The sequence below is a fragment of the Peromyscus eremicus genome, chromosome 3 (assembly GCF_949786415.1).
Source record: "Peromyscus eremicus chromosome 3, PerEre_H2_v1, whole genome shotgun sequence".
In the NCBI taxonomy this organism is placed as follows: domain Eukaryota; kingdom Metazoa; phylum Chordata; class Mammalia; order Rodentia; family Cricetidae; genus Peromyscus; species Peromyscus eremicus.
The window spans coordinates 124,697,893-124,819,788 of NC_081418.1; the positions used below are offsets into that span (position 1 = coordinate 124,697,893).

Sequence of the window (121,896 nt, forward strand, 5' to 3'; positions counted from 1 at the left end):
TCCAGTGGTGGATACAGCGAGAACTAGTGCTCACTAGTTGAAATCTGAGCATATTTTGGAGATCATCAGTTGACATGATGGATTCCTTATGGGGCACAAGAGAAAAAAAATATAGACATCTGGCAACGTGCAGGTATTTTCTGAGGAAGTAAGACTGCAGAGAGGGTATGGGCAGGGGTGGGGTCAGAACATGTGGTGAGATGGCCTCTGAACACCCAGGAAGCTTCCATCACATCCCAGAGTTCAGGAGAGAGGTAAGACTAGAAGCAGGAATTTGAGAGGCCCTCCAGCTTTTCAAAGTATCATTGAAAGGAGGGGCCGGCAAAGTGTCGGAGTTCGGCCTGCTTGTTGGATCTTACTGTTTCTACTCTTCTCAAGAGTCTCCCTGCCTGTTCTTGGTTCTGTGGTAAAGGGTTAAACCATGGTTCCCACTAGGAAGGAAAGGGTTTGTTTTTCTGTAACTCTGACCATTTCCTCATTTAGGAAGGCGATGATACCAAGGGCACTTCTGGCTTTATAATGGCTCTGGGTTCTTTTTCTTTAAATGGTTTTGTTTTATTCTATTATATATTTTTTTTCATGTTTTAAATAATTTATTTTTATTTTATGTGCACTGGTGTTTTGCCTGCATGTATATCTGTGTGAAGTGTTGGATTTCCTGGAACTGGAGTTGCAGACAGTTGTGAGCCACCATGTGGTTGCTGGGAATTGAACCTGGATCCTCTGGAAAAGAAGCCATTGCTCTTAACCACTGAGCCATCCCTCCAGCCCTATTTTCTTTTTCTTTCTTTTTTTCCAGTTTTGATACAAGATCTCACGATGTAGTCATGGCTGGCCTTGAATTCACAGAGATCTGTCTTCCTCTACCCAGCAGGGCTGGGATTAAAGGTGTGTGCCGCCACACCTGGGTTCTTTTTAAATTGTTATCATCTATTTATTTATTTATTTATTATTTATTTAGTGTGTGTGTGTGTCTGTGAGTGTACATGTGCATAGCTTCAGGAGTCAGTTCTTTCCTTCCACCACTTGGCTCCTAGGGATTAGACTCAGGTCCTCTGTCTTGGTAGCAGTTGATAGCAGGTACCATTACCTCTCGAGCCGTCTTAGCAGCTCCCAATTTCTTCTTTCTTTCCTCCTCCTGTCTTACTAAATTACCCTCTCTAGCATGCCGTGTGTCAGACCCTTTCAATACATGACGTAATACATCATGTTTGTTTATTTTTAATTCCTTTTTTTTGAGAAGGTAGTATAATTAATTTTTATGTTGTGTATTTGTGCGTATACATGGTTGTGTGTGTTCACATGTATATGTGCACAGTATGTTGACTCCAAGTGTTCATTTTATTTATTTTAATTATTTTATTTTACGTATATGAATGTTTTACCTGCGTGTCTGTAGACCACATGCATACAGTGCCTGTGGAAGCCAGAAGGTGTCAGATCTCCTGGAACTGGAGTTACAGGTAGTTGTGAGACACCATGTGGGTGCTGGGAATTGAACCTGGGTCCTTTGGAAGAGCATCCAGTACCCTTAACTGCTGAACTCTCTCCATCATCCCATATTATTATTATTATTATTATTATTAATCATTATTATTTTTCAAGACAGTTTTCTCTCTGTAGCCATGACTGTCCTGGAACTTGATCTATAGACCAGGCTGGTCTCGAACTCAGAGATCCAGAAATCCCTCTGCCTGAGTGCTGGGACTAAAGGCATGCGCCACCATGTCTGGTTGTCCCACATTATTTTTTGAAACAGGTTCTCTCACTGAACCTAGAGCTCACTAACTTGATTATTCTGCTGTATTGAAGACAGGGATCTGCCTGTCTCTGGCCCCTCTCTACCCAGTGCTGAGTCTACAGACACCATGCTACGCTTGGCTTTTACCTGGGTGCTGGGAGTCTAAACTCAGGTTCTCACGCTTGGTGGGAGACACTTTACCAAGTGAGTCATCTTCCCAGGCCCCACGTCATATTTTACATAATAAAAATTCTGTTTTTGTAATATGGGCTCATGTAGACCAGGCAGCCCTCCAGCTTACTGTATAGTTGAGGATGACCTTGAACTCCTGATCTTCCTGCCTCTTCCTCCCAAGTGGTGGGATTACAGGGGTGAGCCACCACACCTGGTTTGCATATTCATTTTTTAAATTGTAAAATACACATAAAAGAACTTACCAGTCTGGGAATGTAGCCAAGCTGTCAGAGTGCTTGTCTCCCATGCACAGTACCCTGGGTTCCTTTCCTAGCACCTCATAGAACCAGGCGTGGTGGTGCATGCCTGTAATTCTAGCGGTGGGGAGATGGAAGCAGAAGGTTAAGTTTGGACCTAGCTACATAGCAAGTTCAGGGCTGGTCTAGGCTACATGGCAAACCAACCAACCAACCAACCAAACAAACAAACAAACAAACAAAAAAACACCAATAGGGACACTTAGTACATTCTCACTGCTAAATAACTACCACTGTCTACTTCCAGAACTTTCCCCCTTTTAATTTTTTTTGTTGTGGCACAGTTCCCCTATATAGTTCAGGCTGGCCTCTAACTCAGTGACTCCTGCCTTAGCCTCCAGAGTGCTGGTGTATGCCACCACTTTTGGCTTTAAAACATATTCGTCACCCAAAAAGAAATCTTGTACCCATTAAGTATCTCTTCCTCATCGCTCCTTCCCACACGCTCCTGGGAGCTGCTAATATGCTCCCATCATGCAGAAGCCCGTGTGGATTTTCTGATTCCTTTGAAGTCTTACATCATGTGGCCTTTGGTGTCAGGCTCCTTCCACTTAGCGCAATGTTTCCGTAGCTTGTCCTTATTGTACGATATGGGCAGCACATTACTTCATTCCTTTTAGGGCTGATCATATCCCATTGAGTGGACACTCTGCATTTTCTTTCATTGGTTGATGGGCAGTTGGGTTGTTGTCTACCTTTTGCCCGCTGTGAACATTGTGGCTGTGAGCATATGTGCACAAGTGTGTGTGCACAAGTGTGTGTGTGAACAGCTGTTCTCCATTCTTCTGGGTGTGTGCCCAGGAGAGGACTGCTGAGTCACGGTGGCTCCACTTAACTGATTGCACCATCTTGCGTCCCCACTTACAGCGCAGAAGGGCTTCTGGTTTCTCTACACCCTTGCCAGTGCTTGGTAGATCGGATATTTGCAGGAGGGGTGGGGGTCTCCCCCTTGTTAGAATTCTAACCCGACCCCTGGAAACCCGCCCCTTGGAGTCCCGCAAAGTCTCCTTTAAAAATACCATAATGTGATTTTAGTCCTGTCTCCCCAGCATGGCTGTCCCAGGTCAGATTCGGGAAGGGGGGACTCGGGATTTACCAGCAGAGGTGTTATTGTTTCTGTTTGACAGACGAAAACAAAAAGGAGTGTGCCCAACATGATGGTGGGATGTAGAGGCAGGAGAGTTCTAGGCCATCCTGGGTGACATAATGACAGCCTGATTAAAGCTGTGGGGGCCAGAGGTGAGAAACGAAAACAAACATCTCACATCTAGCTTCTGACCTGGGTCTGTCTGATTCCCAGAGCCAGTAGCCCTTCTGTTAGTAATGCCCCATGGCCTCTTCCTTGATATTGTCACAGTGTGAGGGAAAGTGGAGGGAGCTGAGGGGCAGGTGGGTGGAGTGGAGTGTGTTCCTAACACCCCGGTCCTGTCTGGTCAGTGAAACCCGCCTGGTGGAGGTCCTGGAGGGCGTGTGCAGCAAGTCAGACTTTGAGTGCCATCGTCTGCTGGAGCTGAGTGAGGAGCTGGTGGAAGCCTGGTGGTTTCACAAGTGAGAGGCCTAGGGGGCTTCCCTGTGGGTGGGTTACAGACAGGCCCTGGTGATACGTTTTTTACTGCCAAGAAATAGTTGCATGCCAGCCTAGTTTGGAGCCTTCCAAACCTAGATCTAAGGACTTGGTGTGGGTACCAGGCCCCCATTCTGGGCCTATTTACCCCTCTGCCAAGTGGGAAAGGGGCCTTGGTCATGTGGTGTCTGGGACACATGCCCACGTTGGGCTGAATTACAGATTCAGTAAAAGGTAGGAGTAGGCGGCCGCTCTGACACTGTCTCAGCTCCCTCTCTCCCCTTCACCTCATCTGCCCCTGCTTTAGGCAGCAAGAAGCTCCAGACCTCTTCCAGTGGCTCTGTTCCGACTCCCTGAAGCTCTGCTGCCCCTCGGGCACCTTTGGGCCCTCCTGCTTGCGTGAGTCTTTCGTGGTCCTCTTTGGGGGTTGGGGGGAGACTGCTGAGGCCAGGGAGCCAGGCCAGGCTGGGTGAGAACAGGGTTACTCAGGTAACATCTCCAGTCCTGTGCTCTGGCCTGTCTCTCAGGCCTGAAATGAACAAATTGGGTCAGGCTGGGAAGTGAAGCACAGGGCTAGCCTGGTGCAATGTGGCTGGTATCAGGCATTAAATAAATGTTACCCCACCCTGCCTCCTTCCTTCTCATGTCTGGTCAGACTGTACCTGGGGAGAGGCAGGCACCTGCCCTGAAGCCCCCATTATTGCTGCCTGTTCCTCTACAGACCCAAGGCAAGAGGTGAACTTAGTATAGTCCTGTCTTATTTATTACTGGTTTTGTTTTTGTTTGAGGTGACAGGGTTTTATCTGCGTGCCCAGGCTTTGAACTTGTAATAATCCTGACTGAACCTTCTAGGTGCTAGAATTGCAGGCACACGCCACCATGCCAGGCTCCTAGCCCTCTTTAGAACTACTTCTCCTGTAAATAGGTAAACCTAGGTGCTGGAATGACCAATTCAGCCATTAGGAAAGATTTATCAGATGTGGTGGTGCATGCCTGGAATGCTGGTATTTAAGAGGATGTTCAAAATCTATTCAAATAAATTATCTGGACTTCCTGAGGAGTCCATCTCCAATACAAACATAAACACTGTGTGTGTGTGTGTGTGTGTGTGTGTGTGTGTGTGTGTGTATGAAGAATATTTGAGTTTGAGGCCACCCTGGTCTACATAGTGAGTTCTAGATCAGCTAGGGCTACAGGTGTGAGAACTTCTCTCAAAAAAAAAAAAAAAAAAAAAAAAAAGAATAGGTAAATAAAAATAAAAGTAAATGAAAAGTTTACCAAGTTGTTTTGCAATAGGCTATTTTATATAGCTTATGACAGAATATGTGAATATTAAAATTAATTTTCCTTTCCAAGGATTTAGGACCATGTAGAAAATTATGTTCTTTTGGATGACAGTGTTGTATCTAAGAGCTCACCCAATTGATGTCTGCCCACAGCATGTCCTGGGGGCACAGAGAGGCCCTGCGGTGGCTACGGGCAGTGTGAAGGGGAAGGGACTCGAGGGGGCAGCGGGCACTGTGACTGCCAAGTCGGCTATGGGGGCGAGGCCTGTGGCCAGTGTGGCCTTGGCTACTTTGAGGCGGAGCGCAACAGCAGCCATCTGGTATGTTCGGGTAGGTAGCCAAAAGGTGTGGTGTGGGGCAGGGATAGCCAGGATACCTGTCTGCCCATCCTCATACTGTCTGCTTTTTACCCAGCGTGTTTTGGTCCCTGTGCCCGCTGCACGGGACCTGAGGAATCCCACTGTCTGCAGTGCAAGAAAGGCTGGGCCCTGCATCATCTCAAGTGTGTAGGTAAGTGGGGAACGCCGGCGGGGCCTGGACTTTACTCCCTGCATCATCTCAAGTGTGTAGGTAAGTGGGGAACGCCGGCGGGGCCTGGACTTTACTCCCTGGCCCACACCGGTACCATCCCGTTCACATGGAACCCTCAGCCTGGCTGGAAGGGTAGCAAGCCAGGGCTTTACAGTACAGAATGACCTGCGTGCCGTGGAAGATGCATGTCCAGACCCAGCTTAGCGCAGGCCAGTGACAGATCAGGAAGGCCTTCTTGGAAGAGGTGCTACTTTGGCCAAGTCTTTTTTTTTTCCCTCCGGTTTCTTGATACAAGGTTTCTATGTGCAGCCTTGGCTGTCCTGGAACTTGCTTTGTAGACCAGGCTGGCCTCAAACTCTGAGAACCACCTGCCTCTGCCTCCTGAGTGCTGGGATTGAAGGCGTGCACCACCCTGCCTAGCTCACCAAATCTTAGAAAAACACACCAATAACAACAACAAAAATCTAGAGTGGGCTCAGCAGTGAGATGACTCAGCAGTTAAAGGTGCTTGTTGCCAAACTGAAGACCAGAGTTCAATCCCTGGAACACACTTGGTGAAAGGAGAAAGCCAACTACAGCAAGATGTCTTCCGACTTCCACATGTGTGCTGTGGCGGGAATGCACCCACACACATACACATACGCGTATATGCAGGAAAATGAGAAATAACTGTTTTTTTCTTAAAGAATGATGAGAATTTAAAGCCAGCTATGGTAATGCATGTCTTGGATTTAGCACTGGTGTGGTAGAGGCAGGAGGATTAGGAGTTAAAAATCATCCTTGGAGGTATAGTAGTTTCAGGCCAGCTTGGGCTACAGGAGACCCTGTCTCATAAATTTAAAGTTTTTTTTTTTTTTTTCCTCGTATAACAGTCCTGACGTGAGTGGTTCAGGTTAGCAGTGAAGCTCTGTCTTGTCCGTCGCTCAGGGGCCCAGGTCCCCTCTATCTGTGGTCATCCCCTTGGATATAAACTGCATGGATGATGCTGAGTCATGGCCTCCTCCTGCTTCCCATCTCAGCACTCAGGAAGTGAGAAGGGGCCAATTGTTTTAAGGCTAAGGTAGAAGGGAGTATGTCACTCCCATCTCCATCCCCATCCGAGGGCAGTGCTTAGCTGCAGGGCAGACAGACTTGAGTCTCTGGCTGGGCGTTGCTCGTCCGGCTGCATGATTACTTCAGAACTGGTTGTCAGCTTGCAGCTGCTACCACGCGCGGGAGCAGAGGCAAGTCCACTCCTGACAGTCCTGACCTAGTTCTCTGCTGGTCCTGCAAAGTGACACTCCCAACCTTTGCCCTGTCCACAGACATCGATGAGTGTGGTACAGAGCAAGCCACCTGTGGAGCCGACCAGTTCTGTGTGAACACCGAAGGCTCCTATGAGTGCCGAGGTCAGTGTCTGCTGCTGAAGGGAGAGGCTGGGATGGAGGAGAGGGACAGGAGATGTCGCTTCCTCCAAACTGCTGCCATCTCTGGCTCCAGAGCCCACAGCTCCCTGAGGTCACCTTTGCCTCCCCTTCCCTCCCCTCCCCCCTTTCCTCTTCAGATTGTGCAAAAGCCTGCCTGGGCTGCATGGGAGCAGGGCCAGGCCGCTGCAAAAAATGCAGCCGTGGCTACCAGCAGGTGGGCTCCAAGTGCCTAGGTGAGTCTCGTGCCAGTGGGGGCTGGAGTGTGGGAGAAGCAAGGGAAGGAGGGGTGCCACATGAGTCCGGGTGGGAGTGAAATGCAATCTGGGGTGCCGAGTGGGGAGTCATGGCAGTCAACACTGACTCCTTCCTCTCTTCTGTCCCCTTCCCCGACGCAGATGTGGATGAGTGTGAGACAGTGGTGTGTCCGGGAGAGAATGAGCAATGTGAGAACACGGAGGGTAGCTACCGCTGTGTCTGTGCTGAGGGCTACAGAAAGGAGGAGGGTGTCTGCATGAAGGAACAGATCCCAGGTAAGCAGGGAGGGTGGGAGGCTGGGCTGGGCTGGTCCGGTCCGTAGGGAGAGCAGACAAGCACCTCCTCCAGGCTCCACTTCACTGCCTCCCAAAGAGACCGCCCAAAGAGGCTTCACTGAGCCCTGGTCCCTGTGTCTGTTCTCAAGGTTGGCTTTTGAGACTGCATTTCCTCAAATCCCAGGTAGAAAGAGAACCAGATTTGTCACCAAACCACTCCGCCTCCCTGAGCATGTTTTCTCCTGTCCAGTGGGACCAGCCCTCTGCAAAGCCTTGGGCAGCCCCTCCACTCCTCAGCTTCCTTCAAGCTTAGGGTGGCGGGGTCTCAGCCTCCCCTGCAGAGGGTTTCTGAGTAGAGAATGATGCTGTGTGCTTGGTGACCGGGGTGGGCTCGGCAGCAGTGATGGGTGTGTGGGGGTTGTGGGCAGCTCCTGGAACTGCCAGGAATAAGGCACTGACATGTCACACCTCCTCTGCAGAGCCAGCAGGCTTCTTCGCGGAGATGACGGAGGATGAGATGGTGGTCCTGCAGCAGATGTTCTTTGGTGTCATCATCTGCGCCCTGGCCACACTGGCTGCTAAGGGGGACTTGGTGTTCACTGCCATCTTCATTGGTGCCGTGGCAGCCATGACCGGGTACTGGTTGTCAGAGCGAAGTGACCGTGTGCTGGAGGGTTTCATCAAGGGTAGATAATCCCTGCCACCACTTGTGGGATTTCCTCCCACCCAGGATGCCCCCAGAGGACACCTGGAGCAGTGGGGTTCCTCTCTGAGAATGGGGTAAACACCCTTTTACCTGCCTTACTGAGCAGCCAAGGACCCCATTAGTCCCGGGGGTTAAAAGGAAGCCCTGAAGCTGATGCCACAAGAACCTTGCCTAGCGGCCCGGCAGGCATTACAGTGCGTGACGTTCAAAAGACAGTTTCTCCATAGGGAGGTTGCGGGGCTTCGGCCCCCACCCAGGACAAGAGGTGTCCCCTCAGGGGTGGGGCCACTGTAGCCTCTGCCAGGTGCATGCTGACAGCTCCTGTGTGTATTCACCTCCCACACCCCAGCCACTGACTTATTTATTCATCTCAGGAAATAAAGGAAGGTCTTGAAAACTGGAAAAGCTTCAGTCCTAACTACTCATCACTACCACCTCAGTGAAGTTTTCCACACCCCTGAGAATTTAAGGGCTGCCATGATAGAGAAGTGGTGGGAAGGGGCTGGAGAGCTGGGTCACTTGTTAAGAGCACATGTTGCCCTTGCGGAGGATCCAGGTTCAATTCCCAGCACCCATATGGTGGCTCACAACCATCCATCCTGCAGTTCCAAGGGATCGGACTCACTCATTCTTCTGACCTCCTTGGGTACCAGGCACACACGTGGTATACATATATATGCAGGCAAAACATTCATACACATAAAATAAATCTACAGACTTTTTTAAAATTAAAAAACAGAAGTAGAGAGAAGAAGAAAATTACAGAGGAACCAGCTTAGGAATTGATCTTTCTGGGTGAATACCAGCTGTCATTACAGGACCCAAATAATGCAGGACACCTCCAAACTTCACTTTCTCATTTCTGAAGTGGGCAGAATGCTTTCCGGTTAGGCCTAATGTGGGCATTACAGGAGGTGGGACTCCACCACAGCAGACAGGTTTTTAGTGAGATAGTGGTGCTGTTCCTACCAAAGCCAGAGGCAGCCTTCCTCAGAAAGGCTCTTGGTTCCTGTGGGGAAGGGCTTCCTGTCTCTCCTGTAAGGGTGTAGGATCCTGGCCTGACCATCGGGAGAGGCATGAGCCTAATCGGAAGGGTTTATTTCTTTGGCACAAAGAGGACAGTCAGTCTGGACAAGTGAGGTGCATCGCTCCATTTTGGGGAATCAGGAGTACCTGGTCCCTACTCCCCATGATCAAACCATGCACGTCCACCCTGTATTCCGTGTAACTCACAGCCTCTGTGCAAAATATCTGCTGAAAAAAGGATAGAAATATTCAAAACAAAACAAAACAAAACAAAAAAAAAAAACGAGTCTGGTGAATTCAAGCCTGTCTGTCCCCGGGAGCTGCAGTCAAGTGCAGGCCCCAGAAGGCCAATTTTTCAAATGCTCAACTGTTTTGGCTCGGCAACTTCATGTGGACATTGAGGGGAGCGTCCAGGTCCTCCCTGGCAGCCGCTCAGAGCTCTATAGTGTCACTGGATGCACTGCGAGATTCGCAGGGCTTGCTGCGCTGCTGGCTCTCGCTCTGAGGCTCCCCGGCCCGGGCAGGCGCAGGGGCTGGAGTAGGCGCTGGCAGCAGCTGCACCGTGCTGGGCAGCTCATCTAGGGGCAGGCTGTCCACGGACGACACCCCATGACGCCATGGGTTCCAGCTGATCTTCAGCGAGCCCTTGGAGAAGCTGTCCAGGGAGCTGCCCGAAGTCCCCGCGGCCGCCGCGCTCACCGGCAGGTCCACCACGTGCTGCGGGAGCGGCGTGCGCAAGCACACCTCACTGAGCGAGCGGCAGCGGCCTCGGAGCAGCGAGGCGCCCGCGCCGTCGAGCTCAGCGTCCGGCTGGCTGCCGCGGCGAGGCCGCAAGGCGCCCCCTGGCGGCGACGAGGCCAGGCCACGGAGGCCACAGCGGTGGAACACACTGTCTCTAACCAGATGCTCCCGGAAGAGGGCGGCGTCGATGCTGCGGCTCAAATTGATGGGCGAGGGTGGCCGCAGATCCAACTCGCTCAGCGACGGCGCAGGCCCCACACTGCAGCGGGACATCCCCGGGCCACCTGGGCGACCGCGACCCAACGATGCAGCCGAACCCCAGGGTCCGGAACCAGGCGTGGCAGGAAGCCCACCTTCCGCAGCGTTGCGAATGAGGCTTTTGCTGATGTCCAGGCCGCCTGTGGCCAGGCCACTGGGCCCCGCATAGCAGTTATTTGGTCTCTCGGGCACCTCGCTTTTGCCGGTGGGCGCGGGACACGCCAGGCGTAGCAGCTTAGCCCAGCAAGCATGCTCTGTGGGCGGCCTGGGACGGGTGGCAGCCAGGGCGGCCAGCGCCAGAGCCAGTGCCCAGGTCAGCTCCAGCAGGCGCAACCAGAAGTGCACACCCCACCAGGCCCAGGAAAAGCGACCCTCCCGGCCGGGTCCTGGGTACAGCCAGAGTGAGGCTGCCAACTGCAGACCACTGGCCAGCAGCCCCAGCGAGCCCGCCACAGCCAGCAGCCGTGGGCCTGGACTGGCATCCCAGCCCCGAGGACCTTCCAGCAGGCGGCGACGGCAGAGGCAGAGTGTGCCCAGAGCCACCGATGCGCCCCAGGCGCAAGACAAGCCTTGTGTCAGGAGGTTGAGCACAGGCCTGGTGGAGAACAGGTCTGTGGCCAGCAAACCCGCGGCATGCACTGGTGCCACAGCACCCAGCAGGAGTGGCTTCTGCAGAGGCTGTGGCAGCCCAGCACCCAGGCCTAGAAGGGTGAGCGCTGCCAGTGCAGTGAGCAGCAAGGGAAAGGGCAGGTTGTATAGCACCAGGCCGGCACGTACTCCCAGCCGTGCCTGAGAGCCATAAGGATCGGTGAGCATGTAGGCAGATCGCAGCCCTGAAGCTACCAACACCAGCACGGCTGCCACTAGCGCCAATCGGGGTCCCGCCAGGGCAGCTGCCAGTGTGACCAGTGCCAATAATGCTGGAAGCAGGAAAAGCACCCCCACCCCATAGACATGAAGCTCCCAGGAAAAACTCAGCACCCGCCGCAGGGGTCCCCAACGCAGGGGAGGTGCGGTGGCATTGGCTGGGGGGCTAGAAGCTGGGTCTGGAGCCATGGAGCTGGCTGAGGGCTCCGGAGCGAGTGGCTGGCCCAGGGCTCTCTGTGTGGTGACTCTAATAAGGCCACGCCGAGACGTCGAGGGGGCCTGGACGGGGGGTGCTGGAGGGTGGCTTTGTGGGCGACCCGGCCATTCCTCGGCTTCATCTGCAATAATAACAATATTAAAAGGGTTCCTTGGGAAGTGCTGTTGAGAGCGGGGTGTGGAGGCAGGGGCGGGAGGATCAAGACTCTAGAGCCATCTTCAGCTACATAGTGAGTTCAAGGACAGTCTAGGCTACTTGAGACCCCCATCTCAAGCAAGCAAGCAAGCAAACAAACAAACAAACAACAACAAAAGGACCCCAAACAGACACAAAGTGCTTTTGATTTTTCCATATTCGAAACTGTAGTTAGTAAATTAATTATCCAAGGACATCTGTCAGATGAAGACAACAGCACCTGCCACAGTCATGACCAGGGCACAACGTCTAGTTTGGTTCCCACCGGCTGGCAAAGACAAGACAGATGTAAACTTCCTTCCTTTTTTTTTTTTCTTTTTTCTAGTGGTGCTGGGAATTGAACCCAAGACCTTCATATGCCAGGCAATAAGTCTACCACTAAGCTGCATCTCCAAGCCCTTTGCATTTTTTGATTTTCAAACAGTCTCACTGAGCCTTGAACTCAATATGTAGTTCAGGCAGGTCTCAAACTTGAGATCCTCTTGTCTCAGCATCCAGAGTGCTGGGGTTCCAGGTGGCCTGGAGAATGGCCGCACACGATACGTCTGTGTTGCACAGAAGAGCATCCTAGCTCAGAAGAGCCAGTGTCTTCTCCTGGAGTCCCCAGTGAGCACTGGTTTATTTTCCTCAGCCACTCAGAGGAGGTCCTAGCTGATTCCTTTAGGCAGGTAAATGCTTTTCTCCACTTAGGCCCTCTGCCCCATCACTAAGCACAGGTTCTAGGTTGCCCTCCCTCACCCCTGGCCATGGCCTCACCTGGCTGCAGGGCCCTCACAGGGCTTTCTGTTCCATTTGCAGCTGGAGCAGAGTTTGGGAGATCAGGGATGAAGGACTTGGGGGTTCCCGGAGCCCCCATTGCTCCTCGCACGCGCTGTGGGGAGATGGGGTCTGCTCCATTCATCGAGGCTATTGCTGAAATGGCAAGAATAGTCACCACCTCTCTGACTCTCCAGTGTTCCCCCAAACCCAGTCCCTCAGGAGGAAGGCACCATCACCCTTATTGGTCAGAAGGAGGGAAACGACACTCAGAGTTATACCTAGCTGCCTTGGACCACTCATCCTCACAACCCCACTCAGCCCCCTCATGGTGGTACCTACCTGGTCTTAGCTGCCCATCAGAAGTGTCTGAGGCTGAAGGTGGTACGGGATGGGGTGCTGGGGAGTCTTGTCCTCCAAGGTCAGTCTGCTCAGGTTGGGGTCCCAAAGAGCTGACTTCCCAGGTATCTCCAGCTCCAGCCTTTTTGGGGGGCTCAGCTGGCAGGCCCTCAGGAAGAGGAAGACTTCTGGCCAATGCCAGGTCTAGCTGGGCTCCAGGCTCCTGAGTGGATGCCACCTCAGCTGGGGATGCTGAGCCAACCTCAGGGGCTCCTGGATCCTGCTGGGTGAGTAGGGGGCCCTGGACAGCCTCCTGGAAGCCCTCTTCCTGCCCACTCTGCTTTCCCAGCACAAGTCTCCCCACAGCACCTGTTTCAGGTACCAGCGTGGGGGGAGAGCCCTGGTAGTCCCAGGGGGAAGCCTGTGTGATGGGAGTCTTGGCTTTGGCCACGAGACCCTCATTCCTAGCTGGCTGTTGTCCTGCTGGGCCTCCAGGCTTCTGTGGGGCAGTGGCAAGTGTGGTTATCTTGAGTTGAGGGCTGGGAGTTGTAGCGATGAAAGTGAGATGGGGTGTCCCCACTGGGTGGGGGGCTGGGGCTTCTGGCTCTGGAAGCTCCTGTGAGTCATGAGGTCCTGTCCAGCCTTGGGAGGTAAGCCCTCGGGCCAGCTGGAGGTCATCAGTTACTAGGAGTCTTTCACCCTGGACCCCGGGCACTGCTTTGGGTCCACGCAGGGCTGGTCCTGGGGGAGAGTCTGCAGGCCTCTTGGGGCCATCAGCAGGGGCCTGGGGGATGCCACTGTGCCAGGAACTCTCATTTCTCAGCTTCTCCCAGAAGAGGTCAAAGGTCTGCGGCTCTGAGGGGATCAAGTGGGGTTCTGAGTCCTCAAGTGGTCTGGGAAGGCCTCTGCCCAAGGCAGGGCCAGCCCCCAGGCAGGGCAACAGCAGAAAGAGAGGGCATACGGAGCCTCGGGAGCTAGGGGCCATGGTTTAATTCGGTGCCTGAGTGTAGAGCCCTTGACGTCTAGACCTCACCGGATAAGCCTACAAAAGGGGAGAGAAAAGATAAATCAAAGAGAGATGGAGTGTGAGGGTTGAGGGGGTCCCTCGAATTAATTCTTCAAGGGGCTGATGGGAAATAAGAGAAGCATTGGCAACAGCGTCACCCCTGCTTTCAAAGTTTTTAAAAACTGGGTCTCTGCTCACATCATTTGTTTTGCTTTCAAAACTTTCTGACTCCCCATTGCTCTTGGAAGGGAAGACAAGTTCTATTCCTGGCCTTCCAAGGCTGTGACCATGTCAAGTGGCTCAGGCACTGTCCAGCACTCAGTGGGCCACCCTGACACTCAGGTCCCTGGTTCTGCTCCCTCAGCATGGAATGCCTTCTCCTTCATGAGATGAAATTGAAGTTTTTCTTTAAGATTTCATTTTTTTAGACAGGGCCTACATAGCCCTGGCTGACCTGGAACTCACTCTGTAGACCAGGCTGGCCTTAAACTCACAGAGCTCTGCTTGCCTCTGCCTTCGGAGTGCTGGGATTAAAGGTGTGCGCCACCAGGCCCAGCCTTCTGAATATTTCTTAAATTATAATTACATATATAACTATAAATAATAATTACATATATAATACTATATATAATATATAATAATTACATATATAATTTGATAGGGATGGTTGAAGATATTAAGTGCAGTGTCTGTGAAAGCCAGAGAAGACTGGCGGATTGCCTGGAGCTGAGTTAGACACATCTGTGAGCACCACCTCAGTGCTGGGTACTCTACAAGACCAGTACTACTTGCTCTGACCGGCTAAGCCATCTCTCCAGTCCCTGAAATCAGGTTTTATTTTTTTCCATTTATGCGTTTAATTAAGGGGGATACCTGCCACAGCCAGTGTGTGGAGAGCAGGACTTGTGGGAGTCAGTTCTCCCCTTCCATATAGGTCCCAGGGATCCAACTCAGGTGGCTTGGCAGCAAGCCTCTTTACCTGCTGAGCCTTCTTGCCTTCCCTGATATTAGATTTGTCACGGCCCACCTCTGATAAAAGAGAAAGAGGAAGCCGGGCGGTGGTGACGCACACCTTTAACCCCAGCATTCGGAAGGCAGAGGCAGGCGGATCTCTGTGAGTTCGAGGCCAGCCTGGGCTGCAGAGCGAGTTCCAGGTCAGCAGCACTATTGTGCAAAGAAACTCATTCTTGGAAAAACCAAAAACCAAAACCAAACCAAAACCAAAAACCAAAAACCAAAAAGAGGAATGTGCCCCTGCCTTTGAGGAGGGACCTGAGTTGGAATCCTAGCATCGTGTCTCCTGGGTGAGTTACTTTGTTTCTCTGGCATTGTGGCTCTCTTCTCTGTAAATGAAGCTAACAAGAGTGTCTGCCTCAATGAATTCATAGGAAGCATAAAAAATGAGACACACGAGGGTCGGACCCACAGTAGGAGCTCCATAGTAGGGCCCTATCTCCTTCACCTTCGTCTAGAAAGCCTCCTCCTCCATACTCCCTTCACTAGTTCACCAAATAAACTGAACAGACCCTGGGGATAAAACAGTGAACAAGACTGAAAAGACGGCCTTCTCCCCAATGTGGAGAGACCATTCTAGATAAGATAACAAGAAATGAGTTTAAAGTTAGGGGCCAGTGAGACGGCTCAATGGATAAGGGTGCTTGCTGCCAAGCCTGATGATCTGAGTTCAATCCTTGATCAGGACCCACATGGCAGAAAGAGAAAAACGATTCCCTTGGGTGGTTTTCTGACCTCCACATATGCACACACACACACACACACACGCACGCACGCACGCACGCACGCACACACGCGTGTGCACACACACAATATACATATATTAAAATGTTAAAGTTCAGCTCTTGAGGCAGAGACAGGAGGATCTCTGTGAGTTCAAAGTCAGCCTGGTCTTCATAGCAAGTTGCAGGCCTGCTACATAGTGAGACTCTAAAATAAATGAAGTTCAGCTTTGAAGAAAATAGTTTGATAAAAATAAGAAGGATGAGAGTCACCACAGCGGGTGCCAGCAGAGCCCCTCTGAAGCAGCAAACTAAACGCCGAATGGTGAGATGATAGAGCCAAGCATCTGAAGATCTGAAGGAAAAGCATTTGGCAGAGGGAACAGCCTATGCAAATGCCGTAGGGCAGGAATGAGCTTCGTGAGCTCAAGACACATTATCCTACTGGGCGGTTGGTGGTCAGCAGGCGGGGGCTGGACTGCCTGGGCCTTTGTAGATCATCACAAGGACTGGGGAGCTTGGAGGTAACGAGGTCTAAGTAGAAGTGTTTTTAAAGAGAAAGAGGTCCGCACTCATGCCCAGGGAAGACAGGAAGCTAGCTTGCATCAGCATAGACACTGCTCACTAGGGAAGCCTTCTGTTCCTGGCTCTCCCTACTCCAAGGGCAACACCCCCTCTATACCAGCTCCTGTTTGCCACCAGCCTGGGGCTCCTGTCTCTTTCACTTCACACCTCCAGCCCCTGTACAGTTCTGGTCCCCGTTCCTGAGTCCATCCTTAAGTAGGCCAGGGAGGTAGGAGGGGCCGGCAGTGGCCAGCCAGCTGAGGGCCAGCTGTGTTAGGACAAGTGTGTGTTCTTTTCCTCCTGGATACAGCCACCTTTGGTGGCTCATACACTTGGAGAAGCCAGTTGGTAACTCCAGATACCCTTCCTACCAACACCCCAGGCTCATCGGAGGTCATGGGCAGTTCCAGGGGATTCAACGGACCTCTTGGGTCCAGCTCCAGCTTTGATTCAGACTGCCTTTAAGCCTTGGTAAGGTCTCTCTCAAACATCGACTAAGCTCAGGTTCTGCTCATGGCCCAGACGAGGGGCTGGGGACTCATAAAGTCCTCACTCAGTTCTGAGGCTGGGACTGAGGTGTGCTAAGGAAGGCCTTGGGGCCCCTGCGGTGGGCGTAGGTGGATAATAATGCTCTGTGTCGAACTGTTTGCTCATTTAGGCTCCTGTTCTAAACCTAAGTACCCATACAATACTTCCCATACAAGGTGCAAGTACCCATTAGACAGGAAAGGAAAGAGGGCAACCAAGAGTCAGAGAGGTTGAGCAACTTGCCCAAGGTTGCACAGCCGGACGAGTACATGTACTAGAGATACTGAAACACAGAGGGCTCATCTTGCACAGGAGCTCTGTAAGCTTTGCAGAGGAGGAGATGGCTGAGCTGCTGGGCCTTCAGTGAATAACATGCCATCTGCCTACCACCCCCGATGCAAGAGATGTGGGCACCTGCAGTCCAGGCAGGAGCTCGCCCAGCGTTAGGGTCCCATGGCTGGACAGGTCTGAAGGGAGGTGAAATCAATCAGCGGCAGAGAGTAGGTGAAAAAGGAGGGGGAGGGGAGGCAGGGTGAGGGCCTCCGCAGGACAGTCTGCAGGAGCTGGTCCATCTCGGGTTACCTCTCTTCCTCCTCCTCCAGCTCCATTCCCCCTGGCTCCACGCCTTCCCGCCGTGTCCGGGGTCGGGGTAGGTACCGTGCAGGCCTGGCCAACCATGCCCGCGAAGGGGGCTGTAGGCCTTGCTCCTTGCCTTCTTGGGTCCCGCCATCGCCCCCTCCCTCGGCCAGCTCCTCACCTGCGCGCTGCACCCGCAGCCCCGCGTTCACCTTGCGCGCGTCCCTGCAGCCTCTCCCGCCGCCGCATCCTCGGAGATGCTCAGGCTCGGCCAGCAGAGCCCAGCGCTGCCGATCTCGTCGCCGAGCCCGCCCACAGGAGCGCGGGATAGTTAACCCTTTCCTTTGGGGATGGACTCTGCCCACTGTTCCTCACCGCCCCTCTCTCACACACTGCGCAGCCCGTGTCAGAACCCCGTGGGAAACCCTGCAGCGTCCCTCCCTGCTAAAGCCGGCTTCATTTGCATAACCTCCTGGACAAGGAACTCATTTCCTCTGGATTCCTACAGGCATAGTTAGATCCTGCCTGCAGCCTGGCGTATCTTCCAGGCCTTTCCCAGGGCATATTAAATAAAAACGAGTCTACACTTTACTAATTGCTCTTATAACTTGCCTTTCCCCCTATAATTTCACAGTATATTCTGGCACATTTTCCAAGTAATTGTCCCTGGATCCAATCCTTCCTTCCTTCCTTCCTTCCTTCCTTCCTTCCTTCCTTCCTTCCTTTAATTTGTGTGTGTGTGTGTGTGTGTGTGTGTGTGTGTGTGTGTGTGTGTGTGTGCAGGGTTCCTGCATACCATATCACATCTGTGGAGTCAGTTTTCTCCTTCAGCCATATGGGTCCTGGGGATGGAACTCAGGTCTTCAGGATTGGGGGCAAGCTTCTATACTTCCTGAGCCAGCTTGCCTGCCCTAGATCTCCTTCATTCTTGTCTTTGCTGTGGTGATGTACAGCATGTAAATTTCTTCTGGCCTTTGTGGTTGGATACTACACTGTCTTCATCACTGTAAAGAGATACCACGACGGGGGCAACTCTTATAAGAGAAAGCACTTCATTGGGTGCTTGCTTACAGTTTCAAAGATTTAGTCTGTTCTTCGTGGCAGGGAGCATGGCAGCGTGCAGGCAGATCCGAAGGCAAAGAGAGAGACTCTAGGCTTGGCATAGGCTTTTGAAACCTCAAAGCGCACCTCCAATGACACACTTCCTCCAACAAGGCCACACTTCCTAACCCTTTCAAAGAGAGTCACACCCTATTCTTTCTTTCTTTTTTTTTTTTTTAAGATTTATTTATTTATTATGTATACAGTGTTCTGTCTGCACGTGTCCCTGTCCAGCAGAAGAGGGCACCAGATCTCATTACAGATGGTTGTGAGCCGCCATGTGGTTGCTGGGAATTGAACTCAGGACCTTTGGAAGAGCAGTCAGTGCTCTTAACCTCTGAGCCATCTCTCCAGCCCTAGGAACCCTTCTTATTCAAACTATCACAGATATCTTGTTTATCTTCAGCCTCTGTCACTAGCAGGAGAAATGGAGAAGACCCAACACTTGCATCCCACATGGAATATATGCGGGAATCTAGCAGAGACACGGTTAGAGCCGGAGTTCTGCACATTTTCAGGTCTCAGAGACACTACCAAGTGCTCCAGGCCCTTCTGTGGGTAATTCCTTAATTACTCATGACTGTTGGCATTCTGGCCCGTCCCTTGGGGACCTGCCCTGCATCCTGAAGTCCCCTTTAAAAAAGATAACTCCCCCTCCCCTTCTCTCTTTCCATTCCCACGAGGTGTGCACCCTCACCCCCTCACTCACTTTCTCTCTCTCTTTCCCCCTTCCCTCTCTCTTCCCCACACCAAATGAAACTATTCACTGAGCACTGCCTGCATGACGCCTCTGCCTCTCACTCTCCGTGGGGCACGTTGGCTCCAACCCCCCCCCCCCGCCCCCCCCGCCCCCCGCCACTCCGCATGCCTATCATTACAATGACTATTTTCTCTTTTTCCTTCGTCAATGTTGGGAATTGAACTCAAGGCCTCATGAATGCTAGTCAAGCACTGTACCGTCGACCTCTATTCCAGCCCTTCAAATGGCCACACTGAATTCACTCAGGGAAAGCCGTACAAAGAATGCCTGTGGTCATCAGAAATGGTGAGGAGACATTTCCTGTGGATTGTTATTCACTAAAATGTTGGCCATGTAAACTGTAAAAACAGTATGGACTGATTGTTTTTTGAGACAGGAGTTTTCTTTGTTGCCCTGGCTGTCCTGGAACTCTGTAGATCAGGCTGTCCTTGAACTCACAGAGATCCATCTGCCTCTGTGTCCCTTATATTACTATTTAAATATTTTATATTGCAAAAGAATTTTTTCCACAAATTAGAACTACTGTTCTAGTTAGGAAAACTTTTCTGAGAATTAAGAGTGCTAGAATTGGGGCTGGAGAGATGGCTCAGAGGTTAAGAGCACCGACTGCTCTCCCAGAGGTCCTGAGTTCAATTCCCAGCACCCACATGGTGGCTCACAACCATCTGTAATGAGATCTGGAACCCTCTTCTGTATACATAATAAAAAAATAAATCTAAAAAAAAAAAGAGTGCTAGAATTAAAGGCATGTGCCCCCACTACCTGGCTGGGCACACTGATATTTATTTAGTCATTCTCCATATTCCTGCTGACTGATAAGTAATCAACCAGGTGGCTTAACAGCCATTTTCCCTTCTGGGCACAGTACTACAATGAACATTCCAATTCATGGAGGCTCTGAGTTGTTGACGATAGATCCTGGATGATCTGATTTGGGTCCACCCATCCATCCATCCATCTATCCATCCATCCATCCATCCATCCATCCACCCTCCTACCCACCCACCCATCCATCCATCCATCATCCACCCATCTACCCACCCATGCACCCATCTACCCACCCATCGACCCATCTATCCATCCATCCATCCACCCTCCCACCCACCCATCCATCCATCCACCCATCCATCCATCCATCCATCATCCACCCATCTACCCACCCATCCACCCATCTACCCACCCTCCCATCCATCCATCCATCCATCCATCCATCCATCCATCCATCCATCCATCACAATAAAGTTCAGCCCTCGCTTGTACCTGACATGTAGCTTTTAAAACATTCAGGTCACCAGGTGGTGGTGGCACAGGTCTTTAATCCCAGCTCTTGGGAGGTAGAGACAGGCAGATCTCCGAGTCTGAGGCCAGCCTGGTCTACAGAGCGAGTTCCAGGACAGCCAGGGCTACACAGAGAAACCCTGTCTTGTAAAACCAAAAATAAGTAGATAAATAATAAAAATGAGTTAGAACTGAAGTGTTCCTAAAGGCCTGTGCTAAAGGCTTGTTCAGCAGCCTGGAGAACTTTGGGGAGACAGTCAAGCCTTTTAGAAGTGGGCCCCAGTGGAAGGCAGGTGAGTCACTGGGTGGTGCCCTTGAAGGGGCTATTAGGGCCCCAGCTGTTGCTTCTCTTTCTCTTTGCTTCCTGGCCACTCTGAGGTGAACAGGCCTCCTCTGCCATGTGCTCCTGCCGTGACAGACTGCACCACCACAGGCCCAAAGCAACAGGCTCGGTGATCAAGTGCTGGTGGAGTGAAACTCTGAGACACAAGCCCAGTGAAAGCCGCCCCCCAGCCCCGACAGTGCGGTTTCAGTCTTAGGGTGCTTGGTTTCCACTAAAAGCTGAGTCACCCCTGGCTTCCAGCTGAAGAGCCTGGCTGCCACATCTTCCTGTCATTCGGTGTGGATCTCCTGGGTTTTCCACAGGGCTGGTGTATGTACACACACACACACACACACACACACACACACACACACACACACCATGTAGCACCCAGCCTGTTTGCTGTCAGATGGAGACAGCTGTTCTAGTCTTGCTGGATGTTATCTAGATCTAGTTATCTGGATCTAGTTATCTAGATATCTGGATCTAGTTATCTAGATCTTGGTTCTCTATATCACAGTTAATTGGCATTTTGGGGGCCATCTAGATCTACTCTCTTTCCTTACCTCCTCCCCCAAGTTTCCTTTGTGGCAATCCTGTGGGCAGTCTATGTGGGTGTTAGGGTAGCTGAGGACTCCTGGTTCTTCCTCCACTGCTCAGTGAATCTCTGCTGGGTAGTGTTGTGTGGATGTGAGTGTTTTTCAAGACAGGGTTCCTCCTTGTAGCTTTGGAGCCTGTCCTGGAACTTGCTGTGTAGACCAGGCTGGCCTCACAGATCTGCCCGCCTCTGCCTCCCAAGAGCTGGGATTAAAGGCATGTGCCACCACTGTCCAACTTGATTTTATTTATTATGAGTGTTTTGCCTGTACAGTATATGCATGCCTAGTGCGCTCTGAGGCCAGAAGAGGGCAGCAGTTACCCTGGATCTGGAATTATAGCTGATTAGGACCTGCCACGTTGGTGCTGGGAATTGAACCCGGGTCCTCTTGCAGGGGCAGCCAATGCTTTAACTGCTGAGCCATCTCTCTAGGCCCAATGCCACCCTTATTTGAGACAGAGTTTCTCAGTGGTCTGAGACCTGCTAATGAAACAAGACTGGGTGAGCAGTGAACCCGGGAGATCCACCTATCTCTGCCTCCCCAGGGTGGGCATTATAAGCAAACTGCTACCATGCCTGCATTTTTACATGGCTTCTACAACTCAGACTCAGATCCGAGTGTTTATGTGGGATGCACTTTACCGACTGAACTATCTCCCCAACGCCGGTGGGCCTTTTGAAATGTTACCACCCCTTGAGTAGACACAGCACTCGGTGCTGGCCTGGCTCCCCTCCTCAGGCTGTGGTTTGCCCTGCCCCCTCTACAGCACTGTCCACTGGCTGCCCTCTTTGGAGTGAGTGGGGAGCTTGATCCCATGAGGTTTCTAAGCTTGAGACTCCAGACAAAGACAGGACGTTCTGATCCCTTTGGCCTGAGGCCAAGATGAAAGCTGACCACTGGAGAGAAAGAGGAGACCTGAGGCCCAGAGGCAGGTGTCAGTGGGGAACACTGGCTGCCAGGTGCACACTGGGATGGTCTCAGTCTAGATACTGTCCTCATCATCCTGGAGATCTTGGGGGTGGGGGACACTGCTGATGCCATGTGACAAATGTGCCACACAACCTAGCTGCACCATTTTTTCAGTCTCACAACAACTCTTTGTATCTCTATGCTCCTCATTTGGAAGCTGGTAAGCAGATGCTCAGAGAGGTAAAGGAACTTGTTAAAGGTCACACAGCAACTACCAAGTCACAAGACTGCCTTCAGAGCCAGGCTCTGATAATATCCTGTCCTCCGGAGGAGAAAGGAACACAGCAGGGCCTTCCATGTGACCCCTGGTCCCTTCAACTGGGGTATCTGTTGAAAAGGCTGCAGACCATCACCTACGGGAGCTTTTGGGGAGCGGTGCTCTGGAAGCTTTCAAAGAGGGCAGGAGAAGGCCGAGGAGGTGTGGCTGGCAGGGATGTGGCACCAGAGTGCACAATGCAGGGAACCATGGGCTGACATCTTCACTCTGGCTGGCTGCTCTGGCAGAGCAGCACAAAGGGCGGAACAGGTGGGAGCTGGGGCAGGCTGGGGAGCCTGTTCGGTGCCCTGCCAGCTGTCCTCAGCTCCGAGGGCATGCTGCTCATCCACTAACCCGGCTGCAGCCTGAGCTCATTCTCAGATTTCAGCTTCCCCTGCAGTACCAACTCAACAACTCTGATCCTTTAACAAAGTCAGTTGTTGTTGAGTCCAGCATTTTAAAAAACCAAAGTTTCAGCTGGGCGGTGGTGGCGCACGCCTTTAATCCCAGCTCTCAGGAGGCAGAGCCAGGCGGATCTCTGTGAGTTCGAGGCCAGCCTGGTCTACACAGCGAGATCCAGGACAGGCACCAAAGCTACACAGAGAAACCCTGTCTCGGGGGAAAAAACAAACAAACAAACAAACAAAAAACAAAAAACAAAGTTTCCCAGCCCCGTCCCTTCTCACCCCCCGATTCCCGTTCCCTAGACCCAACTGTTTTCAGCTGTCTGCTGGTTCTGTCTTTTCCTTCCAGCATCTGTAGCTATTTCATAAGTATTAGACTTTGGCTGCTTGTGGAAGTTGTTTAGTTTTAGATATAGTCTTTTCTTTTTTTTTTTTTTGGTTTTTGGAGACAGGGTTTCTCTGTGTAGCTTTGTGCCTTTTCCTGGAACTCACTTGGTAGCCCAGGCTGGCCTCGAACTCACAGAGATCCGCCTGGCTCTGCCTCCCGAGTGCTGGGATTAAAGGCGTGCGCCACCACCGCCCGGCTTTTTTTTACTTTTATCTGCATTTATTTTATGCTGAATTTATTCCCATGTCATATGTTTTCGTTTCTTCAGTTTCTTCTGGGATATCTTTTTCTTCTGTGCACCCTCCTCTTCCAGCTTTGGAACAATTTATTCCCTTTCAGTGAGGATCATCTCCACGAGGTGGGGGAGCGCATGGATGGGTTAATCGATGCGTCTCAGGTGCTGTGTTCACAGGATGTACTCAATGACTAGAGAAGCTACATCTAACCCTCCAGTTCAGCATCACTCGCTGCCTTTTTAAACAGGTGCAGCAAAAATTCAGCACTATTTTTTGGCTTCCGACCCTGTGTCCAGCCCCACTTTTGGCCTGGATGCACCTACCGACTCCACCATCATACCGCCGGAACGGCACACATTGCTTCTTTAAAGTGACATCTTTCAGATACTTGGTGGCTTTTCAGATTTGCATACTCTTGATGGCCTGGGCAGTTTCAGTGAACCTTAAGACTTGATTTGCATGATTTTTTTTTAGGATTTTCTGGGTCAAGAGAGTAGGGAACCATCTTCACAGGTCACCTCAGGTGAAGAGGCCTAACTTAACATCAGTGCAGCCACGACAGGCTGCAGACTAACAATGCTGGGACTAGGCCTCACCATTACAATAACCAGGAAATGCCATAAACTGTATCTTGCGGGAGACCAATCAGAATGGAGACAAACAGGTACTAGATTCTCCAGAACATTAAGGATAGTTTACATCACTTGTATACAGGTTGCCAATTTCCTTGCAGCAACACCCAGTACCAAGCCCTGTTTGACAAGACTTCTGTTACTTTACTCCTGCCCAATTAGGAGTTCAACCCCCATCTGAATCTGGAATCCCTCTTACCCCCCGCCCCCCATCCTTTACTCCTTAAAAACCCTTCCTGGGGCTGGAGAGATAGCTCAGAGGTTAAGAGCACTGGTTGCTCCTTTAGAGGTTCTGAGTTCAATTCCCAGCAATCACATGGTGGCTCACAATCATCTATAATGAGATCTGGCACCCTCTTCTGGTGTGCAGGCATACATACAGACAAAACACTATATACATAATAAATAAATCTTTTTTTAAAAAGATTTATTTATTTATTATGTATACAGAAGAGGGCACCAGCTCTCATTACAGATGGTTGTGAGCCACCATGTGGTTGCTGGGAATTGAACTCAGGACCTCTGGAAGAGCAGTTGGTACTCTTAACCTCTGAGCCATCTCTCCAGCCCATAAATAAATCTTTTTAAAAATAAAATAAAATAAAATAAAAACCCTGCCTCAACTGAACTTGATGCTCTCTCTGATCAAACCACTATGTCGGAACAAACGGGAAGCCCAAGCTCAAGCTTGCAATAAAGGCTCTTTGCTTTTGCATACAAACTCAGACTCCTCATGGTCTCTGGGGGGCTTATGACACAGGCACAACACAGGCTGCTCACAGGCTGCTCACAGGAAGAGGAAGCACAAGGATTACTGGGCACTATTGCTCACTTTTTTTTTTTTAAAGATTTATTTATTTATTATGTATACAGTGTTCTGCCTGCATATATGCCTGCAGGCCAGAAGAGGGCACCAGATCTCATTACAGATGGTTGTGAGCCACCATGTGGGTGCTGGGAATTGAACTCAGGATCTCTGGAAGAGCAGCCAATGCTCTTAACCACTGAGCCATCTCTCCAGCCCACTATTGCTCACTTTTAAACTTTGATTTATTCTTCTTTTGTTGAGAAAGGGTCTCTTACGTAGCCCAGGCTGGTTTTGACCTTCTCTACCTACCTCTACTTCCCAAGTGCTGTGATTATAGGTATGGCTCACTATGCTTGGCTATTATTCATTCTTTATATATTTATATTATTTTTTGAGGCAGGGTCTCATACAGCATAGGCTGTCCTGAAACTTGCCTTGTAGCAGAGGCTGGCCCTGAGCTCCTCATCCTCCTGCCTCCACCTGAGTGCTCGAATTACAGACATTTGCTAGATATTACCCATGGAGTGTGTTGGAGACCACGTAACATTTAGCTTTTTTCTATTCATGGCCACCTTTTCCTGTCCTGATTTTGTGGTGGTGACAGGTCTCCAAACTGATTCAGAAGTGGCTAGTGAGCTGGACAGTAGTGGCACACGCTTTTAATCCCAGCACTCAGGAGGCAAAGCCAGGTGGATCTCTGTGAGTTTGAGGCCAGCCTGGTCTACAGAGCAAAATCCAGGACAGGCACCAAAGCTACACAGAGAAACCCTGTCTCGAAAAACAAAACAAAAAACAAACAAACAAAAAACCAGAAGTGGCTGGCGATTAGTCTCTCTCCTGGACACTTGGTTTTCCTGGGGAGGCATGACTTGGTGCTGTTCCCTTTCCTTAGTCATCTGTGCATCTCTCATCAATTCATTCCGGTAAAAAGCAGTCTCGAGATTTATTTCCCACTGGGCTCAGTGGCTCACATCTATAACCCCATCACTCAGGAATCTGAGGCAGGATTATTGTGAGGGCCAACCTGGGCTACAGAGCGAGACTTTTATCCCCCCAAAACAAAACACTACCCCAAAATCTAAAAAGAAGAAGAAGAGGTGGGGGAGTAGTTTTGAAAGAGTCACGTTTTACAGAGTACAAATAACATGGTTTATTTACGAAGTGACTGACTTGAAACAACCTTGAGGGTGCAGGGGAGGGGAGTAAGCTGTTATAAAAGGGGATCCAATGCTCTGTTCTGGCCTCTGCAGGCACCAGATACACGTGGGACGCATAGATATGTTCAGGCAAACATACACGTGAAATTAAAAAAAAAATCTTAAAATAAAGATGATGAAGGAGCATCTGAACATATTTATGAATAAGCATGCTGGGCCAGGTGTGGTGACACTCCACTGTAATCCCACTACTTGGAAATAGAGGAAGAAATATCAAAAGTTTCAGGAAAGCCTTGGCTATATAAACCTGACTCGAAAACAAAGACATATTCTTTACCTGTTAGAGATGCTTACAAGAATGTGTGTGAAATGATCTACTCAGGATCTAATTACTGTGGTACTAGAGAGTGAATCTCGAGCCCTGCACATGCTAGGTAAATGCTCCACAGCTAAACTATCATATCTTCAGTAACACCCCTCCCCCCATTTAAAGATAGGGTTTCATGGAGCTTTGGCTGGCTTCAACCTTACGACATGGCAGAGTCTGGCTTTGAACTTCCAGCCCTCCTGCTTCTGCTTCCCAAATATTGGGTTACAAGTGCTGGTCTCTCCCCCCCGCCCCAGCCAGCTGGCCCCGTCCTTTTTGTATCTTTACTTACTTTTGAGACAATGTCTCACTAAATTGCCCCGGCTGGCTTTTGAACTTGCAATCCTACCTTACCTGCCCTTCTGATGGGATTTACTTTTAAAACAATCTAGCCCTGACTCCCTAAAAAAAAAAAAAAAAAAAAAAAAAAAAAAAAAAAAAAAAAGGCTTGAGAGATACACATGAGGTTGGCAAAATATTGATAATTAACAAAACACAATAGATATATGGAAATTCATTAGTCCTTCTGCTCATGTGTGGTTCAGATTACATTAAAGATGAAAAGGATTTAAAAGAAGCAGGAGAAAAAGGGGGGGGGGGCGGGACAGGGTAGGCATGGCTGGTTCAGCCATCATTTGGCTTGAGCAGGTTGAAGACATGAAATGATTGGCTGGGGATGTGGTGGGGGTGACCGAGCATGTGTAGTATGTGTGAGGTCTTAGGTTCAGTTCACAGCATGCATGTGTGTACAAAGGTGGACACACACACGTGCATGGCATGAAACCCTGAAACACTTTATTAAGGATAACTCATAGTTTTTGTCAATTTGACACAAACCTAGACGTAACTGGAAAGAGGACATGTCCGTTGAGAAACTGCCTCCATCATGCTGGCCTGTGGGATTTCCCAATTGATAATTGGTGTGCGAGGGCCCAGCCCACCGTGGGTAGTGCTGTCCCTGGGCGGGTGGGCCTGGGTTGTATAAGAAAGCAAGACACGGGGAGCAAGCTAGTAAGCAGCATTTCTCCACGGTCTCTGCTTCAGTTCCTGCCTTAGCTTTCCCCTATGATGTACCCTGTAAACCCCATAATCCCTTCCTTCTTTGTATTAGCCAGGGCTCTCTTGAGGAACATTCATTTTATGTATAGAATGAACATTTATATAACACATACATAAGTGCTGTGTTATATATGTAAAACATATACATATAACATACATTATGCTATATACAACAGAAAGTCCAAAAGTCCAGTAGTTGTTCAGTCCAGGAGGCTGGATGTTTCAGCTGGTCTTCAGTATATGCCAGAATCCTCATGAAGTGGGCTCTAATGCCAGTGAAGAAAGGGACTTGCCAGCCAGTGTGAGCATGTCTTTATATAGGCTGCCACCAGAAGGTGTGACCCAAGATTAAAGGTGGATCTTCCTTCCTCAAAAGATCTGGATTGAAGGTGTGTCTTCTCACTTCAAAGATCCAGATCCAGATTAGAAGTGGGTCTTCCCAATTGAAATGATTTTTTTTTTTTCTTTTCGAGACAGGATTTCTCTGTGTAACAGAGAAAACTCGCTTATAGACCTGCCTGTCCTTGAATTCACAGAGATCAGCCTGCTGGGATTAAAGGCGTGTGCCACTGTCGCCCAGCCTGAAATTATTTAATGAGGAAAAAAAAAATCTCTTACAGATGTACCCAACTGCTTGGGTTTTTGTTTTTGTTTTTCAAGACAGGGTTTCTCTGTGTAGCTTTGGAGCCTGTCCTGGAACTCGCTCTGTAGACCAGGCTGGCCTTGAACTCACAGTAATCCACCTGCCTCTGCCTCCCAAGTGCTGGGATTAAAGGCGTGCGCCACCACTGCCCGCTGCCTACAGCCTAATCTTATGGAGGCATTTTCTCAATGAGGTTCCCTCCTCTCAGAGGATTATAGCTTGTGTCAAGTTTACATAAAACTAGCCAGCACACCAGGGTTGAGATCTAATCCACACAAATCATCTACTCAATTTACTTAAGACAGTGCCTCATGAAGCCCAGGCTGGCTTTGAACACAGTATGTAGCTAAGGATGGCCTTGAACTTCTGATCATCCTTCCTCCTTGAATGCTAAGATTACAGGGGTGCACCATCATGCCTGATTTAGGTGGTCCTAGGATTGAACCCAGGGCCCTCCTGTATTAGACAAGCACTTTACAAACCAAGCTACATCTGTAGCCCTAAATTACCCAAGTGTGTCATTGTCAACCCCATGTGCTGTAACCTGTTTTCGGGACTGTCCCTGCTGCACAGAGCCATTGTTCTTCTTGAATGGGATAAAGCCACATGCATTCTAGATAAGTCCTCAGGGTGTACCTGTAGCTCCTGTCACATCCAGCTTTAGAATACTTAATCACTCTGTAGTTTGGATTTGGAGTTTTTCCAAAGGTCCATGGTTGGTCCCCAGTTTGTGCCACTACTGTGAGGTGATGTAACTTTTAAGATGAAGGACTTCATGGGAGAAAGCTAGGTTAGCGGGGCATGCCCTTCAAAACGTCAAGACCCCCACCCTGCACTCTGTGCTTCCTGGCAGCTGTTCTGAGCAGCTCTTCCTCATCCCTTCCTCCCTCCCCACGGGTCCAGAAGCCAGAGACAACCAACCAGAGTGAAACCTCTGAAAAATAAACCTTTTCTCGTTTAAGTTGATTTCCTGAGGCATTTTATCATCTAACACATTACACTGTGTTATTTCCCATCCTCCTTTCCCCATCCCTGACAACCAGCACCCCACCTTTATCTATATGGGCTGGCTAATTCTGGAGGTTGCACTAAAATATGGGAAGGGCTGGGAGTTGAGTGTGGTGGCACACATCTTTAATCTTAGCACTCAGGAGGCAGAGGCAGGTGGATCTCTGAATTCAAGGCCAGGTATATTACACAGTGAATCCCAAGCCCACCAAGGCTACACAATAAGGCCCCCAAACAAGACAAACAAAAAACCAAGACCAAAACCAAAAAAAGAAAAAAAAATTGGCAGGGCCAGGCACACAGCTCAGTGGTGGAGCACTTGATTAGTGTACATGTGGTCCTGGGTTCTATCCTCAGCACACACAAAAAGGGAGAGGGCATTGACTGAGACCAGATTCTCTATGTTTCAGAGATCAGCTGTGCTGGAGTGACAGTATTTTGTTCCTTTTATTGCTTAGTATTCTATGAAGAGACCATACTTTATTCAGTTGATAGACAGCTGTGTGAAGTATTCTATTCTATGAACAGCCATACTTTATTCAGTTGACAGACAGCTGTGTGACCGCCCACATTGTGACTAACTGCTGCTGCTGTAACCATGTATAAGTCTGCAGACACGTCATTTGCCTTTCCTAACTCTCTACGGACATGCAGTCACCTGTCTGCCTTTCTGCAAAAGCGTTTAGCCGTTAGAGGACTGCAGACTTTCTGCATGGCTGCACTAGCTCATCCTCTTTGGCTAAAGGAGACAGAAGCCCAGGAAGAGGAAGTGTCTTCTGCAGAGGCAGGCACGAGGGTACAGGAACCGACTATGAACATCAACTCCACGCTACTCTTTCCACACTCACCCAGCATTCACCACAGCAGTTTCTCACCTCACTCCCGCCCCAGCAGCAGCTCCTGTCTGTCAATCCCTTGCCACCACCGTCAGGATCAAGTTTGCTTCTGAGATGGCTCACAAAAACCCCCTTTTGTCCCTCAGATTCACAGAGGTTCTATGACCTCAGAATCTTTCTTGGGGCTGCAAGATGGCTCAGTGGTTAAGGTCACTGGCTGTTCTTGTGGAGGACCTGGGTTTGATCCCCAACACCCACATGGGGGCTCACAACTGGATACAACTCCAGTTCCAGGGGATCTATCTCCCTCTTCTGGCTTCCGCAGGCACTGCACACATGTGGTACTGCACACATGTGGTACACACATCTAGATACAGGCCAAACACTCATAGAGATAAAAGAAAATAAGCAGGTTTCTTTCACATGAGGTCTTTGTGTGTGTGTGTGTGTGTGTGTTGGGGATAATGTACACTAAGTGACATACTACCACTGAACTACAACTGTAGACCTTCTTTCTGAGTTCTTTGAGGGCAAAGCTCACATCTCTTTCACCTTGAGCCCTCCAGCCCTGTTCTAAGACAGGCACTTCCGCTGGCAGGAAGCTCCTAGGACCCACAGAGCAACACTTCCACAGGCAAAGAGAAAACAGGGCTGTTTAATTCGTCAAGAGTCACTTGTTCTTGGCTACAGTGCTTAACATGCAATCACATCCACCTCTTGGTACAGAAACGGCACCCTGTCACTTCTCTGGACAGAGGACTCCTGGGCACCTTCATCTACCTATCCACCAGAAGCTGCCCTCTTGCCCTGACAGTGGTAAGTTCTCTCCTGCCCAGAGGAACTGGGAAATGAGGTCACTCGTTCAACTGAGTAACCACTTACAGTGCAGCACCATTGACCGGCCAATGGAGTTGGTATTGTCTCAAGTTCCACTCAAGAACTTGCATTATGTAACCCGTCTCTGATGAGCCCAAAGGCACTTGAGAGTCTGGCTGTGCCTCAGGGTCACCTGTTTTCACTGGACTAAAGATGGAGAGACATGGAGAGGTTGCTGAGTCGGCCCCGCGAACCCCCTCTGGAAAGAGTTTATTTCAGTAAGGTTGGGACACCCAGCTCTCTGCGTCATTCTGTAGGCTCACGGGAACAGTGCAGGGAGCTCTATGCCGCTCAGCCATAGCCTCTAAGTTTTGGTAGAGAAAAAATGTAAATTACTTGTGTAAAGAAAGTTAAAAAATACGAACAAGAAATTAAAGGTAAAATGCAGGGTGTTTGGATCCTAAGAAAACAGGAGTTTACTGTGGCTGAAGTCAGGCTGACTGAACATAGTTACTGGCTATTATAACTGACAATTCTCCTTACAAACATGGAGTTTTTACTAAGTTTTGAGATATTCTCAGTAGTTTGAGATATTCCCCTTTCTCTGACATCCTTACTAGAGTCACCTGAAGAACGCTTACAAACTTTGAAGACAGCAGTCATCCGGAACTCCTATTCCTCTAGTTTCCAACATAAAGGGGAACCCAGCTCAGACAAGAACGAGCCTCGCTATGCACCCGCCAGCCCCTGCACCCTCCTTTTTATTCTCAGAGGCTCCAGCTCCACAGAAGTTACAAGGTTAAGCGCTACTGCAGGTCCTTGACACAGCGGCCCCTGCTCGTGGTTAGAAGATGGACGTCTGCAGTTCCTTCTTGAACATGCCTTCAAAGTGGAGGTCTCTGGCCATGAGTTCTTCTTCCACGTCCTCGAGTGCCCACTGGTGATCTGTCAGTTCCAAAGCTTCCCACTCTGTCTGCACAGGAAGAGAAGACAGGGCTGGGAGGGGAGCTTGCCACTGAGCTGACAGCTGGGGACAACACCGCTCTTACCACAGCTGCGCAAGGCCAGCTCTGTGCATAAGCTCACTGGATCCTGTGAGGCAGGAACCCAGGTGCCTCCCAGCTGCATGAACTTCCATGAAGCAATTTTTTTCTTTTTAGACAGGGTTTCTCTGTGTAGTCCTGGCTGTCCTGGAACTCACTCTGTAGACCAGGCTGGCCTCACACTCACAGATCCTCCTGCCTCTGCCTCCTGAGTGCCAGGATTAAATACGTGTGTCATCACTGCCTTGATTCATAAAGCAATCTTTAAAAGCTCGATGAGGCCACGCTTGGTGGAACATGCCTGCAATCCTAACACTTGGGAAGCAGAGGCAGGAGACTGTCTCAAAAAGCCAAAAACCATGGGGAGAAGACTCATCAGTTAAGACATACATAAAGACATACACGAAATACCCATATACATAAAATTAAAAAAAATCCAAACTAAAACAAGACACTGCCTGATCCAAGGTTACAAAGATATATGCCCTATGTTTTAATTTTTTTTTACATCCATGTCTTATGTTTAGGATCTTGTTTTGTTCTGTTCTTTGAGGTAAGGTCTCATGTAGTACAGGCTGGCTTTAAACTCAGTTCTCAAGCCTCAGCCTCTTAAGGGCATGCACCACCACACTTGGCCCATCCATTTTCATTTCAAATATTTATTTCTTTGAAACAGGGTCTCACTATGTAGCTCTGGCTGGTCTGGAACCTGTTTGTACACCAGGCTGGTCTTAAGTGACAGAGATCTGCATGCTTCTGCCTCCTGCCCAAGTGCTGGGACTGAAGGTGTGGGCTGCCAGGCCTGGCCGAGTTCTAAGAGTTCTTTCTATACCCTTTGAACTAGAATGAAGAAGCCCCCCTTATTTTACTTTGTAGCCCTGGCTGTCCTGGAACTCACTCTGTAGACCAGGCTGGTCTCGAACTCAGAGATCGGCTTGCCTCTGTTGAGATTAAAGGTGTATGCCACCACACCAGGCTTATTTTTACTTTTTGTCAAGAAAAAAAAAATCAAGTAGGATTTTGCTGTATAAAAATCATACAGAGGGGCAGGAGGAACAGCTCTGTGGTTAAGAGCACTGACTGCTCTTGCAGAGGACCCGGGTTCAGTTCCCTGAACCCACATGGCGGCTCACAACTGCCTATAATGCAAGTATGTGCTAGGGTATGCAATGCTTCTTTTGACCTCTATAGGCTCCTGCATGCATGTGGTGCACAGACATACACCAATTCAGGCACACAAACATGCACATAAAATAAAATTTCAAAACTAGAACAAGAGTATACAGTAATAAAAATAATGTGAAGATGGTTTCTCTTCTTCTCAACTGTCACGAGGTGGATAACATATACGGTGTGGATACACTGGACAAAGTGATTTACGTCCTGCATAGGATGGGGCAGGACAACACATTTCATCACACTGCTCATTTTGGACTGCACTTGAATGTGGGCAACAAACCAGAGAATGTGCAACTGTGGCTAAGGGCAGATTGGTGATATCCCTGCAGTTCTGAAGTGAGTGGCGCATACCTTGAAAGCTTTGTTGGTATCTGCAGGCATGGCCATGGCTGCTCCTGTCATCTGCTCCTGCATCATTCGTGACTGGTCAGCAGCTGCAGCACAGACAAGCCCAGTGAGTCCCAAGGCTCCCCACCACCCAGCACCCTTGAGTAAGAATGAGTATGCCAAAGCTCGTAGCTGCTTGGTGGTGGGTTTGAAAACCGGACAGCTGACTGCCCGTCACACCTGGTATGGGACTCTGGGAAAGTCCAGGAAAATGGAGGTGGTTGTAGCTAGAACTGAGACAAACTAAAAGGTGCTCTAAACTTTATTTTAAATGTCAACATGACAACAGACACCAATTACTGAGCAATGCTATATGTCCAGGTACTTCACTGCTTTATCCTTTGTCTGCTCTTAACCCCACAGGGCAACTATTAAGACTATACTTTATAGAAAAGCAGACACCGGTTAGAATATCTGAGTCCTCACCACTGACCAAGAGCCACATTTAGCACTGGAGAGGAATCTGCTCAATAAGTGAACTGATCCAGCCAGGCCTTTCCTTAGACTTCAGGTTCACAGGCTTAACGGAGCGCTGGGTCCCTACACACAAGGTGTCAGACTCTGAGCAACCAAGTACTGCTTGGTAATTGCTGGGAGAAATGCCCACGTTCATGAGCTTTGGAACTAGTAAGACTGCTCAGAAACTCACGGAAGGAAGCACTGTGTGGGGCAATGCTAACCAAGAAGAGCGAGAACCATGTGACCGCTGCGCCGTGACAGGAAGCAGCTGCTCACTAACCCACTCTGCCTCTTACCATTATCCTGGCCCAGGATTAGAGAGTAAATGCTCCGGAGCCCAAACACGTTGAGGAAGTACCAGGATGCAGAACTCACCCTAGCAAAGCAAGGAGGAGAGTGGGACAGTTACTAGGGAGATGAACAGAGCTCATACCTGCAGCACCCATAGCTGCTCATCCTAAAGAAACGACACAGTAACAGGTAAGGCTGTCTTCTGGCACAGCACAGCAGGTGACACTGAGGCCACCCACCTGAACCACATCCTCTAAGGAAGGCAAACAATGATGTGTTTGTGTGTTCCCCATTTAGCAGAGAGGACCAGGGGTGACTTTGGGAAAGCATTTGCAATGCTGAGGGTGTTGGCTACTGGGGAATCAGTCCAAGTCTGGAACTTAATCATTTAGCTCTTATCTCAGGTTTCTCACCCAACCTGGGACCCATAAATATGCTTGCATATAACAGAAACCAAAGGGTGAATACAAAATGCTATCCACACGGGGAGACGGACACGTCATTAAATATGTTCTGGCTACTGCAGTAGACCGTAGGTAAGTACACGATCTGCCCCGCAATGCAGATAATCTGTCAGCTCCACTGTACATGTTGCCTCGCTCCCTTCTGTTCATCCAAGTATGTGGAATGCATGCCTGTCCCAACACTGAGAAAAGATAGCTAAGCTTTTCTCCATCCATGACATTTCTGCTTAGCCTAATGAGCCTGGCAGGGAAAAGTTTAATGGAGTCACACAGCTCAAGTGCGGATTTCTTCTCCCACAAAGCAGGGCAAGGCCAAGGCTCCTCCATCTGCTCAAACCAGAGAAGTCAAAATTGCTAGCAGACCCTCCACCTTTTCTTGACTGTGTTTGTTTCAGGCCAGTCCTTGAGAAGTCACAGACAGAACAGTCTGGAAGGACCACACGAGTCTGTATTACTGTACTGCAAGTACTAGACCCGTGTTCCCAAAAGGGTTTAGATTCTGGCTACTAGTTCTGCTATAAATCTATGGAGTGGACACAGGTGCTGAGTACTGGTTATGGAGAGGGTGTGTGTGGTCCTACAGTCATTTTTCACAGACCTCACAGGGTTGCTGTGAGGATAATGTAACATATGGAAAACACCTAGCATGGTGACTGGAACTAAGGAAAATGATACACAAACATTTCTATAATTTGGATCTGGAATGTTCTTTTAAAAAGCCCATGTGTTAGCTGGATATGGTGGTACATGCCTTTAATCCCAGCACTAGGAAGTCATAGCAGAGGCAGTCGGCTTGCTGAGTTTGAGTAGCCTGGTCCACATAGTGAGTTCCAAGACAGCCAGGACTATGTAGAGAGACCCTGTCTCACAAAGCAAAACAAGCACACACATAAACAAGCTCGTGGATTAAAGGTTTGGGCTCCAGTCTGTGGTACTAATGGAAGGAGGAGAGCCTTTAGGAGATGGAGACCTAGTAGGCAATTTTAGGTCACTGGGGGCTTGTTCTTGGGAGGAGACTGCGGGGTCTGGACTCATCTCCTCTTCTGTGTTCTCGTCACGAAGTGAGCGCTTAAGCTTCACTACATGCCACAGCCATCTCTAGCCTACCACTGATCCAAAGTAATGAGGCTAGAGGGGCATGAACAAGCCTCCAAAACAGTGAGCCAAAACACGCCTCTCCTCTGCACAAGCTGGACCTCTCAGTATTTGTTACGGTAACAGAAAGGAATATAAACCTCAGGGCACTGCTAAAAAGCTTTGCTTGGCCGGACTACCTTTCCATTTTTTTTGGGGGGGGGAGGGAGTCAATACCTTCACTCCTGGGTTCCTAAGATCTAAGAAGAAAGGCTGACAAACAGTCTCTTTTGGCAAGATGCCTGCAAAACTGTTTTAGTCCTGCATTGGCATTTTTGTTATTTTGTCTTTTTTTTCCCCCTGAGCTGAGGACTGAACGCAGGGCCTTGCACTTACTAGGCAAGCACTCAACCACTGATCTAAATCCCCAACCCCATGCATTGGCATTTTTAAATAGAGCTTTCATTAAAAAAAAATAATAATAACAATAATAAAAAATAGAAAGAGAAAGCAAAACCTCTCACACTGAAGCAACCTCATTTTAGTGAAAGGACAACTGGGACTCTGTGGGGTCTTGGCTGTGGTCTACTACCAGCAGGCTTACCAGGATGCATCCAGGGTGAGCAGCTCTATTCCTTGCTGGAGCATAGGCTTGAAGCGAAGAGTCAATGGAAACGGGACCTTAGCTGCAGGCAAAAAGAAAAATACCACATTTTTGCTTCAAGAAAGTTCCTAGGCACCCAAGCCAGCCAAAGTGTGAACACACACATTCTTTCCCTGAGGAGGTGGGAACTCTGTGCCATTCAGCTTCTGGAAGAAGGAAACAGGTGGCAGCCTCTGAGGCAGAACAGCCAAAATGTCACTCTGCTCTCATTCTCCTGAGGGATTCCAGTTTCTAGACTGTGTGGGAAGCAGGTGCTCAGGATGAACCATGACCCAACATTTGGGACAAGTGTGCACTGAAGCCCGGGTGAAAAACATACACAACTAAAGCCAGTCTCTTTTAGTTACACAGTATCCACACTGGGAACTTTGGATTAGCTTGGACTAAAGATTTTGTTCAAAGAATGTTGTTTTCACAAGAAAACGCACTGCTCATGCTGTGACATTAGGTTCTCAGTGGCGCTGGGGAAGGGACACATATGGAGGAAGCAGGAGGTCTCCTAGACCTGAAACTTACTTGTGACAAAGCCTGAAAACGTCATGTTGATCCATCCGCCGATAAGAATCATGGGGAGGACGTTTGTCACATTCCCTTTCATCATGTCCGTGAGCATGGTGGGGTCTGAGACAGAGGCACAAGAGAACACCAGATCCTTTTGCTGGTAGAGACTTCCCAAATTTAAGCCAGACAGGTTTGTGGTTGTTGTTGTTTTAAATAGGGTCTCATTACATAGACCAGCCCGGCCTTGAACTCTCAGAGGTCTGACTATCTCTGCTTTCTGAGTGCTGGGATGAAAGGCACGTGCCGCCATACTGCGACAGCCACCAGGTTTACTGTAGGAGTTCAAATGATCTAAGAACATAGATGTAGACAGCTGTTCTCCACCCACTCTCTCTAGATCCTTAGAGCTTTCTGCTGCATACTCTGCTACCTTTCAGTCTGCCTTCCAAAATTTAATACTTTTATGAAGAAAGGCCAAAGATGTGGCTCAGGGGCAGAGCACTGTCCACCATGCTGGAGGATGTGGAGCAGTCTTCAACATAAAAAAACTTTTTCTTTTGATGAAATTTCTACATTGTCACGGTACCAGCATCTCAATATGTATGAATGTGTGGGTGCTTTTCCTGCATAAATATCTGTGCATCCATGGCCCCTCAAAGAGGCCAGAAGAAGGCATCAGATTCCTTGGAACTGGAGCTCCAGACAGGTGTGAGCTGCCATGTGGGAGCTGGGAACTGAACCTGGGTCCTCTGCAAGAGCAGTCAGTGCTCTTAAGTGCTGAGTCATCTCTCCAGCCCCATCTCTCCAATATCAACCTTTTCTGTCAGGAAATGCTGCTGCTACCTTATAATAGGTAATAGACCAATCTGCTTATTTATGTGTTTCTGAGTAGTAGTAATTCTTGGGTAAAATGGTTTATACATTTCAAATTGAGGTATTAGGGCTGGGGTGTAGTTTAGTGCTGGGATGGTAGTGTAGCATGCCCAAGGCCCTGGGCTCCATATCCAGAGATGGGGCAGACTGCGGATGGTGGTGGTGGGGAGAAAGGGGTGTGTGAGACTGTCCATCAACAAGACCCCATCATTGGGTATTCTTATCAATGGAACAGGACCTAGCTTGTTATGACATTGACAATCATGGCTTTGGACACTCTTATTTTTGTCAGTTTAACAAACTAAAAAGATATCTTGCTAGGTTATTATCTTTTCATATGTATGCTGGCCATCTAATGCTCTTAAGTGTTAACACTACTATCTTCTGTATGGGTCAAAAGAACTGGTTATCTCACCTAGAATGAGACTAAAAAGAGGGGAATGTCAACACGGAACAGCAAACTGCTTTGGTTCACTTTACATGTTGTAGTTATCACAAAATAGGGATGGTAGGAGTCAGAAGTCAGGTCAGGAACTGTAAGTTGGTATGGGCGATCAAAACAACTGCCCTTGGGAAGGAAGGAGTTCATCATTCAGGCAGAAGATGTAGGGTACCATCTGTCAGCAACAGATCTAGATGCTGGTAGGAACTGGTCCCGAGGAAGCACCTAACAGAGACCAGAAACAACGGCCCTGACCTCTCCCAACATCGGCTGAGACCTTTCTAAAATCTACCTCCATACTAGGATTCATGGATATATTGGGAAAAAGAGGGCTCCACTTTCAAAGACCCATATATTAGGGGCTGGGGATGCAGCTCAGTGGGAGAGTACTCACCTAGCATGTAAGAAGCCTTGGCTTCCATCCTAGACACTGCGAGAACCTCAAAAGAGCAACACTCTCCCATACCCCATGGATAACTAGATGGTTCTGAAGTCCTTTCCATCAGTATCCCCTGTGACTTAATGTTTAAATAAAACCACCTAAAACATACCTGTCATAGGAGAAGGTGGCACAACCTTTCTTTTAGTTTTTTTGAAAAATCCATCCTCTGGGTTGTTGAAGTAATATTTTCGTGTCAGGAAAGACTAGTAGAAAAAAGAAAATCTTTTTAAACGAGAATCGTGACACAGTTAATTGTCAACTTGTCCCCGAGGGGACTGACTGAAGACCCTTGGAATACACTGACTGCTACACTCTGAGCTGGCAGCCTCCTTGGCAGCCAATCTGATAGTTTGGCTGCGTCACATTTAAAAACAATTTCCTAAGAAGGGTGAGGGCACAGTGACAGACAGCAAACACCACCAGGCTGCAGCTTAATAATTGGGTCGTCACCTCCAGTTTTCTCCAGAGTCTTCTTGGGAAACATTTAGGTTTCTACTGCCCTCAGAGGTGAATGGTGGAGCTTTTTAATAAAAGATAAGCAAGTACCTGCTTGGGAATGTATTTTCCATTTTCCCTGAGGACTCTGCTTCGAATTAGGACTTGGCTGAAAAACACAAGACAAAGGGATGTTAAAATGTGAAACGCTAGAAGAGAATGAGAGAGTAAAGTAGAAGACCCACTGAAACATAAGAGAGGACCTGTTTGGCAAGAGCTGGGTGTGGAAACTTTCCAAAACTCCTAAAAATCAATGTAACATATTCAACTTGCCACTCAGCTTTTCACAAAGGGAGTCTTCCAGAGTGACTGTGCTCTGAACAAATGAAGGTTTCTGAGGAAGGCAATCTGGGGCGTTGCACTTGGCCTTTCTGGATTCAACAAGAGCCACAAAGGAACTTTCCTTGCAAGAAAAGAATAGATGGATTTGGAGGCAGGAGGTGGGAGAAAGGTGAGGGCAAAGGAACTTTATTCACCCGGAGAAATGAGGACAGGCCTTGGCTCAAGAAGGCTGTTACCTGAAATTCCACCGAGGACTCAGAACAACTTCCTTCAAACTCTTCAACAGTTACTGAATACATTATTGGTGATTTTTAGAGCAAATAATATTCGACAGAAGTAAAAATACCACCTTTTCCCCTAAATTTTCAAAAGTTGGTTGGGGCAGGGGGCTTAAGTCAATGGAAATTCTTGAAAATTGAGAAAACTAAAAGTGTAGGCAGAAATGCATACAAGAAAACCACGCTCAGCTTTCTGGTTCCTGCTCAGCACAAGCCACATGCTTCAAGCAGTCAGAGCCAGCAGGGTCGGCTTGCCACCTTCCACATGCCCAGCTGCTCCGTGTGCTGGGAATGCTCTGCTGCCAGCTTCATCTGCCAGTTCTGCTGTATCATGCCTCAGCTCCTTCCTTGAGCTCATCTTCCACAAAACCCTTCCCAAAGTGGCACCTGGTAGAACTCCACCTGCCTTCCCTCCTCTTGACCTTATGATAGATAGTCCACACTTGTCTGTCTTACACTCAGGCCTACAGAAGACATGTGTGAACTGTTCTGTCCTCTTGGAGCTGGCTACAGATGCTCCAAGTATCGACTATGTGCTAATGCTATTCTGTGCAAAGCTAAGTTCAGTCAGAGAGTAAGAATTGAGACTTGGGGCTGGTTAAGAACTCTGGCTGGTCTTCTGGAGGGCCTGAGCTGAAGTCCTCAAACTGACAGGGCAGCTCACAACTATCTCTAACTACAGTTCCACAGAATCCAATGCTCTTTTATGGACTCCTTGGACAGTGCATGCACAGGGTACACAGACGCACATGTAGGCAAAACATCTATACACATAAACTAATCATAAAAATGTAAAAAAAAAAAAAAAGAATTTGGAGACTTTTATAATCTCTTGTCCTAATTCAGACCCTGACTCTTTTTTTTCTTTTTTTCCTGAGACAGGGTTTCTCTGTGTAGTTTTGGAGCCTGTCCTGGATCTCACTCTGTAGACCAGGCTGGCCTTGAACTCACAGAGATTCACCTGGCTCTGCCTCCTGAATGCTGGGATTAAAGGTGTGCGCCACCACCACCACCACCACCACCGGCCCTGACTCTAATTTTTATACAGTCTTAATAGTAAGACTTAAAAGTAAGTGCGCCACCTGGCCGGCCTCAAACTCACAGAGATTTGCCTGCTCTGCCTCCCAAATACTGGGAGTAAAGGTGTGCGCCACCACTCCTGGCCTTCTGTGACTTATAAACTGTGATCTTGGGCAAGTCATGTCAATTTTTTAAACTGCCACTTACATTTTATACAAGCACAGATTTAGACTTTTACTGCACACACATTTCTTAAACTTGTAAGTGCCAGATACCATGTTAGTGCCATAAACAATGATGAAAATGTAAACTTCCCTTGATGTTTAAAGTCTACTGGGGAAGCAAGAAATTCAACAAATAAACACAGTGTGAAGGAAAACACTAAGTACAGGAGCAAATGTGAAACTGAACTGTCTGTCACATCCTAAGGAGATTGGTGGCATCATGGGAGTGTATGACAGAGAGAGCAGTGCAAGAGGAAACTCCGCTGAGGATGTAGGACTAGGGAGGAATCTTTTACTGTTTTATTTTATGCATATGCCTGTTTTGTCTAAATGTATATCTGTATACCACCTGTGTGCCTGGTGCCCTTATAGGCCAGAAGAGGGTGCTGGATCCCTCAACTCTATGTATATACGGTTGTGGGACATGTTGTGCCAACATGTGGGTGGTGGGCATTGATCCCAGGTCCTCTACAAGAATAACAAATGCTCTTAACCACTGAGCCATCTTTCCAGTCCCATAGGTAGTAATCTTAAGGATGAATGGGAATTACCTAGCCAAAGCACTGAGGAATGTCATAGTTATGAGCCCTGTAACAAAATCAATACTCTGAGTGGGCGTTGGTGGTGCATGCCTTTAATCCCAGCACTTGGGAGGCAGAGGCAGGTGGATCTCTGTGAGTTCAAGACCAGCCGGGTCTACAGAGTGAGTTCCAGGATAGCCAGGGCTGTTTCACAGAGAAACCCTGTTGTCTCGAAAACAAACAAACCCCCCCAAACAAGTCAATACTCTGACTCTGAGGACAGGCCATACACAAGAAGAAATGAGCAAGAAGAGGGGGGCTAGAGAGATGGCTCACAGTGCCTCAGAGCACTGTAGCAGTAACACTTTTTTTTAGTTTTTTGAGACAGAGTTGCTCTGTGTAGTTTTGGTGCCTGTCCTGGATCTCACTCTGTAGACCAGGCTGGCTTCGAACTCACAGAGATCTGCCTGGCTCTGCCTCCTGAGTGCTGGGATTAAAGGCGTGCACCACCACTGCCTGGCCCCCTTTGTCTATTTTAACACTTGGACTGAAACTCTATGAGAGCAGGGTTGACACTGTCTCATTGTTTATTTCCACAGGGACTGGGGTACAGCCCTGTCCACCTGTAACAGCTTCTTCACTGTATGGTAAGTCAGAGTTTTCCCAGACACTCTGATGGCAGAACCCCAGCTAAGCTCTTGTACTGAAACTACTGAGGGACTCTGCAGAGTTGAGGCTGAGGATGGTGATCAAGGCAAGGGTGACTGAGCCTGGATATTCTCAATGCTCAAGTTCTAAAGCTGAGATCCATTGTTATATTCCCCATAGTGTAAAAATTCTTCAAAACACTAGTTTTACATTTCATTTCCATAAATATCTAAAAATAGATTCTTGTACTGGGTAGCATTGGTAATTTGAAATTAAAAGACATTTTCTTAGAATATACACACATACACACACCAACCACTGTGTAGTACTGGCCTTTTTTTTTTTTTTTTTTTTGGATAGTGTTTCATATAGCCTAGGCTGGCCTTAAAGTTTCAATTATCTTGCCTCATCCTCTCAAGGGCTGGAATGATAGGTGTATACCACTATACCTGGCTATTTTGAGGGAAAGGGTTGATCTGAGACAATGTCTTACTCTATAGCCCAGGCTAGCCCCAAACACATGGTGATTCTCCTACCTCAGCTTTCCCCCTCTAAGATTCTAGGTGTGAAACTCCCTGTCTGGCATATGTAGACCTTTTTTGATTGTCACAATAATAGTGTGGAGGAGAAATGGCACATAACTGTCATTTCTCATTGACTCAGAGATGTTATGATATCATCAATGCTGGGGACAGTTATGTAACAGAGAACTGTCCTATGTCCTACACTACTTCTGGATTCCTCATCAAACTGCTGTTCTAGTTTATCTAAGGCACAAACCCAATTCCAGTGTGGAAGAAACTCAGGCTTTTTATTTACTAAGTTTATAGACAGGCAATCACCCAGTAAACAGGGAAAAATAAAACTTGGTTCTGTGTAGACTTCTATGCTAAGTAGCATACCATTCACAGACAATCCTGCCTCTGTGACATACATCTGCTTTAGCCTACAACTGACCTGCCCCAGTTGTGATTTTACAGTTAGATAAGCATGTGCATATGACATCTGGTAGGACAGTTGTGCACAAATAAGCACTTATGAAATGCAAATCATCTTACTATTCTTTCCTTTATTTCAACTGATTATTAGGAGAGCATTATGTTGCTTTAAAAAAGTTCTTGATTAATCCCAGCACTTGGGAGGCAGAGGCAGGCGGATTTCTGTGAGTTCAAGGCCAGCCTGGTCTATAGAGTAAGTTCCAGGACAGCCAGGGCTACACAGAGAAACCCTATCTCAAAGAAAAAACAACAACAAAGTTCTCATATATACATTGCACCAAGTGTGAATTTTATCTGGAAAACAGAAAAAGAGCTGTGGGTCTGATGTCATTCAGAACCATTGCTGTAAAATCGTAAGGTGAAGCAGGGTAGAAAACTGCAGCATAAAATTATGATCAATCTGGATTAGTGTACATATACAATACTCTAACCCTAATAAATGCTGTGAAATTTCTCTGGTTTTCCTTTTCTTTAATTATAAAAGGAGGTTTAGGATAACATGTTGTATTATGAGGATAAAACGAGAATTAATTTATAGGCATTAGAAAATGCTGAATGAAGGTGGAGAGATGGCTCAGTGGTTAATGCATTTGCTATTCTTTTTTTTAATTAATTAATTTTTAAATTTTACGTGCATTGGTGTTTGGCCTGCATGTGTGTCTGTCTGAGGGTGTCAGATCCCCTGGAACTGGAGTTATAGACAGTTGTGAGCTGCCATGTGGGTGCTGGGAATTGAACCCAGGTCCTCTGGAACAGCAGTCAGTGCTCTTAATCCCTGCACATCTCTCCAGTCCTCACTTCGTGTTTTTTTTTTTTTTTTCTTGAGACAGGATTTCTCTGTGCAGTTTTGGTGCCTGTCCTGGATCTTGCTCTGTAGACCAGACTGGCCTTGAACTCACAGAGATCCACCTGGCTCTGCTTCCTGAATACTGGGATTAAAGGTGTGCGCCGCCCCGGCTCACTTCCTGTTCTTGCAGAGGTTTCTGGTTCAGTTCCTAGCTCCCACATGGGAGCTCACAACTATGTGTAACTTCAGTTCCATTGGATCCATCACCCTCTTCTGGCCTCCCACAGGCACAACACACATATACATACATGTAAGCAAACAGTAACAGAACAAAACAAAAATAGTTTTTTTTTCCTTTTTCTGTTTTTTTGAGAAAGAATCTCTCTATTATGTAGCTCCGGTTGCCTGGAACTCAATATGTAGATCAGGCTGTCCTGTAACTCCCAAAGATCTACCTGCCTCTGCCTCCTGAACGCTGGGATTAAAGGCATGTGCCACCATGCCTGGCAAAAAGTACATATTTTAAAACAATAAATAAAATTTAAATGGCTGAGCTCTCTCCATTTCCCATCTTTTATAGTTTTCATGTTGGTACTAGGCTAACTTCCTAAGATTAGCTTCAGAGGGCTGTCTCTAGTTAGCTCTGAAACTAATGCCACACAAAAATAATCACTGTTGGGGAATGGAAAGAGCCTAGGCTTGGGAACCACGATATTTGTCTTAAAGTCCTGAATGTCATCATATAGCTCTATTATAGAACTTCTTTAAAGTTTCAATGTTCTCATGTAGTCCAGGCTGACCATCTAACCACAGGTAGCCTGAGCTTCTGCTCTTCCTGCTCCAGCTTTGAGTCCTGGAGTTACAGGCTCACACTACCACAACTGTTTAGGACTCACTTTTTTTTTTTTTTTTTTTTTTTTTTTTTTTTTTTTTTTTTTTTTTTGGTTTTTCGAGACAGGGTTTCTCTGTGTAGCTTTGCGCCTTTCCTGGAACTCACTTGGTAGCCCAGGCTGGCCTCGAACTCACAGAGATCCGCCTGCCTCTGCCTCCCGAGTGCTGGGATTAAAGGCGTGCGCCACCACCGCCCGGCTGCTTAAGTGTTTTTTAATTTAAGGTAAATCAGCTAGCCTCGAACTCACAGAGATCTGCCTGCCTCTGCCTCCTGAGTGCTGGGATTAAAGGCGTGCGCCACCACCGCACTGCTGAAAGTAACCTTTAAGTACAATAAAATATATTTTTTTTCACTGTTCTCTGCAGAAATGCCTGAACCTGACACTCTTTGTTACAGTAAATGATTCCTAAGTGATCTGGACATGTTAAGGAAATAAGCAACGCTTTCTTCAGATAGTCTCTGAAAAAAAGTGACTGAAAACTGTTATTTATTTTAATGTAGAGTGGCATGTATCTGTACTGCTTGAAGTTATGTGTCAAAGTTCTGTCTCCATAGAAAAACACTGTAAGAAAGCATGTGAGGAAAGAGGCCGCCTCCACTTTAGGAGGTGAAACGATCATTACAACTCCTTATATCTCTCTGTGGCAGTCTTACAGCTTTCAAGGCACTTTATTTCTTAGCATCTAAGCAGACCATTACAGTTGTATGGTAGAATGTAGATTAGGAAATCCACTTGACTTGATGTTAGCAGGAGTAAAGGTAATAATGCGTCTGGTTTTCGGTAGGCACTCTTAACAACGTTTACTTGAACACTTAGTACGTTCCAGGCCCTGTGCTAAAGGCTTTTCAGATATCATCTAATTTAATCCACATGCCTGTACTACCTGTTACATAGGTACTGCTATTAGTTAGCCCATTTTTACAGACAAGCGAAACACAGATAACCGCCAAGGTCAGCCTACCAGTAAGGGGCGCGAGGTAAACTCCAGTAAAGTGATAAAATCCCTGTATTTTCTTGACCAAGGTCACCTGGGAGTGAGGTCGCCAGGATATGGGGAGGGTACTGACCTGTCAGACACTTGTTCTTGGGTGAGCTTCTTGTCGCTCTGCAGCAGGATTGATACGTAGTGGCGGATCATGCCCACGAAGAAAGTGATGATAACGATGGGCAGGACCACCCAGAGGCGGATGTTGGAGTCGAGCAGAAGCTCGGGCCCCGCCATCTTCGCTGAAGAGTTGGCTGGAGTTGGGCTCCTCTCGGATTTCGGCTCGGGGCCTTCACCCGCCCCTCAGACTGTCTGGTACGGTATCTGGGACAAGCTCGCTTTCTCGACGGACTGTTCCCAGCTGCGCCGCTGGGCCGCCAACTTCCGGCGCGGAAGAGTGACGTCAGGCGACGGCGCGGCTTCGATGGCGTCGGGACGGCGTTCCGTCAAGCGGGAAAGTCGAAAGCTAAGGGAGGCTACTGGCGGGAGGTGAGTGGCGTCGCGCCCCTGCGGGCTACTGTGCAAGTCCAGGCCTTGCGCTGCCTGACCCTTGGGCCCCGCGGCTCAGCCTCGGCCTCTTCATCCGCTCGGATGCAGGATAGCCCCTCAGGTACCTTGCGTGGGTACCGTGACCAAGTGAGCAAGGCTTTTACCCCAAATTCTTTGCAAGGCTTGGTGTTTGCGGGAGCAGCTTCAAGACCTTTTAGGCTTTCCTGGAAGCTGGTCGGTGCCTTTTCGAAGTCAGACGGCCCTGACGCGCTAGTGTTTCCACCTGAATAATGGCTGTCAGGGGTTACATGTAGTTGGTAATACAAAATAAGAAATTTTAACTTCTTTTAGGTGTTAACATTTTTTAGTAAGATTTATTTAATGTGTATGTATGTTTTGTCCTCGTGTATTTATGTGCACCACATGCATACAGGAACCCGAGGGGGCGCAGGATCTCCTGGAAATGGAGTTAGAGGCAGTTATGAGCAACTTATATGGGTGGGCACTGAACCTGGGTTCTCTGAAAGAGCAGCAAGCTCTCTTAATCCCTGTGCTGTCTCTCCAGCCCTGGGATGTTAACTCTTAATAGAAATCATAATTAAATCATAATATCGTCATAATTAAGAATTAAGGTCTGATGGTAGAAGCACAATGCTAATTGGGCGTGGTGGCCCATGCCTATAATCACAGCTTTCCGGAGCTGGAGGCAGGAGGACCAGTTGGTAATTGCCATTGGCTATATATGAGTTCCAGACCATACAGGGCTACACAAGACCCTAACAATTGAAAATGATTAAAACAAAGAGCACAGATTCTGGGTTACACGAGGCTCTGTCTAAGAATTGAAAATAAATTAATGAATAAAACAAGGAGTGCAGATTCTGGAGCCAGACTACCAGAATTAGAATCCCAGCCCTACCCCTGATTAGGAGAGTAATAATGGTACCTGTCTGAAGTCAGCATGTGAGGAATAATTGGATTATAATTAAAGCACTTAAGACAGGGTTTTTGTTTTGTTTTTGAGACAGGGTCTCACTGTATCTCTGTAGCTGGCCTGGAATGTAACTGGTCACTATGAAGACCAGCCAGTCCAACTTACTTGGTAAGACCTTGTCTTGAAAATACCGCCGGGCGTGGTGGCACACGCCTTTAATCCCAGCACTAGGGAGGCAGAGGCAGGCGGATCTCTGTGAGTTCGAGGCCAGCCTGGTCTTTAAAGAGAGTTCCGGCAAAGCCAGGGCTGTTACACAGAGAAACCCTGTCTCAAAACACCTAAAAACAGACAAACAAACAAACAAATAGGTGCTGGGGAAATAGCTCAGTGATTAAGAGCACTTCTTGCTCTGCAGAGAACGTGGGTTTGTTTCCTAGCACCCACAGAGTGGCTCACAACTATCTGTAATGTCATTTCCAGGGGATCTATTGCCCTTTTTCTGGCCTGTGTGGGCATCATGTATGCACATGGTCCACATACACAGTCAGATATTCATACACATAAAAGTTAAATATTTTGAAAGTAAAAAAAAAAGAAAATTACTGTCTCTGGCAGGAGAACTCTTGCCTAGCATTCACAAGGCTATGACATTGAAATGAAAAAAACGTGTTCAGGGAAATCATCCCTGCTTTTCTTCATCAGTCCAGCTATTGCTTGACTAACTGGCCTCCTAAGCCCTCATAGTATCCTCATTTGCAGGGATACTGTTGGTGTAACATTGCAAATGTAGTTAAATACATTAAGACCTTGTTATGCTGTAAACTTGCCAAGAGCAGGGATGAAGTCTGTCTTGTTTGCAAGCACTGCCATGCTTAGTCCCACCCCTGACACAGTACTGAGGTAACCAGTTAGAGAGCAAGTGGATGAGGCTGTGTCATGGTCTTGAGTCTCAGCTGAAGAGCTATAGCTTTTCTCCTTGAGGCGCCGAGAAGCAACCTGGTGAAAGAAGCAGCCACGCCAATTGTGACGAGTCTTTCTCATTCTGCCACATGTCTTTGGGTTGTTACCTCTCCTCCTGCACATCCTGCTTGTTCTGAGTCTCCTGGCATCTCTGCCTTTCTTCTTCCCAGAGTTCCCTCTAGCCCCAGAAGTACCACCTATACCTCCTGTCTACTTATTGACCATTCAGCTCTTTATTACACCAATCACATCAATACATCTTCACATAGCGTACAAATATCCCACAACAGTCAATATGTCCTGAAGAGATGTTAGCCAGCTGTAGAGTTGAAATGTGCTCAGCATTTAGATTTAGACAGCATTAATGTGAAAACTTAAACCCTCTGGCTATGGATAGAACAGATTTAGAATGACTTCTAGACTCTGGTTATTAGTTCCTTTGGTGTTTGGGGTAAGCTGTGTACCACTGAGCTAAATGTCCAACCCCTGGATTTTTTTTTTTTCCTTAAGGAAGTAATATAAGTATAGAGGACGTTGGTCAATATGGTTTCCAAAAGAAGACGGTTAGACTCTGAGGATCAAGAAACCGTGGCAGAAGATGACCCCAGTAAGTATCTAATCTTTCAGTGTTACATGTGTATCACAGATGTGTGAGACAGGAAAAGATGCAGAATTCTTACTTTTCAGAGTGCTGTTGTCTGTCAAGGATTAGTGGAGAGAACACAGAGATTCTAGGAGATTAAGGATTGAGTTTCTACCTCAACTGCCACTTAAGTTTTGGATAACTGAGCCTCACTCTCTACCTTCATAAAAAGAATTATATATAAGCTGGGTAGGTGACTCAGTGGTTAAGAGCACGTGCTGCTCTTGCAGGGGACCCAGGTTTGATTCCCAGCACCCACATGGCACCCCACAACCATTCAGTGGCCTCTTCTGGCCTCAGAGGACACCATACATTCATGTGGTACATTTAGGTTCAGGCAGACATACAGTCATACACATAAAGTAAAAATAAATCTTTATAAGAATTGTTACAGAAACATTATCTAGATCCTAGTACACAAAGATAAGAAATCTTCACCCTTTAGAAAAGCAGCTGGTCCGGGCATGGTGAGACATGCCTTTAATCCCAGCACTTGGGAGGCAGAAGCAGGAGGATTGCTGTGAGACTGAAGCCAGCCTGGTCTATATCTTGAGCTCCAAAACTTGTCTCTTTTTACCCCTAAAAATGTCGTGCTTATTGGTGATAAATAAAGAAAAGTCATAGCCAAGCAGTGGATCTCTGTGAAGTTTGAGGCCAGCCTGGTCTACAGAGTGAGTTCCAGGACAGCCAGAACTGTTACACAGAGAAATCCTGTCTCAAAAAACTAAAAAAAGAAAAGTCATATCAAAGCAAAGCAAGCCACCAGCCAAGAAACAGTGCATGATTTGACCAAGTGACAGTTGAGTTGACAAAGATCCTAAGAGTTCTGAAAGGGAGGCTGCGGGATGGTTCGGTTAGTGAAGAGCTTGGCAAGCCCGAGGACTTGGGTGTGATCCCCAGAATCCCTGTAAAAATGCTGGGTGTGATGGTTGTATGTGTAATCCTAGTGCTGAGGTGGTGGAGTCAGGAGGCTTCCTATGGTTTCCTGGCCGGACAGCTTCATGTACTCAGCTAGCCCCAGTGAAAGACCATTCAGAAATCCAGTTCATGTACTCAGCTAGCCCCAGTGAAAGACCATTCAGAAATCCAGGTGAGGTAAAGGCACTTGTTGTGCAGGCCTGGCAACCTGAGTTCAGGCAGGAAAGAACTTACTCCAAAGTTGTCCTCTGAGCTCACTCTCATGCCATAGCAAGTGTCTGCACATGTTTTAGAAAAATATATCTAAATGAATACGAATTTTTAGAAGTCAAATTGGAGGGCTGGAGAGATGGCTCAGAGGTTAAGAGCACTGACTGCTCTTCCAGAGGTCCTGAGTTCAATTCCCAGCACCCACTTGGTGGCTAACAACCACCTATAATGAGATCTGTTGCCATCTTCTGGCCTGCATGGACACATGCAAGCAGGATACTGTATGCATAATAAATAAATAAATCTTAAAAAAAAAAGTCAAATTGGATACCTCCTGAGGAACACTTGATGTTGACCTCTGGTCTAGACACACACACACACACACACACACACACACACACACACACACACGCACACACACAATGTACATGCAATAGTTCTAACTTGCATTTGTTTGGAGGCCTTCTAGGTTGGTTTTGTTTTTCAGATAGGGTCTCCTACAGCCCATGCTGGCCTTCAACTCACTTCCTGAGTGCTGGGATTACAGGCATGCACCACTACACTTGACCACACCTGACCTATACTGTCCTGTCTGCTAGCTTCCCACTCAATATTCTATGAAGCAACATTCAGAATTATTCAAACTCAAGGTCGAAACCCCTTTTTCTTCTTCAGCACTAGGGATTGAACCTAGGACCTCAAACATGCTAGGTAAGTGCTTTACCACTGAGCTACTATCCTAGGCTTCTTTTCGCTTTGTATTTTTGCCAGTAAGTTTCTTACTCTGACCTTGAACTCAATTTTGTAGCCCAAACATACCTTGAACTTTCTATCCTTTTGTCTTGGCCTCCTGAGTAGCTAGGATTACAGACCTACACCAGAGACCAAGTAGGAAAAGCTTGATTTAGAAAAAGAAATTCTAAGTTTCTAGAAATCTCTTAGTAAAGGGATTGAAGAATATGAAAAATTGGTAGAAAATTTGAGACTGAAAAAGAAAAAAGTAATTTAGAAAATGGGTAAACAAGCCAGGCATGGTGGCATGTGCTTTTAATCCCAGCACACAGGAAGCAGAGGCAGGCCTATCTCTGTGAGTTCCAGGCCAGTTTGGTCTGTGTAGTGAGTTTCAGGTTAGCCAGGGCTGCATAGTGAAACCTTGTCTCAAAACAAAAGCAGAAGCCCCAGAAAATGGGTGACTATATAGAAATACCGGTTTCCAAAGAGAAACCGCTTCTGATGTATGATGAGGGGCTGGAGATTGGGCTCAGTTGGCAGAGTGCTTGCCTGGCATATCTGGTTCAGTCCATGGTACTAGGAAAAGGAGAGACAAGTTGATGAAGAGGACCTTGGGTTTTGTGCTCTCAGTTAGTAATGATCAAACTGAGTTTCTCCTTCTGGTTTTCACTACGTAGAAAGAGTCAGAATCACATCATAGGGGACATAAGTAGATTTATTTTTTGGATTCAAGTCCCTGTCTTATTGTTTATTATGTATTGAAAGCTTTGAGATGAAACGAACCTGAGCTGTGTACTGCAAGATGTGGTTCAGAGGAGCCTGTCCTAGTCTGTCTGCTTTTGTGGACAGATCATCAGTGCTCAAATTTGGCACGAATAAAGACTGTTAGCAGAAGAGTTTGTCAAAGTGTCAGACTCCAGGGGCCATTCTCAGAATTGTGGCTGTAGCTCTGGAGTGCAGTCCTACATTATAGGATTGTGCATTAGAATAAAGCTATTCAGTGACTGCAGTGGACACCTGAGAGGCAATCACTACTTTAGATTTTAGGTGCAAAATGTTTCCATGGTTATTTTTGTTACAAGTGGCACATCTTGTTTTCTTTATTGACAACTCATTTGATGAATGTCATTTTATTTGGTGGTGGCTTTGTTTGTGGGGAAGCCACTGTTGCTGCCCACCATCGGAGATGGTTTATGTTCCTGTAGAATCAGTGTGCTTCTTCAGGAACATAACAGAATTTCCTCTCAGAACGTTTAGTCCTCGGTTTGTGTTTTAATCGTTGCATTCTTCTTATTCTTGTGGTCGTATTTTTGAAGGTTTTATGTTTGTTTTCCCAGAAATCATGAAACAACCCTTTTCCAAACTGACAAAGAAATCTCATGATCCTCGTGAAGCTGAAGAAAATGGCAGTGTCTTTGTAAGGCTTCTTAAAACATCAGGACTCACTCTTAAAACTGGAGAGAATCAAAATCAACTAGGTAATATTCAAAATAGACTTTTGAATTCAGTGCAAGTACTCAGGACTAGATCATGGATTTCCAGAATAGAGAGGCTGATGGAGGATGGGAAAGTCTTCTCTCTTGAGAGAAGAAGGAGATGATTGCTTTTAGAGAATGTATGTATGATCTTTTTGTTTGTTTGTTTTTGTTTTTTTGGGGGGATTTTTTTGGTGTGGGTTTTTTTTTTTTTTTTGAGACAAGGTTTCCTCTGTGTAGCCCTGATCATCCTGGGACCCAGGCTCAAACTCAGAGATTTACCTGCCTCTGTCTCCCAAATGCTGGGATTAAAGGTAGGTGCCACCATCATTTAGCTATGTTTAGTCTTTTTTTTTTCTGTGCTTATGATCTTAATCTTCATGTTTTAAGGCCTGATAAATAACTGTTAGATAATTGATCCTCTTTTTTTTTTTTTTTTTAGAAAAATCATTTGTATGTTACTAGTAGTCGTTTGTGCTACACACACATTTGTGTGTGTGTGTGTGTGTGTGTACACACCCAGGAAGCAAGTAGATTTGTGTCAGAAGAAAATATGTTGAGCCACATAAGGCTGGAAACATGTTTCTAGGGCACAGATATGCTGTCCTACTAAGTGTATGACAGGTTATTTGTAGAACACTTGCTGTCTAACACCTACCAGGTTAAGTCTGTTACTCTAGATTTACAAGTTTGGCCGAAAGTATTCTTTGTAGAACTGGAGAGATAGCTAAGTCGTTCAGAGTATACACTGTTCTTCCAGAGGACCAGAGTGAGATTCCCAGCAACCACATCAGGTATCTGGAACTCTAGCTCAAGGCCATAGCCTCTGAGTATTTCACATAAAAATAGTTTAAAAGAGTAAAAAAAGAAAGCGTTCTTGGTGCATCCTCAGCTGTGAAGCTGTCCTTAAGGAAGGAGGCTGTGGTAGACGGTACACGTCATGTTGAACACTTGTCCTTCCCTCCTCCCAGGTGTGGATCAGATAATCTTCCAGAGGAAGCTCTTTCGGGCCTTGAGGAAACATCCTTCTTACCCCAAAGTATGTATCCTCTCTGTGGTACTTTGCGTTTGCCGGAAGTATTGTGGAGTTAGGCTGTAAAGACTTGCCTGGCACACAGTGGTGTGACTGACAACAGTCAACCGCAGAGCTCACCTTCTCTCGTCTTAGTTGTCCCATCTCGTTTAGGTACTGGAAGAATTTGTTCACGGCCTGGAGTCCTACACTGAGGACTGTGACAGTCTCAGGAACTGCCTGTTGTCTTGTGAGCGTCTGCAGGATGAGGAAGCAAGGTGTGGAGAAGAGGCTGTCTTCCAGAAGTTCAGTCTGGCAGTAACTGGACTGGGCATGGGAAATGCAATTTTCTTTGTGTTATAATTTTATTTTTGGTTTGTAACTCTTTTTTACTCAGAGTTCAAATGTAACCTTAAGATTATTTAATTTGAGGCTAGAGGGCAAAGAACTAGAATGCTTTATTTTGAAGCAGGGTCTCACTGTGCAGCCCTGTCTGTACTAGAACTCCCTATGCAGACCAGGCTAGCTCACAGAGGCTAACTTACAGAGGGATGCCTCCTCTGAATGCAGGGCCTAAGGCCACTGCTTTCAATTCAAGCCTGACTTTGAGCCTGATCTTGACGGGCTGTGTATTTAACCAGTTTTATAGAAAAGGTGGTAAAACGTTAAAACAAAGTAAACAAAATAGGAGCCAAATACCTCTCTATTTTACAGCACAGGCGCATTTTACTCCAAGAGTCTCATCAAACTGCTTCTGGGGATTGACATTTTACAGGTGAGACTGCACCACCTTTCCTGAGAAGGGGATGGATGTGATTGGGGTAACTAGTAGAGTAGGGTTAGTGGTGTTTGCAGCAGCTGGTCTGTCTGTAAGTCATGTCTGTGTCATGGATTGTTACTTGGCTGGCTGATCTGGCAGCCATATTCATTTCCTCGGCATATGATTCCTGTTTATTTAAATAATATTTTAAATGATGTGTGTGAGTGTGCCAGTGCCAGCACACACTCCTAACAGCTGAGCCACCTTGCCAGCCCTGGTTCCCTTTTCTTAGAGCTGTGTGCTCTGAGAATTGTGTGATTATTGCTGTATTTTCTCATCTGCACCATCACTTATATAACTCGACTTTGCCCTTTATTTACTCTTTTTCATTTCACATTTTAAAAAACTGGTGTATGTCTGGCAGGGGTGAGTAGGGGTATGTGCTTGTGAGTGCAGGTGGTGAAGGTGTCTGTAGAGACCAGAGGTGTTGGAGCCCCTGGAACCGAAGTTACAGGCAGTTGTGAACTGCAGGACATGGGTTCTGGGAATCAAACTTGGGTCCTCTGGAAGAGCAGTAAGCACTCTTTTTTATTTTATTTTATGTGCATTGGAGTTTTGACTGCATGTATGTCTGTGTAAGGGTATTGGATCCTCTGGAACTGGAGTTACAGACAGTTGTGAGCTGCCATGTGGGTGCTGGGAACTGAACCTGGGTCCTCTGGGTTAGGAGCAGTCAGTGCTCTTAACCACTGAGCCATCTTTCCAGCCCCCTCCTCTTTTTAATTTATTGAGTAGCCATTACCTTGACATGTTTTAATGTTTCAATTGAACAAAGCTGTATAATGAAACATATCTTTTCCCACCTGTCCTCCCTTTTCCCCTTCCTTAGTTTCTTCTTAATATACTTTTTAATCTCTTATTTTTCCTTGGAAATTTTGAGTATAATTTAGTTAGCTCATATCAAAGAGCTCCATTTTTATTTGAAGAGAAGACCTCCTTTGAAAACATCTTTTCAAGTCTGCATTTCATGGACTAACAGTTAGTATATTTAATAATGTCTGATTATTTTAATTTTCCTTAACAATCATTCTTTAATATTTTAGAATGCAAATTATTGATGGCTTTGTTTGTATTCCAGCATTTTATATTAAAAATACAGGCAGTATCTGTGTGAACATTCTTAGAAGAGGGTACCAGTCATGTCATGATGGTTCCTCAAGAGTGCTGGTGGCAGAGACTTCTGACTTACTATATATCTCCCTCAATTGATTATTATTATAGATAATAAAGTAAGCCATCTACTGATGAAATAATTCTTGGGTTTAACTAGTTCCATAAAAATGCGTTGAGAACAGGTATGTCCACAGATCTCAACTACATGATTACCTCTTTGCTCACTTTGCTCTTTTTCTCAGAGGATTCAAGGTAGAATTTGTCCTTTGTGTTTTGTCCAGTCCTCTCAGGCAAAATCTGATGCTTCGTGGTTAGGGGTAGTGCTGTCTTAATTAGAAGTAGCTGTTGTTAGGAACCTCTCAAGAAGCCTTCTCTGGCTTCCTTTACATTGCCTCTGTATGATATCTTCTCCGTTAAACCCAGCTTACTGAATTCGTCAGCTTGTAGTAGCATTTTAGAGTCATCCAGCCACTGGCCTGAAGCTGCACCGGCAGGCCTGCTTGCCATTTTGACCTAATAACTAATGTAGCTCTGTTGTATATTTTGAGACCATCTCCTGACTATGCGTGTCCTCTCTTTTAGCCTGCCATTATCAAAATGTTATTTGAAAAAGTGCCACAGTTTCTTTTTGAAAAGTAAGTGGAATTATTCTGAAACATTAAGTGCACACTGATGTTTTTAGGAATCTCTGGAAAGTTTCATCTGAAATGTCCTATGGTCATGTTTAACATGCCATGTTCCTGAGTGAGTGCTAATATTTCATCTACTCATAAATGCTAAGTTTATTGTTAAAATAAATATCACACGTGCTGGTATGTATGATTTTTCTTCCTAGAAGGGTACATAATAATCTGGTAGTAGTGGCCATTTCCTCGGAGGGAGCCAGTTGACAGAGTTTTTGCCATTTATTTATTTATTTATTTATTTAGGATTTCTTTTATTTATTATGTGCACAGGCCAGTTGACAGAGTTTTTGCCATTTAGTTATTTAGGATTTATTTTATTTATTATGTACACAGCCCAGAAGAGGGTGCCAGATCTCATTACAGATGGTTGTGAGCCACCATGTGGTTGCTGGGAATTGAACTCAGGACATCTGGAAGAACAGCCAGTACTCTTAACTGCTGAGCCATCTCTCCAGCCCTTTGCCTTTTATTTTTAAAATGTATGTACTGTTTATATTTTAAAATTACTGTAGTGGGGCTGGAGAGATGGCTTAGTGGTTAAGAGCACTGGCTGCTCTTGTAGAATACTGGAGTTGGATTTCCAGCACATATAGGGCAGCTCACCATTTCTGACTCCTGCTCTAGGGGATCTGCTGCCCTCTTCTGGCCTCTGAGGGCACTGTATACACATGGTGCTCAGACACCCATGCAGGTAAAATACCCATATATACAAAATAATGAGTAAATATTTTTTTTTTAAAAAGTGTCAGGAGGGAAAATGACCAGCTTAATTAAAAAGGACATAAACATAAAATCTCAAGTATAGGAACATCAAAGATGTAAATGTTCAATTTCATTAGCAAAGTCAAAAATTTAAAATAAAAAATGAGGCTGGGTGTGGTTGCACCACCTTTAATCCCAGCACTAGGGAAGCAGAGGCAGGTGGATCTGTGATTTCAAGACCACAATGGTCTACAGAACAAGTTCCAGAATAGTCAAGGCTACACAGAGAAACCCTGTCTTGAAAAAACAAATAAATAAATTTAATTCAATTTAAAAAAGAATGCCATGCAAACTGGGTGTGTAGTTCAGTTGGTAGAATCCTTGCCTAGCCTGAAGACCTGAGTTTGATTCCCATGACCACAGGAATCTCAGCACTCCTTAAATGAAGGCAGGAGGATCAGAAACTCAAAGCCATCCTGTTACATAGTAAGTTTGAGTCCAGCCCAAGACACATAAGACCCTGTCTCCAAAAAGAAGGAAAGATAAAAGGATAAAATATCAAGTGCATTTCCCCTACACCCAAAGAGTCTTTGTTAAGTATAATGAACAGTTACTGGCATATGTTGTAAATGAGCATAAATCAATCATTGTGAAAAGCAAGTAAGTTGTATGTCTCAAAACCTTAGATTTATGTCTGGTGGCTAGACATGGTGGCCAGTGCTTAAAATCCCAGTACTTAGGAAGAGGAGGCAGGAAGATGAAGGATTCAAGGTCATCCTTAGATACATAGTTCCAGGCTAGTCTGGCCTATGCATTGAGATATCTCGAACAGATAGCAGGTTGTAGGCCAGTGTGGACTACATAACAGCTGTCTCAAACAAACAAAAAAGTAACTAGGTGTGTAGTTCAGTTGGTAGAATCCTTGCCTAGCCTGAAGACCTGAGTTTGATTCCCATGACCATAGGAATCTCAGCACTCCTTAAATGAAGGCAGGAGGATCAGAAACTCAAAGTCATCCTGTTACATAGTAAGTTTGAGACACCCTGTCTCACAGTAACAAAAAACAATCAATCTTTAACTCCAGCACTTAGGAGGCAGAGGCAGGTGGATCTCTGAGTGCTCAAAGCTGGCCAAATCTACAAAATGAATCCATGTCTCAAAAACAACAAAAGAACTGCTCTTTTCTTTTCTTTTCTTTTCTTTTCTCATCTTTTCTCTTCTCTTCTTTTCCTCTCTCTCTCTCTCTCTCTCTCTCTCTCTCTCTCTCTCTCTCTCTCTCTCTCTTTCTCTCTCTCTCTCTCTCTCTCTCTTTCCAAGACAGGGTTTCTCTATATAGTTTTGGTGCCTGTCCTGGATCTTGCTCTGTAGACCAGGCTGGCCTTGAACTCACAGAGATCTGCCTCGCTCTGCCTCCCAGTGCTGGGATTAAAAGCATGTGCCCCCACTGCCCGGCTGCTCTTTTCTTATTAAAAGTTTACAAACTCAATTTATTTTGCTTTTTTGTTTGTTTGAGACAGCTGTTATGTAGTCCACACTGGCCTACAACCTGCTGTCTGTTCGAGATTGACCTTGTACTCAGGATCCTGCTTCTGTCTCCCCAGTATTGAGACGGCAGGGGTTGCCATTTTGTCTGAGAAATTTGTTAACTTTTTTTTCCTCAAAAAGGGTTTCTCTGTGTAGCTCTGACTGTCCTGGAACTCATTCTGTAGACCAGGCTGGCCTCGAACTCAGAGATCTGTCTGCCTCTGCCTCCCGAGTGCTGGATTAAAGGGCATGCGCCACCACTGCCTGGTAATTTATTATCTTTTTAAAAAGTCACTTTTATTTGGCATGATGACATATGGCTGTAATTCCAGTGCTCAGGAGGGAGAGAGGGACAGATCTCTTGAGTTCAAGGCCAGCCTGGTCTACAGCAAGTTCTAGGTTAGCCAGGGCTCTATAATGACACCCTAATCTCAAACAAACAGAAGTCACTAGTGTAGCTGGGTAAGTAACCTTGCTGTGTAAACCTGAGGACCTGAATTTGACCCCTAAAATGCATGTTAAGAAACTGGACATGACAGTGTGATCCTCTAATCCCAACACTGGCAAGGCAGAGTAGTCTAGCTGAATTGGTGAGCTCCAGGTTCCCAGAAAGACTCTTGCTCAAAAATATGACGGAGTGATGTAAGAAGACACCTGGTGTTGACCTCCGGCCTCCATGTGTACGTGTGTTCACGCATTTGTGTTTACATGTGTACACACACACACACACACACACACACACACTAAAAGTCACATTATTTTTAAGAGATAAATATTATCCCTTCTCACTAGCTTTAGCCACTATTTTAATCACTTTTTTACAAAGCTCTATGACCAAGGCAACTTAGAGAAGAGTTTATTTGTGGCTTACAGTTTCATGAGTTCATAACCATCATGGTGGGGAGCATGGCAGCTGGTAGGCAGGCCAGGCGTTGGAGCGGTAGCAGAGAGCTTACATCCTTATCTGAAGGTTGGAGACGGAGGAGAGCTAACTGGGAATGGCATGGGCTTTTGAAACCTCAGAGCCCACTCTCAATGACAGCTACTCCAACAAGGACAAACCTGATCCTTCCCAGGCTGTCCCACCAACTGGGGACCAAGCATTCAAGTGTGTGAGCCCGTTGGGGCCTTTGTCATTCAGACCACCACAGCCACCGTTACCAGTGTCGTCTTCTAGTCATTTGTCCATCAAACAGAAGAAGCATGTCTGGGTTATTTATTCACTCATTTTATGTGTTTGGTTATTTTGCCCACATGTATGTCTGTGCACCACAGCATGCCTGGCGCCTGTGGAGGCCAGAAGAGGGTGCCACATTCCCTGGGACTGGAGTTACAGATGGTTGTGAGCCACCATGTGGATTGCTGGGAATTGAACCTGGGTGATTTGGAAGAGCAGCCAGTGCTCTTAACTGCCAAGCTGTCTTTCTAGCCCCTCTTTTGTTTTGAATAATCACAATTGTGTCTAGCACTGTGCCCCTTAACTAGTAACTGTGTGGTGGTGTTCAGTGACTGGCTGGCGTATTTTGTACAGTAAGACAGTGTTCTGTTGCATCATCAGGAGTTGTACTCTCAGTAGGAGAGTACCTGGTCAGCATTTGTGAGGCCCTAGAACCAAACAAAGGAGAAAAATGGGCACGGGGAGAGGGACAGAGGGAGGGGAGAAACAAACAACTAAATCCCTTTTCCTTCTGACATTTCAGCGAGAGCAGTGATGGGATCAACATGTGCCGACTCATTATCAATCAGCTAAAATGGCTGGATAGAATTGTGGATAGCAAGGTAGGTTTGGGGCTCTATCGATTTTTGAAAGACTTTTACAGTTGGGCACAGTAGCGCATGCCTATAATCCCAGTACTCAGGAGGCAGAGGCAGGCTGATATCTGTGAGTTCTAGACCACCCTGGTCTATACAGTGAGTGCCGGGACAGCCTGAACTACATATTGAGACCCTGTCTCGACAACAAGCAAAAATTTTAGTCAGGGATGGTGGTACATGCCAGTAATCTGAGCATTTAGAGAACAGAGCTAGGAAGATGGAAGTGAACTTGAGCCAGCCTGGGCTATATAGTGATACCCAAAGAGTAAAACAAGTTTTTGTATGATTGACCAAATGTTTTTGATTTTTAGGATTTTTGTCCTTTGTAAAAATTTCATTTTCTTATCAATACATTATCTTTATTCAGCTCTCCTAATTTGAGAATCTTGAGTATTTGACTCTTTAAAGAATTTATTTCAGGGCTGGAGAGATGGCTCAAAGGTTAAGAGCACCGACTGCTCTTCCAGAGGTCCTGAGTTCAATTCTCAGTACCCACATGGTGGCTGACAATCATCTGTAATGAGATCTGGCGCCCTCTTCTGTATACGTAATAAATAAATAAATCTAAAAAAAAAAAAAAAGAATTTATTTCAAAAGCAGCTTAGGCTACATGAAGTGGTGTGGGCCTGTAATCCCAGCACTTGGGGATGAGGCAGGAAGACAGAAAATCTGAAGACAGGAGAGGGGCCATATAGGGAGGCCCTCTTCTGATTTAGAAAGGGACTGTGAGAATCAGTGGGTAGAGTGCTTGATCTGTGAGCCTGAAGACTGATTTGATCCCTGGAACCCACTTAAAAGTCTAAGCAAAGAACTGGCTCCACAAAGCTTTCCTCTGCAGGGACATGCCCCATATGCCCAGCGTACACGCATTAATAAATAATTTTTAAAAGACAGACTTCCTCTGTTATAAAGATAAGTATAGTTTATTATATGTTAAATACTTGGTAAGGGGCTAGAACAGTGGTTTTCAACCTGTGGGTCATGACCCCTTTGGGAGTCGAACAACCTTTTAACAGGGTTGCCTAAGACCATCAGAAATATCAGATATATACATTATGATTCATAAGAGTAGCAAGATTACCGTTATGAAGTAGAAATGAAAATAATTTTATGATTGGGGGGTCACCACAACATGAGGAATTGGGGCACAGCATTAAAAGGTTGAGAACCACTGGGCTGGGAGCTGAAGAGATGGCTCAGTGGTTAAGAGCACTGGCTGCTATTCCAGAAGACCCGGGTTCAATTCCCAGCACCCACATGGCAGCTCACAACTGTCTGTAATTCCTGTTCCAGGGAACCTGACACAGACATACATGCAGGCAAAACACCACTGTACATAAAATACAGATAAATAAATTATTATAAAAAAAAAAAAAGAACCACTAACTAGAGAGATGACTCAGGTTAAGAGTACTTGTTGCTTTTGCAGAAGACCCAGGTTCAATTTCCAGCACCTGTATGGTGGTTCATAGCTGTCTGTAACTCCAGTTGTAGGAGATCCAGCAAGCACACACATGATACATATATATGTACATGCAGGTAAAACGTTTGTACCCCACAAAGTGTAAAATATTTTTTTGAACATTGGGAAGAGAACTGGCCATGGTCATGCACACTTTTCATCCCAGCACTTGGGAGGCAGAGTCAGGCCGATCTCTGTGTTCTGTAGATGAGGTCACCCTCGTCTACAGAATGATTTCTAGGACAACCTGGGGTACACAGAGAAACCTTGGCTCAAAAAAACAAAATAAAAATGGGAGGATGGAAGGGGGTATTTATTTGTGTTTCAAAAATCTCAAGATTTCTTTCTTTCTTTTCTTTTATTTTTTGGAGACAAGGTTTCTCTGTATAGCCTGACTGTACTGGAACCTACTTTATAGACCAGGCTGGTCTTGAACTCAGAGATCCACCTGCCTCTGCCTCCTGAGTGTTGAGATTAAAGGTGTGTGCCACCACTGCCTGGCTCAAAGATTACTTTTTATTTCTGAAAAGTGATGAGATCCCAAGCCATCTTATTTCACTACAAATGCTTTAATTTGATTACATATCGAAGAAAACTTTAGGTAGTTTTTGCAAATATGTGATTTACATAAGTGCCTTAGTAAAGTTGGTCTTACTTCTTTCCAGATGCCTTGTATGTTTGGGAAATTTGGGGTTTTTGTTGTTGATAGTTTTTACAGGATCTCACTAACTGGCTGGCCTGGAATTAGCCATGTAGACCAGGCTAGCCTGGAATTTTGATTCTCCTGCCTCTGCCTCTCAAGTCCTCCGATTGTCAATGTGCACTACCATGCCTATCATCTTTTCAACAGTTCTTAAAATTATTCTTCTAGTTTTTGACAGACACTCCAAACTAAATCTTTATTTAGAAAAACAGGGATTTTAGAGTCTCATATGGGCTGAATTTGGGGTCTGTACTCAACTTGAATGTGTTCATTGGATATGTGATCATGGACAGGGACATGTGTGTGTTTGTGAGTGTTGTGAGTGTGTGTTTGTTTGTGTGAGTGTCTGGAGGTTATTCCTCAGGCAACAGCTACTTTTTTTTGGAAACAGTCCTTCAGTAGCCTGAGACTTGCCAAGTAGCCTAATATAGGCTGGCTGGCCAATGCACCCCAGGAGTCTGCCTGCCTGGGATTATAAATACATGTACTGTGCCTGGCTTCTTTTACATGGATTCTGGGTATTGAACTTAGGTCCTCATTCTTGTTTTTTTTTTTTTTTTTTTTTTTTTTTTAAATGGCAGCGCATGCCTTTAATCCCAGCACTCCGGAGGCAGATATCTGTGAATTCAAGGCCAGCCTGGTCTACAGAGTGAGATCCAGGACAGGCATCAAAACTACACAGACAGACCCTTTCTCGAAAAACAAAAACAAACAAACAAAAAAAAAAGGCCTTTATTATTGAGTATATTCTCTCCCCAGCTCCCATTTGCCTCTTAATTTAAATTTTGAGCTTGAGTCTATCATGGCCATGTTGTATACATGATGATTTCAGGTCTGTATTTCATGAATAAGTAGTGCTTATTTTGAGTAATATGCTGCAATGTAATCATTTCTCCCTGTAGGACCTCACAACCCAGATGATGCAATTGATCAGTGTTGCTCCAGTGAACTTACAGCATGACTTCATCACTAGCCTTCCTGAGATCCTAGGGGATTCCCAGCATGCTAATGTGGGGAAAGAACTTAGGTGGGTAAGCACTATGGTACTGTCTCATGGAGTCTCCACCAGGGTAACTTGTTAATTGCAGTATGAAAAGAGCTAAGTTTAAGGCTAGTGAGGTAACTCGGTGGCTAAGGGTCCTTGCCTGTCATCTTTGATGACATAAGTTTGATCCTGGAACCCACATAGTAGAAGAGAACGGACTCATACAAGCTTTTCTCTGACTTCTATATATGCACCGTGGCACACATTGGGGTGTGTGTGCGTGCACACACATACACATGCTTTTGGGACATAAAGGCTGGAACACAGGTGTTTAAGTTCATCCTCAGTGTGTAACAAGTTCAAAGCCAGTCTGGGATACTTGAGACTTAAAACCACACACAGAAAGTGGTTGGGTATATAACTCACTTGATAGAGTGCTTGTCTGACATGTACAAAATGTGTTAATTTCCTAGCACTACACAAACTAGATGTGGTGGCAGAAGGCAGAGGCAGGAGGATCAGATTCAAGGTCATCATTGGCTACATTTGCGAGTTTGAGGCCAGCCTAGGATACACAAAATCCTGCCTCAAGATGTAAAAATGACAAAGTATGGTACATGTAACTTACATGAGTAGGGAGGGTATGGGGTTTGACTTGGTTTTCTAGTTGGTGCATATATTTGTGTGGTCCCATTTACTTTCCTCTCCCCTCACCCCCTTTTTAAGATGGGGTCTCATATAGTCCAAACTGGTCTCAAGTTCCCTCTGTAGCTAAGTATGACCTTGAACTTCTCATCCTCAAGTCTTGATCTGGGATTACAAGTATGTCCCATTACGTTCGCCTTCCACATATTTTATTTCTTTTTTGTTTATTTTGCTACGTGACTAGGGATAGTGCACACATGCACCTCTGTGTGTGGAGGTCAGAGGACAACTTTCTGGAGTTGATTCTTTCCTTCCATATTTTACATTCCCAGAATCAAGCTCAGATCTTCAGGCTTGGCAGCCAATGCCCTCATCTGCTGAGCCACCTCACTGGCCCCCGTCTATGTTCATTCACATGATGAACCTGCTAGGAAAATAACTGGTTTAGGATTAGGCTTTATTTGAATACAGTCTCTTGGTTGCATTTCCTCTAAGGGTTTCTCAAGCTTGACTGCACATCAAAATCATTTTTGGAGCTCTTAAATATCTACATGTTTGGGTGCCGAGATGACCCATTACTGTGCATATCCATGCACAGGACCTACTGCTGAGATCCATAGCTGCCACTCATGTAAAAATAGTTCTGTAATTAGAGGGTAGTAATTAACAAGAGGGGAACCATATCCCTAGGATACAGTTTCTGTCCTTGTTTTCCTCAGGGCTGGGAAGTGAAGTCACAGCCTCATGTATCCTAAGCAAGTGCACACTAGTTTTATGGGCTCTATATTTTCTTTTTTATTTTTGGTTTTTTGAGACCGGGTTTCTCTGTGTAGTTTGGTGCTTGTCCTGGATCTCGCCCTGTAGACCAGGCTGGCTTCGAACTCACAGAGGTCCACCTGCCTCTGCCTCCCAAGTACTGGGATTAAAGGCGTGCGCCACCACCACCCGGCTAAGTTAATTCTTCTAAATCTACAGCTTCTTTTAGACATTTCTCTGCTGTTCTCTCTATGTTCTACTTCAAGTCTCTGAAGTTTTCGGTTTTCAGACACATACAATCAGCAATTCTCTGGCCAAAGCCAGGTCATAAGGCTTGAATTCTTTCAGGGTCATAAAAGCGGATGAGAGTTTACACCAGGCAGTGACTGTTGGGCTTTCTCTATGACTCAAGGAGGGGGTGACTTGTAGAAGCCTCAGTGAGCTCTTAAAGGGAACAGGTCAAATGAGAGGGAGAGAGACCTTAAATCGATTAGGGAAAGCTAAGAAGGGAAAAAGGGGGAATCTGTGTGTAACACTGCATTCCTAAGTGTGGTTAGAGAATAAGCTAATTAACAAAACAAGGTTGGCAGGAAAAGGAGTTAAGAATTTGTTAGTGCAAGGTTAGCTTGGGGCAGCATTTTCCTATCTGCAGGCGGGGTGAGCCCAGGGCACACTTGTTCCCTGTCTATCTAAAGGCTGTGAATCAACAAATTCAGACATGTTGTAATTCTGTGTCCTTGGATGTCCGAGAATGTCTCAAATGAGATACTTTTTCCTGGACATTTATCATTGACCAAATGCCTGCCAGTGAAGATAATTACAGGAAGGCAGGCCTCTAAGATTACATTGGAGAAAGGAACAAAGACCTGGTTGTGGAAACAGGTTTTGACTGTGGGACTGTTTTCACATATAGCTGGGGGATGTTATCCAAATACCCGAAATGTGTAGGGGAAGTTGTGCCCAATAAGTGATCAGTCATACTGTTAGAAGATCTGGGGAAAAGAATCAAATGGGAAAGCTACAATAGCACACAGGAAAGTCACTGCAGGAAACAGCTAATACATTCAAAAGCCAGTACCACCAAGACTCCTTGAGTTTTGGCTTCGACCTCATCAGAGCCCCTGGCTCTAATGGGTCAGCCTTGTCAGTGCCAGCCGAGTTCCTACTACATAGGAGCTTCTGCCTCTGCCTCCTGAGGGTTGGCCTTAAAGGTGTGCACCAGAATGCAGTCATTTATTCAGAACTAATACAGTTGGTTTTCTTTTTTTGTTTTGTTTGTTTGTTTTTTTGAAACAGGGTCCCTCTGTGTAGCCCTGGCTGTCTTGGAATTCACTTTGTAAAGGAGACTAGTCTTGAACTCACAGAGATCCACCTGCCTCTGCCTCCCAAGTGCTGGGATTAAAGGCAAGCATCACCACCGACTGGCTACAGCTGGTTTTCCTATTAGTAGGTTCCATTCTCAAGTTCAAGCAACTACAGATTAAAAATCTTCCAAAAAAGAAAAATTACACATGCACTGACATGCTGATATAATTTATAATATATTACAGTATAGCATGACAACTATTTGCATAACTTTTACATTGCATCAGGTATTGTAAGTATCCTAGAAGTAATTGACAGTATGTAGGAAGATGGACAGGTTATGGTCTAATAACCACACCATTTTATAGAAGGAACTTGAGCATCCTAAGATTTTGTTGCCATGGGTAACCTAGGAACCAATCCACTGCAGGTACCAAGAGATAACTGGATATCCTGTCTTTCCCCACTCTAGTGAGTGGCTTTCTCAGGTTGTTTCTGCCCAGTTCCATTCAGACTATTACCCAGCTTTTCCTTCTTTGCTATTAACAGAGAGCTACTGATGAAGAATACTTCATTGACTGTTCCAATTCTGGATGTCTTTTCCAGTCTCCGACTTGATCCAAACTTCCTGTCTGAGGTAGGGAAGATCCTGCTTTCCAAAAATAGGGAGAAATCATGTGCAATAAAAGAAAATAGCGCTTTGAAACTATGCTTACAAACAAGTATTATGTAGTGCACACACACACACACACACACACACACACACACACACACACACCTGTAATGGGGATCATCACACATCACAGGTATCAAAACCAGGGTCTGCTATAACACTAAGCCAGAAAACAGCACTTTTACTTTTTTTTAAAATTTAATTCAGATGGTCTGACCAGGTAGCCCAGAATGGCCTCATACTCAAAATCTTTCTGCCTTAGCCTCCCCAGTGTTGGGATAATACATATGTGCCCCAGTCCTGGCTTAAGCAATGCAATTGAGTTGGGTTTTGTTTTGTTTTGTTACTGTGCTATTAATCAAACCCAGTGTCCCACATATGCTAGGCAAACATTTCACCGGTGAATCACACTCTCATCTCTTAAGTTATAAGCTTGTGTGTGTTTGTGTGTTGCATGCATGTGGATGTGCATACATGTGGATGTGCATGCATGTGGAAGCCAGAGGATAGTCCCAGGTGTTCTTTAGTCTATCCACTTAAAAATTTTTTGAGACAGTGTCTCTCACTGCATGGAGCTTACTAGCAAGCTTCTGAGATCTGCTTGTCTCCAAAGCACCAATGCTGGGATTGCAAGCACTTACAGCCATGCCTGGCTGTTTTTATGTGAGTTTTGAGGGTCAAACTAGGGTGTCATGTGATGGCTGGGAATACAGCTTAGTTGTAAAGTGCTTGCCTAGGATGTACAAAGCTTTGATCCCCTGCACCACATACACCTGATATTGTGGCATACACATAAATAAGAAGTAGAGACTGGAGGAAGAGAAGTTCAAGACCATCAGAAGCTACATAGTGAGCTCAAGGCCAGCCTGGGATGCTAAAACCCTCAAGGAAAATAGCAGCAACAGGTTTTTACTTCTTTTGTAACTTTTAAAATACAAGCATTCCTGAATTTACCTGGTTTTTATTTGGTAGTTATTTCTCTGGGCCTCAGTTCCCTTCTAAATAACATAGTCTTATTCTGGAAGAGAGGTAGCTTTTCATCGTTCTGTGTGAATAACAACCAAAGACAAACCCTCTGGGAACAGGTCCATAAACCCAGTGGTCATTCACGGTCCAAAGTAAGTTCACCGCGGTCAGTGGTGAGGGCGGCAGGGGAGAGGGACACTTAATTTTCCTCTTCTGTTGTCAGTTGTGACCGCAGGCTCTAAAATGTGAGACTAATGATGTTTGACTTTTATCACTTGTCTGGCTAGAAAAATCTTTGACATTTATAATTTTGAGTTTGCAATTTGGGGGCAAATAATGTTTTTCTTCCTAAATTACAAGTAGGAAAATCAAATGAGAAAAGAATTTTGTAATTTTATCTAATAAGTATTTATTGGGTTAGAGTGATGAAGGGCTTTGTGCTTTTTTTATTTAGATCCGCCAGTTGGTGATGGGCAGGCTGTCATCTGTCCGGCTGGAGGATTTACCTGTGATCGTAAAGTTCCTTCTTCATTCTGTAACAGATTCTACTTCACTTGAGGTACGCTACTATTTCCTATCAAGCCTACATTAAGATACCTGGGTCAACTATTTAAATAAGTAGTTCAAGTTGGTATTTTCTGGTCCTAGACTAATTGATACTGATTGCTCCGGATAGCTATTGGAAGAGAACACAGCCCAGTCTGGTTGATTACTCAGCATAAGCTGCTGCAGAATGACATTTGATATCTCTGTGAAGAAGCACGTCAAGTGAATGAAGGGTTTAGGGTGTAGCATTCTATATGTGCTTGAACTGTTCTCATCCAGTCTGCTGACATGCCTTTTGTTACAGGTCAAGTGTTTGCCTCAGTATTTGGGGATGTTAAGGTTCCATTGAGAGAATGAACTGTGCCTGTCCACTAAGGGTGAGCAGATACATGGCTAAACACTGACTTTCCACAGGTGATTTCTGAGCTTCGGGAGAAGTTAAATGTGCAGCATTTTATTTTGCCGTCACGGGTTCAGGCTTCCCAAAGCAAGTTGAAAAGTAAAGGACTAGCAAGGTACGGAGTCATTTGCAATTACCATTCTTTTTCTTGCATAATCATAGGTTTCTCACTTTTATCTTGAAGGTAGATAGTGATTAGATCTTAATAAATACTGGCATTAAGATTACATTCACGCCGGGCGGTGGTGGTGCACGCCTTTAATCCCAGCACTCGGGAGGCAGAGGCAGGCGGATCTCTGTGAGTTCGAGGCCAGCCTGGGCTACCAAGTGAGTCCCAGGAAAGGCGCAAAGCTACACAGAGAAACCCTGTCTCGAAAAACCAAAAAAAAAAAAAAAAGATTACATTCACATCATAGGATGACAGCAGTTTTCAAATTGTTTGTGTGTGTGATTTCCTAGCCATTCAGATCAATTCCACATAGTCTACAGTACAAGTTTTTCAGTATTCTATAGATGAGGTTGAGGCTTCCTCCAGAACCTATGCTTAATAATCAGAAACTCAGATTTATAAGATCTTCTCTGGGAGCTGGAGAGATAGCTGCTTGAGAGCACTGGCTGCTCTTCCAGAGGACCCAGGTTCAGTTCCCAGCACTTACATGCCAGCTCACACCTGTCTATAACTCTAGTTCCAGGGCTTCTGACACCTTCACACAGGCATACAGACAGGAAAAACATTAATGAACACAAAATAAAAATAAATTATGTATAAAATTTTTTTTTCAAAGATCTTTGCTGATAAGTAGAAAAAATAATGTTTCTTGCTTTGCTGTTTGTAGCTCTTCAGGAAATCAAGAAAACAGTGATAAAGACTGTGTTATTCTCGTCTTTGATGTAATAAAGTCAGCCATTAGATATGAAAAAACCATTTCAGAAGCCTGGATTAAGGTGAGTAAGATCCTTGCAACTTTGAGGGTCAAGGTGGTCCATGAGTATCAGTGATAGATGTGTGACCTGAGATGAAATGAAAGTCTTAAATTTGTCAATTAAGTATAAATGGTAATGATGAGCAGATGAACAGGATGTGTGGAATGAAGCATAAATAACATGCTCCACTGATATGTTTTAATATCGTGGTCCTTATTTTTCTAGGCAATTGAACGCATTGAGTCAGCGGCTGAACATAAGGTAATAAATAGGCCTGCACTTTGAACCTAAAGTAGTTTGCATTGGCCATCGTGCTGTCCTGCTTTCTTTCTATCTGTCCTGCAGTTATCCTGTAGCTGCTCTGATAATGGTTGTGTGGAGAAGACACCTGAGAGGGATGACTTGCTAGTCTGCTCTTACCTACTGATTCTGGAAATGAATTTAGCCTGCAGTATTCAACAGGGAATAGGAGGTTGTTCCACCCACATGAAGTTACAGTCAAAGAAGCAGTACTACACCTGGGTCATGAGTCAGGTCCCCGGGCCTATGGCTGGCTTTCCTCCCACCAGGCCATATTGTCAAGATAAGGGCATTCTCTGTTTGATTTTACTTTGTCCATGTAGTCCTGACCTGAATAGTTAGTCTTTCCACTGTAAGGCTGGCAGTGGTCCTGTATCTATCACCCCCACCTCCACCCCTGACTCTCTGTCTCTGTCTCTCTGTATTTGTCTCTGCGTCTGTGTGTGTCTCTGTGTCTGGGTCACACTCTGCAGTTCATGATGGCCTAGAACTCACTGTGTTAAACTCAGGATGGTTCTCCTGCCTCAGCTTCCATGTACTGGGAACACAAACATAAGCCACCACGCCCAACTTATCTTTTAGTCCTGGAGATCTGGATGTGAAGAAGCTGGATGTCTCTGCTTCTGTGTACTGGTTGTTCCTTCTGAAGGTTTTGCTTGGGTTGGAATCTTTTGTCTTGAGGGAGTTTTGTTAGTTGGGTGTCCAGTTAATAGATAACAGTCTTAAAAGTTTCTATGATACAGAATAAATGATGAAAATAATCAAGTTTTTTGAGACAAGGTCTCATCTAGGTGTTTTCACACTCAATGAAGTTGACCTTGAACTCCTACCTCTGCTCCCAAGTACTTGGATGACAGCATTTGCTACCATGATTAGCTTGAAAATAATTGTGGGGGGTTGGATAATAATCACATTTTAACCCAATTGTTTCACTTTCTTGTTTTGTTTTGTTGTTTTTTCGAAACAGGGTTTATCTGTGTAGCCCTGGCTGTCAGGAACTCACTCTGTAGACCAGGCTGGCCTGAACTCAGAGATCTGCCTGCCTCAGCCTCCTGAGTGCTGGGACTAAAGGTGTGCACCATCATGCCTGCCCATTTCTTTTGATAGTCTTCTGTGGGTTGGCTATAGCTTTGCATTCTGATTTGATTCTCTATACATTTCCCCCTGTTGTCATAAACATTTTGCATACTTTGTTTATTTACTTATAGATAATACATGCTAGTAAGTTGGAAAACATATAGAAATTACATATGTGGCTGGGTGGTTGTGCAGGCCTTTAATCTCAGCACTCGGGAGGTAGAGGCAGGTGGATCTCTGTGAGTTCGAGACCAGCCTGGTCTACAAAGAGAAACCCTGTCTTGAGAAAACAAAACAAAACAAATAAAATTGCATATGTGAAAAAAAAACATTCCTTACAGATATTTTTTATTTTTAAAAAATGTTTTTTAAATTTTATTTGTGTGTGCTTACGCACGTGTGTCCAGGTGTCTGGAAGCAAGAAGAGTGCATTGGGTCTCTGGAGATGGAGTTACAGGTGGCTCTGAGCCACCACATGGGGGTTGTGAACTGAGCCCTGTTCCCTAGAGCAGCAGAGATGCTTTTAACCACCGAGCTGGCTCTCTGTCCCCTTTGTAAATGTTTTATCTTTTTGTATAAGCTATATGTGTATACAAGCACAGGCATGCTCCTGTACTAACAGATATGTGTGCATGCATGTGTATATAGTTTTTATATGCTGTCTTTATGACATTGGATCCTACTGTGGTTAGTGTTTTGCAGGTTGCTTGTTTTTCACTTCACCATGTGTCACCATGTATCAGAAATGACTTCCTCTGTCAAAAAAATGGGTTAGCTGAGCCGGTTGGTGGTGGCACAAGCCTTTAATCCCAGCACTCTAGAGACAGAGGCAAGTGTGTCTCTTAAGTTTGAGGACAGCCTGTTCTACAAAGTGAGTTCCAGGACAGCCAGGGGGACACAAAGAAACTCAGTTTTGAAAAACAAACAAAAAATGGGTTATCCTATATAGGTTTTTGTGGCTCTGTTACACTTTAAAAACAATTATCATAATTTATTTAATCTTCTTATATTGATAAACATGGTCTTTGTAACTTTTCATAAAGCAATTTTCCTAATTATGAAACTTTATAATTTAGTTGGCAAGTGATTTCATCTATTTTTTTTAACAAATGTAAAGATGTTCAAAGTTCTATTTTAATATCACCTCTCTTAATGTTCTGATATTTTCTTGTGACATACTAAAGGCTAATAGTTGTGGCACTTTATTTCTCTGAAAAGGATTTTTGGGTTTTGTCACAATGTGTGAGCTCCGTGGGTGGTGAATGAGGAAGCCAGAGCCACCACTGTGTTTTGGTAGAAGCCAGTTGGCTGCATCTCTTCCTGTTGCTGCTCCCTGACAGGCTTTGGATGTGGCGATGCTGCTCATCATCTACAGCACCAGCACCCAGACAAAGAAGGGCATTGAAAAGGTGTTGAGAAACAAGATCCAGTCGGGCTGCATTCAAGAACAGCTGCTCGACAGTACGTTCTCTACACATCACTTGGTAAGTGTGAGATGAACAGGTAGAAGGTGCAGGTGGAGAGATGCTGAGAGGAGATGTTTTTGTCATTTTCTGCCCTGTGTAGAAATCCTGTAACACCTTGATCTCTGATAGGGAGCTCAGCATATGCAGAGCAGTGAAGTAATTGCTTTGTTGGATTGAGATGATGATATTAATAAGCCAACCTAACATTGATTTTCACCCTTTCAAGAAGTTAACAAAGCTGGTTTTTCTTGAGCTTCTCTGACTCAAACTCCCTATTCTTTTGGGTTTTTAAAAAACGATTTATTTTAATTTTTGTCTGTGTTTGTGTCCCTGTGTGTATATGCCATGTGCGTGCAGGTGCTCTTGGAGGCCAGAAGAGGGCATTAGATCCTCTGGAACTAGAATTACAGGTGACTGTGAAATGGGTACTGGAAACCAAACTTGTTGGAAGAATAGCAAGTACTCTTAACTGCTGAGCTACCTGTCTAGCCTCAATATAATTTTTAAAGTGTTTTGATTTTTTGTTTTTTTGAGAGTGTCTCACTATGTAGTCTTGGCTGGCCTGAAACTTGATGTGTAGATGAGGCTGGCCCTGTACTCATAGAGAACCACCTGCTTCTGCCTCCATGGTACACTTCTGCACCTGTGTGTTTTGTTTGTTACTTTTTTTTTTTTTTTTTTTTTTAAATCGCAGTATCAGTAAAGAAGATGGAAATACTAACATTATTTACTTTTGGTCCCTTCAGATCTGTCTCTATTGCATTATTGGTAGGACCTGGTCTTTTTTCTTCCTATAACAGTTCTTCTTATTCAAAGAACTTAGTTTGGGAGCTTGGGAGGTAACTGAATTGGCAGTGTTTGCCACAGAATCATAAAGACCTGAATTCTATCCCCAGCACCTACAAAAAGAAAAAAAAAGCTGAGCGTGGCCACCCACATTTGTAATCACAGTACTGGGGAGGTGGAAATAGGCAGGTCCCTGGGATTCACTGGTCAGCCAATATTGTATTTGTTGAGCCCCAGATCCAAGAGAGGGGCCCTGTCTCAAAAAAAACAAAAACCAAGATTGATGGCTCCTGGAATCAACTCCTGAGGCTGCCCTCTGTCCTCCACACGCACTGGTATGAATGGTTACCTACACACATTTGGACCTGCACTTACATGAGCATGCACACACACATCTACAGAACTCAATTTGGGTAGCATTGAATGTTACAGACTGAGCTTAAACCATAGAATACAGCAGGTAACAGGAGGCATATAAGTGAGTGAAGACACTGGAATCTCTTCAGTCTGGTCTGTAGTTCTAAATTGAACAAATAGAACTGGATAGTAAGCTTATCATTTAATTTTTTTGAATTTTAAGATCAGTTGTTACCCATTTATGGAATCTGATCGTGAGAGAAAAATCAGAATGATGAAGGATTATTTGGGGTATAATTAAGATTAAGTTTCCTTAAAGTTGCTGTATGTGGGCACTCAGACTAGCGTTTAGAATGTGGAAAGCAGAAAGGTCAGAATCCAAGTCCATCTTGTAACTACAGCATTGAGGCCATCTGCAGTACCCACCAAAGGGAAGTTTTGTTGTTATTTAAGCTAAAGTAAGAGTTGGGGTTGGAGATGGAATGCAGTGGTAGAGTGTTGCCCAGCATGTTCCAGGCACTGGGATTGATCAGTGCTTAGCCTAAAGACAGAAGGCAGAGGATGAGAACAGGAGTGCTGTGTGTCAGGAGATGACCTGAGGGCCCAAACAAGGTCTTCGGTGACAGTAGTGGATGTTAGCACATTTGGTTCTGTGACACCGTTAACCTAGGCTTTTTTCTCTCTTCCTCTTCCAGGTTCTTAAGGATATTTGCCCATCCATTCTTTTACTGGCTCAGACTTTGTTTCACTCTCAGGACCAGAGGATAATTTTGTTTGGCAGTCTCCTATACAAATATGCTTTTAAGTTTTTCGATACTTACTGCCAGCAGGTTTGTTGAAACATTTATTTGGGTAAGGAAGAAGCAAGAATATGGAAAGGTATAATTTCAAATACATTGGATGTGGTTTGAGGTATATTGTGAGTAATTAGATGACATTGAGGGGGAAGTAACTTTGACCAGCAGCTTAAAAAACTCAGTTCTAAGCCAGCCACAGTGATGCACACCTGTAATCAGTTCTCAGGAAACAGGAAGGAGGATAAGCAAAAGTTTGAGGCTACAGACCAGGCTATAGAGCAGAACCTTGTTTCATAAGCAAAGAAAATATGCAGTTCTAGTCTCTGTCCTGAATGATAAGATTGGCTTGGAGGATCTAAGTGTGAGAGATGAAATTTGGTGTAAAATCATTAAGGTCCCACTCATATGTAGTACCTCAAACAACTTGACTTAGATTTTATTTTGTTTTATTTTTTTTTATTATATGCATGTGTGTGGGTTTTTGCACCCAAGGAGGCCGTATTTTCCTGAAATTATGCCAGCCTGACCTGTACTCTAGTCATAAAATTTATAAGAAATTTCAGCTCCTTAAGTACAGTCTTTTCAAGAAATTTCAGAACATACTTAGTCCAGTTTAACTCATAGATAAAAATTCATGCAGCTACACCAAGGAGCAAAATCAGGGTATTATGTTACCCACTGATATGTTACCAAAAGTAGGTCAAGACTGGTTGTTCCTCCTGTGATCTAGTACTTGAGAGACAGGAGATTTACAAGTTGGAGGCTAGCATGGAATAGGGAGTAAGGTCCAGGGAGCCAGGATGGTAGTGTAGTTGTGCTGGTGTGATTATAGGTCTCCTGAAGCCAATGCTCATGGCAGTTAGATAAAAAATAGTAAGGTAGACATCAGAAAGGCCTCAGGTGGGGGCTAGAGAGATGGCTCAGTGGGTAAGAATATCAGCTGCTCTTCCAGAGGACCTGGGTTCAATCCCCAGCACCCACATTGCAGCTCACAACTGTCTGTAGCTCCAGTTCTAGGGGATCTGACACCCTTATACAGATATACATGCAGGTAAAACAACAATATACATGAAATAAAAATAAATAGTGCATGAACTGACTTTTTGGAGCCCATTGCCTATGGTGGGACACCTTGCACAGCCTTGATGCAGCGTTAGGGGCTTGGACCTTCCTCAGCTAAATGTGCAGGACTTGGCTGACTCCCCATGGGAGGCCTTACCTTTTCGGAGGGAGGGAAGAGGGGGTGGGCTGTGGGGGAAGGCTGTAGGGGAGCAAGAGGAGGCATGAGGAAGAGATCTGTGGTTGGTATGTGGAATGAATAAAAAATTTCTTAATAAAAATAAATTAAATAGTTAAAAAAAATTTTAAAGAAAGGCCTCAGGCATGAACCTTTTAGAATGGCCATGACATATTTTATTTCACACTGTCCTGTTGATCTCCTGTATAGGAAGTGGTTGGTGCCCTAGTAACCCACATCTGCAGTGGGAATGAGGCTGAAGTTGATACTGCATTGGATGTCCTCCTTGAGCTGATTGTACTAAACCCCTCTGCTATGAGGCTGAATGCTGTTTTTATTAAGGTATTGTCTGTACTGCCAAATACTGAATCATTTTTCTGTTTCACGTATCTCAGAGTTACTGCTCCCTGTTAGTTATCGAAAACTTGTTTCGTATGCTTTAGATACTGAGCACTGTAAATGTGGGAGGGATGTATAGAAAGGTGGATAACAGGTAAGTTATAAATGTATGCATATAGATGTAAAGATGCATCATGTTTGTGTACTAATTTATTCAGAAACACTTCTCTATACTTATGTGCTAAACCGTGTTTAAGTGCTGTGGTAGGAAGGTTGGTCTTTGCCTTTGATGCTAAGAGTGTAAGAAGTACAAGCAAATCATCTGTACACACATGGTCACCACTGAGAGAAACTTGCAATATTTGTCTGATACCAACTTAATCCATTTAATATAATGATCACTTCCATGTGTATCCATTTTCCTGCAAACAACAGAACTTCGTTCTTCCTTATGGCTGAAAAAAATCCATTATGTGTGCACCACATTTCTCACTGTTGATAAACACCTAGGTTGTTTCTAAAACTTAGCTATCGTGTATGTGATGCAGTAAACATGTGTGTATGATGTATAGCTATGTGTATGTGATGTGCAGATATCTTGGTCATGTGTTGACTTGGAATCCTGGAAAAATACCAGGAGTGGAGTAGCTGGGTAATTGTTCTGGTTAAAGTGGGGGTGGGAGGAGTGGGGCTGGAGAGATGGCTCAGCAGTTAAAAGCAGAGGCTCTGGGTTGGATTCCCAGCACCTACATATTGGGTCACAACGATCCATAACTAGTTCCAGGGAATCCGATGCCCTTCTCTAACGTCCTTGGACACCAACAATGCATATAGTGCATTACATACATACAGGCAAAACACACTTTTAAAAAGTTTAGAAAAAGGAGAGAGAATATTAGCTGATGAACTCATTTTGGGCATTTTTCCCCCTCCTAGGGAATTTTAGATTATTTGGAGAATATGTCCCCTCAGCAAATACGAAAAATCTTCTGTATTCTCAGCACACTAGCATTTAGCCAACAGCCTGGAACCAGCAACCATATCCAGGTAAGAGGCCATGTTTTGAGAAAGAATGTTTTAAACCTTTTTATTTGGAATTTGCCATACTAAGTTACTCCAGCCTGTGGAGTTGTAGAAACAGCACCTGCTCTACATATCGAGTTCTAGGACAGCCTCAGTACAAAATAGACCCTGTCTCAAAATTAAAAAATAGAAATAAAAGTATTATTAATGCCAAGCCAGCCTTGGCTACTTAGCTAGTTCCAGGTCAGTTCCTAAAGAGACCCTGCCTAATAAAAAACAAAACAAAACAAAAACAACAGCCAGGCATGGTGGTTCATGTCTTTAATCCCAGTACTTGGGCCGACAGAAGCAGGAGGATTTCCACGAGTTTGAGTCAGCCTAGTCTGTAAAAAATAAAAGCAGTGAAGAAATCTTAGTCTGTTGGAATAGAGCTGGGTCTGAGCCTGTAATCAGCCGTTGTGAGATGTCTTTCGGGTTCTGTTTGGAGCACTGTGGAGTCACGGTGTCTAGGCTAAGCTTTACCTAGGCCTGCCTTCATTGTGGTCACTGATTACTGAAGAGAGCTAACCAAGGGAGTGAAGTAGGAACGAAACTCACCGGGTGGGATCATAACTCACACCTCTTGTAGCTGTAGTGCTACCTTGTGTCACTAATTCATCCTGGGTTGTGGCCTTGGACAACCTGCACCTTGTTTTAGTTTAAAACTTGTTTGGCTAGGTGATAACACACATGTACAGAATCCATAGTGTGAGAGAGGTGTGCAGTGAACAATAACTCCTGGCTGCTCTAGGCATCTGGCCTGCCTCCTGAGGCCACCAGAGTCAGTAGTTAGGAGCTGTCAGTAGAGTTCTCCATTCTGCTTTCCTTTCTGATGTTGTGCCCTGTTTCATATCAGTAACACAAAGTCATTTCATTGTTCTGTTTTTGAACTGTGGTAAAATATATACAAAATTTCACATTTCCATTTTTCTTTTCTTTTCTCTTTTTTTTTGTGGTTTTTTGAGACAGGGTTTCTCTGGATAGCCCTGGATGGCTGTCCCGGAACTCACTCTGTAGACCAGGCTGGCCACGAACTCCAGAGACCCACCTGCCTTTGCCTCCTGAGTGCTGGGATTAAAGGTGTACCCTACTACTGCCTGGCCATTTTCATTATTTTTAAATATATCAGTGGCATTGGGAATATTCACATTGTGCAAATATAACCACTGTCCATTTTCAGAATTGCTTCATTATTCTGAGCAGAAAGGTACTCAATGTGGCAATAATCCCTTGCTTCTCCACTCTCCTGGGCTGGTAATCTCCAGTCTCTTTTCCTTTTCTAGGTACTGACATATGTAGAATCATCTAGTATGTGTCTGTCTGTTTTCACTCAGTGTTACAGGATGTGTAGACCTTCATTCTTATTAAACCTGAACAGTCCATTTTCTGTATATCTCACTTTTGTTCTTTTATTTATCCAAGGATGAACACAAGTTGTTTTTACCTTCAGCTGTTTGAACAATGCTGTGATGAGCATTTGTGTGCTGGTCCTTGTTTGAGCCTCAGTTTCAGCTATAGAGTGTGTACTTAGAGATAGCATTGCTGAGTTATTTGGTGATTCTATTTAACAATTTGAGGAGCCACCAAAAATTTTTAGAGCAGCTACACCATTTTACATTCTTACTTTGAAAGTCTGACATTTCCTATTCCTGAAAAAAAAAAGTTGCTACAATTTTGATAGGGATTGCATTAAATCCCTGAACAACATTGTCATCTATAGTCGAACTTTCTTTAGACTGCCAGCTCCCAAATAATGACACAGAGATTTCTTATTAATTATGAAAGCTTGGCCTTAGCTTAGGCTTGTTCCCAACCAGCTCTTATAACGTAAATTGACCCGTTTATATTAATTTATGTTCTGCCACATTGCTTGTTACCTCTCCTCCATACTGTATGTCTGACTTCCTCCATGTCTTGCTAGTGAAATCCCGCCTCTCTTCTTACCAGAGTTCCTGTCTCTGCCTAGAAGTCCCGCCTATCCTCTCCTGCCTAGCTATTGGATGTTTAGCTCTTTATTAAACCAATCAGAGGGTGCCTTGACAGAGACAATTTTTCATGGTGTATATCAAATTCTCTAATCCAGAACATGGGACATCTTTTCATTATTTAGTCCATTCATTTCTTTCAGCAATATTTTTCTGTATGTAACCAAGGCTGGCTTCAAACTCAAGTTCTGTTTATAGAATTATGCCCCATGCCCAGCAGTGTCTTATAGATCTTAACATGTAAATATTTTGCTTCCCTGATTAAATTTATTTCTAAATGGTTTATTGTGGTCCACCAAGATTGCTTTGTGGGTAATGTAACTTGCTGCTGAGTGTGACAACCTAAGTTTGATCATATACCCACTCCTAAAAATTGTCCTCTGACTTCCATACCCCTACCCTGCACACGAGGTGCACCCCCACACACACACAAAATCAACATATTTAAAAATAGGTTATTGTATCTCATTGCTGTAGCTGTGCAGCCACACCACAGTGATTCTCATGTCCTAGAACAGCTGCCATGGCAGGACTAACAGCTGTTGCTGGATGTGTGTGCCTTGTTCTGGGAGCTTTGTATAATTGGTCTCTGAACTTTAAAACCATTTCCCATCTTCTACCTGAGACTTAGAGAATGGAATGTAGCTCCAGTAGTGGTATGTCCTGCTGTCACTCCAGCCTCTTCTTTCTCTGTCCTGAACACATTGCAGGATGAAATGCACCTGGTGATACGAAAGCAGCTCTCTAGCACTGTGTTCAAGTACAAGCTCATCGGGATCATTGGTGCAGTCACCATGGCCGGCATCATGGCGGAAGACAGGTACTCAGAGTCTGCTTTCTCTGCCTCAGCATCAGTTAGCCATGGTGGTGCCCACAAGCACGTTTTAGTATGCAGCCGTTATCTTTTTTTTTTTTTTCTTTTATGCTGAATGCTGTTTATTGAAGGAGGGAGGAGGTCTTAAATACAGGCTTACAGCACAATGGGAGAACCCCGGAGGGCAGAAGTTCGATACAGATGTTTTACAATCTTGCATCTAAGCAGCCGTTATCTTAATCGAGACATTCTCTGTGTGAGAAGAAGAAACATGTCTTGCTTCTTTTCCATGTTCTCTTCTAATCTTTTTTAGGATTTATTTTTGTTATTTTTAATTATGTTCTTGTAGACTGGTATATGCACATGAGTGCAGGTACCTATGGAGACTAAAGTTGTCAGATCCTCCTGGAGCTGGAGTTACAGGCAGATGGTAGCTGACTGATGGGGGTGCTGGGGATTGAACTCAGGTCCTCTGCAAGAGCAACCCACACATTCTTAACTGCTGGCCCATTTCTGCAACCCATTCTCTTCCCCCTTTTTGTGTGGTTTTTGTTTTTTGTTTTTTGTTTTTTTTTCCGAGACAGGGTTTCTCTGTGTAGCTTTGCGCCTTTCCTGGGACTCACTTGGTAGCCCAGGCTGGTCTCGAACTCACAGAGATCCGTCTGGCTCTGCCTCCCGAGTGCTGGGATTAAAGGCATGCGCCACCACCGCCCGGCTTTTTTTTTGGTTTTTTTGAGACAAGGTTTCTCTGTGTAGCTTTGCGCCTTTCCTGGGACTCACTTGGTAGTCCAGGCTGGCCTCGAACTCACAGAGATCTGCCTACCTCTGCCTCCCAAGTGCTGGGATTAAAGGCGTGTGCCACCACTGCCCGTCTTGTTTTGTTTTTTGAGACAGGGTTTCTCTGTGTAACAGCTCTGGCTATCCTGGAACTCGCTTTGTAGGCCAGGCTGGCCTTGAACTCAGAGATCCATCTGCCTCGGCCTCCCGAGTACTAGGGTTAAAGGTATGGGCCACCACTGCCCAGCCCATTCTCTTCTAATCTTGACTGTATATATCATGTACAGTTTTTATAGAGTTATATCATAGTTATTAATTGTCGTGTTGCCTAGAGGTGTGGTGCTGGAAATCTTTCCACAGAGGCTAAACTTGGTCCTGAAATTCATTATTTAGAATCTGCTTCTGACCTAGGCTCTCTATTGCTGTATTAATCCTGTCTGGAGCTTCATGTTTGGTACAAATACAATTACTTTGTGGATTCTCTCCTTACATGCTCTTATGTGCTTCAGTTATAGCATCTAAAAAGTACCAGCTGGGGCTTCATGGTATGTCATTTTAAACTGACAGTACAGTTCAGTTCATGCTTCTTTGGAAATGATTTGTCAGGAATTCCTAAGAGCTCAGGAAATGTCCTTAGAATCAGCCTAATAGCTAGAAAAAGGGAAGAAGAGCAGTCTGAAGAGGCTGCTGTGGGCTGGTTAACAGTATTCACTGATCCATACTGCTTGTCTGGCTCCAGTCCTGGCTCCATTATTAGCTAAATGACCTTGGGCAACTTATTCTGCTTCTGCCTGTGTAGTTTGATGACTGTGAAATGCTAATTGTATTTACTTTGTAGAGTTATCAAGAGTATTCAGTGGTTTGGACAATGCCCAGAGCATTCTACATACTGAAGAAATGTTTTATTTAGCTGGGCACATGGAACGAGGCTCACTTGATGCCAGGAGTTCAAAGCTGGCTTGGGCAACATGGTCAGGTTACCATCTCAAAAAAAAAAAAAATTCTCTTATTACTAATTTAGTGTGCCCTTAAAAATACATAGAAGTTGGTCTTACTTGTTTACAAAATCCTCAGAATTCCAGGTGCTGGGGCAGAGTGGTCACTTGCATACAGGAGTTTGACATAAGCCTGGCCGCCTAGTGTGACCCTGTCTCAAAAAAGGGGGGTGATCATATTTCACTGTAACCTACATTTTATATGAAGAAAATAAATAGTTCTTCATGCCTTCATGAAATTTTGTGTCTATTCTTGTCTGAAAGAACACAGGACTCTTAAACTTACTGCCAATTATTATAAAATATTACAAAAATGAAGTTAAAATTATTTGTTTCTAGAAGTGTGCCATCTAATTCAACCCAGAGGAGAGCTGACCTGAGCAGTGAAGAGTGTACACAGGTAAGTTTCTATAACATAGTCAGATTTTTTTTTTTTTGCCAGTTTTTTTGTTTGCCAGTTCTCAGAGCTTGCTGTTTGTCACTGCGGTTTTACCAGAAGTAGTGTGGGTTTTGTTTTTTTGTTTTTTTCTTACAATGCTGGATGGATTACAGGGCCCTGTGTATACTAGGCAAACACTACCACTGAGCTACGTCTGTGGCTGGAGTATTTTGTATATTTCCTTTCAAAAATGTCTTCAAGTAACTATTTTTAAAGATAAGGTCTTGTTATGTAGCTCTAGGGCTGGAATTACAGTGTAGACTAGGCTGGTCTTGAACTTGCTGGGTTCCCCCTGTCTCTGCCTCCTAACTGCCAGCACTATAGGCATGGGATACCATGCCCTCCTTCTCATTCTAGGACACATCCAGTGTTCTTCGTCTTACTTGTCTCTCTCCTTCCATACTTACTGTCCATACCTGAGTCTGCCACTCCAGCCTCGTTTTGGCTTTGGATATGAAGTATGCTTGGAAAGAGGCAGACTGCACAAGAGGCTCAGGAGTGCCTCGCTGAGTTTTGGCCGTGAGATTGGAGAGAACTTACTGTGGAGTGCAGAGACAAATTTAGGAAGGGTCGGCAGCCCAAGAGTCACAGCTCTTCTCTCCGCCGACTGCAGGTGACTTCATTGCTACAACTGGTTCATTCTTGCACTGAGCATTCTCCTTGGGCCTCTTCTCTTTATTATGATGAATTTGCCAACCTGATCCAAGAAAGAAAGTTGGCTCCAAAAACCTTGGTAAGAACAGTGTCTTGCTTTGGGGGTGACAAGTGGGAGCTAGTTCTTGAGACAAGGTTTCACTGTATAGCCCTGGTTAACTAGAACTTTTATAAAGACCAGGCTGCCCTTGAACTAGCTGTAGTCCTACGTCTTCATCCCCAGTTTTGGAATGACTGGTGTGAGCATCCAAGTGTCTTTTCTTTTTTATTTTATATGCATTAGTGTTTTTCCATGGATTTCAGGTCCCCTGGAACTGGAGTTACAGACAGTTGTGAACTGCCATGTGGGTCCTGGGAATTGAACCCAAGTCCTTGGAAGAGCAGTCAGTGCTCCTAACCGCTCAGCCCCCAAGTGTCTTTTCTTAAAGCAACAAAGCATCAGAGCTTCTTTGTGATACATTAAGTCTCTCTCTCTGTTGCAGTGTGAGCTCTTGCATTCTAGCTGGGAGGCTGTTCTCCACCCACCTCAGGGCTCTCCTGAGTCTCCTCCACATGATGATGTAACTGTAAAATGACAAGAAGGTTGTTGGTGATTGGCACCATTTGTGTGCCAGGCACTGGGGGAAGCACTTTTTGTACGTTATCTCCTTTACAGTATTGGAGGTCTGTTACAATTTCCTTTTTAGAAACGAGGAGCCTGAGGTGTAGAAAGGTTAGTGGCAGTTTATCTAGGGTTATAGTAGCAAATGTGCCCCTCACTGCACCATTCTTGTTTGCACCCGGAAGGAATGGGTTGGGCAGACCATCTTTAATGATTTCCAAGATGCCTTTGTGGTGGACTTCTGTGCTGTTCCAGAAGGGTAAGTGCTGTTTACCTCCTGGGTTGGCTCTACTGGTGAGGAAATTGTATCGGTTCAGTGGCTAATACAAACTCCACACTACTTTTGCCCTCGAGTCAAGTCTGCCCCTATAGCTTACCCGCCCCAGCCCTAACACCCTGTACCCAGCTGTAGAACTGCTGAGAAGGTCCCCACTTGTTCTCTGTTTATGGCTTCTTCCCATACTTGTCTTTGCTTGAAGTTGGTTTGTTCCAGCTATTTCCCCTATAGCCTTGTTCTCCTCCCAGTTGGGACATCAGATTTTGGGTTCTCTTCACAGTGACTTTCCATTTCCTGTGAAAGCTCTCTATGGACTGGAAGAATACAGCACTCAGGATGGTATTGTCATCAACCTCCTACCACTCTTCCTTCGGGAATTTGCAGAAGATGGAAGTCAAGTGACTTCACAAGAATCAAGCCAAAAGTTAGTGCTTTTCCATTCTGTTGGTATTTTGAATGTTCATGGGGAATCCTATTGTTTTAAAAAAAAGTCTCTTAATATTAATGAATGGATGAATTTATTTATTTAAGTGTGTGTGCCTAAGTGCATGTATCTGCACCACATGCATGTAGGAGCCCATGGAGGTTAAAAGAATATGTTGGCTCCCCCAGAGGTAGAGTGATAGGTGGTTGTGAGCCACCATGTAGGTTTTGGGAACTGAGCCTGGGTTCTCTGCAAGAGCAGTAGTCACTCTTAGCCCTGAGCCATCTCAGCAGCCCCATTTCATAGTTCTTTTAATGTGTGAGTCCTTGCATCAAAGTGTTTCTTCTAAGAAAGATTGTATCTGGAGTTATTAGAGGGACTCAGTCAGATTCCTTTTTTTCTTGGTCCCTGGGATTGAGGTTTGTATTGCCCCTGACAGTCAGCACACACTACACTAGGCTGTTTGCTGTTCCTTGCTCTTTTCTTTCTTCCCATGAACATCCTTTGCTGCCTCTGCCTCCCTCCTTCCTACTTCTGCCTCATCCCACCACTCATACCCTTTGCCTTCTTGCACTTTAGACCATTGTTTCCTGAGCATTCATTGAGTGCTTGCTGTTTATCTTTAATTATAAAAGTGGCTCCTATAGATTTGGATTAATATGACTGTGGTACTAAGTGGAGTGGATTTTTCCTTCCTAGATCGATGTCTCCTTTGTGCCTGGCTTCCCATTTCCGGCTGCTGAGACTTTGTGTGGCAAGACAACATAATGGAAACTTGGATGAGATTGATGGTCTCTTAGGTATGGGGTGCAGTTCTCAGATCCTTTCATTGTGGTCTTTTGGTAAAAGTAGGCAAGGGCCTACTTGTATATGTGAGGTGGAATTTTCTAACGTCATAGATGAGAATTGCAATAATAATGGAATTTCAGTCAAAAGAGCTTACGTGGAACCAGTCATTCTCTTTGTAATTGTTGCTGAATGCTGTATGGTAAACTTTTTCTTTTCTCCATTCTTTTCTTCTTTACTTTTTTTTTTCTCTCTTTTCTTTTGGTCTCCCACTTGTATGTGTTCACTTTTCATTAGTTTAAATCTGAGAGGGGTATAGCATCATCACACAGTTTGTGACCATTGGCCTTTACAGGAAGACTGCTTAGGAATTTGCCGTGAACCATAACACTGTTTCCATGGGCCCGAGTTTCCCTTCCCTATATTGCTTATCTCCAGGAGTCACTATGTTGGTTTTTGCTTTGTATACATAAGCACATAGTAGAATTCTGTTTCATCTCGGACATAAACACCTTAAGTCTTAAGAAGAGCTGTATGCTCTCTGTTGTCTAGAGACCGCAGTTATAGCCAGCAAAAATGGCCTTACCCCATAGCCTTCCAGACATATTTACCTTTCAGAAGTGCTGTTTCCAGCAGGCCTCCATAGGGTAAAGGTATTCTTTTGACACTAACGTGGAAGGATTTTTGAAACAAAACAAAGCTTGGCCCTCAAATAGGAGCTTAAGAGGCAAGCAGGTAGCTGTGGGGGCAGGACCCATGTTCTTCTTCTTTGAGCTAAAGGAAGGTGGGGCATTTGTTCTTTCTCAGATTGTCCTCTGTTCCTCCTCGACCTGGAACCTGGAGAGAAACTGGAGTCCATGTCTGCTAAAGAGCGTTCACTTATGTGTTCACTCACGTTCCTTACTTTCAACTGGTTCAGAGAGGTGAGTAGAATTACTGCAATGTTTCACTTTACTATCTGTAGTTTCTCTCTCTCTCTTTTTTTTTTTTTTTTTTTTTTTTTTTGGTTTTTCGAGACAGAGTTTCTCTGTGTAGCTTTGCGCTTTTCCTGGATCTCGCTCTGTAGACCAGGCTGGCCTCGAACTCAGAGATCCGCCTGCCTCTGCCTCCCGAGTGCTGGGATTAAAGGCGTGCGCCACCACCTCTTAAAAGAAAACTCTTTTCTTGGCTCTTACAAACTCCCTAAAAGTCTCCCTGAAGCACCACTGCCTGTGCTTCTCTGGCAGACGTATCCCACCCCTGCTGACCATCTGTACTTCCTGATGTTCCCAGTCAGAATACTTAGAACGCTCACTGTGTAGCTGGCTTTCCAGGCCGCCTGCGTTCCCACTTCTCCATAGCATGGCCTCTGTGCTGGGAAGTCCTGTTCCTATTGCCTGGGCCTCTGTTCACTCTCTGGACTCGGTTTCCTTTTCAGAGGGTGTTTGTGGACGTTGGTAATGGCGGCGTTTCATTGCTGCCTCTGCCTTTTGGTTATATTGTACTTCACATCTGTGCAACAGCTCCCGCTTTATGGGCAAAGCAGAAAAGCTTAGAAAGGTTACCGACCCCACCCAAGGGACATGGGAAGTAGATAGAGTAAGACTTGATTTGCTGAAGTGCATGCTGTCTGATCGTCTACCTGATTGCATAACCAGTAGTACATAGAAGTTGGGTTAAAATCAGGTTTCTTGCATTTTGGCCCAGGGAGAACACTGCTGTATTACAGTCTATGTTAGCTTTTTTCCCGTCACTGAGTCATAATTTCCAAATGGGATTGTAGAAAGTAGGATTTTATTGTCATTTTATCCTTTGAAATTCTGTGGGACTGGAGTGAGAGCTCAGCAGCTGAGATCGCTGTGCTGCTCTTCTGGAGGACCAGAGTTTGATTCCTTGTGCCTGCATTGGGAGGCTCAGCTGAGGGCAGCTCCAGCTCCAGGCTCTTCTGGTCTTCAAGGTCGCCCATATGCATGTGCACATTAAAATAGACACACACACACACAAATAAAAATTTAAAAATCTTTTTAAAAATAATTTTTTCTTTATTAATTCAGATTTTCCTCCTAAACTTTGTCTTTCTGAATTTAGATCAACTTTTAAATAGTTTCTAAACAAGTGCTTCAGGAAGAAATGCTCTCCTTTTTCTGTTAACAAAGGCACATCTTAGACTTCTTGCATACTTTGTTATTATTTCTTGCAGTTTCATTTACATATGCTCATTACAGTTTTATCCATCTGTATCTTTTCTTTTATGGAGACTGCTAGAATACAGACAGCTGTGGGTTGTCTGTTATACACTAATGCATGAAGCCCTAGCTTCTGTCCCCAGCACCACATAACCGTGTGTGCTGACACATCCCTGTCTCTAGCTCCCACACTTGGGAAGTTGTGGCAGGAGGATCAGGAGTTGAAGGTCATCCTCAGCCACATACTGAGTTTAAAACCAGTCTGGTCTGTGAGACTTTTTCATTTTCTTGCAGATTAGCACATTTTATGATACACTATTTCATACACAGATATATCTGCTTCCTTGTATGTTTTTTTGATTGAGACAGTCTTAGTGACTGGTCTGCATCTCTCTATGTAGACTAGACTGGCCTCAAATTCATGGTGATGCTCCTGCCTCAGTGTCCCAACTACTGGGATTGTAGATATAAGCCACCATACCAGGCTCATATGCTTTATATTAAAAAAAAAATATTTAGTGTAGTAAAAGAACATTTCATCCCCAGCAAAGTAAAGCAAATGAGGTTGATGTCCGCGAATGAACAGAATTTGTGCCTTGCAGGTTGTGAATGCCTTCTGCCAACAGACATCTCCTGAGATGAAGGGCAAAGTCCTTAGTCGGCTAAAGGACCTTGTGGAACTTCAGGAAATCCTAGAGAAGTACTTGGCAGGTAAGAAGGGCTGTGCCCTAAGCCTCAGTTATCAGCGTACCTTTATGTATTTGTTTTGTTTTGTTTTTGCTTTTTGAGACAGAGTTTCTCTGTATAACATTCCTAGCTGTCCTGGAACTCAATTAGTAGACCAGGCTGGCCTCGAACTCACAGAGATCTACCTGCCTCTTCCTCCCAAGTACTGAGATTAAAGGCATGCGCCACCACCACCTGGCCATTTATTTAGTTTTTTTGAGACAGAGTGTCTCTATGTAGCCCTGGCTATCCTAGAACTTGAACTGTAGACCTGGCAGGCCTCTAGCTCATAGACATCTACCTGTTTCTGCCTCCACAGCCAGCTAACCTTTGCTTTATTAAATATAGTCACAAACCAGCAGTAAAGATGAATGTCTTCTTATTCCTTCTGACTCTTAACTGGTTGATTTAAAATGCTAGCTTCTAGCACTAGCTGAGAGATGGCTCAGCAGTTAAGAGCACTGGCTGCTCTTCTAGAAGAGTTTGATTTGAAGTACCCACAAGGCAGCTCAGAGCTGTCTATAACTTCATTTCCACAGGATTCAACATCATCTTCTGGCCCTTGTGAGTACCAGGCATGTATGTGGAGCACAGATATACACATAGGCAAAGTACTCATACACATTAATAACAAAATTTTTTTGTGCCAGCTTAGGGCTGAGTGTAATGTCACACATTTTTAATCTCAGCACTCTGGAGGCAGACGCAGGCAGATCTCTATGAGTTCAATACCATCGAGGGCTACATAGTGAGACCCTATCATAGAGAGACAGGTAGGCAGTGGTGGCGCATGCCTTTAATCCCAGCACTCGAGAGGCAGAGGCAGGTGGATCTCTGTGAGTTTGAGTCCAGCCTGGTCTACAGAGCAAGTTCCAGGACAGCCAGAGCTACACAGAGAAACCGTCTGTCTCAGGGGGAAAAAAAAAATAGAGACAGACAGGCACAAAAACAAAATGAAAAATGCCAGCTTAATTCTCTAGGGAGAATAGGCCTTCTTCAGGCCCTCATCTTAAACAACGGTATGTAAAACAAAAAGTTATGTCATCAAATATTAATATCTTTGGATTTCTAAGTGATTTATTTTTAGTTTCTTTTTGTTTGGTTGGCTATTTCATGTTCTTTTTGAAAATGGTTTTGTATTAATTGATCATAATCAGTTACTATAATATAATATTCTTCTAAGTTCCATTTCACTGTGCCCAAACCACATCAGATGACTGGCATTCGCTGCTGCAGTGGTGATTTTGGAAGCCTGTTTCTAGGTGTTCAGATAATTGGTATTCATTGCTCCTGCTCTGTTTCAGTCATCCCAGACTATGTTCCACCTTTCGCAAACGTTGACTTGGATACTTTAGATAAGATACCTTGGAGCAGTTCTGCTATTTCAACAAAAAACAGAAACAAAGGAAAGATGGGTGAGTACATTCCTATCTTGTCCCTATCTAAGCCACATTGGCTTATATGCATCATGACATTAGTATTTAAAAAGATCAGGGGCTGGAGAGATGGCTCAGAGGTTAAGCGCATTGGCTACTCTTCCAGAGGTCCTGAGTTCAATTCCCAGCCACCACATGGTGGCTCACAACCATCTGTAATGAGAACTAGTGCCCTCTTCTGGTGTGCAGGCGTATATAAAGACAGAGCATTGTATACTTAATAAATAGATAATCTTTTTTTTTTTAAAAAGGAGAAAGTTAAAAAAAAACAATTCAGCGTGCCAATGGCACAGTTGGTTGATGAGCGGTGCTTATACAGTAATTAGAAAAATCGTATCATCAAACCTTTATTGGAAGGTGTGTAATGTTGTGTAGCTGGAATCATAAAATTTCTTTCTCCCTTCTTGGGGAGTTCTATTTGGCAAAACACACTTGCTGATTACTTAAGTCATTTTTCTCTTTTGCACTATAGGGGGGAGGAAACAAAAAGCTGATAGCAAAGCATCCTCCACTGAAACACTTCTAACAGAAGATACTTCGGAATATGACATGGTGCCATCTGGTAGAAGCCAAGTAGATAAGGTATGGGATATGTGACAGAGGTTTGTGACTGCTCAGTGCGAATAAGGCTGGCCTTATTCTTTGTATGTTTTGTAGGGAAGAAATGGGGAGAGAGGCAAATGAATGACCCTCAACTAGAAGAGTTTGCACTGTTCTCTAAATCCTTGGTTGTTGTGTCCCACTAGAAACCATGTACAGTCCCTTGGAAGAGACAGTCTCAGTTGACAGGTTGCTCAGATCAGATTGGCCTGTGGCAGTGTCTCTGAGAGATTGTCTGGATTGATGATTGATGGGGAAGGGCCCAGTCCACTATGGGTGGCACCATCCTTAGGCAGGTAGGGCTGGGTTGTTTAAGAAAGCTAGCTGAGCATGAACAGAAGCAAGCTAGAGAGCAAGCTGGCAAGCATTGCTCCTCCATGGTTTCTGCTTCGGTTCCTGCCCTGATTTTTCTCAGTGGTGGAGTATGACCTGGAAGGGTAAGCCAAATAAGCCCTTTCCCCTCCCAGTTACTTTTGGTGAGAGTGTTTTCTCATAGCCACAGGAGTCAAAGTAGAACAGTCTTATTTCTGCTGCACAGATGGCTGCTTTTTCTAACTATCTTCTGCATACTTTACATCTGTGTTTTGCTCCCCTGTGGTACTTGGAACTCTGATTTATAGTAGTTGTCACATTATGTCTTATAATACACTGCCCTGTGCCTTGGGTTTTTCAGACAGGGTCTCACTACGTAGCCCAGGGTGATCTCAAACGCATGGTCCTTCTGCCTTAGTGTCCTGTGTGTTGGGATTGCAGTCATGTACTTCCATGCCTAGCATGATATTCTTTTATATATTCTTCTTGTGGTCTTTCTCCTTTTTTCCCCAGCCCATAAACGTAGTGACCTGGGTGTGGTGGTGCATGCCTACAATCTCAGCATTTGGGAGGCTGTGGCAGGAAAATGATCGTACGTTTGAGACCATCTGGGCTACATGTAAGGCCTTGTCTCAAAACAACAAAACGAAATATAGTTAGCAAGATGGCCAAACGGCAAAGGCACCTGCTGTCACACCTGATGACCTAAATTCAGTCCCCAGAACTCACGTGGTGGAAGGAGAGAACCAATTCCCACAAATTGTTCTTTGACCTCTATATGTACGTGGCATGCAAACAAACACAGAGAATTAAGTAAAATGTCATAAAAGTTTTTAAGCCACAAGAGACATACACATGAGCTAAGGTTTGAAACTAGATCATCCTAGCCTTTAAGCTCACCGCCTTCTGTACCATGTAAATCACATGCTTTAATTTACCTAGCAGTCCATCCTTAAGTAGAAACAACCGAAGATGTTGACTTCTCTTGCTATACTCTAGCCAGTGCCTTGGCTTAAGGGGTAGTTAGAGAATTTGGGGACAGGAATGTGATGACGTAAGGAAATTATAACTTTATCAAACATGAATGTGTATTGTACTTTAGCATGTTAATTAAAATTAAATTTGGCTGGATGAGGAGACGATCACTCAGTGGTTAAAAGTACTTACTGCTTTTCAGACCGTTTCTAGCACCTACGTTTGGTAACTTCCAACCACCAGTAGCTCCAGCTTCAGTGGGTTCCAGAGCCTCTGCACTCACATGTGTATATCCCACCCACCTACCCACACAATTAAAAAAATTAGATTAAAATATTTGTAATTAGGTTGATATCTGAGACTTTAGTACTTTTGTTTGCTCCACCCTTTCCCGCAGGAGTCCACGGGGAAGGAAGGAAAGACATTTGTGTCGCTGCAGAGTTACCGTGCTTTTTTCCGAGAGCTGGACATTGAGGTCTTCTCTATTCTACATTCTGGACTTGTGACCAAGTTCATCTTAGACACTGAAATGCATACTGAAGTAAGTGACAGTCTAGGATCCCAGAACTTAACCTTGTAGGTTCATATTTCAAGAACACAGATACTTAAAGTAGTTGGCCCAGGTGTCATGGCACGTGACTTTAAACCTAGCACTGGGGAGGCAGAGGCAGGCAGATACAAGGCCAGCCTGGTGAGTTCCACGACAGCCAGGGCTAACATAGAGACACTCTGTCTCAACAAAACAGCAAAAAATGAAGTTAAAATCTGGGAATACTGTTCAGTGGCAGAGCACTCGCCCAGCAGTGTGAGGCCCTCTGTGAGAGCAGTGACAGACGAGACGAAAGGGGAAGACAGAAAAGGAAAGGTTGGTTTCTGACTTCAGAGGCCTTGATATGAGCGCAGTGGTGAGTAGTCATCCTTGTCCTGTTGCTCACAAGTTCCAGGTTTTCTCAGCGTGTCAGAGGTTATAAAACACAGAACTGGTTCTGTGATCCTTACTGGCAGGTTACCAGGTAGTGCTCTTAGGACTTAAAGAATCACTGTTGTTGTCCGTTTTCACAACATCTGTTCAGCATCAAGTAGATACTAATAGAGGCTATTTCTATGTTGACTACTGACCTAGACACACTGGCAGGACAGTAGTACACACAGTATGCTGCTTGCCTTCAGTCAGTGAGGTGGGATAGAGGATGTAGAGATGAGTTCTCCACACTGTATTCACATCTGAACTTCAACAAGAGAGTGTTCTTCCTAGTAAAGTTGACAATAGAGATTATTTTCACAGAAGGTAACTTTTGATGAGGATTTCCATTAGAGATTGGGATTTCTCCAGACTAAAATATTTTAAATGGTGTGAATTTTTACCTTTTTAAGTTTTTCTTCATCAATCTGCTCGTAGAAGATTCTCCGTAAGCAGATATTGAATGAGCAATCTAGGTGGGACATTTCACCCATTCCGTCTCTTGCCGTGTACTTACAGAGTGATTCTCCACAGTGAATAGTAGTGAAAAAGTGGAAGGAGATGTGGCCTCTGAGAACTCTGGGAGATGGCTGAGTGGGTGAAGTCCTTGCCACCTGTGTAAATAGGTGCCGGGGATCTGAACTCTTGTCCTTGTGCTTGTGTGGCAGGTGCTTTGTCCACTCAGCCTGCTGTCTAGCCCCCTGTTTCCTTCTTTTGATTAAAAGTCAAATTCAGTTCTTCACCAGTGGGAGGGATGAACAAGAGAACCCCAAAAGTATTGTGAATAGGGCGTGATTGAAGCTAGTCTTCATCTTCTATGGTACAGGCCACAGAAGTTGTACAGCTTGGGCCTGCCGAGCTGCTTTTCTTGCTGGAAGATCTTTCCCAGAAGCTAGAGAATGTACTGACACCTTCTTTTGCCAAGAGAATCTGCTTCCTCAAGGTTAGTAGAGATAGGGCTTAGAAAACTTGGAAACAAGCAGGTGCTAGTGCTGAGTATCCTGGCGTTATGTTTAATTTCCTAGGTAACTTGATGGCATTTCTATTACCAGATTGAAGGTGCTTTGCCCTACACAGGCTGGGCTGTAGTGTAGTCTAATATACTTAAAGGCTGAGGCTGGATTCCTCACACCGTGTGTGTGTGTGTGTGTGTGTGTGTGTGTGTGTGTGTGTCTGTCTGTCTGTCTGTCTGTCTGTGTCTGTGTCTGTGTCTGTGTGTTTAAAACAGAAAATTGAAGAGACTCCCTAAACATGAAATTTATTTCTAAATGTCCTAAACATTTTGAATTGTGACCTTTCTCAGGTCTCCCCTCATTTCTCTGCAGTACTGAGGCTCAGACCCAGAACTTCATTAGACTACCACTGAGCTATACCTGTAGCCTCAGGTTTGATAGCCTCCCAATCTAAGCATGTATAAAATTCAGTATAGAACTTGGCTGCCAGAGAGGCCAGAGCCTCAGATATGTATAGAAAGAACAAAAGCACCTAGCATTGGGGAAGCCCTTGGGTTGTACGGATGGTAAAATATGGATATGTGTGTTATTTGTGCTCTATACATGAGCTCAAACTCATTAGTTATGATGGTCTACTGAGACACTCTTCTATAGCCAAGGCTGGACTTGAATTTCCTATGTAGCAGAGAATTGCCTGGAAGTCCTGATCCTCCTGCCTCCAACACCCTCCAGAGATTAAAGGCATACATCACCTGATGCCTGGCAAGTCTATACTTTTTAAAAAGATATTTTGATTTATTTTTATTTTAAGTGTATGAGTATTTTTCCTGTGTGTATGTGTGTGTTCCACGTGCTTATCGTACCCACAGAGATCAGAAGAGGGTGTCACATCCCCCTGGAACCACCCTATGGGTGCTAGGAAACAAACCAGGGTCCTCTTCAAGCGCAGCAGGCACTCCTAACTGCCGAGCTGTCTCTCCAGCCCTTGTCTATACTTTTCAATCGAACTGTTCTATCTCTACAAAATCCATTCTCTCAGAGATTTAAAACAAAGTGAAGTTTCTTTTTTTCTTTTGCTATCATTTTTATCCCTTTGTTATAATATTATCTTAGGCAAGTAAATTACCTCTTCTATCTGGAATCACAACTTTAAACACTTAAATAATGATTAATTTTAAAGAATTTATCCAGTTTCCCCCTTATAACTCTGAGATTTATTGTAGAATAAAGGAAGCCGTAATATTGGATTCTCACATCTTCATCAGAGATCTGTCCAGGACATTGTTCATTTTGTTGTTCAACTGCTAACCCCAATGTGTAACCATCTGGAGAACATTCACAACTACTTCCAGGTCAGAAGACTGTCTTATTATAAGACTAGAAACCATGTAAGCACAGGCAGGCAAGCTCCCGTGTGTAGGTAGCTCTGGGAGGAGAAGCAGGAGGAAAGAGGTAAGAGGAAGAGAGAGAGTTATACCCTCTGAGTTAGAGGCCAGGGGAGCAAGCAGGCAGACTCAGCAGTAGAAGTCTATGAACAGCTGCATAGGCTGAGCGTGGTCTTCAGAGAGGGTGCAAGAATGTCCAGAGTGGCTGGACAGGCAGGCTTTGAAACTTTTGAGGCGGGGGAGGAGAAAGGAAGAGAAAAAAAAATGAAAAGTTTCCAGGTGGTGGTGGCACATGCCTTTGATCTCAGCACTCAGGCAGAGGCAGGCGAATCTCCATGAGTTTGAGGACAGCCTGGTCTACAGAGCAAGTTCCAGGACAGGCTCCAAAGCTATAGACAGAAACCCTGTCTCAAAAAACCAAAAAAAGAAAAGAAAAGAACAAATGAACTTACAGGCAGGCTTAGCTTTGTGGGTCTGTAAGTAATTGCCAAGAGTCCCTTTCTAACTGAGAAATACTGAAGAGGAATGAGAACAGTTATGGGAGGAACCAGACTGAAGTCTTTACTCTTTAGTGCTTAGGTGCTGAAGATCTCAGTGTGGATGACAAGCCAAGAGTGAACGCTCAGGAGCACCACACCATGTCTTCCTGCTACCAGAGGCTGCTGCAGATCCTTCATGCTCTCTTTGCTTGGTGAGTAGGAAGTGCCCAAGGGGGAAGTGAGTGTGTGCTTGCTCCCACTTGTGATTATCCCCTGAGAGAAGAAGGGAGGGAAATGAGTCCAGCCCTCCTTACTGTGACCCTTTGTTCTTTTCCATTTGATCTTGTACACCCACTGAGTCGTATGGAGCCAGTGTTATAGGCAGTTCGATAAATTAGGTGGTGTACTGATGAGCTGATATGACAAGTCTCGACCTCTTACTCTGGTTTCTTGTAGCAAGCATTCTGTAGGAACTAGAGGAGCCAGCCTGTGGTACCTGTCTGTAATCCAGCTACTGGGAAGGCTGAAGCCGAAGGATAACCTGAGCTCACGTGGGGTTTGAGACCAGACTGAATAGCACAGAGGCACACACCCCACCTAAAAATGCAAATAATTTTTGTTACTTAATAAAAAGAGAAACTGTTAGCTGAATGGTGCACACCTTTAATCCCAGCACTTGGGAGGCAGAGGCAGGCAGACCTCTGAATTCCAGGCCAGCCTGGGCTACAAAAATGAGTTCCAGGATGACCAGGGCTACATGGAGAATCCCTGTTTCGGAGAAAAAGTGCGCGGGGTGGGGGTGGGGGAGAGATAGATATTGTTAATTTGTTAAATTACCTTAAGTGATTGTAAGGAAGTCTCAGATGATGTGGTGAAAAAGTGAGCACTGTGAAGCTGAAATCCTGGATATCTGGGGAACCAGGGAGGCAGTGGCACTTGACGGGCTTTTTAAAGCAGCAGCTCACATGTTGGCCTTGAACTTGCTCTGTAGCTGAGCCTGGTCTTAACTCTTCATCATCCTTCCTCTTCTCCTGAGTGCTAGATTACAGGCCTGTTCCACCTACTTGGTTTTTATATGGTGCTGGGGATGAAACCCAGGACTTTATGCATGATAGGCAAGCACTCTACGAACTGAGTTACATCCCCACCCTTGATCCGGTCTCTAAAGAAACAATGTTTTTATTTATTTATTTATTTATTTACATTTTTAAAATTATGTGTATATGTATTTGTGCCCTCAAAGGCCAGAAGTGGGTATTGGATCTCCTGGAGCTGGAGTTGCATGTGGTTGTGAGCAGCCTGATGTGGTTACTGGGAACCACATCAGGCTGTCTGCAAGAGCAGTACATGCTCTTAACCACTGAGCCATCTCTCCAGCCCCACCTCTGTTTCTTTTTAAAATAAGGACAAAAATACATTATAACACAATGTGTTTACATTTTAGTGTGAGTGTGTGTGTGTGTGTGTGTGTGTGTGTGTGTGTGCGCGCGCACACTAGCGTATTCTCCTCCCACCAAGTGGGTCCAAGGGATCAAAGTCAGGTTGTGTCAGGCTTGGCATCCCACTGGCCCCAGGAGTTGGTTTTTAGGGAGGTTAAGAGTTAGAGGCATAGCCTGGGTGAAAGTAGAAATAAAGGCATGCCCCTAAATATTTCTGTTCCTTAAGTCATGCTTCATCCCATCTGTCCTCTTTGAACAGGTTTTCTGGAGAATTTTACCCAAGCTTAAATTTATGCTGAATGTTATCTTCCAAGCCATTGGCAAACTTGTATCCAACTGCCTACTCAACACCCCCTTAGATGTGTCGTTGACACCTCAGACTCATGACATCCAGATCCAAGCAGAATATCACTGTTCCACCAGCTTTGCCTCACTTGGAAATGGCATGATTGGTTTTTTGTGCCAAAACCCAAGAGTTATTCTTTTGCCTCCTACTTTCTACTCCTTCCCACATGTAACCCTAGATTCTATTGATTGCGTCATCTAGATAGACATCTCCTGCTTCCAGCCTTCCGTCATATCTGACCTGTTTTCACAGTCAGCCTTTCCAGCCCTCTCCAGATGTCCTGCCTCAGTCCTTTCTCAACACAAGAGTTACCGCAGCCTTCCCTACTCAAACCTAACCCGATCCTGTCCCAGTTGTGACCTCTGGTGGCTGTTAGTCTTTCCTGACCTTAACCCTTTGGCCTGGCTTTACCTCCTCCTGTTGTCTGGCTTCTGCTCAGGCCCCGTTGTCTCACATTCTGCCCACAGGTAGACTGAGTTCATTCAGCACCCTCCTTTGCTTTCACCTGACAACCTTCAAATATGCATCCTTCTACAGGATCCTTGGCTGGTTGATCTGTACCCTCTTCTTACTGAATCTCTTCAGCTTCTGAGTATTTTCGCTGACCTTACTAGGTAAACCTCTTCCCTGGCCCTCAGCTCCCTTCTGACACTTTAACATTCTCTTCTGGTAAAACATCATACGTTTTGTTAAAATTGTTTATTTTTCTTCCCTGTTAGACTCTAGTACTCTCTACAAGGGCAGATGTCTGTCATTTTGATATCCTCAGTACTTAAAAAGCAATGCCTGATAAAAGATTTGCATTGGGGGCTGGAGAGATGGCTCAGAGGTTAAGAGTACTGCTTGCTCTTTCAAAGGTCCTGAGTTCAATTCCCAGCAACCACGTGGTGGCTCACAACCATCTGTAATGAGATCTGGCACCTTCTTCTGGCCTTTAGGGATACGTACAGACAGAACACTGTATACAGAATAAATAAATAAATCTTTAAAAAAAAAAAAGATTTGCATTGACAGTTCATCAAGAAGATTTTTTTGTTGTTTTGTTTTTGTTTTGTTTTGTTTTGAGACAGAGTTTCTCTGTGTAGTTTTGGTGCCTGTTCTGGATCTCGTTCTGTAGATCAGGCTGGCCTTGAACTCATAGAGATCTGCCTGGCTCTGCCTCTCAAGTGCTGGAATTAAAGGCATGTACCACCACTGCCCGGACAATTTTTTTTTTTTTTTTTTTTGGTAAACACAAAAAAGAGTATTCATTACTAAGGAAATGCACATGCGCGCACACACACACGAACACAAAATATATGAAAGGAGAAGGAAGATGTTGCTAGAGAAGACATAGGGATCAGATTATGCAGATTCTTCAAAGTCAAGGAGAAGATTCTAACTTTATAAAATTACGTTTGTCTTTGTTTTTTTAGTTGTTAGTGTTTATTTTGTGTTTGCACACCTGTATATGTGTGAGTGCCCTAGTGTCTGTCTATGTAGAATGAGCATGCCAGAGCCTAGGAAGTGGGAAGAGAGCACAGAAACTGGAGTCCCGTGGCCAGAGCCACCTTGTAGTACTGGGGACTCAACCAGGTCTTGACCACTGAGCAAACTCTGCAACTTCTAACTTTTTTAGGAAAGCAATTTTGGCGTCATAGTCATGATAATAATGAAAATTTCTTTTGAGGAAAATCTTTTTGCCTGATAGTTTGGGAAAGGAAAGGAACAAACAAAAAAATAGTCAAAATTATTGCATGCTCTGCAGATAAAATGATAAGGGCCTGACCTGGAGATATAGTCTTGGTTAGGAAGGAATGGGCAACAATAAGATAATTCTGAGATAGATTCCTCAAGATTTGGCTTATTAATGCCAAGAGGAAATTTCCTTATTGAATCCTGTGAGGCTGGACACCAACTCAGTAATGTGACTGAGTTGCATTTTAGAAAAGACTGAGGTGCACAGACTAAAGAAAGCCCAGTTGCCCTTGCAGAATAAGCCTGTGAGCATCACTAGATCCATAATAAAGTGTAATTAGGGGTGCGAGTCGACTCCTTTGTGTTTTGTTTTGTTTTGTGTTATTTTTTGGTTTATTTATTTTTTTGTTTTGTTTTGTTTGGTTGGTTGTTTTTTTGTTTTTGAGATAGGGTTTCTCTGTGTATCCCTGGCTGTCCTGGAACTCTCTCTGTAGACCAGGTTAGCCTCAAACTCGGAGATTTGCCTGCCTCTACCTCCTGAGTGCTGCGACTAAAGGCGTGCACCACCACTGCCACCTGGCTTCAGTTTCCTTTTGTTGTTTTGAACAGAATATTACTAAATCCCTCAGACCAGCCTGGAGCTCACTGGGTAGCTGTGGCTAGCTACATACAGTCCTCCTGCTCCTGTCTCCCAAGTGTCAGTATTATTGGCATGTGCTACCACACCCACCTACACTTCAGTTTCTAGTCTGATGCTTAGATCTATGACTGAATTTCATACTTAAGAACTTGAAATTCCATTCTCAAACTGTTGAATCACTGGCCTAGGGAGAGGGCCAGGACCCTTCGGTACTACCCAAGTAATCTTCCTGAGACAAGCTGAACCACTTTTTCTGACTTGACTTTAGGAAAGGATTTACTCACCGTTCAAACCATCACCTGCTACACTCCGCCCTGGAGGTTCTCGCAAGCCGACTAAAGCAGACGGAACAGGAACAGCCCTTGGAGGAACTTGTCAGGTGGGTCAGACTGTGCATTCTAGTTTATCGGCAGAATTTCTTTTGGAAAACATTCACTGTTAGTTGTGAACAAAGTCTATACTTATCTGTCACTTTCCCGTAACATAGGTGTTTTTTCATGTTTTAAAGATTTATTTTATTTAATTTTTTTTTTTTGAGATTGGCTTTCATTATATAACTCTATTGGCCTGGAACTCATGATGTAGGCTGGACTGTCCTCAAACTCACAGTACTCAGGAGCCTCTGCCTACTAAGTGCTGGAATTAATGGCATGCAACATCGAACCCAGCCCTATTTACTTGTGTGTGTGTGTGTGTGTGTGTGTGTGTGTGTGTGTGTGTGTGTCCGTGTGCCCGTCCTTTGGAAGAGCAGTAAGTGGTCTTAACTACTTAGTCATCTCTCCAAACCTTTGTTTTGATTTTTTTGAAGCAGGGTTATGCTATGTATCCTAGACTGGCCTCAGATTCACCATTCTCCTGTCTTAGTCTCTTAACTGTTGGAGTTACTCCCTATTCTTAGGCAACTCTGGATTATTTAAGGACCTACTCTGTCTTCTAGCAGTGTTGGGTATGTAGGGAGCAACTAGTTGACACTAATTGCCAGTCTTTCCAGTCCCATCCCATCCCTTCCTGTCCTTTTGTGCCCCATCACATCACATCGTTTTGGTGAGTTCAAAGCCAGCCTGGTCTTCATGATATCTTCCTCACCCCTCCATAACATCCCAAAATAGCAAATAATCGATGCAGGGTTTCATGTGGTATCCTGATGTTTGGACTTCTTGGTGTAAGTGACCACCTTTAGGCCAAAATTTTGTTAGTGTAGCTTTTTTCTGTCCAACTTTTTCTGTTAAGATTCTTGAATGAAACTGAGTACTCTGCCAGCTGTGATGCCAAACATCTTCAGTCACAGCGTTCAAGAGGCAGAGACAGATTGAGCTCTGTAAATCTGAGGCCAGCTTGGCCTACAGGGCAAATTCCAGGCCAGGCAGAGCTACATAATGAGACCCTGTCTTTAAAAAAAGAAGGTGGTGGTGCTAAAGTTCCTGAAAGTGAGGAGAATTGTTTGTGATTAGGCCATTGACTGCTTACATTTTTATATGTGTATATGAGGACAGTTTGCAGGAGTTGGCTTTCTCCTTCTACCGTTTAATTTCCTGAGACTGAACTCAAGTTAGCAGGCTTGTCAGCAGGCCTTTATGTGACAGCCGTATTGCTGCCCCTGTAAACTACTTGGAGAAGACTCAGGTGACTTGTGTGCATGTCAGGACATCTTTAGTGCATGTGATATGATGCCTGTGTCTGTTCTGTTTCTTGCTTCTTTACAGCCAGAGCTTCAGTTATCTGCAAAATTTCCATCGATACATTCCCAGTTTCCAGTGTGGTCTTTATCTTCTCAGACTTCTGATGGCTCTGCTGGAGAAATCTGCAGTACCTACCCAGAAGAAAGAAAAACTTGGTGATGAGCCCAGATCCCTTTTGAGGGAGGGAGGATGTGAATAGGATTAATATCTTACACGTGTAAATCTAGTGTTTCCTAGAACTTTGAGCATTTTTACATGTAAATCCCACAAAATCATGGGCATGCCCTCTTGCTTCACCATGAGACCATTTTCTCAGAAAGGACTCTGTCATTGCTTTGTGTAACTTTGGTCAGATTAATTGATTGTACACTTTTATTCCTTTTTTTAAGAAGACGTATTTATTTTATGTGTATGAGTGTTTCACCTGCATGGGTGTCATATGTATTAGAGACCAAAAGTAGGCATTAGATGCCCTAGAACTGGAGTTACAGACAGTTGTGAGCTGCCTAGTGGGTACTGGGAAACAAGCCCAGGTCCTCTGGAAGACTAGCAAGTGCTCTTAACCACTGACCCATCTCTCCAGCCCCAAATTTCCTTCTTTTTTGTACTAGAGATTAAACCCAGTGCCAAACTATTAGGCTCCACCCGCCATCCTTGATAATTTACTATCTAATTTTCTGTTTATCTTTAGCCTTTTTTCCTCAGTCCTTGGTAATTTTGTTTGTCTTTAGACTTGTTTGTTTTAGAGACAGGGTTTCTCTGTGTAGTCCTGGCTGTTGTGGAACTCACTTTGTAGACCAGGCTGGTCTACTCAGAGATCTGCCTGTCTCTGCCCACCAAGTGCAGGGATTAAAGGTATGTGCCACCAACACCTCAGCCTCCTCACCTTTTTTTTTTTTTTTTTTTTTTTTTCTTTTTTTCTGGTTTTTCGAGACAGGGTTTCTCTGTATAGTTTTGGTACCTGTCCTAGATCTCACTCTGTAGAGCAGGCTGGCCTCAAACTCAGAGAGATCAGCCTGGCTCTTCCTCCAGAGTGCTGGGATTAAAGGCATGCACCACCACCACCTGGCTCCTCCTGACCTTTTTTAAAGCATGTGTTCATTGTGGCGTTTTCATACTTTTATATCATCTACTGACCTTTCCCCCCCTCTTTCTCGTTCCCTTTCTCTCTCCATCCCTCTTGCCCTCTCCCCATCTCTGAGGAGAGCTTATTATGCAGCCAGTTTGGCTTTGAACTCCAGATCCTCCTGCCTTGGCCTCCCCAGTTCTGGGAATACAGGTGTGTGCCATTATGCCTCTCTAGGGCCTGGAACTTAGGACCTTCTCTCTAAGTATCCTTTATCATAGCTCTTCGAATGCATATCACTGATTATATTTCCCAACTATGGCACAATAGAAAGCAAGATTAAAATGTGAAAGAAATCTTTTTCCCTATATTAATAATATGAGTAGGGTTTTATCTAAAACAGGTGGCCATGTGTTTGTGCGTTAGGACAGGGTCATTAAGTAGGTTGGGCTCAGTCTTAGACAAATGGTTTTATTTATGGCAGTTGGGTTAATGGAACAGGAACAAGTTGGCTTTTTAAACAGTTGCTTGCTAGGTCAGGGCTGGTGCTATCTGCCTATAGTCCCAGTGCCCAGGAGGCTGAAGGAGAGTTGTGAGTTTGAGACTAGCCTGCACTATACAATGAGACTGTCTTTTTTTTTTTTTTTTTTTTTTTTTTTTTTTAGAAAGGGTCTCTTGAAGCTCGGGCTGGCTCAGACTTGCTGTGATCATGCTAAAGATGACCTTAAACTTCTGATCCTCCCAGCTCTGTTTCCTGAGTGCTGGTATTATAGGCACATGCTACCTAGCCTGGTTTTATATGGTCCTGGGCATAGAACCTAGAGCTTTATGCATACTAGACAAGCACTTAAACACTGAGTTACCCACACAAGACACCTTCCCTGAAAACAAAATTGCCTGTTAGGCCAAAAACTTAAAGTTAAAATAATAATCTGGGGCTGAGATGGCTCAGCGGTTAAGAATGCTTGCTGTTGTCACCAAGGACTTGAATTCAGTTCTCAGCCTCCACTTCAGGCAGCTCACAGCTGCATGTCACTCCAGCTTCAGAGATCCAGTGGCCTCTTCTGGCCTCTGCAAGCGCCTACACTCAGATGCATATGCCCACACACCGATACACGCACATACACAAAATTCTTTTAAAAAACCTTTTTAAAATACACCTTGAAATATTTTTTTAAATGCAGCTGGGCGGTGGTGGCACACACCTTTAATCCAAGCACTTGGGAGGCAGAGGCAGGAGAATCTCTGTGAGTTCGAGGCCTGCCTGGTCTACAGAGTGAGTTCCAGAACAAGCTCCAAAGTTATACCAGAGAAACCCTTTCTCGAAAAACAAAAACAAAAAACAAAAACAAAAAAAAAATTTAAATAAAAAATCCTTTTGATCAATAATCTTCCTCCACTATCTGAAAGATAAAAGAGTACCCGGTCATTAAACACTACATATATGCTGCCATGTCATCCTATACCCTATTCATGTAATTATGTCAGGGAATTTGGAAGAGATTATTGGCAGTGTCGTCTCTGCACCCCCAATAGTTTTCCACCTCCTTCTCACAAGTGCTGGGATTGTAGGTATGATCAGTTACACTCAGCTAACAATTGTGGTTTTAAAGGTAGTTTCTAAAAGAAGGAGGGTTGGCTCAGTGGTTAAGAGCACTTGTTCTGGGGGGCTGGAGAGATGGCTCAGAGGTTAAGAGCACTGGCTACTCTTTCAGAGGTCCTGAGTTCAATTCCCAGCAACCACATAGTGGCTCACAACCATCTGTAATGAGATCTATGCAGGCTGCATACATAATAAATAAATAAATCTTTTTAAAAAAAAAAGAGCACTTGTTCTTGTGGAGGACCTGGGTTCAATTCCCAGCACCCATATGGAGTCTACCACTTCCTCAGTCATCCGACATACATGTACATGCAGGCGCACCTGCAGGCAAAGCACTCACATGGATAAAATAAATCTGAAAAAACATTTATTAAAAAAAAAATAAGAATGAGGTTGATTTATCATGAATGAAATGCTTTTTGTCTTCTTTTCCAACAGCCTCCCTGGCCAAACAACTCCTCTGTCGTGCATGGCCGCATGGGGAAAGAGAGAAGAACACCAATTTTAATGACCACCTGCATGATTTGCTTTGGTAAGGTGTTTGCTTTCTTCTGGGGAGCCAGATTGCATTTTTCCATTTTGCTGTTGTTGGGATCCCTCATCTAGTCAGGGACTGAGTCATGGCCTCTGTTAGGGGAACTTGAGAGCAAATGATGGTATAAATGAACATAGCTTGGAGTTTGGATCCTAAGATGCTTTCCTTCTGCCAACTGCTGTCAGCTGATCCCTTACTGGCAGCCCCATTAGAGAGCAGAGAAGTCTGCGTTGTGTCCTTCCTTGTTAGTAGTGAGTCAGATACACTTATTGCCCACCATGTCTAAGATACATCCATTACTTCCAGGGTGTCTAAGCGTATTTCTTTCTGCATTTATTTGTCTATATTATTTATTTTGGCTTGTTGAAGTGAACTCACCGTGTAGCTGAGGATAGCCTTGAACTTGCGTTCCTTCTGCCTATGCAGGTACACTATCCATCTGACTCTTTGTGTTTCCATTTTATTATTATATGGGTGTTTTGCCTGCATGTCTGTGCACCAAGTGTATGCACTGCCCTCAAAGGTCAGAAAAGGTCATCATATCCTCTGGAACTGGAGCTTCAGATGTTTGTAAGCCATTAAGTGCTGGGAATTGAACCTGAGTCCTATGGAAGAGCAGCCAGTGTTCTTAACTGCTGAGCTATCTCTCCAGCCCTTAACTGTGTTTTTAATTGAAACTTTATTTACTCTTAGTTCTTGACAAGTGTTTGGAATCTTTGTTATTATTACAAGTGAATGTCATGCAGGGAGGCAGTGGCAGGCAGATCTCTGTGACAGTTCCAGGACAGTCAGGGCTACACCAAGAAATTCTGTCTTGAAAAACAAAAACAAAGTGAATGTCAGCAGTTGTCGGCAGTACACCCAGAGCTACATGGAGAGAGAAACCCTTTCTCTAAAAAAAGTGATTGTCAGAAATTATTTGAAAACCTAATACACAGTAGCATCTCATTAAAAAAATTTTTTTAGCTTTAGAAAAGTTTATTATTGGGACTGGAGGGATGGCTCAACAGTTAAGAGCACTGACTGCTCTTCCAGAGGACCCGGGTTCAATTCCCAGCACATACATGGAATTCGCAACTGTCTGTGACTCCAGTTCCAGGGGATCTGGCATTTTCACACACACTTACACATAGGCAAAACACAAATGCACATAAAATAAAAATAAACCTTTAAAGGAGAGAAAGTTTATTATTGTTGGTGATGTGTATTTACTAGCTCTCGTGTTCTAATATACTAACAGTACTGTACCTGAGTTCCTGTAGCATATCTTGAATTTCTTTTTCTCTTTATCTGTATGTATGTGAGAGAGACAGAGACATTGGGAGGTTGCCCAGGTTCACCTTGAACTCATTCTGTATCCCAAGCTGGCCTTGAACTTGGGATCCTCCTGTCTCTAACCGCCCAAGTGACTGAGAGTACAGGCCGGTGCCACCAGGCTTGGCTCCATGTCTTGAATTTCTGCAACTTTGTCACATGTTTATTGGGAACTGACCACTCCCATCTGACCTGGTTCTAACAACAGGCTATTGCTGGTTGTCTTTTCGTTCCTTCCTTCACGGGTTTCTGTAGAGTACTTGTAGATACTGACTGTAGTTGCACGTGGTCGCTGTGTTAGTCAGCTTTCCACCTCTGACAAGATGCCTGAGAAAATGAGCTTAAAAGAGGGGAGATTTGTTTGGGTTCCTGGTCATTTGCCTCCATTGTCTAGGCATCATGGTGGGGAGAGGCAGGACCCAGGGATGGGGGCTAGTGTCAAAGCAAACTTTCTCACACGGTAATCAGGAAGCAGGGCAGATAGGAATTCTATATTGTGTGACCCTACTCTTCTGACACCTTGTAAAGCATCTACCTGGAGCACACAGACAATGTTCTGAAGGCCATAGAGGAGATTGCTGGTGTTGGTGTCCCAGAACTGGTCAACGCTCCGAAAGATGCATCTTCCTCTACGTTCCCTACGTTGAGCAGGTAAGAGAGTTTTTGCTCCACTGTCCTCCATCTAATTCTGACCTAGAGGGTAAACTCACCCACTCCTCTAGCAGCAGAAGTCTTGCTGTGTATTCTTTCCAAGAGCTCTCGGTCCAAGTGTATTCGTTACGTTTCCTATCACTCTGATAAAATACCTGACAGAACAATCTGAAGGGAAAGGATTTATTTTAGGTCACAGTTCCAGTCTGTTGTGGCAGCTAAGTATGGTGTCAGGATCTGCTCCATTCTCAGTGGCAAGAGCGTGAGGATGCAGCTTGTTCACGTGACTCAAAACAGAAACTAGTGAACAGGCCAGAATCAGGATCAGGTGCTACCTTCAAAAGCCTACCCACTCCACCAGCCAGGCCGACTTCCCAGAGGCTCTACACAGCCTTCACAATAGTGCTGTGGGCTAGCTAGGGCCATGCTCAAATCATGAACCTGTCAGGTATTTGAGGATTAAAGCATTCACGGTGTGTAAAAGGATCTCACAGAGGAATGTAGTATCACTACCAGTTTCCACAGATAAGGAAGAACTGTTTGTGCTTTTTTTATCCTTTAAAGTTAAGACTCGTGGGGTTGGGGATTTAGCTCAGTGGTAGAGCGCTTGCCTAGCAAGCGCAAGGCCCTGGGTTCAGTCCTCAGCTCTGGAAAAAAAATAAATAAATAAAGTTAAGACTCGTGCTGAGGTTGTAGCCCACTGATAGCATGTGGGAGGCCTGGGTTTAGCTCCCAACACACCAAAAGTAATAAAAATGAAGACTAACTTCCAACCATCCTTCTAATACATTTCCACCTGGAGAAGCAGTTGACTTGTACCTAATGGTTTGTCTTCCAGTACCAATAGTTATCTTTTACTTGTATAGTCATTCCAGTTTATCAGACACCTTCACCTTGTTTGATCTTAATTCCTGTGAGGTACAGGTATCATTGCCACTGTTTTACTCTTGAGGAAAATGGAGGTTAAAAAGAATTTCTCCCGCTTACAATCAGTGAAGGGAACACAGAACCCCAGCTTACACTTGGCTTCCCCTTCCATACCACCGCTGCTTCCTGCATCATGGGCTCGCTTTTCCAAGGTCATTCCACGGTCTCATAGGCCATTTGCTTTGGCTGGGGCTTCTGTGTGTGCTCTCTCTCCTCTTCTCTCCTCCCCTTTCCTCCCTTCCCCTCCTCTTCCCTCCCCTCCCCACCTCCCCTCCCCTCCCTCCTCTCCCCTCTCCTCTCTCATCTTGTCTAGTCTAGGCTGGCCTCCAGCTCGCTGTGTAGTTGAGGATGCCCTTGAACTTCCAGTTCTCCTGCCTTCACTTTCTCCTTAGTGCTTGGATTGCAGGCATGCACCGCAGTGTCCACCTAATGTGTGCTGAACCCAGTGCATGGTAGGCAACCACTCTTACCTGCTGAACTACATCCCAGCCCCTGGGCTCATTTTTAATTCTTTCCATTCGCCTCTTTCCGTAAAAAAACATTCAGAGACAGGGGCGTAAATGACTGTTGCTCTCCTAGCTTCTTCCTACAGGGAACTTCCTAGAAGCTTCTTGTAGACAGTGCATCATGTGGGTATTCATGCCTTTCCTCCTTATAGGCACACCTTTGTCATTTTCTTCCGTGTGATGATGGCTGAACTCGAGAAGACAGTGAAAGGTCTTCAGGCTGGCACAGCAGCAGACTCACAGCAGGTGGTTCAGGCATTCCCCTCAAAAAGAAATGGCCTTTGGTTACATGGGCAGTGTTGATTCTTTTATCTCTTGGGTGTAGAGTTTCTCCTAAGCTGTTTCCTTTCAGTCACCAAAAGCTAGGAGTTCTTTCAAAAGGCTTCTGGTTTGGTTTCTTTTCCCTCTGGGTGGAGGTGAGAACTGAGCTGTCTCCCCTGCTTCTGCTGGGTTTGCCACTTCCCACCTGGCTTAAAGAACGCCACGCTGTTTGAGATGCTGGGGGTCGTGGCAGCCTCCCAGTCAGAGCTAAAGTAGACAGGCTGTCTCAGAAGCCAGGGATGTGATGGCCAGCAGAAGCGTTTACCTCCTTAGAAGTAACTGATTCTGTGAGGCGCTCTGATGCCGTCACAGTGTATGTGAACCTGCTGATGAGTACACTGGTTGCCACATCTCTTCAGAAGGGAAAATGGACAAACTGTATTAGTGGGAGGGCAGTAAAAGTGTTTGGCTGTGACTCAGAGGCCTGTGTTTGGCTGTCCCCAGGTTCATGAAGAGAAACTTCTCCATTGGAACATGGCTGTTCGAGACTTCAGTATCCTCATCAATCTGATGAAAGTATGGGGCCTTGACCTACCTCTCCAGCCAACCCTGTCCTGCCTCCCTAGTTAATCCTGACCTGCCTCACTAGCTAACCCTGACCTACCTAACCAGCCAACCCTGACCTACCTAACCAGCCAACCCTGACCTACCTCACCAGCCAACCCTGACCTACCTCTCCAGCCAACCCTGACCTGCCTCCCTAGTTAACCCTGACCTTCCTCACCAGCCAACCCTGACCTTCCTCACCAGCCAACCCTGACCTTCCTCACCAGCCAACCCTGACCTACCTCCCTAGTTAACCCTGACCTTCCTCACCAGCCAACCCTGATCTACCTCCCTAGTTAACCCTGACCTTCCTCACCAGCCAACCCTGAACTTCCTCACCAGCCAACCCTGACCTACCTCCCTAGTTAACCCTGACCTTCCTCACCAGCCAACCCTGAACTTCCTCACCAGCCAACCCTGACCTACCTAACCAGCCAACCCTGACCTACCTCTCCAGCCAACCCTGACCTGCCTCTCCAGCCAACCCTGACAGGAGGGTTCTGCTTTCCAGAATTACCTACTTGCTGTTCTCACCCTTCCTTGGGTATTTCCTCCCTTCCGTGACCCTCTACTCATTCAGGGCAACTCCTTCTTCTAGCCACTATGGTTCTCCCCCGCTTTTCTTTTTGCCTGTATCACTATATTTTCTACCTGTCATTGCCCCATTTTCTCCCATCTTGCCTTGGATCCTCTGATCTGAGTCACTTCCGACTCTGATTACCTTTATTGTCCTTCAAGCACAGTGTTCTCTACTGTTGGATTATGCACAGGCTGCTCTATCAGCTGTAAATGTCATTCCCTCTTCTCTCCATCTCATACGGTCATTCTGAAGGTTGCAGATCAAAGGGCGAGCCTCTAATAATGCCCTTTGCAGCATCCTTGGTTTGAGTCAGTGTCTTGATCTTTTGCTCCTTTCTTGCTTTTCGTGGACTTAAGTTACGAGAGTTTCTTTATTCTGTAATTGCTTTTCTATTACACTGTTGACATGCCTTCTTCATTTTAGAATTTTCTGCATCACTCAGAGCTATGCTGTACTTAACGGGAAAGGCTGGGATACTCAAAGGAGACGATCTCAGTTTCGGTCTCTTGTCTTTCTCCTGTCTAGGTATTTGACAGTTACCCTGTTCTGCATGTGTGTTTAAAGGTAAGAGATTTCATAGGCTTTGTTCAATGGATTTCCTTCCTGTGGGTCACTTCAGAGGGGCCTCAGCTGAATAGAATTGCCTTATACATCTTTTACATGCCAGAGTCTGTGCTAGCAGGTTGTGTAGTTCAAGGAAGACATTGGATAACATTTTCTACAGTAGTTGGAGGCAATTTTCAACCGAAGGCAACTTTCTCATGAGTTGGAGAATTGTTGGTCAAAACGTTAGAACTCAGTTGAATGCCTCCCGAGCAACTGAGTTTAAGAGCAGTGTTCATGGTGGGCCTGGTGGTGCACACCTTTAATGCCAGCACTTGAGAGGCAGAGGCAGGCGGATCTCTGTGAGCCTGAGGTCATCCTGGTCTCCACCGGGAGTTTCAGGTCAGCTAGGGCTGCATAGTGAGACCCTGCCTCAGACCAGCCAACCAACAAAAGGAGCAGTGCTCACCCTCACCCTGCCACCAGTGCTTCTGGGTAGTGGAGGACGAGGTACGGGTGGTTTCCTTTTTCAAAGTCGTACAAGGACCAGGGCTATGGGTGTTGCTTACTTGTAGACAATCTGCTTAGTATGTGCGAGGCCCCGAGTTCAGTCCTTTGCATCACAAGACAAGTGACAAGGGGTCTTTGGGGTGGTTTGAATGTGGGAATTGATACTCTGACAATTGTATAACCCTTCCCTTCTCCTATGGGCATTTCCCTGCCTGGCCCTAGATTGGATGGTAAACCCAAAAGGAATGTTATGGAGAAAATGCTTCTTCTGTACTCTTGGTGTCTTGGTTCTTGGTATCTTGTGGCCTTCCCTCTTCTTCACTCACTCTACTCTGGTACAGTGTAGGAGATGAGCAGATTGGAGGAGTGATTTGATTGGGAATGGGCCGGTGTTCCCTTGGTCCTCTCAGAATTTCTCCTTTTGAGAATGAATTATCTATCCTTGTGGATGGAGTTCAGCTGCTGCTCTGTGTTCTTAGAGCTGAACAAGGGTTCTGGCCATTGTCTGTGTCTGAGTCCAAGAGTCTACCTAATTCTGGAACTTCTTTATATAGCAGGCCTATGTACTTTTGGACCACTCCCAATTTATTTTGAATGTACACAAGTTAGTGGCCTATGCTGCCTCCTCTGAGGGCTTTTCACGTAAAAGTCCCAGCCAGAGTTCAGCACTGTCTCTCTCCTCAGTATGGACGTCACTTTGTGGAAGCATTTCTGAAGCAGTGCATGCCGCTCCTTGACTTCAGCTTTAGAAAACACCGGGTAAGAGCTGAGAGCAGAGCGTTGCCTGCCAGGACTCGCTGTGGGTATTTCTGAGTTGGGCTGGGGTACAGCAGACTGTTGCCTACGCTCTGAGCAGCAATTTAAGTGACACCATGCCAGTTATGGCGAAGTGCCCAGGTAAGCTGAGCCTCTCAGATCACTATTGAGACCCACCTCCACGCTTCTCCCCAGTCTTTGCTTGTTCCTTTAACTGTGCTTCACGGTGCTGCTGCGATCCACCAGGCTCTCCTGCGGCGGCGGTGTCTCTGCAAACACTCTGCAAGCCACTTGGGCTATAAAATAGGCTTGATAGACTCTTAGAGCCAGTTGGCACTCAGAACTCAGCATTCCTCTCTGAGGGCCAGACTCAGTTGATTGTTAGCATAGGCTAGGACCTGCAGAATTTATCCTCCCTGGAGGCCTTGCTGCAAGAACATCTTGCATCTGAAGTAATATTAGAATGTTATACCAGAACATTTATAAATTTTGTTGTTGTTAGGGAGATGTCCTGAGCTTGCTGGAAACCCTTCAGCTGAACACAAGGCTACTTCATCACCTTTGCGGACATTCCAAGGTAAGAGAGGACCAGGGCTCACGACGACGAAGCATAACCAGCCATGTCCTAGAACTCAGTCTTCCTGCTGGATTACAGGCGTGGACCACCGAACCTAGCCTTCAACCCTGAGTCCAAACACAGTTTAGAGTCAGCAGACCCTTTGCTGCCGGATGAGTCTGGCAGTTGTCCAAAGGGGGGATTTGTGTTTGGACTCAGATTCTGTAGCTGTTTCCTCCAGAAGTGCTCCCAAGGACCCGAGTGTAGTTGTGCATGTGTATAATCTCAGCACTTAATGAGAGTCTGGCTGGCCTAGGCTACGTGGAAGACACTGTCTCAGAACAAACCAACAAACCAGAGTCCCCTTCTTGGGGAAGAGAGTGTAGAGCGCTCCTAGATGAGTTCCTGTTATAAAGTGTCCCAGAGTTGGGGGTTCTGTTGCTGAGATGAAACACCATGACCAAAAGCAACTCAGGGAGGACAGAGTTTATTTGGCTTACATATCCTTTGAAGCCAAGTCAGGAACTCAATGGGCAGGTACCTGGAGTCGGGAGCTGATATAGAAGCCCTGCTTACTGACCTACTCCTTGTGGCTTTCTCAGCCTGCTTTTTTATAGAACCCAAGACCACCAGCCCAGGGGTGGCCCTCCCATAATGGGCTGAACCCTCCCACATCAATTAATAATTAATAAAATGCCCTACAGACTTCCTACAACCCAGTCTTGTGGAGGCATTTTCTCATTTGAGGATCCCTTCTCTCAGGTGACCCTAGCTTGTGTCAAGTTGACACAAAACTAGCCAGCACACAAAGACCTGCAGGTGGGAGGACTGTTGGGTGGTAACTGCTGGAGCCTGGAAGTATTCCCAGCCAGCCATCTTAGAGCTTTTCAGCTATAGGACTTGGTTGTCTCTTGTGAGAACATTTGAGTATTAAAAGTCTTCTTTCTGTAGGCTGGGTGGTGGTGGCACACACCTTTAACCCAGCACTTGGGAGGCAGAGACAGGCAGATCTCAGTGAGTTCGAGGCCAGCCTGGTCACAGCAAGTTCCAGGACAGACAGCCAGGACTGTTAAACAGAGAAACCCTGCCTCGAAAAACCAAAAACAAAAGTCTTCTCTAAGCCAGGTGACATGGCACATGCCTTTATTCCCAGCTCTTGGGAAGCAGAAGCAGATGGATCTTTGTGATTTCAAGGCCAGCCTGATCTACAGAGTGAGTTTCCAAGGCAGCCATAGCTACATAGTGAGACCCTAGGAGGTTGGGGGATACAACAACAGCAACATAACCCTCCAGTTGAAGCTCTTGAACCATTGTCACACTTGAAGGAACATAGAAATAGTGGTGGCTTTTTTAGTCCCTGGCAGACCAAGTGATTTTTTGAGCCATTTCTTGCCACTCATTTCTTCCCTGGTTTTATGTTTAGAAGAAGCTGAGCTGGAATTTCAGGGGCTTAAAGCTGACCAGAGCTAATTTTTGTGTTTCATATCATTAAACATACCTTGGGGTAATTTGCTGATGATTAGTCAACAGAGCTTATACAAGGCAGCTAGAGGTGGTGGTGGTGTGTCTTTGAGTCCTGAGTTTTTAGCTGACAGTCTTTTTGGAGTGCTTATCAAACTATCACTGTTTGATGGACCATGTCCCTGGGCCGTATTCACCAGACATGTTCTCTTATTCTTCGGGCATGACACATTCAGACATTTCTGTAAAAGAAATATGAAACATGATAATAGAGCTGGATGCTTTCTTTCTCTTCAGATTCACCAAGACACAAGACTCACCAAACATGTGCCTTTGCTCAAAAAGTCACTGGAGCTGTTAGTTTGCAGAGTCAAAGCCATGCTTGTCCTCAATAATTGTAGAGAGGCTTTCTGGTTGGGTACTCTCAAAAACCGAGACTTACAGGTAAGCCCGAAGTTTAGACCATCAGTTATGAGCTCCTAAGCCCATTTGCGAGAGCATCAGAAGAAATATGAGACATCACCTAGGCCCTGTTCTCCTAATAAGACTGCTTTTAACCAGGCCTGGTGGCACAGGCTTGTAACCCAACTACCTGGGAGGCTGAGGCAGAAGGATCACAAGTTCAAGGTTTGCCCAGCTACAGAGTGATTTCAAGACCAGCCTGGGCAATTTAGCAAAGCTGTCAACAAAATTAAAAGTAAATAGAGGGCTTAGGGATAGAATACTTATCTGGCTCGTATATATAAGGAACTAGATGCAATCCCCATTAGTGGGAAAAGAGACTACTGTTATCATGTCTGTGGTTGTTTAAGATTATAAGACTAGCTAGGTGGTGGTGGTGGTGACGCATGCCTGTAATGCCAGTGCTTGGGAAGCGGAGCCAGGAGGATCTCTGTGAGTTCCAGGCCAGCCTCGTCTACAGAGAGAGATATCCAGGACAGGCACCAAAACTACACAGAGAAACCTTGTCCCAAACAACAAACAAACAAACAAACAACAACAAAAAGATTATAAGACTAAAGAGACATGGGCTGGAGAGATGGCTTAGTGGTTAAGAGTACTGACTGCTCTTCCAGAGGACCCTGGTTCAATTCCCAGCACCCACATGGCAGCTCACAACTGTCTGTAACTCCAGTTCCTGAGACCCAACACCCATGGCAAAAACACCAATAAACGTGAAATAAAAATAAATAAATTAAAAAAAAAAAAAAAAAGGACTAAAGAGACAGCTCAACAGTTAAGAGCACTGGCCACTCTTTCAGAGGGCTCAGGTTCAATTCCCAGTACTTAGTTGGTGGTTTACAACTGTCTGTAACTCTAGTTCAGGGATCCAACTCCCTCTACTTGCCTCCATGGGCCTGCATGCATGTGGTACACAGACACACATGCAGGTAGAACAATAATAGATGTAAAAATAAAGGTTAAAAAATTTCAAAATACTATTTAGCGTGGCAGTGGTGATGCACACCTTTAATCCCAGTACTCGGGAGGCAGAGGCAGGCAGATCTCTGTGGGTTTGAAGCCAACCTGGTCTACAGAGTGAGTATATAAAATGAAGAATATAAATGAATAAATGAGAATATAAAAAATGAAGCTTATATAGAATTATGTACCAGTTCCATGGGCATCTCAGAAACCTGGAATTGAACAGCGTTTCCCTAAATGATAGATCAGACGTTGTTATGTTTTTGTTTTTATAATATTCTTATGACTTTTTTCTTTTTTAAAAAAGTTATATGTATACAATGTTCTGCCTGCGTGTATGCCTGCATGCCAGATGAGGCTACCAGGTCTCATTATAGGTGGATGTGAGCCACCATGTGGTTGCTGGGAATTGAATTCAAGACCTCTGGAAGAGCAGCTAGTGCTCTTAACCTCTGAACCATCTCTCCAGCCCAGTTGATATGTTTTGAATGGCTAGAATATTTCTTCTCTAATACTTAGAAACTTGGCCTTTCTCAAAACCATAAATGTGCTCATTACAACCCCCCATTTCTTCTTCTGCTTCTACATTTAGGGTGAAGAAATTGTTTCCCAGTGTCCCTCTTCCCCAGAGAGCACTTCAGAAGACAGTGAGGATGGCATAACATCCCACGTCTCCAGGAGCAGAGCAACAAAGGTATCTGCACAGGCTGGTATGGTATTAGTAGAGCATTTTATTAAGTATTCTTTTTTAGCACAAAGTAGAGAATTTTCTCTGTGTATGTCTATTGTTAAATACTTCTGTGCCCATCTCCATTCCCTACAAAAAGCTTATATGAATGCTTTTGGATCCATAAAATACAATTGCATTATCTGAGGCTCCCTCAAGTATATCTCAAGGTGTGTTGAAAATTTGTTTACAGCTTAAGGGGAATTATATCTCAGTGGTATAGCATGTACTTAGCATGTACATATTTGTGCATTCAATCATCTGTACCAAAAACAAAGTGTAGATGTTTTTCTCCCAGTATATAGTGCCCTGTTTTCCATGATCTTGTATGTAAATGTGTTTTAGAAGGGAGAAAAGACCAGCATGTTCTGTGTTAAAAATGAATTTAAACCATTTCAACTTTTTTTGGCAGGCCTAGCTGGCCTAGAACTTACTATGTAAACCAGGCTAGCTTTGAATTTGCAGAGATATGCCTGCTTGTGCCTCCCAAGTGTTGAGATTAAAGGCATGCACCACCATGCCTGGCCATTTCATTTTTTTTTTTTATATGTACGTGTATTTTTTTGCACGTGTTTTTCTTTACATCATATGTGGGGTGCCTGTGGGTGCCAAAAGGGCCTGTTGAACCCACCCTCACACCCTTCCAGGAATGAAGTTAGAGTTGTGAGCTACCATGTAGGTGCTGGGAGTTGAACCTGGGTCCTCTGTAAGAGCAGCCAGTGCCCTTAACACTGATCCATCTCTCCGACCCCTCACCTTGTTTTAACATACAAAATTAAAATAAATCAGAAGCCTAGAGTCAAGCTGCCACTACAGAGGAATAAAATAATGCAGGTCCTCATTTTCTGTGGACAGATGCTTTTGTGGATTTAATATAAGCTAAATAAAAACATGTGCATCAAGTTTTGCTCAGTTCACTTTTCTGGATACCAGGCAGTTTAGCTAAAAGCTGTGCACAGAAAGACTGTGCATTATGAAGTCTGTAGGCTCTATTTTAGTCCTGTAATAGATCTCTTCTTGCTCTTATAAGGAATCCAAGGTGGTCAGTATGCTATGCTTCCAGTACAAAAACATGTCCTTGTAGAGGAGCAAACCAGTTTCATGCTGGACTCCTGTTGATATATGCCAGTACTTGTAATAACCATTTCTTTACACACACAATACATATACAATTTTGCTTGTTTATTTATTCCTTTTGTGTATGCAGAGCCTTGCTATGTAGCCCAGACTGCCTTTGAACTCACAATCCTCCTGCCTTAATCTCTTGAATCTTGGGACTACAGAGTTGTACCATACTAAGCCTTGCTCTATATTGAATTGATAATGTGACTTTGTTTCTGTGTTTTGTGCCTGAAGAGCAGCTGGAAAGCTCTGGCTTATTTAAAGATCATGCAGATTTAGTTCATTTTTAAATAATTCAGTATCAAAATGACCTCTCAGGCTGAATGTGGTAGTTCACATCTTTTTTTTTTTTTTTTTGAGCTGAGGATCGAACCCAGGGCCTTGTGCTTGCAAGACAAGTGCTCTACCACTGAGCTAAATCCCCAACCCTGGTGGTTCACATCTTTAATCATAGCACTATGGAGGCAGAGGCAGATGGATCTCTGTGAGTTCAAGGCTAGCCTGGTCTACATAGCAAGTTCTGAGCCAGATAGTCCTGCACAGTAAGACCCTGTCTCAACAAAACAAAAACCTTTCTCTATGGTCTTGGCTTATAGTTCATGGCAAGAATTATAGGGGAGCCAAGCACATGCCTTTAGTCCTAGCACTTAGGAGGCAGAAGGAGTTGGGTCTCCTGAGCTTGTGTCTAGCCAAGGGCTACATAATGAGACCCCATCTCAGAAAACAAAGAAAAAAAGAGCTGAGCATGGTTGAATGTGCCTGTAATCCCAACACTTGGGAGGTGGAGGAGGCTCACAAGCTCAAGGTCCTTCTTGGCAACATAATGAGTTTGAGATGATTTTGAGCTATATGAGATCTTTTCTCAAAATAAACAAACAAAGAAAACCAAAACAAAACAGGAGGGAACTTCTGCTTTAGCTTACAAAGGTTTTTAAATTTTCATTGCTTTTAAGAACAGAAATGGCTGGGTGGTGGTGGCACACCTTTTTTTTTGTTTGTTTGTTTTTTGAGACAGGGTTTTTCTGTGTAGCTTTGGAGCCTTTCCTGGAACTCACTCTGTAGCCCAGGCTGGCCTCAAACTCATAGCGATCCGCCTGCCTCTGCTTCCCAAGTGCCGGGATCAAAGTTGTGCACCACCACCACCCAGCAAGTGGCACGCACCTTTAATCCTGGCACTCAGAAGGTAGAGGCTAGCCTGGTCTACATAGAGAGTTTCACTACAGCCAGGGTTATTACACAGAGAAACCCCTGTCTTGAAAAAACAAACTAAAAAAAAAAGAAAGAAAGAAAAGAAAATGGTGTAGTGTACATCTGTGAGAGCTGTGTTGCAAGAACTGGGCTCAAGTACTTTTTTTTCTCTTCATCCTTTAGGATGGGGAAGATGAAGCAAGTGATGGACAAAAGGACCAAGATAGTGATGAAAGTGAGGACAGCTCTGATTAGACCCCGGGGACACAACTGCCCCTTCCTCGTCTCTGGCAGCCTCTTACCCTTTTCTTTTGGGGATGGAAGTTTGCTCTCTGCCTTTTCAACCGTAACTTCCTGTTTCTCCTTCAAGAAGGGGTTTTTATTTAACTGACCAGTGGATTTCACAGATTGTCCAACATCCAGGTCCTGGCTCAGGATTCCAATGTAGCATCCGCCAGTGGTTTGGATAAATATGGCCGTGCTGCTTCTGCAGAGTAGATGCTCTGGCTAGCCTTTAGGGGCTAATTTTAAAACTTAGGAAATAAATTCTTTTCTGAGTTTTGCCCTGGGGCAAGACCTTCCTCCTCACTTTAAATGTGTCTCGTTACTCAAGTTTGTACAATCATACCGGTGCAAACAGCATTAAAAAGTATTGTTTCCTTTGGGAGGAGTGACTTGAGCCTTGTGTCAGTGACCCAGAAAGTCAGAAAGAACATTGCAACTACCTTTGAATTGGATTTTTGTTGGGTTTTTATTTTGTTTTGTGACAGGGTCTCTCTGTAGCCCTGGCTGGCTATTGTGGTATTTGTTCCGTTGGCCAGGAGGGTCTTGAACACCACTTTTTTTTTTTTTTTTTTTTTTTTTTAGACAAGGTTTCTCTGTGTAACAGCCTAACTGTCGTCCTGGAACTCACTCTGTAGACCAGGCTGGCCTCAAACTCTCAGAGATCCGCCTGCCTTTGCCTCCCAAGTGCTGGGATTAAAGGTGTGTGCCATCACTGCCCGGCTCCTTTTGAATTTTTAAACATTTTTTTTGTGTGTGTGTGTATCGCACAGCGCACATGTGGAGCACAGAGGACAACTGCTGGAAGTGGGTTCTCTTTCCAACTCGTGGGTTCCAGGAATCAGAATTCCAGAACCTTTACCTGCTTAGCCCCCTCACCAGCTTGCTTTGAAATTTTTTGGTTATTAGTATAAAACAAAGGAAGAAAAGACATCATCAAACATCTGCTGGCATTGTATGTATATATAATATTTATTTCCACATTATTCTGAATTATGCCTAGAATCTAGTTGTAAGAATCATACAAAATAATTATAGTTTATTGGAAACAGAACATCGGGAGCTAAAACGGGATTCTCCTGTCTTCTGCCAGAAAACCCAGTCTCAAGGCTGCTCTCAAGCTCTTCCTGGCCGTGCTATTAAGATGATTTAATATTTGTTATTATTTTTACCCATACTGGTATTAAAGTTATGTCTTGTTGTTGACATTTGTTTGAGGAGGGAAAGCCGTTTTTAAGTTAGTCCTTAAACCACATACAGATTTTTGACCCCTTCTTCCTCTGGTACCCAGACATCCACACATGTCTTTTCTTGGCATCCCTTTTCTTTGCCAGTTCATGGCTGTCTTTGGCATTTGAGTGTGTTCACACTAGGCTGGCTTGTTTGTATGGTAGCTTCATCATTATCACATCTATGTGTCAGTATTAGGCTGACTGAATGGCCGTTCAGCTGTACAGTGGAAATGTTCTTCCTTGCTCAGTATTATTGGTTGGTCCTGTTTCTGAAGAGAAAGGAAGGAGGAAAACTTGTCCCAGCTTGACTGAGAGGCGAAACAGCTGGCATGATGTTACCGTGTAAGCTTTGGTACATACCAGAGAGCATGGTGTGGAGCACAGGGGTCAGATGGAGACCCTCTACTTGGAGTGCTGCAGGGCAAAGGTGCACTTCTTGTACGTCGAGTAGAGCAGGAGGATGGAGCGGAGCATCTGTTTGCACATAGTCACTGTCATCTGGATCTGAGGCTCCTTGAGTCCAGTGGGCCACTGGTGTTCCCTGCTGATAATTTTGCAGAAGGCTGACTTGTCTGAAACTCTGAAGGTTCCAGTCCACTTGGGTGGCTGGGCTGTGATGACCCTACCGAAAACAGAATCTACTCCCTTGAGACGGACTGGCTGGGGCTTCCTCACAAGTCCTTTCTTGTTAGTCACTGCTCGGAGCTCTGAGGTGTGACGGGGTAACCTGGGGCTCTCTCCAGGTGCCACAAGTGGGCTGTCTAGGACGAGAGTGACTTCTTGAAAGCACAACTGCACCTCAAGGTCAGAAGGGGTGTGTGGGAAGCAAGGAGAGGCCCTAAAAGGGTGTTTGGAGCAAGGGGTAGGTGTTGTGTGCCGCAGCCATTGGAAGCTCTCATCCAGTGGGGTCCATGGTGACCAGAGCTGGTATCCTGCCATTGACAGTCCTAAAGGGAAGGAATCAGACATGGAATTTCCCTGCTGTGCTTTCGGGGAGGGGAGAGGCGTGGCTGTTCAAATTCACATTGTCTCATTACTGACTTAAAACTTAGTGGTCCCCACTGAACAGATGCCAGTACATGGCAGGAGGGGTCAATAGATCTGTAAAGGGCAAAAGATACTGACTGTGGCCACTGCTGCACACACTAAAACTTCCCCTGTAAGAAAGTTTACCCATGCTACAGATGACATGGATTTATCTGAAATGCAGTATCTCAGTCAGTGCCTCTGGTGGGCGCAAGCAGCTGGACTTCATGATGAGACATTATTTGATGAGAGGAAACTCAGCCCATGTCTCACACGCATTTGTCCTTGGTATAACCCTTAAACTAGCAGTTTTAACTTCATTATGGATTTGGTAGAAATGCAAACTCTTGGGGCCCCGTCTCAGACCTACTGAATTAGAAATGTGGGGCGGGGCATGTTTCTGTGTATGTAAACCCTTCAAAGGTTCTGTTGCACCTCACAGTTTGCAGACTACTTACAGTGTGGCTTTTAGGAATCTCCAGTTTTCACTCTTCCTTATGGAGTCATCCGAGAAAAACAGTACCTGGCTTGGTGGCTTATGCCTTACTATAACCTTAATGCTTGGAAGGTAGAGGTGGGGGGGGGGGTGTCATCACAAGTTGGAGGCCAGACTGTTTACATAGTGAGTTCCAGGCTAGCCAGAGCTACATACATAGTGAGTGGGGGGCAAAGTACTGGAGAGATGGTTCATCAGTTCAGAGTACTTGCTACTTGCTCAGGGGACCTGAGTGTGGTTCTCAGCTCCCATGTCAGGCATCTTACAGCTCCCTGTAACTACAGCTCCAGGGGATCTAACAGGGGGATCTTCTGTTTTCTACCAGTACCTGAACGTACAGATGTAAACACATAAATCTTTCAAAAAAAAAAAATCCCATCACTTCAGAAGGCAGAGGTAGGTGATCTGTGAACTCAAGGACAGCCTGGTCTACATAGTGATTCCAAGACAGCTGGGGCTATATAAGCAGACCCTGTCTTCAAAAAAATTTAAAAAATAAAAATAAAAAGACGACAACGGCAGAAAAACCCAACCCCAAAACAAAAATATTGCTGGGACAGTCTCCTCTTGGCCCTAAAAGCATTCTGATCAAGAGATCATTACAGAGCGCTGGGTTTGATCTCATACAGCACCTTGGAAGAGGTACATCCTGTGAAGGAGAGTTTTCAAGGGCCAGCCTTTAAAATTTGTTCATTCCCCTCCCCCATACATATGAGTACATATATTTTCATGTGTAAGGTACTGGATAATACCTTGAATACCACAAGAGGAAGTGCTGGGAGGGTATTAACTCAAAATTTATTCCAAGTAAAATTTTGATTTTCTCTCATTCTACTTCCAAATTGACAGTGCCTCCTGAATTCAGGAGGAACTATCATTTTTTTAGCACCTTCCTCTTCTGTGAAGGGTCATTACAGGTCCCATTGAATCACTGGGTCCTGTAGGTAGGTCTCTTTTGTTTTTAGCCAAGTCAAAAATCTTTGTCCCTCCTCTTTCTGCCACAAAAGACAACAACACGTCTTGTCCAGTGGTTACCATCCCCCAAAGGTTGACACCTCCCCAGTTCATTAAAAATAAATCAAATGCCGGGCAGTGTGGCACATGCCTTTAATTCCAGCACTCGGGAGGCAGGGGCAGGCGGATCTCTGAGTTCGAGGCCAGCCTGGGCTACAGAGAGAGTTCCAAGACAGGCTCCAATGCTATAGAGAAACCTTGTCTCAAAAAACCAAAAAATTAAATAAATAAAATTAAAAAATCAAGGCGGGCGGTGGTGGCACATGCCTTTAATCCCAGCACTCAGGAGGCAGAGGCAGGAGGATCCCTGTGAGTTGGAGGCCAGTCTGGTCTAGAGAGAGAGAGTTCCAGGACAGCTAGGGCTGTTACATAGAGAAACCCTGTCTCAAAAAACAAAAACAAAAACAAAAACAAAAACAAAAAAAAATCAAAAACAAAAAACGGCTGGAAACATTCCAAAAGTGCCCTTTGGAGTGATTAGGACAAGGGGAATTTGCGGATTTCCCCCAGTTGATAGCCTTTCTCCCCGTCTATGCAGTGCCCTTGCAAGTTGTTACGTTTCAAATATCTGGGCTGCCTTAGGATGAGAAACTGACACCAAAGGGCAGCTATCTGTTCCAAGCTGAAAGGCTTCCAGTGCTGCGTATCTTGAATTTAAGAGCACATTGCCAATGCTGGTCATCTCAACACTTGAGAGGCTGAAGCAGGAGGATTGCTATGAGTTCATTAATGGTCTAGGCTACATAAGGTAAGATCCTGTCTGGAAAAAAAAAAGACAAAAAACATCCAAGAGGGGGCCTTCTGGTATACCACCATGGCAAAGTGGATGCAGGGTGTCTGAACAAGTTGCTGTACTAGCCCCACATGGGAAACACCTGATTCTCCTGTCCAAAAGACTTCGTTTTTGTAGGCACCTTCCTTCTGAGGAGCCCAGATCCTCAATTTCCCCACCTGGGAAAGGGGAAGGCAGCGCCAAAGTGCAACTGAAGTCCTCAGGAACTGTGAAAAGATCCCGAGCAGCTGGAGTGCTTGGAGAACAGGCTTGTCTCCCTGCAAGTCCCTCCCCCGAAGCGGGAGCCACACGGCCCTGCCCGAGGCCGGGACAGCGGTGGGAGCCCGGTCCCGGACCCACCAACACCATCCGGGCCGGGAGCTCACCTACTGAACTCCACACGGATTGCACGCTCCAGAGTAGTGGACGCATCTTTTTCCCACCCGGCACCTGGCAACCGCCTTTGTGACTCAGGACCGCGGGGGCGGGGCAGGGGCTGGAGGCGCTCTTCTAGGATGCTGGACAGCTCCAGACCCACCCCCTTCGGTTCCTCCCCACCCCATCACACTTGTGTGCATTTGACAAGGGCACAGAGGACAAATTCTCCATGTCAAAGGCTGTGGTCAAGTACGAAACTTCCAACACCGGAAGTTAGTGTTAAAAGTCAACCTTTATTCGTTGTTCCCTGGCTCACACTGTGCGCCAGTGTCTGGAAAGGTTTTTGTTAATGTACTGGAAGG

The 121,896-nt window shown here is 45.2% G+C and overlaps 5 protein-coding genes and 1 pseudogene across 7 annotated transcripts in view; 2 read left to right on the forward strand and 4 right to left on the reverse strand.

Annotated features, from left to right (window-relative positions):
* The window catches only part of Creld1 (cysteine rich with EGF like domains 1), a 9,953-nt gene extending 1,293 nt beyond the window's left edge, over positions 1-8,660 (forward strand). Inside the window, exons 3-10 of the mRNA XM_059258375.1 lie at positions 3,670-3,780; positions 4,104-4,195; positions 5,236-5,412; positions 5,497-5,592; positions 6,918-7,001; positions 7,157-7,252; positions 7,415-7,549; positions 8,029-8,660. Of these exons, the coding sequence (XP_059114358.1) occupies positions 3,670-3,780; positions 4,104-4,195; positions 5,236-5,412; positions 5,497-5,592; positions 6,918-7,001; positions 7,157-7,252; positions 7,415-7,549; positions 8,029-8,243 (1,006 nt within the window). The 3' untranslated portion in view covers positions 8,244-8,660. The remainder of the gene's footprint in view (positions 1-3,669; positions 3,781-4,103; positions 4,196-5,235; positions 5,413-5,496; positions 5,593-6,917; positions 7,002-7,156; positions 7,253-7,414; positions 7,550-8,028) is intronic.
* A 1,053-nt stretch (positions 8,661-9,713) lies between these two features.
* Positions 9,714-13,681, reverse strand: Prrt3 (proline rich transmembrane protein 3). Its single transcript, XM_059256838.1, has 3 exons — positions 12,658-13,681; positions 12,316-12,471; positions 9,714-11,485 (listed from the first exon to the last, which is right to left on the reverse strand). The coding sequence occupies exons 1-3, from the start codon at positions 13,637-13,639 to the stop codon at positions 9,714-9,716; spliced, it is 2,910 nt and encodes a 969-aa protein (XP_059112821.1). The 5' UTR covers positions 13,640-13,681.
* Positions 13,682-30,523: 16,842 nt separating this feature from the next.
* Emc3 (ER membrane protein complex subunit 3) lies at positions 30,524-46,052 on the reverse strand. Its single transcript, XM_059258376.1, has 8 exons — positions 45,736-46,052; positions 39,069-39,126; positions 38,632-38,725; positions 36,781-36,885; positions 36,205-36,286; positions 34,068-34,147; positions 33,277-33,359; positions 30,524-31,676 (listed from the first exon to the last, which is right to left on the reverse strand). Exons 1-8 carry the CDS (start codon positions 45,888-45,890, stop codon positions 31,548-31,550), a joined length of 786 nt encoding a protein of 261 aa, XP_059114359.1. The 5' UTR covers positions 45,891-46,052; the 3' UTR covers positions 30,524-31,547.
* Positions 46,053-48,576: 2,524 nt separating this feature from the next.
* Positions 48,577-116,897, forward strand: Fancd2 (FA complementation group D2). Its single transcript, XM_059258377.1, has 43 exons — positions 48,577-48,643; positions 51,877-52,017; positions 52,986-53,053; positions 53,201-53,304; positions 53,741-53,801; positions 55,542-55,594; positions 59,572-59,650; positions 62,754-62,878; positions 66,092-66,179; positions 67,636-67,740; positions 68,142-68,242; positions 68,964-69,072; positions 69,277-69,312; positions 71,769-71,912; positions 73,733-73,867; positions 75,282-75,413; positions 76,347-76,457; positions 79,168-79,277; positions 81,383-81,443; positions 82,096-82,215; positions 82,923-82,996; positions 83,295-83,438; positions 84,138-84,238; positions 85,032-85,147; positions 86,992-87,100; positions 88,420-88,530; positions 89,024-89,133; positions 90,836-90,979; positions 92,226-92,342; positions 93,576-93,704; positions 94,310-94,428; positions 98,587-98,697; positions 100,022-100,152; positions 103,105-103,198; positions 105,044-105,166; positions 106,752-106,845; positions 107,365-107,436; positions 108,572-108,610; positions 109,784-109,858; positions 110,358-110,432; positions 112,170-112,316; positions 113,890-113,991; positions 116,518-116,897. The coding sequence occupies exons 1-43, from the start codon at positions 48,580-48,582 to the stop codon at positions 116,587-116,589; spliced, it is 4,356 nt and encodes a 1,451-aa protein (XP_059114360.1). The 5' UTR covers positions 48,577-48,579; the 3' UTR covers positions 116,590-116,897.
* LOC131905568 (NADH dehydrogenase [ubiquinone] 1 beta subcomplex subunit 1-like) lies at positions 67,177-67,483 on the reverse strand (annotated as a pseudogene).
* A 667-nt stretch (positions 116,898-117,564) lies between the features above and the next one.
* Fancd2os (FANCD2 opposite strand) lies at positions 117,565-121,630 on the reverse strand. 3 transcript variants are annotated; one of them, XM_059258379.1, is made up of 2 exons: positions 121,543-121,630; positions 117,565-118,795 (listed from the first exon to the last, which is right to left on the reverse strand). In XM_059258379.1, exons 1-2 carry the CDS (start codon positions 121,586-121,588, stop codon positions 118,251-118,253), a joined length of 591 nt encoding a protein of 196 aa, XP_059114362.1. In that variant the 5' UTR covers positions 121,589-121,630; the 3' UTR covers positions 117,565-118,250. The 3 variants fall into 3 exon arrangements, with proteins under 3 accessions (XP_059114362.1, XP_059114361.1, XP_059114363.1); XM_059258378.1 differs by lacking the exon at positions 121,543-121,630 and adding an exon at positions 121,336-121,536; XM_059258380.1 differs by lacking the exon at positions 121,543-121,630 and adding an exon at positions 119,333-119,692.
* Between the last annotated feature and the right edge of the window lie 266 nt (positions 121,631-121,896).

What these genes read in the sequence shown, in the direction of transcription:
- Prrt3 (XM_059256838.1), bottom strand. Translation starts at nt 13,639, where the DNA reads ATGGCCCCTAGCTCCCGAGGCTCCGTATGCCCTCTCTTTCTGCTGTTG. An exon ending in TGATGGGCAGCTAAGACCAG is followed by an intron (nt 12,472 to 12,657) that starts GTAGGTACCACC and finishes TTGCCATTTCAG; the next exon opens with CAATAGCCTCGATGAATGGA. An exon ending in TGTGAGGGCCCTGCAGCCAG is followed by an intron (nt 11,486 to 12,315) that starts GTGAGGCCATGG and finishes TTATTATTGCAG; the next exon opens with ATGAAGCCGAGGAATGGCCG.
- Emc3 (XM_059258376.1), bottom strand. Translation starts at nt 45,890, where the DNA reads ATGGCGGGGCCCGAGCTTCTGCTCGACTCCAACATCCGCCTCTGGGTG. An exon ending in GAAAATACATTCCCAAGCAG is followed by an intron (nt 38,726 to 39,068) that starts GTACTTGCTTAT and finishes TTTTTCTACTAG; the next exon opens with TCTTTCCTGACACGAAAATA. An exon ending in GCCACCTTCTCCTATGACAG is followed by an intron (nt 36,886 to 38,631) that starts GTATGTTTTAGG and finishes CCTCTGTCTCAG; the next exon opens with ACCCCACCATGCTCACGGAC.
- Fancd2 (XM_059258377.1), top strand. Translation starts at nt 48,580, where the DNA reads ATGGTTTCCAAAAGAAGACGGTTAGACTCTGAGGATCAAGAAACCGTG. An exon ending in CGTGGCAGAAGATGACCCCA is followed by an intron (nt 48,644 to 51,876) that starts GTAAGTATCTAA and finishes TTGTTTTCCCAG; the next exon opens with AAATCATGAAACAACCCTTT. An exon ending in TTCTGCATGTGTGTTTAAAG is followed by an intron (nt 108,611 to 109,783) that starts GTAAGAGATTTC and finishes CTCTCTCCTCAG; the next exon opens with TATGGACGTCACTTTGTGGA.
- Fancd2os (XM_059258378.1), bottom strand. Translation starts at nt 121,525, where the DNA reads ATGGTGTTGGTGGGTCCGGGACCGGGCTCCCACCGCTGTCCCGGCCTC. An exon ending in GCTGCCTTCCCCTTTCCCAG is followed by an intron (nt 118,796 to 121,335) that starts GTGGGGAAATTG and finishes CCTTCCCTTTAG; the next exon opens with GACTGTCAATGGCAGGATAC.